Source organism: Dryobates pubescens, chromosome 19 (assembly GCF_014839835.1).
Source record: "Dryobates pubescens isolate bDryPub1 chromosome 19, bDryPub1.pri, whole genome shotgun sequence".
Taxonomy (NCBI): domain Eukaryota; kingdom Metazoa; phylum Chordata; class Aves; order Piciformes; family Picidae; genus Dryobates; species Dryobates pubescens.
The window spans coordinates 18,765,423-18,871,017 of record NC_071630.1 but is presented as its reverse complement, the minus strand read 5'-3'; the positions used below and the strand labels follow the sequence as shown (position 1 = coordinate 18,871,017).

At 40.4% G+C, this 105,595-nt stretch overlaps 2 protein-coding genes across 2 annotated transcripts; one reads left to right on the top strand and one right to left on the bottom strand.

Annotated features, from left to right (window-relative positions):
• Nucleotides 1-24,848: 24,848 nt before the first annotated feature.
• BRD7 (bromodomain containing 7) lies at nt 24,849-39,494 on the top strand. The gene is made up of 17 exons (XM_054170168.1): nt 24,849-24,959; nt 25,396-25,604; nt 26,324-26,453; nt 26,841-26,898; nt 28,500-28,644; nt 29,470-29,580; nt 29,828-30,012; nt 30,846-30,969; nt 31,572-31,647; nt 32,551-32,658; nt 33,202-33,334; nt 34,223-34,334; nt 35,692-35,748; nt 36,541-36,652; nt 36,768-36,911; nt 37,915-38,058; nt 38,953-39,494. The coding sequence occupies exons 1-17, from the start codon at nt 24,911-24,913 to the stop codon at nt 39,012-39,014; spliced, it is 1,959 nt and encodes a 652-aa protein (XP_054026143.1). The 5' UTR covers nt 24,849-24,910; the 3' UTR covers nt 39,015-39,494.
• Nucleotides 39,495-42,209: 2,715 nt separating this feature from the next.
• ADCY7 (adenylate cyclase 7) lies at nt 42,210-70,529 on the bottom strand. Its single transcript, XM_054170106.1, has 26 exons — nt 69,985-70,529; nt 68,559-68,759; nt 66,458-66,622; nt 65,506-65,655; nt 63,255-63,403; nt 62,351-62,462; nt 60,063-60,190; nt 59,654-59,812; nt 58,366-58,498; nt 56,946-57,131; nt 56,008-56,051; nt 55,148-55,228; nt 54,093-54,165; nt 53,301-53,398; nt 52,509-52,593; nt 50,822-50,959; nt 49,642-49,704; nt 49,007-49,045; nt 47,607-47,770; nt 47,214-47,295; nt 46,428-46,583; nt 45,662-45,808; nt 45,152-45,259; nt 44,284-44,398; nt 43,544-43,668; nt 42,210-43,413 (listed from the first exon to the last, which is right to left on the bottom strand). Exons 1-26 carry the CDS (start codon nt 70,153-70,155, stop codon nt 43,267-43,269), a joined length of 3,219 nt encoding a protein of 1,072 aa, XP_054026081.1. The 5' UTR covers nt 70,156-70,529; the 3' UTR covers nt 42,210-43,266.
• Between the last annotated feature and the right edge of the window lie 35,066 nt (nt 70,530-105,595).

Sequence of the window (105,595 nt, the reverse complement as noted above, 5' to 3'; positions counted from 1 at the left end):
TCATTCATGGTGGTCACGCTTCACCACTGTGCTACACATCACTGGAGAGACAGTGGGAGCTTTTCTGATTGTCCTTCATGAACAACTGTGAAGACAGTAAAAATGCCAGATGTAAAATCCTCACCTTGATGCTGTTTTCTTTACAACCTCTGTGACAGCAAAGACATTGCTCTTACGCAGCAGCTTGCAGCAAAACAGCTACAATTGTTTCAACAACACTCATCAGCTGAGACTCAAAATCCTGCCCAAGTACTACCCAATTTGGGGTGCCCAGTTTAAGACAAAAAAAAGATCCAATGAGCTGTACAGGCTAAGTATTATATGGTTGTGGCAGTATGACCCAGAGCCACTGAAACACTCGTGTGTAAGAGTAAGTGAAGAGTTTTACTGACACAATCTAAGATTCATGTAGTGTCTGAGAATGGTCAGTAGGAGATGCTTATTAACAGCCTCTGGTCAGAATAGTCACAGTGATTGCTCCATCTACTCATCTCCCAGCCTCCAGTAATTCACAATTCAGTGAGCTTATGAATCAGGTATGGGTGTCCTTCTGTTTAATTGGGATACTTTGTCATGACTCACAGGACTAAATTACTTTTTTTTCTTACCCATTTTTGTGAAGACAAGCATAGTTCTTGTCAGGATTGAGCCACAAATATGTCACCCATGATCATATGGTCACATCAAAGCATGTCTTTCTCAATTGACAGGCCTGAAATAACATTTTCCCAAGAACTGCACTGATCTGAGTCAAATGGCAGGCATGCACAGTAAAGATGACAGCAGGATTTGACTGGGTTTTGCTAGAGTTTATCTAATGGGCCCAATTAAAAATATTACTAAGTCACTTTCCACTAACTATATTGTGGACTACAAAATCAGATAAAATTTACTTCATGGACACTCGGGCTGCTGCTCCATGTCCCTAGACATGGAATCTTTGCTACCACTATTACTGAGGATTCAAGCTAACTCAAGCTTATGTACCTGGACAACCAAGGTCCTACAATTTTGACGGGCTGACAAGGGCTAAATCTCATTCCTAGCTATACATGTTTCATCGAGAATCACTGGGACTGGGATGTGTGTGCAGTTTACACAATTTTCCTTCTTACAGCCAGTCCATATTTTCCAGTTTCCTTAGATATTACACATTGTTTTACTGAACTTGCCCTACTTATTTGTAAAAGCAAGCAGAAACAGGGGTTGTATACACTTAAAAGTTTGCATAATAGCTAAATATTCCTTCTGTTCTCTCCCTCAACTAATAAAGCTGATACTGAAAACCCTTGTACAATGCATGTTAGTCTAACTTGTACTGCACACGATATATGTCACAAACAATAATGCAATTAAGTCTTATTTCTTTGTAGTGGCACTTAGGGACTATTTGGTTTAAATATAAACCTCTTAATCACCACTTCAGTGAGAAGATTTTGCCACTGTTTTGACATGGTAGAGCATATCACAAAGTATCTTGATCCTCACTAGATTTACACAGCAATGTCTTCGGTAGGCAATCACAATCCACAGACATCTGTTATCTTTCTTATTCAGCCAGATCCAGAGGGAAATATTATTATACAACATAATTTTCAAAGGTAGAAAGGGAGTGAAGTATTCAGTTAATACCGATTTTCATTCAGATGTCTAACTGTCCTTTGTAGCAGTTCTTGTACATATGGTAATTTACAAAACAATGAAACAACAATGACCCATTCTGGCCAGTATCAAACAAGATAACATACAGGGTTCAACAGTGTAATAATGGGGTCAAGGTAAAAAAAGAAATAAGAGGATAAGGAATTTGACTTCAAAAGGCATGATATATAGGCTAACATGGCAAAGATTTTAAAGTAACATGGAATATAACTCAGGTATTGCTTTTTATCCTTTTCTTTAAACAAAAACATTGTCTCACACAATGATAATGGAAAGGCAACATACCTAAACTTCCCAAAGACCATATTTTTTTAGGCTTTTTTTTCCCCACAACAGTGAATTGATCAATACTTATCTCTGATGGAAAGAAATTAAAGCTTGGAAGCAAAGACAGTAACATTATTTCATAGTAGTAAATATGTCATTACTTACTTTTTGTACCACCAAAGAAACCACATACCTGTCTCCAAACCCTTACAAACGACAGATTCATCTTTAATACCATCTCTGTAAACACACCCAACATTGCTTTAAACTGGTTAGTTTGAAAAGAAATAATCTACCAGTAAAAAGCATAGCACAAGTATTTACCCTGAACTTCAGCAGGTGCTACAGATTCTCCTAAGCTCTGTCATGGAATTAATGCCCCAGGCCAGCCAATCTGGACATATCCACACCAAAGTGTCTACACAGCAGTCATTAAATTAATGAATGGCAACTGTATAACACTACCTTATGCCTTATCATATTTCTGTAGTTAATACAAGGGAACTTCTAGAAGAATCCTAAAATCTGAAGGATTTCTGGAAGTTTATAGGACATGCATATCTGACATTCTTGTCACTTTTTTTTTCCTCCAGACAACAGCTAAGTGTCCTTCTTTGGAAGCAGGGGAATGAAAACTCCCAACTGTATACATGATTACATGCTTGGAAGCATTGTGAATTCCTGTCTTTTTGGTTGTTTCTTAAAAACAAGGAAAAAAACCCATGCCTTTACAAGCAAAATTAGGAAAGGGGAAGTTAGCATATGTTTTCTTTCAATAAGAGCAAAATAATTGAACCAGCTTATTTTTCACATATTCAATGCAGAAAAAGAGTTTGCTGGGAGGTCACGGAACACCTGATATATTCATCTGTATAGAATACTGTTGGACAGAGTAATTACTACTATATACAGATCTAGAGGGTTCCCTGTTGTCAGGCAGATTGTTGTTGGGAATTTTAGGATGCTTAGAGTAGTTAATTAAAGAGAAGTGCTGGGAGCATTGCAAGGCTATAAATTCCTTCCTCATAGCTTATGGGGCTCAGTGCTGGAACTTTCCATATGTCTGTTTTTAACTGGCATAAACTTGTTTTGACCTTAATCAGCATTTTAGACTTATATTACACAGGGAGGAGAGAGGAAAAAAAGGGAGGGAGAAGTTATTAGTCAGAGACTTGCTTTAAGACATACTTAGTGGGGAGATCAGCACTCCTGATTTATCTGCTGGAATGTAAAAGACCCAAAGCAAAGACAACATGGCATTTTATAATCTAACTGTTCTACAAGAACATAAATTAATACACATTTTGCAATCAAACCAGCAAGTACTTGAAGAACGGGTTTGTTGTATCTGTAGATATCAGATATCATAAAACACATAAATTAATGAGTCTGTAGATTATTAAATGACAGTTGAGATGCCAGCTTTCCTTTTTTTACTATGGAAGATATTCCCAGGATCTGTGACATCTGTGGTGGCTAATCCCCCATAGAGAAACTGACATTAAAAGGAATTCACACTGTGGTAAAGCCATACACCATTACAATGTTAGCTATGGGTTTCCAAAGCTCTCCAGGATTCTAGGCTGCAGAGCAGTACCTGAGTTAAAACTGACAAGATTGGTTTCCATATTTGCATTGCAAACAATAGCTTTATAAACTGACTTTGAACTATTTCACCGTGGTGAAGATTTCTAGTATCTTCATAGGAAAAGAAAAAAATAATTCCTACAAGCCAGTGTTCTCATCTGGTGTCCTGAATGCCTTGAATCTTTCAAGTTCTTCCCAGTTGACTCCCACATCATTTTCAGATATGAATTAAAGGTGATTTTAAAAATTTCATTAAAATGGGAAGATATCACCATAAAACATCACCACAATCTCTCCAAACATGCTGTGTAGTTGACAAATACATGTTATTCACAAAAACATTTCAGAGGAAAGTTACTAAGAACCAATAATCTCTCTTCAGTGGTGCCCAGCGATAGGAGAACAACACACATGTACAAGCTAGAGCAGAGGAGGCTGCACCTCAACACAAGAAGACACTTCTTTATGGTGAGTGTGATGGAACACTGGAACAGGCTGCACAGAATGCTGGAGTCTCCTTCTCTAGAGACTTTCAAAACCCTCCTGGACACATTCCCGTGCTGCCTGCCCTAGGTGATCCTGCTTTGGCAGGGAGGCTGGACTCAGTGATCACTGGAGGTCCCTTCCAACCCCTAACATTCTGTGATTCTGTGAGTCTACTTCCTGCCCCACTTCATCCCAGATATTTAAGAAGTATGGTGTTGCTTCCATTTCAAAGTCTTGTCCTGCTGCTCCTCCATTCCTGACCTTGTTCCTGTTTTTGCTTTCTCTCATAAACTCCTCCAATTTAACAACTAGTTTCATTTAATTTCTGATAATAAAGTATTACTATTTTTCTTTGTCTTGCACTTTTGCATTGCCAATATTGTATCTCTGAAATGCCTCATTCTGACTTCATCAGATTCTTGCTGTACCAATAGCTTTTCAGTACAAACTAGTTCAAAGATTGACTTTTGGTTTTGGACAGGTTCATGTCCTTCAATGATCTCATCTTTCTCCCAGAAATATAACCTATATAATCAGTGTAGTTCAAACTGTTTTCCACTATCATAGGATCAAAGAGAAGAAACCCAGAAAAAAGCAGATCACTTGATAAAAGATCACTGTTTCAACTTGCAACTGCATTTGTCATTTCTTCACATCAGCTGTAAACAGCTACCTGGTGTAATTAGCTGGGGCAGCAGTTGTAAGCAGACAACTCTAGGGGACAAGACACTGTGAAGAAAACAGGCAAGTACCTCAGAAAAAAATGTCAGTAAAAAACAGAATACATCAGGTTGGAAAAGACCTTTGAGATCATCAAGTCCAACCTATCACCCAACACCATCTAATCAACTATGGCACTACCTCATCCAGTCTCTTTTTAAACACTTCCAGAGATGGTGACTCCACCACCTCCCTGGGCAGCACATTCCAATGGCCAATCACTCCTTCTGTGAAGAATTTCTTCCTAACATCCAGCCTAAACCTCCCCTGGTGCAGCTTGAGACTGTGTCCTCTTGTTCTGTCACTGATTGTCTGGGAGAAGAGACCAACCCCCACCTGGCTACAACCTCCTTTCAGGTAGTTGTAGAGAGCAAGAAGGTCTCCCCTGAGCCTCCTCTTCTCCAGGCTAAACAACCCCAGCTGCCTCAGTCACTCCTTGGATTGTGCTCCAAACCCCTCACCAACTTTGCCCTTCTCTGGACACGTTCAAGCAACTCAACATCTTTCTTAAACTGAGGGGCCCAGAACTGGACACAGTACTCAAGGTGTGGCCTAACCAGTGCTGAGTACAGGGGCAGAATGACCTCCCTGCTCCTGCTGGCCACACTATTCCTGATACCGGGCACACTGCTGGCTCCTGTTGAGCCTACTATCAACCAGTACCTCCAGGTCCCTTTCTGCCTGGCCACTCTCCAGCCACACTGTCCCCAGCCTGTAGCACTGCATGGGGCTGTTGTGGCCAACGTGTAGAACCCAGCACTTAGATGTATTAAATCTCATGCCATTGGACTCTGCCCATCTGTCCAGCCTGTCAAGGACCCTCTGCAGAGTTCTCCTACCCTCTAGCAGATAAACTCCTGCCCCCAGCTTGGTGTCATCTGCAAATTTACTGATGATGGATTCAATCCCCTCGTCCAGATCATCAATAAACATATTGAACAGGATGGGGCCCAACACTGATCCCTGAGGGACACCACTAGTGACTGGCTGCCAGCTGGATGTGGCACCATTCACCACCACTCTCTGGGCTCAGCCCTCCAGCCAGTTCCTAACCCAGCACAGAGTGCTGCTGTTCAAGCCATGGGCTGACAGCTTGGCCAGGAGTTTGCTATGGGGAATGGTGTCAAAGGCCTTGCTGAAGTCCAGGTAGACTAATCCACAGCTTCCCCACATTCACCAGGCGGGTCACCTGATCCTAGGAGGAGATCAGGTTGGTGAGGCAGGACCTGCCCTTCCTAAATCCATGATGGTTGAGTCTGATCCCTTGGCCATCCTGTAAGTGCTGTGTTATTGCACTCAAGATGACCTGTTCCATAGTCTTGCCTGGCACTGAGGTCAGGCTGAGAGGCCCTGGCTCCTCCTTCCAGCCTTTCTTGTGGATGGGCATCACACTGGCCAGCTTCCAGTCATCTGGAACCTCTCCAGTGAGCCAGGACTGCTGAAAAATAATGGACAGCAGCTTGGCAATTTCATCTGCCAGCTCTCTCAGCACCCTAGGATGGATTCCATCCAGTCCCATAGACTTGTGGGGATCCAAGTGGCTCAGCAGGTCTGTAACTGCTTCTTCATGGATTATAGGGGAACTATACTGCTCCCTGACTCCATCTGCCAGCTCAGGAGGCCAGCTGTCTGGAAGACAACCTATCCTGCTATTGAAAATTGAGGCAACAGAACTGCTAAGGAACAGAACTGCTAATGCAACTGGATTTGCATTCAACATTTGCCTCTGCTAGAAAGATTTCAAACAGGAAGCTATTTCTGCTCCCTTACTGTTAGAAATTAAACTCCTAAAAGGGACATGACCTTTAAACATCTCATACAAGGAACTGTAGCACTCAAGCTCATTTCCACCCCATGACTAAGTCTTTATAGTGGAACGGCAGTAATTCCACACATAAAAACACCCCAAATACTTAATTTCTAAAACATTAATCATACTTTCCACTTGAAACACAGCAATCTTTCATCCTAAATAGCATCCCCAAAGTAATAGTACATATTTTTACTTTGCTGTTATGATAAGAATAGCAATTACTGATTATACACATAGTTTCCAGTTACATAATCAAATTTACTCACTTTCAAAAAAAGGAGCATTTTGTACTAGCTTTTATCATAGTAAAGACATAAGTGAGAACTTTCTATAGTACAATATTTACCTCTCATATAAGTTAAATCAACCATTCTGTTCATCTGAATTGCAACTGTCCTATCATTACACATTTGTATCTTACTAGACCTTCATTCTTGCCTTCAGCATGTAAATAATCTTTCAACAGCTGCTTCACCATGCACTGAATAACATCCAGGATAAAAGCACAGCTAACTAGCACTGGAGAGAGAAGAAATGCCATCAACAAGTCCCAAATAATTGAAATACAGGTTCGAGTTATAGCAAAATAATCACATTTAAAGAAAGGCTGACATGTATCATTCTAACAGAATATAAACAGTGTCAATAAAACACTGACACAATTTTACCCCCCCCAGAATCATCTCTGAAAGGGGACACCTTGTCACGGGGTGGTAAACATTGTAACACCATCAGAATAACAGCCCAGTCCTAGAAATGTCTTTTTTTTGGGTCTCTATTCTCAGTTGCATTTTGACAATCTTCTGTCCCCTCACTCTAAACTCTTTAACCTGTAGAACCACCAAATGAACATCCTCAGTGCCTCTCAGAAACAAGGAACCAGTCATCCCTGAAAGCACCGGCCTTACTTCACATAAAGCCAACAGCAGCCCCATGCAGCACTATCAGCTCTATCTACTCTTTGTGTTTCATTTACTTTTAGTACAGACACATGACCGATCACAGAAGCACAGATCTATGAACAAATGAAATGGAGATGGAAAATTTCCTTAAGTTTTAAAAGATTTAGCTTTCTATTGGAAGCTGATGTAAATCACATTTTGAGCCACTGAAAATATGATTAGACAAAGGGACAAGAAAATATTCTGAGCCATAACACCCTTAAAATATACAAGTTATAGCTCCACTGTGGTTTGCACTTTGGCAGCAAGGTATTTTGGGTAAGGACCATCCTTCTCTAAGTAGCTGTAAGATCTAGCACAATGAAGGCCTGATCCTAGCAACAAAGCAACTGCCAGAGTACACATCAGACACCTCTTCATGTGGTATATTCTAATGGTAATGGAAATAAAAACTTAGGTCCAAGGCTATCAAAATCCACAAAAAAACCCAGTTAACAGTCATCACATGAACATGAAATCCAAGAAGCTGCTAACATCAGTCTGATAATCACAAAGTGTAAGAGGTTTTTTTATTCTAGATGATGGTGGCTATGTTTTTTCTGTGTGATCAATATGTATATAGTTCCACAAAGTGAATTTTCCCTGCAGTTAAGCAAACATGCATCTGACTGGAACAAAAATAATGCAATATGGAATGTTAGCTCTGCATAGTAGAAGCAGTTCCTATATTACTAAATCTGAAAGCATGTCAGGATTTTTAAAATTTATATCCAAACCTCAATTCTCTGCAATATTGCTGGAAAATCAATGCTGACCTGAATGTAGAATAATATGCTCAAGAAAAAGAGACCAAAAAAGGTATGACAACACTGACATTCCATGGTATATGCTATACAAAAAAAGCCTTCTAGCTGTCTTCGTATGAAATAGGCATGTATTCAATCTCTTCAGTGGCTTAATGGCTAAAATGCTATACTGAAGACCAGGCAGCTCCCTAGGAATGGGGCTTGACTTCCTGTAGTCTTCTAAACTGCCTTCAGGCTAGCAGGTACAGTAGTCAGGTGCCATTATAAGAGCAGCTGAGTGGCCATTTTTTCATGTAACAGCTGAATAAGGCAGCCACCATGCCCAACAGTTTCTACAGACCAGACAGGTTCTAGAGTTCAAGACGTTGGGTCAGGTGCAACTATATGAAAGCAACTTGAAGCAACCAAAGGCTACCAAAACCAAACCAAACCCAAAAACCCAAACATCCCTGAGAGAAAGCAAGAGAGCATGTGCACAACAAAGGACTAGGAACTATAAGACAATACATTATTTTCTGCCATTTCATCCCAACCATGTTTAAATAAGCAGTAGTATATCTATTGTCTGTGATTATGGAACTGCTTTTATGTGTCTTTCCACATAAAGACTCCTTAACAGAAACAACCTGCAAAACTCTAAACAAGAAGTAATAAAGTTCTTACATTATTAATAGCCTGCATGAAGTAGCAGTTGTCATCAAGAATACTCAATGTACCAGTCACTGCCAGAGAAATAGACCCATCACAAAATGCACAAGTGGTTGCACAATTGCTAGAAGACAGAAATATAAATTTACATTTGGCTAAAAATAAAGAGAGAAGAAAGACTATGACCAAATCTGCTGCAGACACCAGAAATGCCTATATCCCTGTTTTGAAAGATATTCTTCCTACACACTCATGTGAATGGCCAACAATCTATTTTTCTAATGTATTTAGATAGTTTATTTTAAAAAAGATCAATGTAGTTTGTCATTGCACCTCCAGCAGATTAACAAATAATTTGCACTGAGAGGTCACTTCAGCATTTTCCTTCAGGAAAATTCTTTTACCCAAAAGAGAGAATATGCTCATTCTAATAATTCAGATATTTTAAAGACTAATCCACTAGCAGTGGAACTATCCAGAACTCTCCTTTCCATGCAAACACTGTCCAGCCTTCTCTCCTGAGACCTAAACAATGACTTCATGAGAAAAATCCTTGCTTGATGGGCATCCTTATAGTTTCTGCATCATGCAGTGCTTGGAGTGTCTGGAACCATCCTTGTAACAGGCAGTGTTTTCTTGCATTTAGTTAAACTTTGTCAGGAACCTTTAGTTAAACTTAAGGAACCATATTCCCCTGGTCAAACCACCAAGATCCATCACTTCTAGTTACACTGACCAGCATGAATAAATATCCTTCCAGCCAAAAGATAGTCAGTGGGACTAACCTGAGAAGGAAGGTTGAAGTTATTAAAAAGTATTAACTAGATTCTGTGCTAAAACAAAAAAGGAACACAGCCCCCCAAAGGTCCAATACAGCTGCCAGCATTTTTCCCTTCCACATGTCCACTAGAGGTGGAATCAAAACTGAACTGTAAACACGAAACCAACATAATAGCACAAACTGAAGTTTCTTTCATCTAAAATGACCCAAAATGCCCTCCTATAAGGAAAAAAAAAAGTGAGAGAGAGTGAGAGAGAAGCTTGCTTTCCCACATCTTTGGATTTAAAAAAAAAAAAATCCATGCAAATCTCATGCAATGAAGAAATGTGATGAAAATGAAATTAATGTACTTTTGTACATTTGAGGATTTGGAAGAATCTCCCTTTCTTTTGAACATATAAAATGAGAAGATCCACAACACCCAGAAGGCTGTGAATAATTATTTTTACTAACAGGACTGCCAGAAATTTTTAAACACTTACTAAGCACAAGATTTCAAGATTAAAAAAAATTAGCTTTTAAGTTTTTTCCCCCAGATTCTTTTCCTCAAAAGACTTCACATAAAGAACTTATTTCAGTTTTCCCCTCTATTAAAAATAAATGACATTAATAAAGCCAAAGAGGAGGCATTTCTATTCATCTAACTTCTGCAAGGAAGCATATTTATGCAGATGGATGTGGTAGTGAACAGTGTAAATCATTCAGGGCTGTGGTGGCAGCATTTCAGTTTTGGCCTTTCTTGTGAAGTAAACAGTAAGCTTGATTCTGCTCTCTGGACTTACTGATTGTGCAGGTGTCACTCAACATCATATTTTCACATCTGATACAAAATGTTCATTTTATTCCTTGTGAACTTTCAGTAGCTGAAGCTCTGCATTGGTCAGTGGCAAATGAAAGCTATGGAACAGAACTCACAACTATTCATAAAGAAAGCCAAATTCTTCCATTGTTTGTACTGAAGTAATGCTAAAGTAACTTGATTTGTAGAACAAAACTGAGTTCATAATGAATTTTGGCTAAAATACTCCAGTAGTTGTGCTAACAAATAACAGTAAAATAGCCTTTTTCCCCATGTGGTCTAAGATAAACTCTTTCAAGGAGGCAACTGTTTCTGAACAATAGCATTCCTGAGAAGAAACAGTGATTCTGTTACCTTGCTCTTCTCTCTTGCTATTTGGCAAATATTACTATCAAACTGTGATCTCTAGAACAGGTCAGTGTGGGCTGTGAAATCTCTACCAAGCCTGATATGAGAATTCAGGTATTTTTAACCTTTGTAAAACCCAATCTCAGTTGTTTTACATAGTATCCAAGACAGTGGCATTACAAAAACAGCAGCTTATTCTGGCTACCAAGTGCCTCGAATCTTACATTCACAGAATAAGGAGAATAACATCAAGCCTGTGGTCACTGCAGGTGACAATGTTTCTAACACAAAGAGGCTTGAAATCCACAGACAGCACCTTTCAGAACCCTGATCTTATTTCAAGGTGTGGAGACTCTTACACACCAATTTAGCACAGTCTAGCCCAGTTAAGTCATATGTTGTTGGTGGGTTTTTTCCTTTGGTTACAAAGACCCTAAATTTCAATCACTTCAGTGTAACACACCATGACATCTTCAGGCAGGGAGGTGTTCAGGTGCACTGCCTATTGATACACCAGCATTATTTCCTTCTCATGTTTTACATCATGAATTACTTCAGAATAATAATGAATCAAATCAAAACACAGAATGCCAGTGTTTAGCTGATGGAAACATGCTCTGAGAGCGAAATTAGACTTCCTAAAATGCACATGCATAAAGCTGTCATCATTTACATGTATCATTTATTACTCTTAAAAATAGGTAGGTACACATTGGGAATGAAGTGTATTTCAGCACATTACAAAAAACAGTTGGTCCTGCCGAAGTTCAGTGCCCAACAAAAATTACTTTGCACATGCTCTAGGCATACCTGTTGTATCATTATTTATACCTAATGGATTTTATGCTACTTGTCTTACCCTTTCTCATCAGCCTTTACTTGATCTTCTCACAACTGTAATTGAAAATTGCGAAGTTCTTTTATCTGGGAGTTTTTTCCCCCTGCTATTTTCTTACATTTTTTCCCTGGATAAAGTAATTATGTGAAATAAGATTATTTAAGCATATTACCTGTCAATTTTAGGTTGTAGGTATGTAAACATGTATTTGTCTTCTTATGATTGCTCAAATGAATGGTAAATTTAGTGAGGTAGAACTGAGACCCTAGCACTTTCTAAGAACCACAATTAGACTGATAAGAATTTTATGATCTTGCAGCCTATTGATAAAAACACACAGTTAAATTATAGTCTCAATGATTTTTGTTCCTTCACCCTATTACAAGCCAAGTACATAAATGGAGGGAAGAAACTGAAGTAATGCAAATGATACAGAAATGTCTTAAAATGTTGTTCATTAGCACTTCAGCTAAACTTCTCACAAATTATTTTCTCATTCAAGTGTTTTTGATGTTAATATCTTTAATTATTTTGCACACCCAGAACAGATTCTATGACACAACTTCTGTGTGTTGTTAAAAACAGCAACAAGACAGAAAAGTATCTTAGTATTATCATAAAATATTGATTTTAATTTAACCAGAAAAGTAAGCAACCTCATTAGTAACCAAAACATTAAGACTAATAAAAGCACTGTAAACTCAATCCTGCAATTCTTCCAAATAATGTTTGTTTATAGCAATAAAAATATGTATTATGATGTGCTAGATAGGATCCTTTTAGGCTGATTAAACAAACCCAGTGATATTTTATCTTAAAAAAGCCATCATACTTGGAAAGAAAATATTTATTAGTAATTTGAAAGCCATGTTATGCTACACTTGCATTTCATAAGGTAACTATTTATATTTATACAGTACCTTTTATCCCAAAGCAATTTACAACTTACAGCCAGAGATTATCACTTCATCTCCAGTGAAACTTGGCAACTGTGAAGTGTTGCTCTGTACTATAAAGCAAGAATTCTGGTAGGTAACAATAAATATAAGGTTTCAGTTGAAGTACAACTCTTGCATTTATACCTCTAATTAAATCAGGCAAAAATGTTAAATTATTTTTCTGAAGTTTCATTGCCCTTTTTACCTAGCATACACTTGCAAAATGAGAAACAGGTTCTATAAAAAGTAGAAAAACTATTCCTGCACCCTCTTATGGATTATCTGAAACAAACATTTTCAGCACACTGGTCCAGGAAGGACTCCGAACGTGCCACTGAATGTATGGGTAAAACTTCCTGACCTGCTTCCTACATACAGCTTTGGCAACAGTACTAAGGAGGAGCTTGAGATCAGGAGTTATATTTAGAAGTACCTCTACTGTTCAGGTATCTTAATAAAGACAAGGTTTATGAAAGAAAATAGATACACCAAGCATTCAAAATGTCACAGGTTAGGCACTTTTTACTAGAATAATCATGTTACCTTAAAAGAAATATAATTTGTATACCTCCATTTTCTGTTCAGTTACTCTCTGGAATACACATTTTCAACTTACACCCTGCATCAAGAGAAATCATAGAGCGGCCTAGGTTGGGAGGGACCTTAGACATCATCTACTCCAACCTCCCAACCATGGGCAGAGAGGCCTCTCAACCAGAACTGTCTGCTCAAGGCCTCATTCAGCCTGGCCTTGAACACCCCCAGGGAAGGAGGCATCCACAACCTGGGCAGCCTGTTGCATAGTCCCACCATTCTCATACTCAAGAACTTCCCCCTAAGATCCAGTCTAAACCAATGCTCCCTCAGGTTAAAATGATGAAAAACTGCTCCTAAAAAAAAGAAAAAAAAGGACAAAAATACTGGCTGGCTTGTTACAAGGTTAAAGACAAGAAGTTTTGGGTTTCCAAGAAAATCTGGCACGAAAGTCACTATGACTGAAATTCATGCTTTTCTACAAGGAAAAACAAGGGCATGGAAATGTAAAAGACTGATAAAGAAAAGATCTTTTCACCCAATCAGCCTGTGGAACCACCTGCCCTAAGACAGGCTGAAAAAACAAAATAAGAGCTTAAAACTTAAAATAATAATGGATCATTCCATCCTCAGCATGCAAGACAAAGTTCTTCAGATAAATAAATGTTCAACGTCAGGATGTAACTTTGGGATATAACCAAGCAACCATGCATTTAAGTTGCCTAATGCAATGCTATGTAAACTTTCATAACCTCTTAAAATAAGCAGTTTTAGAATTAGTAGTATCCTTTGGAGACAAGGAGACCACAGAAGGGAAAGAAGAGATTATAAAAACCTACACAAAAGTCCATTTCAATTCCAAGATCAGAATCTGATTCTTGCCCTGGGGCCTACAGAGTGCTGTGATTCAGTTAATCTTCTACTATAGGGGGGGGGAAAGGGAATCACTGCAACAAGAGGCAGATCTCCTAAGAACCTGTTAGCAACAGAAACAGACAGATGAGTGATCTGACTGATTTAATTTCATAGGATACATAGCAATCCTATAAGAAGTGTTCATACTGTTGTTTACATGTTTTAAATTAATAGAAAGAATAAGTAAAGTACAGATTGATCATCTACTGTGAAAAGATTTGGAGAAATACTTACAGCAGCACTGTGAATACCCTGTCAGAATAAATCATAAAGCCTGCATTTCCATATATATCTTGGAGTAAATTCTTCATGCAGTCTGACAAGACCATTTTGAATTGATCACATCCAGTTCTTCTCAGACACTCATGCATAAACACTTGGTACAACAACATTAATGAGCAATGACATAAGGAATTCAGGTCTAACCAAATAGAGTCCCCACCCGAACAATTACACGCTTAAATCCTTAAACTCCCTGCCCCCCTCCCTTGAGCAAATAAGTCCTTTTTTTCTTTAAAGGTGATATAAACAATTGATAATTGTCATTCAGTACATTTTCTTCAACAAGCCCTCTCAGTAGAAGTGCAAATACTATAGAGAAGTGTAATCAGTACAGTGGAGCCACATTCCTCCTCACAGATTGCATCCATCATCTCTCTCATTCCACATCAGGCTATTTCACAAAGACTTTGGAAGAAGTAAAATTGACACAGAGTTCTAGTAAAGCAGCCTAGCCAGAAAAATCTGGGCTGCAACAATGATCACAGGGCTGGAGCACCTCTTGTTCGAGGACAGGCTGATAGATTTGGGCCTGGAGAAGAGAAGGCTCTGGGGATGCCTTAAAGTGGCCTCTCAGTACATGAAGGGGGCCTAGAGGAAAGCTGGAGAAGGACTTTTTATAACAGTATGTGGTGACTGGACAAGGGGTGCTGGTTTTAAAGTAAAGCAGGGTAGATTAGGAAGAAGTACTTTACTATGAGAGTGGTGAGACACTGCAATGGGCTGCCCAGAGAAGCTGTGGATACCTCATGCCTGGAAGTGTTTAATACTAGGCTACACGGGGGTTTCAGCACCCTGGTCTGGGAGGAGATGTCCCTGCCCATGGCAAGAAGGGTTGGAGCTGGGTGATATTTAAGGTTCCAGTTCATAGTTTCAATTTCATTCTATTTCCCTTCTGCAACTGTCAACTTGTATTCTGTATTTTACTTCAACTCTGTATTCTACTGAGTCAGAACAAACAAACAAAACAAACAAAGGCAGCACCTTAAGCCAAAAGTTCTTAGTAATTTCTAAGCGATTCACAGCCCATAACAGATACTTAATATTCACATATTGAAAAAGCATTACTTTGGTTACATATAATCAGCAATCTAAAGGGTCAAAGGACCCTACAATTCACTATGCATATGCTGAACATCTCCAAGTGTTCACTCACAGAAAAAATTTATGGAGAACATCACAGGAGCTACAGACGTATGCTACAAACTGTGTGTTCCCTACCCACAGAACATCTTTGGTTGTCAGTACCACTTGGAAGTTTCAGGAAATATGTATAACATAAGGAGATCAATTATCTGCCACCTGGCTTGTTATGGGAAAGTTAAAAATATTTCAAGCCTGATTTTTGTAAAAATCTGTGGATTGCTGAAGGTATTCTGGGAGAATATGATCCAGGATTTTGTCACCCATATCAACAAGCATGCAAAGCAACAGATAAACCATCACTGATGACATCTGTCTTCTGAAGCACAGGAGTCCAACTCATATCCTACAGTGCTTATAGTCAACATAAGACATTCTCACTTTACATTCTGCACTGACAAAGGAATATAAAAGTAATATGATACAGATAATTTCATCTAAGCCAAGGTTCCAGTAGGTTAGCACCCACTTGGACACTACCCTGGTCACTTGTTCTTAAAAATAGCAAGTAAAGACTACCTCTTCTAGTAACCAGATTTGGTCCAGTCATCAAGGACAAAGCTTAATCATATCTTCAGCTTAATCTGAAAAGCCTAGGCTTCAGTTGTTCTAAACATTTACTTCATTTCTATTTCATTTTGCTTCATTTGGCTAAAAAGCCAAACCAAACGCAAACCAAATATCAGCCAAAACATCTTTATTTTTAACTTCCTGAATCTGAAAATTAAACTTAACTGTTATTTTGATGTTTCTGTCAAACAGTAAAGGAAACTTCCTCCTTTTTTGCTTCATGCTCTCTTTCCCCCAGAAAAGAATATTCCAATTAGCATTTCAGAATAATAGTTTGACAAAACCTGACATTCCTGAGTGGGTCCCACTTAGCATGGAAAATGTTTACCTCTGCTAGAATTTGCAAAGCAGCATTATGCTGATTCTTTCATCCTCACTTTTCTTCTTTGACAATGAACACCAGTGCACACAGTATAAATTTTTGTCTCTGCACACACTTCTCTGTAGACCCTGTAGCATCCTGCTGAGCTCAAACATTTTGTATCTGCCTAAAAGAAGTTTGAACTAGAAAGTGATGGATGGCTGAAGCTTTCATTCAACTCATTGCATGGAGAAAAATAAATGGTCCCCACCAAGCTGATCTTCTATGCATGACCCTCCCTTTTGGTGCTCATTGCACAAGAGTACATTTGTTTCAGTATCCCCATGCAAGGTCACATGTAGCTTTGGCAGGTGCATGCATTTGCAAGACAGAGCACTGGGCTATTGGTACCCATTACCCCGGCATTCTTGCCACAGATTGTGCAGTTCAAGCTATCTTCCAAGGCTCTGCAATACCTCACCTTCTTCTCAATTGCATATAAAATACAGAGTTGAAGAGAAGCTATGGTACCTCTTGTGAATGTGAGAAATGCCAGAGCCCAGCAAATGAAAGCTGAAGTTGTTACTCGTCACAGATGGAGGGGCTCTGCAGATTCCATATGACCGTATCCACTTTCAAATGTTGCATTTTCCACTTTAAACTGGTTCTGGATTTCTGAACCAACAGATGATTAATAGCTTGAACACAAAAAAAACTTCAGCAAGAACTGAACAAAAAACAGAATTTAGCCTACAAAATATTTTTGGCTACCTGCTTGAAATTAAAGGTTTGTAAAGAATAGTTGTTCGTTGCAATGTCTTATACTGTGCTTAATCAGATGTTTGTTTATGCAGATAAAAGTGGTCTATTCCATACGTGTCCTTCATTTGAACAGAGAGATTCATTTTCCTTTGCATATCACACCACCAAGTGGCCTAATGCTCTTATTTTTTTTTTCTTTTCACTATGTTTCCTCCACAGACACCAATACACAATCCAAAATAAAGTAAAAGAGATTAACTGATACCTAGATTTAAAAATTGACTGGAGCACAATTGGAGAGATTCAGCTAGACACTTGTATTGAACCTAGGATAGCTTACATGGTCAAGATTAATACAAGGGTAAAATTTATTATCTGTTTCTCCTCTTACAAAAACTCGTAACTAGAGCTCAAACTTTCCATCCTCATTTTCAATGCCCAGTCTTACATGGCTTTATTTGGACAACATTGAGATAGATTTTTTCCAAGTTAAAAATAATGTATTCCTTAAGCTATCTTGAAGAGAGAAAGCTATTAAGAGTTAAATACTTCTCCAAGCCTGTGGGAGACATTTCTTTCAATAGGATTATAGTAAAACTTTCGCCAAGCAAAACTTTGGACCTTGTTTCAAGCACTGAGGAAAGACAGTAGCCAGGTCACATGCAGCAGTAACAGATTTGTGCTGAACACTCACAGGAGTAGAGCTACTTCTCTGCTACCTGGTTACAAGCATACAGCAACTACCGAGGAAAGGCTCAGCTCTGTATTTGTCCCAGTGATAGCTGGAATAAGCTTGAAGTAGAGGGATATAACTATTAAGCAAACACCACAATGGGATGCAGATTTCAACTATACCCACTCAGGTATACAAGTGTGATTTGTGTTTGGAACTGACTAGCTAAATGGAAAGAAGTGGAGAAGAAATTACAATCAAACAGGCAGGGCTGGAACAACTCATCACAGAAGACAGTGCATTGAAAAATGTCCTCTGCCAACAACCTCTATGCTACTTAAGGAAATTACCTGCTGCAAATTACCTGCTAAGGCAAGCTTAATTTCCAACTTGTTCACTGCTCAGGCTTCTCCCTTCTTTTGCTCCAAATCCTCCACTGGACTAAGGAGAAGCAGGGATGATGGTTAAATACCATTTGTGCATCCATCTGCACTCATGGGATAAGCTATACAGACCCAGATAAATCCTGCTTAATTTTCCCAACCTGCACAGCAATAACAGCCAAGAACCAAGGTCATAAATGTTTAAATTTTATGCAATTTCATGCATATTTAGCAAAAATTTTGCTATTTTAGTTCAGAGGTGTGCAACAAGGTACTTCTTCAAGTGCAAAAAAAATCACTGCAGATGAGTTATTGAGAGAGGTGTCCCCAGGACTAGGACAAGGTCACAGGAAAGATATTTACAAAATACTTACAGAATATGCACGACACATCTAACAGCATGACCACTATGACTGATCTATGGGCAATAATGGACTCAGCCATAATTACAACTGAATTACAGCCTTATTATAAAGTTTATTGCAGTCACAAGGATCTTGATGTATATATTTGCCTGTTATCATGAGTAAATTAATTACTTTTCTAGGACAAAATAAAGTGTCATTTTTTTACCACTACTAACTTATTATGGGAGATGAAGAGGGCCAGGATGAATTCCCCATGCTTCTCCTAACAGGGACCTGTAGCCATTCCTCCCAGTTTCCAGGGTCACCTCCCTCAAATGGGGGGGGGGGTGTGTGTGTGGGGGGGGGTGTGTCTGTAAAGCCTGCTCCCACATATCTAACTCCCTTTCGCACTCCCTTACAGTCCTGAGACTTAATACTTCTTCCTTTAGCTCAGCCACCAGATTGAGAAGATAATTCACCTGGTCACACCTCACACAGGTGTTGTCTCCTTCACCCTCCATTTCAAGTGCCAAGTTCCAGCACTCTCTGCAGCTAGCAGCCTGGACACCTGCTTGTGCACCAGCTCTGTTTGGGTACCTACTGTTTTTCTAGTAGCCTTTGGCTGAGTCAGACTATTCAAACTTAGGGAAAATCTTCTATCTGCCACACTAGATTTTGTCAAGACATATGCACATCAAAAATTAGTGTCCCTTTAATACTCACAGAATCAAGAACATAGTCACATATTGAATCTTTCAGCTGATGAGTAACTGATTAAAAAGTCATATTGATAAAAATACATGAATCAATAAAATATTGACTGCACTCTTTACCTGAACCTATGTGTTTGGCTACTTTTAGAAAGGTGCAGTAGTGTAAAATATTGGTTTGAAATAAGTGTCTGTCACTAAAAATATTTATCCCAGTGTTTCTGTGTGCCATAGGATACAAAGCAACTCTCCTTACAAACAAACTTCCCAGTGCCTTTAGCATCCCAAGCTTCTACATGCTTGTAGGCTCCTGAAAACCCTCAAACCCTCTTCCTTCTTCCACTGTGCTTCGCAGTGGTCTTAGCATACTTCTGCTTTTACCAGAACCTAACTGTTCCTCATAGACTACACTAGAAATCAAAACAACAGGCTTTCACCGAGATTTTATATCCCTGTTAACACATTAAATTATATTGGTTATGCTACATGCACCACTGATCAAAGACAAACCCACAAACGACTGTGCTTACTGCATCCTTGCTCAATGTTTTGGAAAAACACTATGACCAATTTAAATAATCACATTATTTGCTGCCTAGTTAAACAAAAATACCTTACTATGATCTTACACTACCCAAAAGTCTCAAAGCTCTTTAAGAGATGGAAGAAGATACATGTGAAAATACTTGGACATCTATTTTCAAACATTTTCTCCATTACTCCTCATGGCTAACAGTAATAATAACATGCATTATTGTCTCAGTTGCTACAGCAACTTGACACTGGTTAAGATGAGGAACACAATCCTCAAAAAAAATAATGCAGTGAACTGAAATTATCAATCTTGCACATCCAACCAAAAAGCACAAGACCTTGCATTTCTAACACCGGGCAGTGATAAAGCACTTCATAGGCTTACAAATAGCATTTCAGAAATTATGCCCAAACAGACTTGTTATGAAAAATATTGTACATGGAAACAATGTGACCTGAAGCAGGTGTTTGATTGCTAACAGAAAGTATTTCAAAAGGCATAGGTAAGAGCTTTCGAAGAGGCTATTCAGAAGCAACTGTTGACAGAGGTTCTTATCCTAGCCCAGGCTCTGGGTGTTTTGTGTACATAAGCTGTGACAAATTTCCTTCTTACTCTGTGATGTAATTCTGGAATCCATTCCTCTGACATCTAAAATATCTCTGTTCACATTAGCAAAACACAGGCACACTTCATGCACTTCAACTCGCAGTCATAGTAAGCATTCTACCATTTCATCGCATTAGCAAAAATCATACGGCTTCAGCTGGCAGAGATCCTCTCACAAAGCTCCACATAGAGCAAGCAACAGTAAGAGCTGTTAACTTTCCTAGGTGACAACACAGTAACATTGCCTTTTTCTTTATATTGCACACAACATGCAAACATCTTAAAACTAGCAGCTTATTTACTCCATGTTAAAGCCTATTTACAAAAGACCCCACAACTTTTATCTCTTTTTACTTCCTTTCATTCAGCAAACAAACCATCTTCATATTGATTTCTTTTATCATCTACATTTAAGATATCCAAAGCAGAGAGCAGCTTTCCTGGATGGACTCCTCAGCTCTGCGTCAGAGCTTGTGCAAAACTCAGCATCACACAGCAGAACTGCTCTTTTCTGTTGTCTGCGCTCACCATGAACAGAGGAACCATGAGCCTGTTACTCACCTGAAATGCCAGGAGGTTTCCAGCTTCAAAAACTCTTGACAGGATGCAAAACACAAAGGATATAAGTGCAAACAGGATTTTATCTTATGCTATTTTATGTTCTTTTGTGTTATTTTTTAAACCTGTTTCAGAGCCAATAGTCAAGCCTAGTCTGTGCAAGAGAGCCTGAGGGAGCTAGGGCATGAGTGGTGCCTTGGAGGCGTGAGAGCAGCAGTGAGAATCAAGCCAAAGGGATCCAGAGAAGGCCTGACAAGAGGCTCTGCTCAGTGCTGCAGAGCAAAAGAAGCAACTCTCAAGGAACCCAAGAAGCTTCCCCATCCTGGGAGCATTGCAAGATTCCTCTCCCCAGATGTGGGGCATGAGAGCCAGCTTTGTGGAGCATGAGCAACAGAAACCTGGCCAGAAGGGCCTGGAGAAGTCCTGCCAAGGAGTTGTGCTCAATGGTACAGAGGGAAAAGAGGCAACTCCCAGGGAACTGAAGCAGCTGCCCTGTCCTGGGAGCATAGAAAGATTCCTTCTCTCAGATGTGGGGCATGAGGGCCAGCTTCATGGAGTACAAACAACAAGCACCTGACTGGAATGGCCCAAAAGAGGCCTGACAAGGGGCTGTGCACAGCACTGCAGAGGAAGGCAACAAAAACCCAGGGACATCTACTAGCCCATCATGTGGGGGAAAAGCCCTCCTCCCCCCAGCTGCAGGGCATGAGAGGCCATCTTTGTGGTGCATGAGCAGCAGGCAATAACCCAGCCAAAAGGGACCAGAGGAGTGCTGGCAAGTGCTCACGCTCAGTGCTGCATATACAGGAAAAAAACCCCAAAACCAAACACCCCAGCAGATCCATTTTTTAAGCTTCTACAAGCTAACTGCTGTGATAAGCATTCCAGGGCTACACCTGGCCAACATCTCTCTTTTAATTCCATCACCAAACACAGATAACTGGGCTGTACTTACCTGTAGTACAGCCCAGCTATCATTTATTTTAATGAAAGTTTAAAACTACAGGTAAGTACAGAGAGTATTTCAGTAGATGGGAATTTGGCAAAACATTAAACAGTGTGAGACTTGCAATAAATCTGAAAGAAATATTCTGCCTTCTGAAGACTCATAGCTGTCTGCACTGACATCTCTTCTGTCATGGTACCAGGCATAAATTGTACCAGCAAAGCTTCAGCAATCTTGAGTCAACTCTGAAAACCAGCAGCTGGGCAAAAGTATAATTTGTAAATAATGTGATGTGTTGTTGAAAAATAACATCTTACCTGAAAATATGAAAAACCCTCACTAGAAAAGAGAAAGCCACAGTAAGGCTTGGTTTGTTGGGGTTTTGTTTGTTTGTGGGTTTGGGGTTTTGTTTGTTTGTTTTTATAGTGATACAGCAAATTACTTCTCAAACATACAGAAGAAAATTGTTCCAAGTCAAATCCAGCCTTTGCATTGACTTGTAAAGCATTCAGAACTTCTGCCTTTCCTCTTTGCCCAACTGAATTCCCCTGAAATTTGAAGGCCTGCCCCTGATCAGGGCTGAGAAGACGTAATGTATTGGAAGAGGAGGAAGAGACTCTTAGTGCTCTGGTGCTGTAAGAGGTAGTAGCAGAGCCAGCTGAGTGAAAGGGAATAGAGGCTTGTTTCTCAGAGAAGGGACAAGACCAAACAGCAATGTGGAAAAGTGCAGCATTTTCTCTTTACAAGCTGGACCAAGCTGATCAGTGCTTTGAAAGGCTGCATATGTGGTTTTGAAGGGGAAAAAATAGTCATCCTTTAACTGGGAAGGAGAGCTGGAGGCAAGAATGCCACACTCAATGTGTATTCCAGCTACATGTTTGTGCACTCACATTTAAGAAGAAGTATCTTTCTCTACTCATGGGGATGTTATTGAATGGGACACCTAGAAAGGACAGCTCTCAACATTACCAATATCTCACACTACTTCTTTATGTATAATTCTCTCAAGTTTGATTAAAACTGGGACAAGATCAGTCAGGAAATTTCAGAATAGCAATTGAACAAATGGTCTTGCCAGACAACATTTAAAAGACAAAAACAAACAAACAAAAAACCCAAATAAAATCAAAACACACAAAGCCTGCCAGTTCCTTTGTGGGAACAGAGGATATAGCAACTTTTTTTTTTCTCATTCTATAAAACATGTCCTTTAAATACTTACTACTCTTGTATTTTCTGCATGTGGTCACATCCCAAGCAAAAGCCCTCTAACTCTCACTAAAGTATGCTTAAGAACATTCACTGCATGTGTAATAAGAGTATTAAAGGATCCAGATGTGAATTAGAAAAACAACTGTGTCTGTTCTAGCTGAATTTCAAACTACTGGACTAAGATCAAGCAGGAAAATTGTGGTTTATTCCAGAGCACCACCCACACAATTCTCTGAGTAGGATACCAAATGACAGCAAATCTAACCAGCAAAATGCAGAACAAAGCTCTCACATCTAATTAAATTCCCAATGACTGAATGGACAACAGACAAGAGATTTTCTCTAACTTATCAAGCATTCAAAATAAACCTTGTGTAGGTGTACTGGCACACATATCATAAACTCCTAATTACAACTATTCTTTGGCTATAAAATATCACATACGATTCAACAAACTCAAGGAATACCTGCATGACTAGTGGGTGGAAATACAATTAAAGCATCTGTTTTGAAATAGACACCACTTATACTTGCACTCCAAACCTTAGAGAAATTTCAAGACACATTACAGAATAGGTGTTAGCAGAAAACAGTACCTACACAGTCTTGTTGAAACAGCAGTTACTGAAGTTTAAGGGATACCAGCATACACTATTAACGTTGAAGGACTGTATCAGTGTTACATGCAATTTTGAAAACCATTTGCTTGTTCTGGGAAGCACTGCCAGGCAAGGGAAAAGTATTAACTTCCACCACTTTTAGGAGGTCATAATTTCTGCTTAGGTTATTTTTAACCTGTAATGGACAATACTTATATATTTTTTTCCTTCAATTTATAACCTGGTTATACAGGATTTGCTTTCAAAACTGGCAAGCAAGCCTCAGTACTCTGCCCCTGTCCCCGCCTGCAAAGGACAGGCACAACCATCACCGCTGTGTTGTTGGGGCACAAGGAAGACTGGTCCCCTTGGTGGCTACAGAGCCCAGCGCACCTCTGCAACCTCGCAGCGCTTCCTTACGCACACACAGCCTCTGCTCTTCTCACTGGTACAAACTGGGGCACAGGTTCTCCAATTTAGGGACTAGTAGGCCGCTCTTAGCAGCCCTTATCTCGAATTGAGTGTCTGCTGCAAGCTGGAACTCTTGCCTTGCATGCCCGAGCAAATCTACACGGCCAGGTCACAGCCCCACACCACGGCCAGGAAGCAGACAAGCCTGGCAGCCCCTTGGCGTCCTGACGGGTGCAATGTAAACCAACCTTCCAGAAAAGCGGGCTCCCCCAGCACCCGCTTTGGGCAGTGCCACTTACCGCCATGGCAGAGGAGAGTCTGCAAGCTAAACAGAGGGCTATTTCGGCTGAATTCTGCCAAAGCTCCTACACACTGCACTGCCCCAGCCCCACGAGGGTGCGGGAGGACAGGGGTGCGGGAGGACAGGGCTGCAGGCACAACCCCTCTCCACCATGGAAGCAGGGAGCATGAGGGAACTGACTGGCAGCTGCGTGAGGGAAGAGGGGCACGAGAGGCTGCGCGGGGAGAAGGCGCGAACGGTTGAGGGGCCGCTTGGACACGCGTGCTGCGGCTCGAGGAAGCCGCGTGGGCTACCAGCACACAGCCCGCCCGAGCGAGCCTGCGCGCGGCTCACGAGCCAGCCGCTCTCCACAGCCCGGCAAACCAGCTGCCACGAGCCCGGGACGGGACCCGGACTGCGCCTGCGCCGACTGCAGCGCGGCTCGGCGTACCTCCAGAGCGCCAGGGGGCGCTGTGCGGCCCTGTTCCTGCCTCTGCCGGCGGGGCTGGTCGCCTCCACAACAGCGCGGCCTGTCCGGGCCGGCTGCCGCCATGGGGAAGAAACACAAGAAGCACAAATCGGACAAGCACCCTTACGACGGTGGGTGGGTGGACAGAAGGCCGCCGGGCAGGAAGGCTCCAGAGCGGGCCCTTGGCCCTCGCTGTCTCTCGCCTCGCCGCGGGGGCAGCGCGGCCCGGCTGGGCCCACCCGGCGGGGCAGTTTGAAAACTTGGGGGTGAGGCTGAGGCCGTGGGGAGGGGGACAGGGGCGGGGAGCTCGCCTGTCCTGCTGCCGGTGAGACAGGGGCGACCCGCCGAGCCGCGATCTGCCCGCGTATTGGCGTCGTGGCTCGGCTCGGTGGCTCTGTGTTTGCTTTGCGAAGAAGCAGCTGTAAGGGCTGGAAGGAAAATGAGCTTCAGTGTAGTGACAGCCTTTGGAAGGACTCTGGGGCAGCGGAGAGCTTGTGCCGTGTTACTAGAGCTGAGTACGAGAGCTTTTTGTGCGGTGCTCACAATTCATTTCTCTGTTGTTTTAAGAATATGTAGAAAAGCCTCTGAAGCTGGTGCTGAAAGTTGGAGGAAGTGAAGTTGCTGAGCTCTCTACTGGAAATGCAGCACTTGATTCCAGCTTGTATGATGACAAATCTGAACATGAAAAACACAAGGACCGAAAAAGGAAAAAGAGAAAGAAAGGAGAAAAACAAGTTCCTGGAGAAGAAAAGGAGAAAAGAAAGAGAAAAGTCAAGGTATGTGTTAATACTAGTACATTTTAGGGGCGGGGAAATATAGATGTAAAGAGCTTCAGCTTTCTTCAGTCTTCACTTCAAAAGGTAAGCGGATACAACCCTAACTTGTATCCCTAAACTGGAATACAGTCAAACTCAGTATATTAGTTTTGCTAATTGTTTTTGTCCAGTAACCTTTTTTTTTGGAAAGGTTACTGGAGTGAAGTTCTCTAAAATGTCTCATCTTTCAGTAAATACTGGTGAGTATATGAATACAAAAAATTAACAAGGGGGAAATTCTGTGTGTAAAGAAATCCATTTATATACACAGAATGAAGACTTTACAAGTTCTGACTTAAAAAGGAGCAAAATGTATTTTCCTCGGGGGATTCTTAATGTAATAAGTAATTAGAACACATTTGCAGCAGTTTCTTTTTTTTTTAAGGTTTAGAAAAAAAAAAATCTTAAGGGCTTTGCTGAAGCCAATTCTGTGTGCAGAGAATAGTGCAGAGTCTTTCTTTTCATGCTATAAATGTCTGTCACAATTTAAAAACGAATTGCAAGATACAGTGCTGAATGACTTTGTTGTCCAGCAGATGGAGACAGTGCATAAAGAATGCAAGGTTTTTAAAGACTTGACGTTTAAACTATGTGAGGTGGTTTTGAAAACTCCAGAAAGCATTTCATACAGAAATAATGTGGGGTTTGCAAGGTTTCTGTAACAATCTTTTCCTTTCTAGGAGGATAGAAGAAAACGAGATCGAGACCATGCTGACAGTGAGGGAGAGCAGGAAATGAAATGTCAGACTCCCATCAGATTGGAGCTGCCACCAGAGAAACCATTGACAAGTACTTTAGCAAAACAGGAAGGTACCAAAAAAAGTTTCTTGTGCTAACTGCATTTTTGATTGACTCACATTTTATTGTTACCTGTTTCTGTAGCAAATGACTTGACAGTTTTTGCCATCTCAGTGTTTTTACCCCTCATACAAAAATTTTGCAGCATGCTGCTGTATAATTCTTTTGCAGGATGGTGTCTGGTATCTGTGTCACAGTGAGCAGAACATCAAGTTAAGGCCAAGGAGAAACACAGATCCTGTATATTTGTTGTGGCTTCTGCCATTGTATTCTTTTCATTTATGATGAATTCCCAAGTTGCATCAGTTTCACTGAGTTGATTTCTAGTAGTTTGGAAGTTTAGTACCTCTTACAGTCAATTCTATCTCACACCCTTTCTCCCCCTTCTTTTTGGTCTAGAGGTGGAGCAGACACCGCTTCAGGAAGCTCTGAATCAACTCATGAGACAGCTGCAGAGGTAAATATCTGTGCTACAGGCTTTCAGAGCTGTGATATGAAAATATCATTTGTTAAGGGAAGAGGCATATAAAAAGCTGCATGAAAATATTATTGCTAAATAATTTGGCTGACAGGAATGTTTTAGGAATTTAAGTACTGGTGAAAGATTGCATACTGTCAACTACTCAGTTTAGACTTCATCCAGACACTTCCAGTTTCAACTTTAAAAGTACATCCAACAAAACAATTTTAAATAGGGCAATTTTCCAATCATGTGATGCTTTCTTTATTAGAACCTTAATTCAGAGAGACACAAGAGTTTAGAATGAATTCAACAAAACTTCTTTTACCTTGGTTCTCCTCTTTTTAGCAGTATTTACTGTAAAAAGGAGGTATGCCCTTGAAAACTCAGACCCTGTTCTTTTGCTATCACGTTTACCAAATGTCTTGTTAAAACAGTTGGATTTGCAGGTCTTTTAAGTAGTCTGTCATATAAAGTATTCTTTCTTGACCTTAAAAATATCTGTATCTCTTGTTCAAGAGTGGTTGAAAGATCCTTTCCTTTACCTGTCTCACCATATTAAACTTGAAACTATTCCTGAGCTTTCTCTTAATTATAGATATCTAAGGCCTTAGTGTCAATTTCAAGAAACTAACAACTACCTATCAAAAAGTGTGTGTGTTTGAGCTGCCTCCCCATGCATACAGAAAGAATCAGCCACTTTTAGTTTTGAATCCTGGCTCTCAGCTGGAAGCTATTGCGCAAATTTTCCTCCAGGTGCTGTAGAGTGTCTGTGCTGTGTGTTTCTGCAGGACGTATAGCACAATGCTTTTCACTGATCTGTAGCAACTTGGAGTAGAAATTCTGAAGTTATGAGTAAGCCTCAGGAAAAAGGCCTGAAATGACAAGAATTTCACCAGTGCTTGTAGTATCAGCAGTGGTACAGGAGGCCAGTCCCGTGCAACAGAGATTAGGGAGAAGCTAAAACACCATCATTCTGGAGGAAAGACTTACCAGCCTATCAACTGATCCTAAGGAGAAAAACACCAACCAGCTTTAAAGCTATTAGAAGCACCCAGGAACATCAGCATCTGTCAGAGATCACCAGAAGTCTTAGGAAATTTTTATGTAATGTTGGTGGTTTTTCATGTTACCTAAAAATTAGCATAGTCAGCAATACACACCTTGACTTCTAGCAACAAGCTTTCCCTTTTGTCGACTTCAGAGTAAGCCATGAATGACAAGTATACATCCTTATGGCATGTGTTTCCTTTCCTTATCAGTAACATAATCCCACTTTCCAAAAAAGCAAAACCCTAAAAAAGGTGGCTTGTTTTGTTGTTTGTGTGGGGGCTTTTTCAGTCTTCCTGGGAGTACAGGCAGTTATCAAAATGAGAACTTCTGAAATACGTTTGTAGCACTTTTTTGGTAGACAGCTTTGCAGATGGGATCTTTTCAACCTTCAAAAGGGAAAGATTACGCTGACACAAGCTGTTTCTAGCTCTGTGTTTTTGATTCCTTTTCAGCTTATTTTTTCCCTTTCTATTTAATTCCAAGCTCAGTATGGTCTTTGTCAAAAGTTGAAACATAAAAAACCCTGTCTTTTCATTTCTTAACAGAAAGGATCCAAGTTCTTTCTTTTCATTTCCTGTGACTGACTTTATTGCCCCTGGCTATTCCATGATCATTAAAAACCCAATGGATTTTAGTACCATGAAAGAGAAGATCAAGAACAATGGGTACCAGTCCATAGAAGAATTAAAGGTAATGCTGGGCATTTTATTTGACTACAGATGTGTATTATGCTCAATTGACTTTTACTCTGGTATTTTATGAGAATATGAAGATGCCAAAAGAACCAGCACTTCTGCCTGAAGAAATGTTTTTTGTTGAGTAGTTGTGAGCAAATAAGTTCTGAAAGTGGAAAAACTTCTGATTTGTAAATGTGCATCTCAAAAGGTGTGGATGGTTTCAGGTTTATGCAGGATTAAAGAGAAACTGCCAGTTTGACCTTCAGCGTCATCATCTTACATCTTAAGAATGGAAGTGTTAGTATTTCTGTCAGACTGCTCCCTTTGACCCTGCCCTCTTTTTTTTGAAAGTAGTGTCTCTCAAAAAAAAGGGCTGTGCCCATTACTACTTTGTCATTTACCTCCTGTCACCTCTGTGCTAGCCAGGCTTACCTGGTCACAGACATCCACAGCTACCGAAGACAAGATGAGCTCAGTCCTCTTGGCAGTAACGGCTTAATCCTGTGCTGTAGCTTTCCAAAGGTGTAGGAGCTTCTTTTGTTGTGTTTTCTTCAGAAATATTCTCTAGTTCTTTCCTGGGCTAGATGAGGACCTGAGAAATGTAATTTCTGTGTAATTAATAGTTGAACTTGAGCAGATGACAGTTAATAGTATTGGTTGTATTTTCCTCACATTCTTCTTTAAATTTTTAATTAGAGTCCTAAAACTCGTTAATTAAAACATGAATTTGAAGTTCTTTTTCCCCTGAAGCTTAAGACACTGCATTTGCAACAAGGATTCTAATACAGTATGCTGTAAAATTTTAGCTTTCATTCCAAAATTGTTAATGTCTGTGCAGGATAACTTCAAACTGATGTGTACCAACGCAATGATTTACAACAAACCAGACACCATTTACTACAAAGCTGCAAAAAAACTGCTGCACTCAGGGATGAAGATACTTAGCCAGGTAATAGAAAATAGAAAACAAAATAATTTTTAAGTTTCTCATGAAAATGAATGAAAGCTTCCTAATGCTTGTCAAGTGCTTACATATTAGACTTTGAATAGTACGTTGTGACGTGTCGTATTTTGTTTTCTAGACTGCCTTTATGCTTGCTGATACAAGAAAGGAAGTGAAATAAAATCATCCTCTTTGGGTACATTAGGAAAAGTCTCATTGAAGTAGCAAATAAAAGGTTTTTGGTGTTTTTCAGGAGAGAATACAGAGCCTGAAACAAAGTATAGAATTCATGGCTGACCTGCAGAAGGCAAGGAAGCAGAAGGACAAGACGGAACTGCAGCAAACTGGGGAAGATGAAAACGGTCCTGGGAAAGACAAAGGAGAACCTGTGGACAGTGATACCAAAGCGTTCAAAACACCTAGCAAAGAACACAAAAAGTGAAGTATTATCTCAATAACAATTGTAAAATACAGCCTGTAAATGCTACTGAAACATCACTTAGGGACCAGTGGATGTGGGTTTCTCCCTGGTACTGCATGCACACTAAGGCTTCTTCATCTTTAGGAAGCCACATACATATAAAGCATCTTCATATGCCAACAATAAATAAGTTTAGAACTTTATGATACCATTGGGGTTTCTTTATGCAGGTAACCCTGTACTGCTCATCAACTCCATTCCTTCAATTATTTTCTATTTTAGTGTCAGTTTTACCTAAGTAGTGTTTTGGAGAAAGCTTGCAAACTATTCTGTGGCTATTTTCAAGTACCTTTGTTTTTTGTGTGTAGTTACTTGTTTTGCTATATTTGAAACATGTAAATGCAACAGACCACATACTGCCTGAAACATCTTTTATATCTAGAGATACCCCTTTCAGTGTTCTGAGACACTAGTGACTTGACTTTAAAATACAGATACTAAAATTCAGAGTATGTAGTATTTTATCCAAAACACCATTGTTACTTTTACAGGAGTAATGACCAAACCTAGCAACATGGTAAACTAGGGTATTGGTATGGCTGAAGTAAGCCAAACACAGAGACCTTTACAGTTCCTAACAAAAGCATTTGCTGATTTAAATCTTTGCCACGTTATTTTAAATGGCATTTTCTTTTTGTTAGTTGTCTTGTCTACAGAAACAGTTTGCATAGTTGGCAAAAAACAGTTTCTTCACTGTATCCTTCAATCTTATAGAGCCAGTTAGTGTCTGTTAAATCTATCTGTTAAAGCCAGTAGCTAAGTTGTGTGGGGTTTGGGTTTTTTCCCACAGGAAGGACAGAGAGCTCCTTGAAGACAAATTACGAAACAACAGCTTGGAAAGGGAGCAGGAGCAGATTGATCGCATTGTTAGAGAGTCTGGAGGGAAGTTAACAAGGCGGCTTGCAAACAGCCAGGTAAACTCCTTCTGTGTTGGGTAACTCCTATTACTTTTTCATAAACTAAGCTTTGCTAGCATCTTCTGGCAGCTGAAACTCCAGGTGTGCTTTTAGTACAGTTAACGCCGTTTTACACGCGCCTGATCGTCTGTGAAACATCGTGCTGTTACAAACAACTTCTGTCAGCACAGCAAGGCCAGCTTCCATTTTCAGGAATTTTAGCTAAAGCAGGAGGGAAAAAAGAATAGTAGCAACCTCAAAGCATTTCAAATCCAACCTGCAAACATCCTGTAGTTCTGAAACGGTTCAAAAGCTGTTAATGTTAAAGAGGAGGGAATGCAGTTTGGCAATACTGGGCACATTTAATTGTCTGTATGAGTTACATACTTTCTCTCAGCCTCTGCAGAAACATGAATATGTATCATCATTTATTAATTCCTTATGTCTCTACCAGTAATAAAGTTATCTAGTGAAAATAAAAAAGCAGTACTGACTTCTGAGCTGGCTCATCTTTCCTAATCCCTTTCTTACTCCTACAGATAGGACAGTTGCGTTAGGCATTTTTATTAGTTTAAAGACTAGGAATTTCCACTAATATTTTTGGTCTGATCTTATTTCAGTGTGAATTTGAAAGAAGAAAACCAGATGGTACAACAACTCTGGGCCTTCTCAATCCAGTTGACCTTACTGCAGGAGGTAAGTTGGTATGGCTCATGTAACAAGCCACTTTCACTTACCTGGTCTGCTGCTTTTTTTCACTAGGGCAGATCAGCAAGTACTGACTAAGAAGGGAGTGCTTCTTTATAGTCTGATAGAGATCTGTATTTAAAAAGCTGCACCTGAAGAAGCATGTAGATGGGCACCAGTTGTGGCTGTTGTTACCAGCAGCTGGAGGGAGCCCTCAGTGGCTGTTGCCTCTCATTATGACAGCTGTTTGTGGGAGCTACAAGAGAGAGGTTTTGACTTTGGTGAAGAGACTACTTTCCAATGTGCTTGGGCACATTTAATTCCTGGACTCCCCTTAAGTCTAGTCCATAGTCCAGAGTGCAGTGTCTGCTGACCTAAAAGGTCACAGACCATGTAAAACTGGCCACTGGGAACTGTTCAAGTCCTGAATCATTTTGTCACATTAGTACCTTTTGTGTAGTGCCAGTGTCTAGAAAAGTGTGGGCACATTACTCGGCCAGCTCATTGAGAGCTGAGCTGACTCGGTCTGGAACAGACAGAAACTAATCTGAACACTTGTCTTCTTCCTCCCCCCTGTTTGTGCAGTAGGAAATGTCAGCATGAATGAATAGTCTTTCATGTTAAGAATCAGATCCTCTTTTAATGATGCAGCCTCTTTTAGGGGAGGACAGGAACGAGGCAGACTGACATTGAAAACATGCAGGTTAAATCTACACTTAATTATGTCTGGATTGATGTGTAGGACTACACACAGTCTTCAGTAGGAAGCATTTGGAGGAGAACACAACTTTGAGAATTGTCTTCTGTTTTTTCTGAAGTTTCTGGTTATAAGTATTAAATGAGTTTGGCCATCTTCCTCTGTCACTTAACTGTGCTTTCATTGTTTCTGTATTTTGATGTATCCTATTGTAGAGCCAGGCTACTGCCCTGTAAAACTGGGTATGACAGCAGGGAGACTTCAGTCAGGAGTTAATACATTACAGGGTTTCAAAGAAGATAAAAGAAACAAGGTTACTCCAGGTAAGTGCCGATTGAAAAAACAAACCAAAACAAAATCAAGTCCTCCTTATAAACCAACCACCTTGATCTCATTACTAGGCAGGTATGTGTCACACAACTAAAGAGCACATCCTGAAGTCTAGATTAATTTACACATAGAAAAGGACAGCTGTACTTAAGAAAATGTCCATCTACATTGAGAAGAGCATAGACATAGAGAAGGGGATTTGTTGCCTTTGAAAGAGCCTCATGGGGAGCCTGAAACCCTGTTACTGGCACCAGTTTTCATATTATGTTACAGAATTTTACACTGTTTTCGATTTTCATAGTGTGTTCAGACCTGCAGTCTTGCTAAGAAAGCATTTGGAAATAAAAGTGTGTTTGATGTAGATGTTACTGAAGGTGTTGCAGTGTGGACAGATGGTACTCTGTGAAAGTTTGTTTTCACCGTAAGAAACACAGTCCAGAAAGTTTGGAGATTGGAAACTGGAGATTGTTTTACAAGGCCTTGTCATTGTCACACACATCCCAGAGGTAGTAATTAGTACTGTTGTTATTCATTAGTGACGTATTTGAATTATGGACCATATAGCTCCTATGCTCCAACCTATGACTCTACGTTTGCCAACATAAGCAAAGAAGATTCTGACTTAATCTATTCAACCTACGGGGAGGACTCTAATCAAGGAGCTTTCAGGTAATCAAACAAGTGGGGGGGGGGGGTGAGGGCTTTCAGGTACAAAAGCAGTTATGTGTTATTCTCTGCAGCGTGGGCAAAGAATTGGTGTCACTCAACAACTCTTTTCTGTAGCATGATGCCACTATTGTCTTTATGGGCTACTGGGGTTTCAGAAACAGCTATTTCAATAGAAGAGTTTGCCTGTAAAGTGGAATTAGCCAACACTGAATGATTTTGATGCTGCCTATATACAGGAACACAAAGTCTAAAGTAGATTTATGGCTAACTCCAAAGGCTTTGTGTTCAAAGCCAGAAAAAATGTTGAATGATGCAAATGGTTACACAAACTGGATTTTTTTAATGTTAATGAATGAACTTACTGCCTCAAGTGAGATGTGTCTGTGTTCATACCAAATACTGACCAAACCACTGTGGGCATAGTGGGAGAGTTGAGCCCAGAGCAATTCCCAGTTTCAGTTGTGAATAGTGTATAGTGCTTGAGCTTCATATTATTTACTATAGTTAAAATAATTAGTTCTCATTGGTTTTCTTAACTCTGAAGTTTTTATAACCAAAAGTCCTTTTGTTTTATAAGCATCTCAAAAAGTGATATAATCTCATATGAAATGTGGGACTACTTAAGTGAAAGCGTTCAGTGCCTGTGCCGGCTGAGTTTGGCACCGCTGCTTGAGGCAGTGTACTCTGCCTCGTCGTTCAGTTTTTGTTAGGAATCAGAATGATTTCTCAGCTACAAAAGGCAAAGATAACTAAGCTAAAGATCAAATCCTGTGCTACTTTTCTGGTTTTCTATGCTGTACATACTGATTTGATTGTTACATAGCTCTTTTTGTCCATTGAAAGTTTGGTATGACAGTAGTTAACCTGAAGCATCTTTTGATCTTTTAGTATTCATGATTTTTTGATGAAATCCCAAGACTACCCTTTCTTAATGGCTGATAGTTTACTCGATGTTCTAACCAAAGGAGGACATTCCAGAGCTCTCAGAGAGCTAGAAACGGTAAGACTGGATCTGTGTACTCTCTGGCCTTTGGTTTTAGCACTCAAGTTGTAAAGCTGGAGAAAGATGATGCCAATCCTATTGCTGGGCTCCCTTTTAACTGGTGAAATTTGAAAGTGAAGACTGCTCTTTGTGCCCAGTGAATGGATTTTCTGGAGAGGGATTATTCTGGCTTAGTGAAATGCAAAAATTAAGAAAACATTGTAGCTGGAGACAATGTCTCACAATCTTACTCTGTTTACTCTCCCACTCCTAATAGCACTAGCTCCTGTTCCATTTAGTGAGAAAAGATTAATAAGCAGTTGTTCAAAAATTAAGTGATGATGCTAAGGCTTTTTTGTTTGCATGGAAAGTTTATCATCTTCCCAGGAGCCAGTGTTTAGCTCAGGAGAATTAGTAACTGTGCTTTTATACTCAACTGTTTGCTGTATTTGTAGAAATACTAAACAGTTGCTCTCCAAATAGAATAGAATTAACCAGGTTGGAAAAGACCTTCAAGATCATCAAGTCCAACCTATCACCATCTCATCAACTAAACCATAGCACTAAGTGCCCCATCCACTCTCCTCTTAAACACCTCCAGTGATGGTGACTCCACCACCTCTGTGGGCAGCCCATTCCAATGGCCAGTCACTCTTTCTGTGAAGAACTTCCTACTAACATCCAGCCTAAACCTCCCCTGGCACAGATTCCAGTGCCTGCATCTGCCAAACATGACTGAAAACAAAGGGGCAAATTGTTGATCTTAACTTAATCAACAATCAAAGAGTTAGCTGAGAAGCTGCCCAAGATGGTTTTGTTAACTGAAAGTTTTAGTTTGAGTTTCACATCACTGTAAATGATTGAAATAAACAGATCACAGCTTTATACTAATGGTCAAATATTAGCTACAGTAATACTAGAAACACTTTGTGCATCAGAGATCAACCTGTAGCCACAGTTCAGACCCTTGCTTGGCATTACTACTTTAGCTCTTTTTTGGTACCTGATGGTGAAGCTGATTTACAGAGCTCAAGCACAGCTGGTGTGGCTGTTAAGAACATACAGCTGTGTGTAGAAACAGAACACATTCCAGCCTTTCAGCCTCTAATAATCATCCTGCCTATTCTTCCTGCCCCTCCACCCCTGGTAAATAATCTCTGATGTGGCATCACTGGGGAAAAACAGGTGGGTTTTGAAAAGAGCAATAAAGTGTGTTGTAAAAATCTGTATTAGTAAACAGTATTTGAAAAAAGTCCTCTTAAAAACCAGCTACTTTGTAACTTGGTTTGAGAAAGCTCATTACAACATTAAAAACACTGCTTGGAACTGAAAGATTAGTTTTAATGCCTTCTTTAAAAATCCTCTCTCTATTCAGCCACTGGAGGAACCTGAAGGGCCACATGAAAGAAGTGATGCAATAAAGGATGTGAAGGTAACCCTTTTCTGTATTCATTGAACTACTCTAACCAAATTAACTCCTCAGTTACAAAACTGCCTACAACTGCAAGGCCTGTGCAGCCAAACTGAGACTTTGACAAGCTGTAAACGTATCCTCTGTGACTGGTGATGATGGCATGTTGGTTTGTAAGCATTTGGAGAGAAGAATCTCCAGAAGTTGTCCTAAATGAGACTATGTCAGGAGAAGTAGAAGGAAATGCTTACCTCTTTTTGTTGTGACTATCAAACCATGCATTAGAACTACAGCTGCCAACCAGAAGATGTTTTATTCCTACATTAGCCTGACTTGGTTTAATGCAGACTTGTCATGCAAGACATAGCACACAATCCATAGCACTCTTGTGCCCTTGCAGGTGTGCAGTGTATCCCTAAAACCATTCCAGCTAAGTTTTGTTCCATTAGAAAAAGCATAGTGGCAGTTCTAGGGAAAGGGGTGCTCTCTTGAGGCCTTTATCTGCAGCCACTTCCTGGGCTGGTTTGGAAATTGGGCTAAACTTTTATCTAAACTCTGCTTTAGGTAAGCTCAAGAACTGTATTTATTTTAATTGGGATGCTAGTCCTAAGATGCCCAGTGCAGTTGTGCTTGCCCACACCGGGTCTGGCAGATGCCAGTTTCTACTGGAGCATGAAATCAAATAGGAAACTAGTAGTGTCCTACTTCAGCTCTGCCTTTGTATCTCCACCTTTTATGTAGAGCAGACTAACTTCCACTGTGCTCCAATTTTCCCCCAAACAATTTAAATATTACCTTCCTGGTTTGTTGTAGATCATGGAAATTGATATTGCTGCCAGGTTGGATGCTGCCAGTAACGACAGACTTACGGCACTCAAAGCAGTTACAAACTTCAGCATGCCTGTAGAAGAGTTCGATTCCAAGGGTGAGTTTTCTTGGTACTGCCACTTCTGTTCCAATTTCTCAATCCCTTCCTACATTTTGTATCATCATGTAAGTAAATCTCTTACCAGTCAGGACTTTCTTCCTTCATTAAACAGAGGCTGAAATCTTCCAGAGGAAACTTGATGAAACAACAAAGCTTCTCAGAGAACTCCAGGATGCTCAAAATGAACGACTCAGTACCAAACCACCCCCTAACATGATTTGCCTTCTGAGTCCATCCTACAGAGAACTGCACTTGGGTAAATACACTCTCTCTGATCGTTCTTGCACAATTGATCAAGTCTCAACTTCAGTCTGCTCCAAAAATGACAAAAGTTTAACATTGCAGAATGTGTGCCCTGTTAGGTCTAGATTAAAGTTTTGAGCAGCAATTACATTTCCTCTTTGTTAATAAATTTCATTAGTAGTGATTGGGAGCTCTCTCTGGGTCATGGGGCCAGAGATAGCCACACACCTCTACTTCATGGTTTTTATGGGGTCTTTGAACCGAGCTTGCTGAGGTATTACCAAGTCCTCACTGTCAGGTTAGCTTTATGCCAGGTTTGATTAAGTTACAGGTCTGTTTTGTACCACCCATACATTCTTTAATTATTTGAGTAATGCTTCTTGTGTCCCCAGGCAGTTCCACAGCCTGTGTTAATGGCAATCTTCTAAGACAGGACTGTCTGCAGAGTGTCTGTTTTGCAAGTGAACCCAACTTGTGCAATATCACCCACGCACTATGTGGTCTAAAATAACCACTCTGATGCAACAGGATAAATTCCTCATTAATAGAGAATATTACCAAGTCTAAACCAGAGCAAATACTACCTTTCTTAAACTGCAGTTTCCTTCTTGAAGGAAGACCACAGTTGTAGCAACAAGAAGTTTCTCTGGTTTACATCCAAAACTAAATGCTGAGTCCTGAAAGCCAGACATTACTAATAGCTGCTGTGTGGGTGCCTCCAGAGCTCTCCCAGCTGCTGCCTCAGGGTGACCCAGGCATCATCAGCTTACTCTTCACCTTTCAATGTTTTTGATGGCAGCAGGCCTTTGTCAGCAGCTATTTTATTCCTCCTGTTCTTAACTTTCTCAAGTTCCCACTGTGTGTGACTACAGAGGGTACAACAAAACTCTTCTGTTGCAGAAACATTAACATAGTTCAACTTATACTTGAATAATTAAACTGGTTAGAGGATGAAGGGCTTCATTCAGCGAGTCTGTGTCCACAGGTAGCCTCTAACCCCTTTTGATTTCTTCCAGCGGAGAGAGTAACTAGTAACCTGAAAGAGCTTGCACAACAAGTGACACCAGGTGATATTGTTAGCACCTACGGAATCCGGAAAGCAATGGGAATTTCAGTCCCTTCACCTGATACAGAAGACAGTTGGGTGGATTTGACAGAAGGTGAGTAGACAGAAATACCTTGTAGCATTTGTTCAACTACCAGAAAACCCATCTGTAAGTCATTAGACCGGCCTGTGGTAGAATTTGCAGGAACTTCCAGCTTCTAGTTTTTGGCCCCCGTTTGAAATTCTGTTTCTAATGGAAAGTTGCTGTGCTTGGTCTCAGTCCAAAGTTAATCTTTTGGAGGCATGGAACTTTGGTTCAACTACATAAGGTAGTTATTTTACTGTTCTTACAGCACTGCCAAATTTTAAGGCTTGGCACTCCATTCAGTTTTAGTTTTTCCATTTAGTGTGAAGTTACAGGAGAAGAGTTAAAATTCCTCACTTTCTAAGACAAGGACATTATGCTTCCTTCTTCTCCAGGCTTTGGGCTGTGCACTCCTTTTGCTTCATTTGGCCAGCAGTAGTACTTTGTAAATTGACTCAACTCGTCCAGCAAAAATAACTGCTGCTTTTGCTGGGTTAAGGAGTCAGGTCAGTGGAAAAACTAATTGCCAGAAGCAGGTCTCCCCCTTGTGGCACACAGAAGGTAAAAGTTCGCCCAGAGTGTGTTGGTTCCCTAGTTAAGGCAGGTAAGAATTTCCTTTCAAGGAACATAATTCACAGAGCAAACTGACTCCCTCTGTGGTTGATGAAAGGTTCCAGTTAAGATGTTATTTAATGAAAAGAACAGGATTATTTCAGGAATTTATCTTTTCAAGGAAACCGCTCAAGAAGCTTCAGTTTTGACATGTTGTACAAGACAGGCGGCGCAACAGAACCAACTGCAACAATCTCTTCTATAGGCTCGAGTTAGCTGTACCTGCCCAAATAGCAAATGGCTTTAAGAATGCTCTGTGGTGCATGCATTTCTTTCCTTTGGATTGACCTGGAATCTGTTGTAAACTTTCAGACTTTCAGGAGCCCAGAAGGACCATCACTGTCCCTGACGAGTGCGGCCCAGTTACGGTCTGAAGCTATGGTTCAGTTTACAGCCATTTGTTTGATTCTGTTTAGGAACCAGCTGAACTTCCTTCAGGTGCATTCACCAAGCAGGTGGATGTTGTGTGTTAAATTGCTTTTGTTGATTACATTTTGGAACTGATGACATTTGGAATGGAATGGTTTGTATGAGAGTTACTTCTGCTACATAAATGCCCTAAATTATTATTTTTGCTTTTTTACAATACTAATTTCAATACACCTCTGCAGCATTTAAGTTTTCCTAGGTGGTTAAGTGTCTGGAAAAGGAAGTGAAAACTCTGTGTGCCTATAGATGGGGCAGGGACTCAACCAAATGTTTCTAAAAGCAATGTATAGATGCTGTGTCGGCACCGACCTGGTACAAAAATCATTAGTGTCTGAACATGCAAGTTTCCCTTTTTAAAACTGCTGTGCAAATCCTGTGATCATGAGGAAGAGAAATAAACTTTTTAAATAAAACTTATGCAGCCTGATGCATTAACAACAGCTGAGCTTGTGAGACGGTGGATGTGGATCTCATGTTAGAAAGACACCATCTGCCCCAGGATTCTAAAACTTGAGGGCAAACAGACTACACCTTATCACCAGGTGAGAGTAACAAACCCACTTACTGCCAGGAAGTAGAAATTTCACAGTAATGCAGCCCAGTCCACTCTGAGACACCAACACAGACAGTTCTTCTTGGTGGCACTGCTCAGCACCATCTGGGTAGTGACTATAGGCTTATTTAGAAAACTCCTGGCATGAAAAGTCCATTTCTTATCCATCAAAACTGCAGCCAAAGCAGACTGACAGCACAGCTTCCAGACAGTTCCAGCACCATTGGAGTACTAGAGATGGAGCCAGTGCCTGCTGTCCATGAAGGCACATATGTAGCACTATTTTCACTGTTTCTAAACATTGCTCCTTTTTACTCCATGGTTCCAGTGCAACCGTAGCCAACAGCAAAGACAGGCAGTTTTTTGTCTCTGATTAGTAATTGCTCATGGGCACAGTGGCATGGGACTCAACTCAGAGGTAACTTAAAGGCAAAGCATAATGGTGAATTCCACCCTCTACCCCAGTCTTACAGCCTACCTCATCCTTGCTGTTTAGTTAATTGTTTTCAAACTTCCACAGTTCTTAAAATTCATTGCAAAAAGGCTAAATTGTCAACCAAGATGTGGTAGTTTCAGTTTTCCCAGGGTAGTTCCCAATGAAGTTGCCACTGTAAGTTTTTCACAGTTGCAAGTAATTCTGTCTGACATTACTGCAGGGAATGAATTTTACCATTGAGTCAATTTCACTCTACAAGACAAAATGAGATGCCCAACAACTGTGCCAGCCATGTTAGTATTAGCTCACGCTACAGCATCTCCTCTCCCATTGCATACCTTGCATCTAGTGCAGTAGAAGGCCACAGGTGACAGAACAGTGCCATGCCCTGTAAGCTGCTGAACACGAGTACAGCACTCTCTGTGCTTTTCACTTGCACAAATACAAATACTGAGTTTCTGAGTAAAAGCATTCCACTAACTTCCTAGGGGTCTAGGAAATACACCTCCCTTTCAGGGGAATTCATCAAAATAATTGCAAAACCAAACAAAGTTTCAGGAAGTTTTTTATTTAATGGTAAAAACAAAAGTTTGTTCTTTAAAAGAGACTGCTAATTCAAGACAGTATTAGCTCTTCAAATGAGATACAGTGCCATTTTTTCACTTTAAGAAAACAGTAATGCTGCAAGGAAAGTTTTTCTAATAAGGTATTTCCTCAGTCTTAAATTTCACAGTTTGCTCTCAAAAGGTCTGCTGAAAACAGTTATTTAAATACATTTGCTTCTTAAGTTGAGCTTTGTGTGTGACTGAATACAACTGTCATCACAATGGGCCCAGTTCTGATGAGAAGTCAGAAGCCGTCCCCAGATACAACCTCCCTTTTGCTTAAGACAGTTTCTGACTTCCCCGGGTGTGCCTTGCACAGCCCACTGACACTGGAGTGAGCACTCTAAGTGCATAATGTGTTTTCAAAACTGCAACAAACCCCACTTCTTCCAGCTTGAAAGCTGCAGCTCTTCATACCACTTCTGGAAAAATGAGGTTAAGTTGAAGTTAACATCCAAGCAAGTCACTACCCTGACAGGCAACATAATGTAAACAAAGCATTTCAAAGCATTGTTATGTTATCTATAGAAGACAATTTGCTGTCTGTAACATCTACATTCTACTAGGTCTATGGATCGACACTTCAGAGCCAGCTCCATCTATCAGCATAATGCACTTCTCATGACATAAACACGAGGCAAATAGTCACCTCACCTAACATATGGCATCAAAGACCGCTGAGAAAGAGCCTTTGACACGTGTGGTCCTTACAGAACAATAAATAGCCCAAAACAAATGCTTGCTGAGCATCTGTTATCACAAATACACAACACGAAAGGGTAGCAAAAGCTGTCTGAACGTTTATTCAACTACAACACTGACCTTATACTGACAAGACACCAAGTACAAAACTTTCTTCAGCAGAGTCCCCACATGAAGCAGATAACCTCAAAGAGGTTTTCTAATGCACTATTTTCTGTTGGAGACGTACTGCAGGCAGTTTTGACCTACCAAATCAACAAAGGCTCTCAGCACAACTTTGAATCCGCAGTTGGACAATATTAAATTTGTTCCTGTCTTGAAACATAGTCACTTACCTTCTAAAGAAATTACACAGTAATCAGAAAGTGGCAGTGATGCGTAGGACTGCTTGTTGAACACTTTGCCAAGATGGGTTAGTACCAAACCCAGAGATATTAGTAAATGTAGCTTTCTTTGTAGAAGGTTAAGGCTTAACAAAACTGATGGTGGGACTCCTTCATCCCTATGCCAGGGGGAATCCACCCTTTGTCAATACATACAGTTGGGCACAAGGCGTTAGCCTGTCAAAATACTATCACTGCCACCAACAGAAAACTCATCAAGTGACTGCAATGAGGAGGAAAGTGCTACTGAATCAGCAAAAGCCTTTAACAGCTTACAAACTTTACAACTGAAACTAACTTACAGCAAGTCTATTTCCATGATGTCCTCACTAATGCTCTACATCTTCTTTCCCTATTGCAGCTCTGCTGAAACATTTCCATTATGTTTTTTCCACACATCCTTTTGTAACCTTCAAAATTTATGAACTGCATTGCCTTTAAAAGGTGCACAATAAACAATAAACCAGCCAGCAGCTAAACCAAGAAACAAGAACAGAAAAAAAAAAAACCAACCCCCAAATCTGCTTATACAGTATCTGATACTGTTTCTAACACTGTCTTATTAGCTCAGTTCTCCAGGCTCCAAACATTATTTTTTTCTCCCCTAAGTGCCCTCCAGAAAGCAGTCAGCCTGCAGAGCTCCCACCAGGTGCTGGCGGTACAAGTTGTAAAAGACTGTCTAAGCAAGCCTGCTGGATAAAGGGCATCAGTGCCCAGTGCTCCTCCAGATCCAGTCTGGGTTTTGACATTTAAAGCCAGAATTTTAAAGGCATTCTCATACGTGACTGCACAACATGTGCATGCAGATGCTAAACAGAGGCACAGAAACACAAAGAGAACATGTAATATAAATGTAAACACTCTGAACTAGATAGAAGTTATTTCTGAACAGCTGTTGGTCATGAAAACACTCGCCCAATACAAAGTACCACTAAGGAGAAGGAGGAGGAGAAGTTATCTGACACTCTGCCATTCTTTTCTGCAAAGGAACTCAGCACAATTACCACACAATATGCTGGAGTTCATTTGCATTCCTCTTTCCACTCTTCAGCCACCTTCTGCTGTGGAGTCTGTTTAGCATTAAAAGCAAGAGATGCAATGTTCAGAGCATCCCCTGGCGCGTCTGTGACAAAGGCAATGCTGTGAGCAGGTGTGTGTCAGGGAACAACTCGGTGGAGTGGTTTAACATGCTGAGGAGTTCTGCAGTGCATCTGCCTGCATGGGTACTGGAGCTGTTAAGGCTCTCACAGTGCAGGTAAGGAAAGGAACTAACCAACAACGCTTCGCGGCAGTTCCAGGAAAATCCTCAGATTGTTTCAGGAACAGGAAGTCTTTTCCAGACTGGTAGTTCTGTGTCTGCTGGGTACTTTTCAGGACTTCTTTCAAAAAACACCCAAAGGTCATTTTCTTGAGATGCAGAAGAAATAGGAGTTAGAATAAAGTCCTTCACATAAGGAGGGAAATTCAAAGTCTTCACAGAAGGAAGGAAGTTCTATTTTGACTAATTTCATGGCAGCCTCAGTTCAGTCCCATACCTTGGAATTTGGCAGTCTCAGTGCAAACAAAGTAAGTCCTCAGTTCTCCCTTGCCTTTGACATTAATGAGTCCCCTGCACTCGCATGAATATCCCAACTCCTGTAGTATTTTACTTGTTTCCTCTGTGACCTTTTAGTGAGGGGGAAAAAAAAAATAATTAGAAACTCTTACAAAATTCTTGTGATTAATTAATATTTTTTTAAAACTTCATAATCAATTACAAATCATTTCTTAGGTATTGCAAGGCCAGTGTGCTTACCTGGATTTTCCCCAGCTCCCCCGTGCTCTCCATTCGGCTAGCAACGTTAACAGTGTTGCCCCAGATATCATACTGAGGTTTCCGGGCACCAATCACACCAGCAATCACAGGGCCATGATTTATCCCTTAGGATAAACAAAAAGCATGTGTCACTACTGAAGTGGGAAGATTTTTGGTGTCTACCTTCATTATCCACCAGAAATCATGAGTCTCGTGAAACAAAACAAATCCCTGCAGAACACAACCCTGTGACATGTTTCTAGCACTCGGCATCCTCACTGGTCTATAAATACCAGTGCCGAGGCTCAGGAGATGTCAAGTGACTCATTCACTGCAGAATAGGAATTCTGAGCAACAGGGCAAAGGTCACAGCAAAGCAAAGCTTTTCCTTTTCTACTTTTAATATATAGGAATCAACATTTGTATACTGATAATACTGCCTTTAGTCAACAGTTAATAACAGGGTACCTCCCTCTCTGTCCACACCTATCATTTTCTCCAAACTCATCCAGCAGCAGGCTTTGTGATGCTCCCTCCAGTGATCAGAAAAGCCCACCCGTGAAGGAGCTGGCATGTAAAGCTAGACCAGACAGCACTACCCCCAGGCACTCAGCGTTTCAAAACCGGCCCAATGCTGTGTTGAGCATTCAGAAGCACTCTGCAGCTCACCCAAGGCATCCTACCTCATCTCCCACTCCTACGGAGCCGCCGGGCTCGCGTTCTTCACAAAGCGAACTTACCGACACGTAAGCGGAAGTTGTTAAAGGAATGTCGGTTGATGCCATCCAGTTTACTCATCAAGGCAATTCCATATTCCACCATAATCCCAATGTGAGCATGCTGCCTTTCCTTGTCCTACACAAATCACAAGGCACAGTGATGGTCAAATTACAATGCAGAAGGCTGTCAGGCGACTATTCCAAACCAGTACTGCTAGTGAATAACCTATTTATAAACATAAGAGACCACTTGTCACGCTGCAAGATTGCACAATTCAACAAACATGCCAATTCTACTTAAAAACAGCCATTAAATTCAACTGGAATGGCTAGGAGGTGACAAGCCTCCAATTTTATAATGAATTTATGTCTGCCCTCTAGCATTCCAGATCTCATTTTACAGGTTTTGTATATATTACGTACGTGTATCCCAACACCATGCACAAACCTGCTATAGTGAAAGTGAGCCTGAGTACAGAAACTGCTTTTAACTCTTCTGGGATTCAGATCTAATGTGGCACTTCAGTATTCTCTTTTTGTGCCAGCTCTCAGGTATCACAAAAAGCTTACTGTCCAGTTCTGAGATGACTCTTTCTTTGGCAGCCATTCTTTGGCTTACCTATTATTAGACCTATTCTGCTTTGCATCTAGAAATTTTAAGCTACCAGCATCAAAAATTAGAGAGGTAAACAGCATGCTGGGGTTACAGACTCAATACCTGCTCAGGAATAAAATAGAAGTAGAAGATATATAGTGAATTCCTCAGGAGACAATACTCTCTTTTTCCACAATTAGGAAAATCAGTCATGGTGATTTACTTTCCCTTTCATATCTCTGATGTACACCTACACACACAGAATAGCAAAGGCAAGTTTCAGAGACAGCATACCTGGTGGTTCTCTTGGCCTGGCGTAACGCTGAGACCAGCTGCTGCCATGTAAGTGCTTCCAATGGTTTTGATCTTTTCAACACCACTAAATTTAGGTTTTAACAAGAGCTATTGGAAGGGAGGGAAGAGAGACTTGAGACTTCAACACTGTGTTTCAATGTCTACTATAAGCATTAAACACCCCTAGGAATACTACCTATCACATGAAGGTTAGACAAAGTACTGCACAGTTATGCTCTACCAGCTCACAGTAGAAATAAAGTGCCTAAGCACTGAAATAAAGTCCTGAGATTCAGGACTTTGAAACCATGCTGATACTGAAGTCCAAGCTGATGTGATGGGAAAGCCCCACCTGATGGAAATCTATCTTTCAAAGCTGTGAGGCTGAACTCGGAGCAGTAGCTGAGCATAACATCTCCCCGCCTACTCCTAAAGCTCAGAGATGCAGTGAAACATTTTCTCTTTCAGTAAATAGGTAATCCAATCTATTTTTGCCAGAAGCTAAATTACCTCATCAAAATCAGCAATTATTTCATTTAAGAGCCGCAAGCATTCCAGGCCTTCTTTGTTGACATCACACTCAGTATAAAACACCTTAAAATCTGGCACTGATGCAAACATGACACAGACACAGTCGTAAGATTGATGGTACCAGTCCTACAGAAAAACAATATATTGACACATTGTCATCAGGCACTTTCCACCACAGGTATTCAAACCCATGTTTTGTAATCATTAACCAAATCACAGTTTTCTTACGAAGTCAGCCTCGGTGCTTATCAGCAGGCAGCTCGTTTTATCAGAAACAGGAACGAAGCTGATGTGCCAAAGGAAAGGCCGAGTTATCTACGTACCCTGGAGATTCTCAGCTATTCTGGTTAATGCCAGTCTTCTGCTAATTAATCAGCAATATTTATTTTGATGACATGGCAGAGTAACATTGCCGTCTCGATCGATGAACTTCTCAGGGGGTTGTTCCCAAGGAGATACTATTTGTTCTCCAACCAAGTTCTTTAAAAAGAAGCCTGTCTACTGTTGTAAAAGATGGTCTTTGGAAGGCACTAAATACTTGTTAAACATTTGCCAAGCTCAAACTGTGTCACAAAGCTGAACCATCAATTCTGAAAACACATTTCAGAGACTGACACTGAAAGTTTGCTCTGTTTTTGAGGCCATCTCAGTAGTACACTCATGGGTCTTGGGATACAGAGTGCAGGACTCCAGAGTCTCCTGTGTGCTCGTTAGCACAACGTTCTGCCACAGAAGTCCAACATACCTCATTTCGCTTTTCACCAATGAAATGGGCAGCAACGTGTGCTGGAAGGACATTCTCCAGCAAAAGCCTGTTAACATTCTCCATGGTTTCAAACTGTTCATGCTCTTTTTTAAACTTATTTTTCCACAGACAATCCAGTCGACAGTAATAGTCAATCTGCAAAGGGACCAAATGTCATCAACGAAATCCATATCACAGATCGCTGAAAAATACTAGTGGAGTAGCAATAAAGTTTCCTCAAGGCCTTTTGAGACTACATAGCTATGAAAAAAAATGTGCTTTGAGAGCAAAGGCTAGAAAAGGACAAAGCAGTCTGTGTGAATAAATGACATTTGGATACCATAAGGTGTAGTTACCAAAATAACAGTTCGATACTGCGGTGGTGATTTTTACCTTGAATTACTGCTTTGCTTTAGGCTGAATAGTCACATATATATAAATACAGAATCATCCAAATTGGAGGAATTTGGAAGTTATGACTTCTGTAACACAAATGCTGTTGAAAGATATAAAAAAAAAAATGTTCCCACCCTTTCACAGGAAAAATTTTTTGCTTTATCTAAGCACAAGTAAACACATTATCAATGACTACGTACAACACATTACCTATGACTAAGTCCAAGAACATAAAACCATAAACAACAGAAAAAGAGCATAAAGAACATAAAAAGAGATCAAAACATACACTAATTCCTAGTGCTGTTTCAATGTGTAACACTTTTGCATTTTCTTTTAATCACCTTGCTGCAAGGGAGAGAACTGACCTATTGCTTTTTAAATACATACCTGTTTGGCAAGTAAAATCAGGGTTATGTAAAACAGAACCAGATACAAGTTAGTTGTAATCCTTGGATCTTTGATGAAAAGCCTGAAATCAAGACAGTAATACAGAGTTATCTTTATCCTTTAAGAAAACCAACATGATTATGAATTGTGGGGGGAAGGGGAGCGGGGAAGAAGAGTACAACATTTGTACACTTAGAAAAACCAGAAATCAAGACAGCAATACAAAGTTATCTTTGTCCTTTAAGAAAACCAACATGATTAAGAATTGTAGGGGAAAGGGGAAGGGAAGAAGTGTACAACATTTGTACACCTAGACAGTAAGTGTACAAAAAAAAAAATCCTATCTCCTTTAATGAAACATTATTGTCAACTACAAGAACCTTTACACTGCACCTGGTAGTGTTGCCACTGAAGCTCAAGTTCCTGTACTGCAGGGTATTAAAAACGATGAGGTAAACAGTCACAGCGATGGACAGGAGGAGAACTTTGAGTTCAAAGCTAATCTGAAGAAAGACCGAGCAAGCGATGAACCCCAGTATGCAGCAGTAGGTGTAATACTGTGAACGAGGAATTGAAGAGCAGACACATCGTTCAGTGTTTATCCGTGAGAGACTTTCAAGCCACAGCAAATGCTCTAAGTTCATGATCATTGTAATTTAAAAAGAAGAAATTACAGTCATCTGCTAAATACACCAAGTTTTATTTTTAACTGCACTAAAAGCCTGAACTTAATACCTTTTGTTTGGTTTACTTTGTTAAGTAAAAAGAGTGCAACAAAAAGCATCACACCAACATGAGTGTTATCAGATAAAAAATGGAGAGTGTTTGAGATTTTAACTTCAGAAGTCTAAATAAATAATTGCTTAAATTAATAAAGTTCAAGAGTAGCCTAATGTAGGTTTTGCAACTTTAAGCAGGCACCAGATTCCCATCTCCCCCAGCTGTAGCATGTGAAGACCGTGATCTGTCATTCAACCTTAGACAGCTTCCTCATAAGAACTTTGATGCTGATAAGCACTACCAGGCTCAGGCCATTACCCAGCAGAATCACTGAAAAATCTCCCAGAGGAATCAGAGATCAGCTGTGGTGTCTGAGGTCAGCATGCAGCTGGAAGTATTAAACCATTGTGTGGTATGAAGTGCCCCACGCAGACAGGATTGCTCCCTGCAGCTTCAGGCACAGGTATGTGATGCTGAGCTAGCATACTTTACAAAACAACTCCAAAATTACTTCAGCTTCTGCTCCTCGAGAGTTTATTTCTCTGTATGTACAAAGCACAGGCTTTCACCTGTAATAGCACAGACCTAGCACAGATCTAGGAGATTCTTACCTAAACAGTTAATGATTCTGCTATACAGCAACTTATTATACCAGATCTGTCACCCTAAGGCATGGAGTGTAACCTCCAAAAGGTAAGGGACATTCACAGTCACAACCCTGAAGCCAAACCTCTGAAAAAGAAACCACTATGCAGAGAATGCTGACACAGGCCTGTGGGCCATTCTAAGCCCTTTCACTCTATCAAGAAGCTTTACTGGAACACTTTCAAGTACAGCTCTCATCTCTCAGACTCAATCATCACCCTCTTACTGCTTTTTCCTCAAAGATTCAGATATACTTTTCAGGCTGACATTTCAAGAAGTTGCAAAGCCATCCAGCACCATCTTGGCTTCATGAAGAACTTTTCTGCTGTCAGATATCTAAAAAAGCCATGTTTTACATGGCAACAGAGCCTGCCAGTTATCAGTAATAAAACATTCAAAGTTTAAAGTGACATTTATTCACTACTTACAGTTTCCTCAACAAAGGATTGAGTTGTGTTTCCAAGGGGCTGATGCACAGACACACAAGAACAGAAAATTGCAAGATGAGTACAGTGTGCATTATGTATTTGTGTAACTTATCATTTGTCATAAGGACTTGAATGAAAGGGTCTTCACACAACCTGCTGCACGTTGTTCAGAACCGTGCCCATCATCTAAAGGGGCAGCCATGTGACAAAGGAGCATCCCAAATGTATGGATTATCTCAAAACAGAATGCTACTTTATCATTTAAGAGATAAAAAATTGAAACCCTCAGAAAGAATACTTCTGTGTCACTAGTAAGCACCGAATCTATCCTTATGGAAATGCTAGAGAACACCTTTCAAAGGTGCTGAGCAACCAAAATAAGCTGGGACTTCAGCTTTGTCCACAAATACTCCAGACTTCCAAAAATCTCTAAAATTTGCACAGTAAAGCAAATAACAGAAAATACCCCCAGGATTACTCTGTGGCATGAGTAAGTCTCTATGCTCAAGATTTACAAACTCTGCCTTTATAAAGAGATTGAAATACCTCAAAATGCTGCCACCTGTCTATATTATACACACTATCCAAGACTGATTTCACTCCAATCTTAGAAATCAAGACAGTGCTCTACTCACATAGGTGGTAGCACACAGGTCATTGAGTCCAGTAGAGTTTGCAGGTTTGTTCTTTTCAGTAGTCTTGATTTATTGGGGGGGAAAGGGGGAGGAAAAACAACACACACACAAAATTGTTAGCAAGTATTTATTGTCAAGTATTTACTTATTTTTTACTTTGGGGTAAAGTTTCACACGATGGCTATGCTAATTCAACAGCCAACTGGCACAAACATGGCTCTGTCTCACACCCCAGTTTCACAGCTGCTCTTCCTGTTTCCCTTTAGACTGTCTCTGGTGGTGTTTATGTGACACCACTGTGAGTCAATTTAAGGACCTCAGCCACCAGAAAAACAACACTGCGGAAGAAAATTGAGCATTTTCTGCAGCATAGCTTTCAGAATAAACTCCACATGGAATCAGAAGAGTGGAATGTGTATTAGAAGTACATCATTTTTGGTAGCCAGCTATCAGACAGGTTTTACTGTTGATATTATGCATCACATAAAGCTTGTTTAAAACAAAACCCCAACAACAACCACACAACAACACCCCACCCCCCCAAACCCCCAACAAAAACACCACCCCCCCCCCCCCCCCCCCACACACACATAGTGGAGTGGTCTTGAGCATGAGGTTACTCCAAAGGGCTGTTTTTCAAATGTATGTACTGAAGGTGCAATAAAAAAAATCAAGCTGAAATTAAAAGTGAAGTTAAATCAAACTGAAGTTAAAGCATGTGCCATTCACATCCTGCTCTAAAGCAGCTACTCACGATGGCTTCAGATTTAAAATAGAGCCAAGCTATATTCTTCCCTCCCCCCACCTACATTATCTCCAGCTACTGCCAACAGCACAGTGAACTGCTCAAAATTTCTACCTGCAGGCAAACATTTAAATCCACAGTAAAAAAGAAACAACAAAAAGACCATCTTACTGATGACAGCAATTGTGAATGCCACCTTGAAAGCAACAGAGGTGGCGTACACTAGAACTCAGGTCTGTCACATGCACTTTTAGCTCTACAAACTGGGAGGTTTCACTTTTGATGCTTTTACCTAACACCATGAGCTCTCCTTGTGTACCAACTCACAATGCAAATGCTAGAAGCACAAAGCACAGTGTGTGATAAAAAGGAACACGCAGAGCTACTCAAACTGGGGATGTTCCAAGACCTTCCCAGAATAAAGTGATTACTTACCAAATTAATAATGGCTATAATCAGCAAGGCACCTATAGTGATGACTGCTAAAGGAAGCCTAAGCAAAGGCATCGTTTCCACCTTTTGTGAGATGGCACAAAGATGGCGCAGGAAAGACCACCGTTCAGAGCAGCTCTTCTGTAAACAAAACCAGTCTGTTTCAGTAACCTGGATAACCCTATGATACATGGGCACAAATAGTTATAAATTTGCAGGAGAGTGCCAGGAGTCTTCAGTGAAATCCTAATTGAGAACTCTGAAACTACTCATTCAGATTAAATGCCTAAATCTTTTCCACAACTGGCAACAGAGATAATGCTTCCTGGCTTCAGAGAGGCTGAGCGCTGAAACGTTCTGATGTTCTGCTTGTGACTGAAAGCTCTAGAGAAATGTTACTGAAAATACAGTGACAACCCATGTTGTATTTTTTAGTTACAGAGCTACAATGTTCTACCTGGAAATTAGTTTTAAGTTCACTAAATCCAAACCAATCGTAGATGATCCCTTTCCTGCTCTCCTTGCATCTTCCATTTGCTGCTAAAAACACCTCAAAGCATACACTCCTGACAACTGCAAGCATCATTTAAGGATGCTGTATACCAAAACACTCCCAGTGTAAAACCCAAGTCTGATGCAATTGCAACCTTGGATTTTTCTTTTTCCTTTTCTCCATGTGCACGTGCAGAAACCATATGTGCATCTACATAGCCACATATACACACACACACACGTATTTATAGATCCATCAACTCATTTCTCTCTATAAAACCCATACATAAATAAAATCCAGCCATTCTAACTGTACTTCTAAATTAATCATCAAACTTTGTCCCAGGTACACACTGCAATAGTTTTTTTCCCCCCCCCATTTACATAACTTGAACCTGGCCCTGTTTCTGAGTCTGTTTCCCTGGCAGACCACTATCACCACTCTGCAAATAGGATGATGGTGTCATGATCTCACCAGAACTTCAGGATTCCCTCTCACCTTTGGTCTAGCTGAGTATGAAGAACTCTAAAATCCACTCCCCTCTTCCTCTCCTGCCTCCAAATAGTTCTCAGACTGGAGAAGGATTTTCTTTCATGTCACTGGACTCTATGTCACTGTGGACTGTTTCTATGTCACTATATATTTTTAGGCAGTAATTGCATACACTTAATAATGCAAAGGAAAAGGAACTAGAAGTGCCAAGTGTCCTAATTGATGTAATGGTGAATTTGGAATTCTATCAGCCATGAAATTGCTGCCAATAAATTATTCACATGTTTGCAATTTCTATGGGGCTTTATTAATGACTATGAAAAAGCTAATCATGCATTCAAACTTACTTTGATTTTAATAGTTTCCCCTGTAGAAAATACAAGCATTTAGAACCAAAATTATTGTTAAGGACAGACTTGGCAGTTGATGTATCTTCCTCCTCCCTCTTACCCATCTTTGGGCACACAAATAATTCTGGATTACAGCGAGAATTTCAGACATGAAATTGTTTCAGGCAACGAAATCCTGTTTCAGGCAATGAAATCTTCTGGTAGCCTGAGGTTCAAGGATCCTACAGCCACTATTGAAATTAGCAGCTTCATTCACCATCTAAAAAGATACATCAAGCTGCAGAATTACCTCCATCCCCTTTGAAAATAGAAACTTTTTTTCTTTTTATAATAAACTGTTTTATAATAAACTTACCATGCATTTCTCAGCAAAGCACACGAACAGGACAAGGGCAATGATGACTGCAACAATGCCAAAGGAAATTCCTAGTTTTGCAGTTCTAAACAGAAGAGAAAGCATTAAAAACCCCATAGTGTTAAATGAAAAAAGTTTCAGAACTCTATCCAGACTAATGTTTGCTAATGGTGCTGCTCTAAATTTAGATAGCATTTTTCTTGTAAAAGCACTGGATGACCACAACATTCATGGGTTATTGTTGCTCTGTTGCACAAACCCTGCTGCAAGATGCTCTATTCCCTGCTGAAAGCCTGAGCAACTACCCTATATATCAACCACATGGGAAAAAACCCAGCCATAAAACCCCCACCAAAGATGCCATAAATCAAACATCTGCTTTCTCAGAGGTATGAGAACCTCAAAGTTCCCTCCTTGTATCTCCACAGTCAAAATGATCACTGAGCAAATTAACCAGCTAACCCCATTTTTCCATTGCTCACTCAACGTGCTTAACATTCAACTCTTCTCACAACACAGTATTTCTTGCTTACCAGGTCATTCTCCTGTGTGTGCTAAACAAACTCAATATTAAAGAAATATTTCTACTTTATTTTCACACTGATATCTAGGTTCTTATGCCAACACCACAAATGTACTCCTTTATTAAGGAGTATGTTAGTCCTCGGGGGTGTCTGTTTCTTAAATGTAAACTCTTATGTACTGCAAGAGACTTACAAGTTCCCTATACACAAGTTTGACTTTAGCTATTGGCTCATTTGAATTATAAATGATTAAAACACTGCCACTTACGTTGGCATTATCAGCATCTGTATCAAGAATATACAGAGGAACACAAAACTGGCACAGGCAAAGTAACTCTTCAGCTTTGGGATAGGAATGGTGCGATACTGAAACAGATCAGAGTAAATCTTAAGGGTAAATGCAGGGGGTTTTACAATTCTGTTACTTTCTCTTTATGACATACACATGCAAATGTACTCCCTGCTTTTAAAAGTAGACATAGAACTAAAAGAGAACAAAAGGAGAACAACATATAAAATGCACTTGAACATCTGTCAAGAGAAACAGCCTAGCCCAAAGGATAATTTTAAACCTAGAGGGAAATCTACAACGTATGTAAATCAGCACTTCACAGATGCATCTACTCAAAATCCTTCTATAACAAGGAAAATGGATATACACACACCCAGTAACTACATAGAGTGCACCACAGTACAGTAAATTAAAACAACAGTTATATTTTAATTTCTACATATAGAAATAGTACCTAACACATGTATTGGACTTGCAATGAAACAACCCCAGAAAGCAACATGGATGCAGAAATCTCTTGCTTTTTTTAAAAACCTCATTCGTTTTGAGACAAGTTCTTTATATAGTAAGGCTGCCAAACTCACACTAACTCCCTTATGGCAAGAATTTAACCACAATATAGAGGCAGTCTCCTTCAATGTACAGAATTGGCATTCTCAAGGAAGAATGACCGACTCAAAACATGAGAAGAGAGTTTCAAATACATTCCTGTGCTGCTCTGAAGTGCAAATCAAAGACCAAATAAAGGATTATTTCGCTCTTACCAACCTCTTTTTCAAGACCAGGATCTGCAAAGATCAGTGAAAATCCACAGAAGTCATCTGATTTGCCACACCAGGGACTGCATTTAGAGACTTGTGTTACAAACTGTATGCAAGAGGCCAAGGAGACCGTGCAAAACATTGGTGTACTTGGGGCTCCCCAGAAGTGAGGGCGAGTGCCACTGTTTTACACACACAACCGCTCTGCAAAGTCTTTTTGTTTCATAGCATAACATATGAGTAGTTATGTTTTTATGTAGCTAACAGATCCATAACACTGTACAGCAGCATCTGCCATTTACACACAAAATGTTAACCCCAGACCTTCCCTAAGGTTTACAAACAGGAAAGTATAATAGCAAATAGCAGCGCTGGCTCACAGCCTCCAAATACTTCCCCTAAAAACACTAGGAACAGACAAAGCACAGAGATAACAGCCTTGCTATAGTTTAGGTTAAAGTTTTTCTTCTCAAATTCACTGTTTTACATTTGATAGAAATTTAAATATTGTATTTTAAATTAAATTAAAGCAACAAACAAACCCCTCAGCATTGCCTGTGTCTGTGTGCTTTTAAATGCAAATATAGTGCCAAATGCACCACCTGCTACTGACAGACCAATTATCTTTAAAGACACTATAGTAATTTTATTATTAACCCCCAAACTGATTGATATATAGGTTTTGTTCAGGGCGGTGCATTATTTCCTGACACTTCTGAATTTAATAAGCAGAACACAAACATTAGCTTCTTATCCCATCCTACACTGCAGTTGGTCTCATTACTGCAGAAAATCACGAGAAACACAGCAATAATTTCTCAGTTTCACAGTACTATACCACTCTAAACAGCTAGGCTGACCATTGGCTTCCTGCAGTAAAAATGCAGTAATCCTCTCATTAGATTAAACTTAAAACCAAAAAGGAATTAAAACAAGTAAACAATGACCAAGAAAGGGTAACTTTTCATTTTCTGTTAAGTGAATTTTGTATCTAGGCTTACCACTGAAAATGCAGGATATTATCAAAGAGAAGATAATGAAAAAAAATACAATACTGCATACTTTGTTGAACTGAGGCCCTCAATAGTTGACATCATTTCATCATAAGTATCTTCCTCTATCCTTCCCTTCTGAGAGGAATTTCTGAGAATGAAATGAAGTGCATGTCACAAATGCTGTTCAAACAATTAATGGCGAGAGGACTGTACTTCTCAGTACACAAGTGGGATAAGCAACCAGGAAAAAGCAAACCAAGAATGCTCCAAACTGATAAACATACATATCTATCAGCACTTTACTAAACATTTCTCTGGTTACTCAAATCATCCATTTTTCAAGCCAATATTTTGATAAACTAAAAGAATGTTTCACAAGTGAAAATCATCCAGTTATAAACCAGGGCAGGTACCACAAAAGCATTTCTACATGTAGTGCCACTTTCTCATTACAGTACAATGGCATACATTAATCCTACTGACCAAACATCTTGCAAAATCCATTTATTAATCTTATTGAATATTAGCATGTTAACATTTATTTTGTACTGTAATATTTACGACTCCAGCATCTATGAGTAAGAAAACTAAAAGCACAAGCACTATGTGTGCACAATATATAAGGTGCTTTGATTTGTTTTCCACTGCTTTTAAGGCTTCTTACTTCCCTACTCCCTTCCATCCTGCTACAGCCCAAAAAACAAAACACAACCTCAGTGACTGAGAGGCCCATAAGATGAAGGGAGGGGAAGCTTCTTTGCAGCCTGCTAACAATAATAAATGCAAATTCAGATTTAGCTTCACCTAATGGAGGAATACCATACACACAGCAATTTACCAACCAGAAGACCACATGCTTACAGTACATTGGACTGCAAGAAGAGCCCAGGATGATGTAGTTCAAAAAAGAGAAAGTATTTGACAAACCTGTCAGCAGCTCTCTGGCGCCCCGTGGAACACAAAGGTATTTCCTAAATCAGATCAGGAATTAAGAATATGTTACACGCTCAGGAAATGGCAAATAACTACAGAAAACAAACCTCAGGAAGCTGCCAAAGCAATTTTTATTCACAAATTAAAATCAAGAATGATTCCTCAATTTAAAAAGTCTACCAAAATCAACCCTTTCCTGCAATGTTTTCTACTGTAACAAACGGCTGGTTTCTGAGGGAAGAACAATGTTAGAAAAGAATCAAATAGATCTTCCCTCACATTACTCTCCACACACTAAAATCACTAACAGCAGAGACAAGTAGACCAGAAATCACATCCAGAAGTCTGGATGGACAGAGAGTTAATTTAAAATTTACTAAAGGCATTTGTCCTCAAAGTAGTACAGCCCTGATGGCCATGCAGGGACACAGCCAGAAGAATGTACATCTCCTTTCAGCTTTTGGGAAGGGAAGGTGGAATAGAGAAAAAAAATTCTTACATTTTTAAGCCTTAAAAACCTTATCTTAATTTTTCCTGATAAAAACCTGTTGTGGACAGAGCATGTGGAGGGACTGTTTATCTTCTACAGATTTTGAGTGAATGTTTAGTGAATCAGGAGTCTGGGATAAATTATCTTTTCTCCAAAGCCACATGTGGCAAGCAGGACTCCAAGATGAAAAACATGTCAGAAAAGCTAGGAAGTTTTGCTTTGAAGGTTTAATCTGAATACAGCATGCTAGAGATTGGCAGAGTACAAATACTGTTAAGTTCTGAGAGTTGTTGCACAGATACCTCATTTCTCTATATACATTTAACACCAAAATAACAGCAGAAACTCAGCCACCCAAACAGCGTCAGACTTCAAGTTCCACACCATAGACATAAGGAGCAGATTGCAGTTGTAGAATGTCAATCACTGCTTCAAAGCTCACCTTTCTTCGTCTTCCTTGTGAACTTGAAGACTCACTGCTTACACTTTCTCTGTGGTTCAGGTGGGCAAAGGGCCTGGCTGCTCCCCAGGACTCTAAGTAACGTGTCATCCGCACAGATGCTCGCATCTTCAGTCCGTCGTTAACTCTTGTTTTAGGGAGATGATTATTTGATGTGCATTGTTTGGACTAACAGAAAAAACAAAACCATCATTCAAACACCAGAAAATTATACAAATTACAAAGAAATGAAGCTACGTGCCCTTGAGTCCTTCACGACTATCTAACCTAGCTATTAAGTTAACTATAAACACACACCAGCAATGCCAGCCAACCTCGATTCCTTTATCTCATGTAATTATCATGAGCTAAAGCAAATCATGACATAATGAATTTGCTTCAACTGTCTTTACAAGCCTTCACTTGTAATGCTGCAGTGCTCAAATTTCCTGATATAGCTGTGATGATGAGAGACATCACCGGATATTAAGAACAGATAGGATTTCCTTGCAGTCAGCACAACAGCTGGGGGAAAAGATTCCCAGGTCCTGAGCTAGGGCATTTCAAAAGAGTGGTTAGGAGAAGAGCCCACAAATTACAGACTCGACTTTAGATTGTATCCCAACATCACAGTTTGGGAGTCAAGCAGTGTATACAGCAATGTTCCTATGTGTACAAGGAACTACAGAACCACTAACTGGTTATTCTTTAACATTTCACAGCTATCCCCTAGTGAGCAGGGACCATTTTAATTGACTAGGGTCCTCACTCTGAAAATATGTTCTGTGTACATGCTGGGAGGTTGTAGTACATAAAACATCCAACAGACTCCATTGAATTCTTGCCAATTAAAAGTAGCTCTCTACTGTTCCTTCCTGTGAAGATCCTGAAGGAAAGAAGTTTGCCCTTTTCATTCTTTTCTTAAAAACCAAAGCCACAAGCAGATTCAAAATAGACACACTCCAGGTGTTTGCAGGTACCAGCCTCTATAGGGGCAGCCAACAGCTGCTAACTCTACACCTTGCAAAGAAGGTGAAGCTCACATCTAAGATAGTGAGGAAGATGTCAGAAGGCATTTTGCAGGAAATATTTTATCTGAAAGTGGCCCCACAGTACAGGTAATCTTTCATGAATTTATCTCACCTTTTGACCTGGATTTGAGAGACACACTTCATGCAAACTCTAAGTGGACCACAGGAGAGGTTTTAGAATAGCACTTACTACCTTTCAAGGTAACAGACATGTCACAAAACAGTAGGATGTGATTTCAGAACTGAAGTCCTGAATTCAAGCTACTCAGATGACTCAAACTATGCTTTCATTCTTTTCCTGAATTAAAAAAGGGGTATGCATCACACCCATCTATGCACTTAGAGCATATGCATATTTTTTAGTAAATATGGATGTTTAAAAACAGACTTACCCTTGGATCAACCACTAAATAGGTTTTGATATTCATGGATTCAAGGTAAGGATCTCTCAGGTGTCCATTTCCTTCTTCTACTTCATAAGCTTTGCCTAGGTGATTTAATGTTGCTTCGGTGATGTGTACTCGGCTGAGAAGGGGGAAAGAACAAGAGACCCAAACACTGACAGAAAGGTCACATTAAGCATTTCATTTGCATTTCAGCTGCTACTGCTGACATTTCTGCTTTTCTGTCTTCTCATGCTTTGGCAACCAACTGCCAGTACTTGCAGTCCTTCACTTCTTTGTTGCACATCTTTCATAGCATATATACTAGAAAAAACTTCCCAGAACAAGATAGTATCAGTACAAAACTAAATTAAGCAGTCACATACAAGAAACACAAAGAAATGTGATCAAAGGAGGTCTGCTGACTGACAACACAGACTCATAGGCAGGTTGTTTCACATGGCAAGAGCTGTATGGAAAGCTCACAACACATGTAAGCAAGGACTGTCTCATGCAGAAAGGGAGGAAATGGTTACAAAGTTGGGGCGGGGGGGGAAGCTAGAAAAGGATTTTGTCAAGTAGGAAGATATTCTGAAAGTCTTCCAAGGGGAAGAGAGGGGAGCATAACAGAGTAGCAGCAACAACAGACACCTAAGGGTAGTAAATTGTATTTTCTATACCTGTTCACACTTTCCCTTAAATGCTATTTAGTTCACTATCCCAAATCAGGTTTTGCCATATAAGTTACAAGCAATATCTTTCCAAGGCTTCTCAACAGGAGACTTGAGCATGTTCATCAAACTTAATTACTTTTCTTATATTCTATTTTCTCACAGTTCATCTTCCCACAGCTTTGCTCACTTTCCTTTGGAACAGAGTGGTTAAGCACCATTGCTACAATCCATCAGCACATCTACTCTTTAACTAACCTTACAAATGTATCATTAGTGTTGTGTGCAACTAAAATTAACTAAGTCAACAATGCACTGCCAAAGACACAGGAGGAGAGAGGCCAAGAAGTAGTCACTTGCCTAAGAATAGAATTGTATAGCCCACTGAAAACAGAATAGAATAGAATAAACCAGGTTGGAAGAGACCTTCAAGATCATCGTGTCCAACCTATCAAATTGGAAACCATTAACGCGTTAAAGCTCCAGTAAGTACACATTTGTCCTGTTTTTATCATCTCATTATGAGGATTTGTGTCATGGCAGAGTCACAAATTCCGGACTAATAAACCAGAATTATGCACGCCATGATGACAGAGTGAAGCGGCACTGAAAGGGAAGATCCTCACCCAGGTACGCCGGCCGACTCCATGCGGTTCGCTAAGGACACATCGTGCGACCAGACATCATACTGCCACTTCCGGAGGCCAATCACTCCACACAGCACATTCCCAGAATGAATACCAACCCTCATGTTGATGTCCACTCCCGTGGCTTCTCGCACCTGCCTATGGAGGAGGGTGGGTATTAGAGAACAAGCTACACGTCTTGAGTTTTCTCTCCTCCTCCTGCAAATCTGCTCAGGTTTGATCTCATTATACACTCTGTGCACAGACAAGAGACAAACCCATGGCCTAGGCGTACCTATCCAACTACAGATAGTAAATGCACTGTGAATGCTGACAAGAAAACAAAGTACTTTAGTCAGTATCTTCATGGCCTTGATACAGGGGAAAAAGTTTTCCGTGCCATACTTACTTTATCGCTTCACACATGTCGAGTCCCATTTTAACACAGTTCCTGGCATGAACTGGTAAGGACACAGGGAGGCCTGAGACACAGTAGTAACAGTCTCCAAGGATTTTTATTCTCATGCATTCATTCTCCTGTGAAATTACAGTAAACATACTGAACAGGAAAAAGTAAACTGCAAGTAGGCTAACGACACCACAATCAGGATTTGTCTATATCACTTTGAGAAAGTAGGCCTCATTCAACCCTCACTGAAGCAAAGTTTAGTTCTTGTTTCCCACATCCAAAGGCCTGGATGTTGCCCACTGGGGTGTAACAGAAAGGACCACTTTGTGCATTTCTGAAATATAATTGTCTTACTAGTTTCTGACTTCATTCTTGGAACAGTGTGCAATTGAGAAACTGCAAAGAAAAATAGAACTCTGTCACAGACCTTACCATCTAAAGAATGAAGTCCACTTATTTATTATCTTTAATCTTGTTCACCCTTTCCTTGATGCTTGTAAGGCAGCCTCATAAGTAAGATTGTGCAGTGTCATAAAACCTGCACTCCTAACTTCCCTGCATTTAGAGGGAAGTTAGGAGTTAAGATGCCCAACCTGGTAGCTTTGCAGAAGCACAAGGTGGATTTTTTGGGTTTCAAATACGATTGAAAAGGCAGCCAGCACTCACTGCAGTTTGCTAATGCTAATAAAACAGCCCACAATACTGTAATCTGGCAGCAGAAAACTCTTTCCTAGCTGTGCAACAGAGGATACCGCTGCCTGTGACTGGCAGGAGAGAGGAAAGGGGAAGAGCAAAAAGCTCCTCATGCTGTCTTTTGTTAAATGTTTGCTGAAGGATTTGAACTACAAATTAGGCAATGCTAATTCTATGATGCTGTGCTGCATTTGACTGAAGGGTAGAGACGGCTTAATTTGGGCCACCAGACAACCTCAGCTTCCTAACCCTCCCCTGGTGTGGGAACAGCCCAGTAATGCTTCAATCAGCTCCAAAATCAGACCAAAACAGTGGCAATTTGCCAAACTAAGCTGTTCTCGCTCATCAACCAAAGCCTTAAGAAAACACCCATCATTCTCCACAGTCTTAAGCCATCCAGCAGGTTCTGAGCACTGCAGCCAATGACAATCTTAGATAGTTAGCCCTGTTCAGAGATCAATGGGGGAGCCCATATTAGAGCTGTTAGACTTCAGGATCCAGCTCAATGGTCTGGGTTAGCCATCGACTTTTATTAGGTAAACTGGAGGCTATGGAAAAGATGACTGAGAATACTCCCCAGCAGAACCAAAATAGCACAAAAAGCAGGAATCTCTTCTTACAGCTCAACCGCAGAGTTGCAAAAGACTGTGGCTCACTAAATCCAGACAGTTTTTTAAACTGCAGTTTGCAGACATACCACTCAAAATCTGGCATCTTTTCTATTTTTCTATCTGAGGAACAGCTGCAAAAAAATGACCAAATGTCTCAATTCCTACTGCAGAATAAAAAGATCAAGGCAACTAGGACGACATGACTTATTCTATGTGTTCTTAACAGCTGCTTCATAACTATACCATCACAGTACAGTTAGTATGACTCTCATTTGCCAGTAATTGAAGCTTTAACTGTGTAACAGAAATAATCACACAATTATGCAAACGTGTATGATACAGTCCCTATAATCTGCAAATAGGTTCCCAGAGAAACTATTTCATATACTACTATGTATTATATAATCTGACAACTGAAAATGAGTTTGTGATTACAGTTGCAAAGAAAGTAACCTCAAGCAGCACTTGGAAGTGGTAAGAACTACTACCAGCCTGAAGAGTCAGCAGTAAGGATATATCTTAGTAGGGACCATTTTAACCTACTTCTTGTTCTTACACTTTCTTTGTAAGTATGCATTCCTAATTATTTCTCCTGAGCTAAATTCCTTGGTCTGATACAATATGACTGAACCTGTGAATTTAAATGCATGCCTGCAACTTTCTCCATTTGTAGAGCAAACAACTAAGCCTTCTAACTGAAGACAGAGAAGTTCTCAGTAGAACTTGTGTATGGTTTCTCTTACAGATTTTATTGCTATCAAATGATTCCCTGAACAATACAGATAAACCACCAAACTGAAGCATTGAAATTACAGCACTAATTTGCTGCATTTCCCATTTTCACGTTACAATTTGTTTTATTGTGATTTTGCTAGTGGGCCGACTTCAGAAACACTAGCACCAACAATCTTCTGCCTTGTGGAAAAGACTACTTTTTCCAGCGGTGGCCCTGGCCCCTACTGCACAACAAACTGCAACACCTACCTTGGCAATCTGATCAAATTTTCCAAAAAGCTCATTCAGCATCACCACTAGTTCCTTAGGAGAGCAGTCACTGGCCAGGCGAGTAAATCCTACAATATCTGCATAAAGAATACTACGCAAGAACACAAGGGAAGAACAACATGACTGAAACACGAAGATATGGCTGTGCCACAGACAAATATTAAAACATATTTAACAGAAAGCAGCTCTTTGGAAAACAACTCCAGAAAATAAAAGGAGAGGAAAAAAAAAAAAAGTTGAAGTATCTCAACTGATTTAGAAAACAGCACACTAGTTCGAGGCACGGAAGGTTGAGACTTGCTGGAACGTGTCCAGAGAAGGGCAACAAAGTTGGTGAGGGGTTTGGAACACAAGCCCTGTGAGGAGAGGCTGAGGAGCTGGGGTTGCTTAGCCTGGAGAGGAGGAGACTCAGGGGTGACCTTATTGCTCTCTACAACTACCTGAAGGGAGGTTGTAGACAGGCGGATGTTGGTCTCTTCTCCCAGGCAGCCAGCACCAGAACAAGAGGACACAGTCTCAGGCTGCGCCAGGGGAGGTTCAGGCTGGATGTTAGGAAGAAGTTCTATACAGAGAGAGTGATTGCCCATTGGAATGGGCTGCCTGGGGAGGTGGTGGAGTCACCATCATTGGAGGTGTTCAGGAGGAGACTTGATGGGGTGCTTGGTGCCATGGTTTAGTTATTTAGGTGGTGTTGGATTGGTTGATGGGTTGGACGCGATGATCTTGAAGGTCTCTTCCAACCTGGTTTATTCTATTCTGTCTTCCCACTACAAGAAGCTCCCTTCAGCCTGAGAGTCAGCCTCCAAAGTGGAGTTTCACTGGACTACATATATACTCTTAAGAATCAGCAGCTTATATTAATAACATTAGAGTTTTCACTTACCTAACATTTTGGTGCCTTTTTACATATAGGCTGTGGAAGTTGTTGTCATGCATTTGCCTATTATCATTAGTTTCCTTTAGCCGCTCAATGATTGCTAGCTTCATTTCCATAGAGATATGAGCTGGCAGGATGGATAACAGCAAATTTTCCTAAAAGGAGAGGGGAAGAAAAATAATGATGCAAAATTCTTAACTTTCAATCTGAAATTAATTTTAGTGACTAGCAAGAAGGAATTAATGACATTTTTTAAAGTCCCTTTATTCAAATAGCTTTTGAGGAAGGCACATCAGGTTTACTACAAAATACTTCCACATTTCTGTTCTCTGCATCACCCATTTCACAGTTAAAGGACAGGTGTTGCATTTTTTTTTTTATCTTTTTAAATTTTTGGTTTATATTTTGTTGTATATTTTATTTTATAACAGCTCATGAAACAAAAACTCAGTACCACAAATCCTGGATAAATAAATGAAAGCTTGTCTACCGACACTTGGTGTGATGTTAGCGTTGTCTGAGAAAGCTTCCAGTAAAAGTTATAGTCTATAAGGAACAATCTATGCACTATTAACAACATTGGGAATTCTCAAATACAGGAAAAGCAGCAACAGGCATAAAGGTGTCAACAACATACTGTTATAGCTTAAATGAACCAGGAACTGATGCCACTGAAATGAAGTCTTTGAAACAGAGTGAGAATACAGACTCTCCAAATGAAAACCACCTTGTATTGTTTGATTATTCAGTGCACTGTTTCACACTGGCTTTGACTTGAAAGCCTGTTCTTCAAAGACAACGGTGCTAAGTTGCTGGGCAGCAAAGGAAGACAAAAAGAGAGTACTTTGAACCCAGGAAGGGTTCTACTGCCCTGGAGACAGAGTCACCACATAGAGGAAATGGTGTGGGAAGCAGCTAGACACAGGAACTTTTTCTGATGACACCAGTGCACATTGTGTAACTGAGTAAAATGTTGTCCCTTTGGAACAAATCTTTGTCCCTTTTCCTGAATACCTGATGCAGCCATATACACATGGCCAGGGTTACTTAACCAGTGCCTGCCACCAAAGAAATGCCTTGGGATCACAGTGGGAAGAGGGAGTACATGAGCATCAAGCACTACACTAGGTATAGACAGCAGTTCAGTTTGAGTCTGCCCTCAGAAACAGAAATGCCTCCTGCTACTCCAGCATTTTAGTAGTAGGAGAGTCAACCTTGGTGAACAGTTTAAACCGTTTAAAGCCTCAGTGAATATGAAGGAACCATTTAAGGCTGACACATTACACAGTTTTCAAGGAAGTGCTGATGAACCCTGAACTTCATTTCTCACATCGTTTTCAGAGAAAAAGTGGGTGGCAAGAAAAAGAGATTTACATCGTGTGACAAATTACAACACAGATGAAAAGAAAGCTGTCCCTAGACTTAAGCACATCTACACTTCAAACACCACCATAAAAAAAACCCTCTCCAACAACAAACATGCAAGTTAGCACATCACCCAAAGAATGAGAGCACCCTGCCTGTGAAAGCTGATCAGATGCTTCTCTGGATGCTGCATGGGGAAATCCTGCCAGGACTTTAATGCAGATTTGTCAGCTCATCTCACAAGATTAGCATCAGAGGACAGATCACACTAGCAGTGTGGTGTTTTCTTCTTTTGAATTTGATAAGTCACTCCCTTTTCAGCCCCTTCCTTTTATCTAATAACTGGTGTGCAGAAAACTGTACACATCAGCCTTCTGGAGCTGCTGTTCTTAACTCTACTTATACCAGGATAAAAGAGGAAAGGCATCCCAGTTTCAGCTTTGACACTTCTTTACAGTTCTTCCTGAGTAAGAAGTTCATGTTCCTTGCTTATTCCTTAACTACCACTAGAGTTTATGGGAATTAACTATTTCACACTCAACTACTGTAAGCTAGTATATGATCTTTCAGGGCATTAAGGACATGTTCTTTTACATTATCTTGGGCCAGTCTTAGTAACATTTGATATCAGGAGAAAAGTAACTAAAGTAACTGACAATTACATTCCTGTTACAAATATTGTGCTTGTCATATAGACGAGCCACAGAACACATCTTCCTCCCTATAGCTCCCTTCTTTTGTTACAAACGGCACAATTTTTATGTTTGACACTAGGTGGGCATCACAAAGATGGAACCAAGCCTTTCAGCATGCATTAGTCACATACCTTATAAAATGATACAGACTTTAGAAATTAAAATAAACAATTCATAACATTAATTAGTTCACTCACTTGTTGCCTCTTCTCAATCTTCAGTTTCATTCGGACCTGGATGCACTTTAATGTGTATCTATACAAATCCCACGAAGCAACTTGCATTTGGCGTTTGTGAAACGCCCCCATCAAGTTACCACAAAGGAAAATGACAGCATTGGCAAGTAGCTGCACAAGAAGAAAAACATTTACCTGCAGCAGAACAGTCACTGATACACATACTGGCTCCTTAAAACCCACCAGTCCCAAGTCACGTTCCATTTTACTTTAACCTGGTCAAACACCAAAACATGTTGTTGCACTTAGCCAGGATGTACCTAGGAAATACCAGCTAACTTCCAGACACCAGCTTTCCTGACTGAACATGCAGTACTAAAATGAAACAAAAAACTCTGCCATGTAGTTTAACATTTATTTGCAGGTACCAGGGTTTGACTGAGGGAGAAGCCAATCTACAAACTCATGCATCAGCATGCTGTGTGAAGTCTGACACACACCTGCATCAAAAGAGCTGGAGTGCTACTTTGACCACTCCCTATTAATAAGTTTTGGGAACCCTGAAAGCACCCAGTAGCAATCACAGGCCCTGCTGACTCCCCAGGGCAGAAACAGCCCTTTTGATCCACCCTGCAAGCAGTGCCAGACGAAAGTCAGATAGACCTATCTGAAACAGCACAGATTGGGAAGAATGATTGTGACAAAGTTTGTCATATTTTGAGTAACTTAATTAAAAGCTTCAAATAATAATTGTGCTTCTTCCACTTAGGCCAGAAAACCAAAATGCCTCATAAATAAAAATAACTGCAATTTCATGAAAGTACACAAAACACATTGGGTCCAAGCTCTAAATCCATGAATGTGAAACATCCTTTTGGAAGTTTGGAACTTATCTAAACAGGATAGTTATGCCAATATCAAATAGCAATATGATGAGGGTATTTCATTATTTAGCCAAGTAGTATTTCCTTACCTGAAACAGAATGCATTCCTTCTTCTTCTGAGAAGTGATGCTTACCACAATGCTTAGAACAATAATATGGGAGAGAGCAGAAAGAACACTAACTATGACAGCACCTTTCATCCCAAAGGGTAGCATGGTATAAACTGTGAAGATTATGAATAGAAAGAACGGTACCTTTGGAAAGAAAGAGGGAGGGAAATAATAATCACACATACGTATTATTAGGCATCTGTCAAAAATCACTACAGAACAAGGAGGAGAGCAGCAGGACTCTTGCTGATTTTCAGAATGAACTAAAAATTGACATTTCAAAAGCAGAATTTAAACCATAAGGACAGCACTAGTCCTAAAAGCTTTGAAGGAAGTAGCAACTGTAAATTCATAACATACCACCTTGAAGTTTTTCAGCTGTCTTTGCCCTTCATTCTTAACCATTACAGCTGATGCACTTAGTGCATCAGTTATCAGAAATGGTGTGCTGCATGGGTAGCAACTTGAAGGGAAAGATTCCTTAACATCTCAAATCATTATTCTAATTTTACCATCACCCAATCATGTGTGTATGCTTATTCTATTTGATTAAAGCCAAAAACCCAACCAATGCTTTCTTGTGCCAACACAATCATTATTGACACCAGCCACATATTTAGATGCACAGATTTTAGCAGCCATTGTGCTTTTTGTAAACTGCTAGGGATCCCACAGAAGGTGTATAAAACATACATCCTATTTATAGATTTGTTATAGCTCATATGTATGAAAACTTGGAACTCTGATCACAGGAAAATCTTGTAGTGCTCCTGACTCAGCTCCATCTCATCCTTGCCACTCAACTTGCGTGGTTCTAGACATGAGTTTCCTCTAAGGAAGTCTCAAGGCACTGTCTGCACTTCAATGTTTTGCCAGAATAGACAGTTTGGTTGGGACAACAATAAAAAAAGCAAGCAAGCAAATAAAAGTTTTCATCCAACCAAAGTAATCTTCGCATGTTCACCTTCCCTACTTTGGGGGTGAGGGGAGGGGGCAGTGTGTCAACTTCTTACTACCTAAGTACAGTACCAATCCCACAATGTTCTAAACACTGTGCAATAGTTTTATAAACACCCACAAGCAAAGGTCAAGCCTGCACTTACATATTGCTTTGTTTAGTGTTAAGTTCATAACTTGAGATAGAAGTCTCAAGTTGTATTTTAGGCTTTAAGTCAACATTAATGAATTACTACCATAGCAAAGCAACACATTGGCTTGCAGCACTGAAAGCAGCAAAAACCAAACCTTGCTTCATCACATGCTCATACTCATTGTTAAGTGCAGTATATTTTGTCTTTTCCTCAAGGTAGTAACTTCTTCCTTGAGTTGAAAACCACTGAATAGCAACTGTAAATACATGGTGCTGGATTAAGGCCATAATACAGATCAGATTTTGGTTAACTGATAATTTATATCTTTCTCTATTTGAAATAAAGAGGGGAAGGGGAAGAGTCAGTAAAACAAGACAAAAAGTCATTTTGATTTCATTAAAAACCCTCCAGTTACATTATGAGAGCCTAGGAGGAGTTTCCTACGAATGATATTTTTGGTATCACGCAATCACCCGTCTTCTGATCAGAGATAGTAAGCAATGAACTTCAGCCACACCCAGCTATGCCAGGATGTGTCACTAATTCTTATTGTTCACTTCACCTCTCCTTCCAATTTGAAAACATGTTCCCTAAGGCACACCCAGCTTTGGAGTACTTCATATATTTATTGAATACCACTTCGACCCACATCAATTAACAAAGCCAGTAGGATTAATGAGAACTCTCTCAAAGACAAATTCATAATAATTAAGATCTAGTCAAGATCTTAAATAAAACTACAATTCAAGTTAAAGATGCAATTCCTGTATAGATTTATGTAGCTATTCTATTTTCTCATCTGAATTGTCTTTTCACTAAGGTAAAAATACAAACTAAAATTTACTATAATAGACCAATAAAACTAAATTTCAGTGAAACTACATGTCCAGAAAAATATTAGCATGCAGTTATAGCACTCACATAAAAGCACACAGACATATACACTGACCACCAGTTCTGTGTGAGTCCCTGGATGAAGATACACATACCTGCTCCCACAGCTGGTAATCATCTTCTTTTTCAAAAAGAGATACATATCCTATGATTAAGAAGCAAATCCAGATTGCAACTCCAAATATCGTTAGCCACCTCCGAAACAGGGATTCGATGCATAAAAGCAAATACATAACTGCAAATATGACAAGAGCAGCACATACTGCAATAATGAAGGCAAGATGATTATGTGCTTCCTGCAAAAGTAAAACAAAAGGTCAGATTGGGTCTAACTGTTTCTTCTAGAAAAAAAATGAAAATGCCTCTATACTGTCCTGGAAATATCTTAGGAAGGGTTCAAATATTCTAGTCTGAGTTCCTAAGTAGTCTAGCTGCAACAGCATGAACATTTTCAGACATTCAAACATACAGAGATAATAAACACTATTCCACAAACCCAGTCTAGCCCAGTTCCACCATTATTATTTCTCTAATTAGTGGTTTCTAACTATTGTACAACACAGATGTAGCCAAAGAAATGCATTTAAGGAGCTCAAGCTTTGCTAAAAAGCTGTGCAACAGCTCTCTTCCTAAGCTTTCCAGATCACTTGTAACATATAAACACTCTTGCTATTTCTTTCCATTTTTAAGAAACAAAAGCTAAAAGAGATACAAGGGCAATTGGTAAGATTAGATTTGTTGCCAAGGAACTTACAGACATGTTATCATGAAGTACACTATTTGGAAAGCAGTGCTAGAAGGCAGTGAGGGATTTTAACAGCTTCCACATTACCTTCCTACAAAATTATCTTTAAATCAGCTGCCAGCTGGGATAGCTTGAAGAACACCTTATTTCTTTACAGAAAATCATATTATGCCACAGAACAAAACATTATTTAGGCTGCATCATTCCTATGTCTATAAGAGTCCCGCTCTTTGCTAACTATTGAATCAACAGCTTGCCCATTGTTCTGGGAGGTTCCTGTTGTATTTTTATTACACACACACAAAAAAGTAAAAACATCATTACTATCTACAAATCCTTAGAAAACCTAGTTCAAAAAAGAATCAATCACCTTGGGAATTTATAACAAGTGGATCACTATATTATTTTACATTTCATAGCAGATTCTAAAGAGAAAATACAAGACATTTTAACCTGCATTCTGATTCCTTCCTTGGCTCCTTTACTATTTATTTACTATTGCAGCTACCACTGAGCATAGATTATGATTTGTGCATATTACATAGGAACAAAAGAACAATTCTTACAGTCTCTGGGCATGTGCCTGACAATACTGGGTCCTCTCTCATCTGCCCCTTCAAAAACATGCACAGCATTACATGCACAATTACTTGATTTCTTTCAACACTGCAACTTGGATACCACATAGATCAAAAAATTAGCCAGAAATGTTTTGTGTGCTGTTACACTGATTGCTCATCATCTTTGAAAGCATCAAATGGAAAAAGTATACTCACATCAACAACAAAAAATATTGTAATTAGAGTAGTCCAGAAAATTATTGCAATGAAGAGCAGTAGAAGCAGGAGTGGGTGCTGCTGGCTTGTGTAGCGGTACTTCTCATAGAGCGGGTCCGATATCCTGCAGTCATCATTTTCGTTGAAGAAGTATTTACCTTTAGCTGGCATTTTCCCCCAGGCTGGTTTCTGTTTTCTTAGTTTCCAGTGCACACAATAACACACAGCTGAAGCTTCCAAGACAAGCTTAGGTATTTTCCCTGCCGCCGCTGTGATTTTTCAGCACATGGAGTAACTCTCATTCTCTGATTTTACTTCTCATGAGCAGTAACAGGAGATTTCCAATGTAACCAAAAGCAAAAGAGTTAGCCGCCTCAAAACCATGGGCAATTCATCATCAACTTGTATTTGTGCAGATGAGAGTTTTTAGTGTGTGGATTTTTTGTGGGTTGGTTAGTTTTGGGTCAGTTTTGTTGGTTTTCTTATTGTTTTTAATTACATAGCAAGTCTCTGACTCCTTTCCTTAAGGCTGACACTCCTTGGGATGAACCCTGCAGAAAGACAGCATTATGAAATGATTCAGTTAAGCATACATGGTGTTCCCCAAGGGAAAAAGAAAAGGTAAAGACACCCCTAAACTGAACTTCATTGATTTACCTAGAATCTATAATACACTTCAGAAATGCTACTTCGAGATAAATAATTCAACCCTGAACTGGTTTCAGTTTGTATCCCACTGCGACTGCCATCCCCCTTTTTAAAAGTATCACAGAGCAACTTGTGCTCCTTCAGTACAAGTTAAATAGTTTTGAAATGGCAAACCACTTGCAGCACACTAAATTAGCTATTCAAAAATCATGCAGTTATGCATTAGTTGAATGAATACATTTTTAGATGTGACAAACGCAATGACATGCCAATCATCATCGTAAAGGACTCAGGTCAAAGTCACCACTTTTTGTGCCCTTTTTTTCCAGCAACCTTCTGAAAGCATGTAAGACAGACCTGAGAGAGAAAAAGGTTCCATCTCACAGACAGCATTACACACTAACAAGATCAATTTGACACAGTCCTGTTTCCATATTTAAGGTTCACATGAGCACTGTGGACCACAGCACCACTTCTGCTTTTCTGGGAGATTTGTGTCAGAACACCAAGAGAGGTATAACCTTGAAACAGCAACAGGCCACAAAAAAATCAAGCAGCACTTGCAGAAGCACTGATGGCAAACACACCAAGCCAAAGAGGGACTGAATCTGGGCAGCTGCCATGAAACCATGGAGCTCTGAATATCAGTTAATGGAGAAAAAGCCTCATTTCTTTAGAAGCCTTCACTGTATTCTGAAGAATTAGAAAGGAGAAGGGGAAAAAATGTCAACCAGAGTAGTATATATAAGAAACAACCCCAGCAGCATGGGTTGGAAACTGCACTAAGAACCTACAGGAATGTCTGCAAAACAAAAGAACACTATTTACTCAGATCTGGGTGAGCTCCATAGCCACCTGCATGCCAACTGATGTTGAAAACATTTTGTCAGTTAAAAGAATTTGCCCAATGAATATGCAAGAAACACTGGACATGCAATAGGCATAACAAAAACGTCGACAACAGTCTCCCAAATCTACTTTGTTTCAAGGTTGTGTTCAGATTCTGCAATAGCAACTTACCTAGGTAAGTACCAGGCAAGACCTGACATAAACACACGCCCACCTTTCACTTGCAATCAGAAAAGACAGCATCTCTATCTTCTACAAATCTGAGCATTTTTGACTGTTCTATGCTTTCCTTCTCATAGACAAGAATTTTCAATCATCACTAAACTCTCTGGTTTCTTACCGACAAAGCCATAGGATTTTGTTACAAAAAATATGAAAGCAAACATTTTATTAGGCTGCTAGGCTTGGACTGAAGCTCTTTTGTTCTCCTAGACTAGCTAAAACTGTCCAAGTGCTTTGTGTCAATACACGTTTTCTTAAGAGCTGGCCTGGACTCAAGAGCTGCAGAATAGACTTGAGGGTACTGCAGAGCCTAGAGAGATCAAGTGTTTTAAAGAAAACTAACTGAAACATGATATCATAGGCTACACTAACAAGTTGCATTACAAAAGTTGGAGAAACCTCTTTCTTTTGCAGCTTGCTCGAGATAAGTAGATACATAAAAGAACTCTCTTCACACGGAAAACTAAGCTGGGAACACGCATCACACAGACCAGCCCTTTGCTGAGGCAGAGCAGAAAGTTCAGGGCAAATGAGGCAAATCAGTTGATGGTGTGCCTCCAAAACAACCCTTGTTCATTTCCCATCTCCAGGCTTGTCATAAACAATATGGCAGCATATCACCAGGTACCAGCCTTCCCCCCAAACGTTTGCATTGCAAGCATATGATCGTAATATATTTTCATCACACAGCCAGATACTAAACACAGCAGTCTTCTCCCCATCTTATTTTCTATCTTTAAATACTATGGCAGAAAATACAAAGGGCACGGTGTTGACTTCCATTCCATCTTCTGTTTCACACAAATAACCAACAGTGTTTCTGAAATTACTCCAGCAATTTCCATGACACGAATGATTGCTGACTGTAATTACCCATTAGCAGGTATTAAAAGGGAATCAGGAATCTATGAACATCCAGTAGAATAATTGAAGGAGATTAGTAGGTGAATTATGAATCTCAGACAAAAATAACATCCAGTCTAGTGGACTCCACACCTCATTCAGTCTAGGAAATGAATGCTAGGGATCCATATGAATGAAACACCATTCACATTAAAGACAACACTCTTCATTTTAGACTTTGCTTCTAAATGCCAGCCTGCACTCACTTTAGCTTTTTCTATTCACACAAAAATCTTAGATCACTTAAAATCTATCTGTTCTCCATTTACCTGCTGACAGTGGCAAATATTAGTTGCAGAAGTAAGTTTCTTTACAAAGCTAAATATTTTTATATATATATTGACTATTTTCATGTGAAAGTTCACCTACCTTAATCACCTTTCATTTCTGAAGAGCTCCTTTTGCAATACAGAAAAGTCAAAGGAAAAAAATAGAAGGCAAATATAAGGAAGTCTTACTTCACAGAATCACCAAGGTTGGAAGAGACCTCAATGATCATCAAATCCAACCTGTCACCACAGATCTCATGACTAAACCATGGCACCAAGTGCCACATCCAATCCCCTCTTGAACACCTCCAGGGACGGTGACTCCACCACCTCCCTGGGCAGCACATTCCAACGGTGAACGACTCTCTCAGTGAAGAACTTTCTCCTCACCTCGAGCCTAAACTCCCCCTGGTGCTGCTTGAGACTGTGTCCTCTTGTTCTGGTGCTGGTTGCTTGAGAGAAGAGACCAACTCCCTCCTGGCTACAACCACCCTTCAGGAAGTTGTAGAGAGCAATTAAGGTCTCCCCTGAGCCTCCTCTTCTCCAGGATAAACAACCCCAGCTCCCTCAGCCTCTCCTCACAGGGCTGTGCTCAAGGCCTCTCCCCAGCCTTGTTGCCCTTCTCTGGACACCTTCAAGTGTCTCGATGTCCTTCTTAAACTGAGGGGCCCAGAACTGGACACAGTACTTATACCTACCTTCTATTTTCTTACAAAAAGGGAGCATACCCACTTCCAGAGAATACCACTCAAAACTATAGTTACATAAAAAAGCCAAATCAATACAAAAAGGTAGCCTGCCATTTAGAAAATAAGCAGGAGAAATCAGGGCAAAGCATGACACTACATCACCTAGGTTATGACCTCAAACAGAGAGAGGCATAGCGATGACCTCCTCAGACCCCTCGTCCTGTGCCAGCTGCATGGTTTGCCTGCCCAGGCACACAGCTCCAGCACCCACTAGGATCTTCTTCGGGGCCTGTTCACCAAATACAATAACAGTAAACAATTTATCACTTCTCTGCCAGTGTGGTTGAGTGTGACAGATAGGAGACGGAGCTCTCAGATGGAGCTCCAGAGCTGGCCCAGTGTTTGGAACAGAAAAGCAAACCACATGTAGGAAAGCGAGGGCAGCACTGAGGAGTTCAACTGACTCATCACTTCTCATGGCTGCACAGTCAAATAAAAAGAATACCAGAACATCACTTTGAGAGGTTGGGAATTTGCTGCTCATTTTTAAGTGCCACTATTATTACAGAATGTCCTTTGAGGAAAAGGATTACAGTCACAGAAAGAAATCCCTATGCTACTGACTTAGGTAGGACAGAGAACTGATGACAGATGATGGCTCAGGAAACCACAGATCTGTAATTTAAGAGTAGCTCACAAAGTTAGCAGAAAAGAAAGAAGAGTCCATATAACCAGATTGGGAAGGTGTACTACTGTTCTGAGGTAGTAAGGTAGTTTATTGTGCAAGCATGGGATGGTTCAATCAAAAAACTCTATTAAGCCTTATAATTAACTGCTGGCTCTGTCTTAGCAGGAGTAGGCAAAAAAAGTTAAAAAAAAAACCCAACCCCAAAATAAAGAGTCCTTTTATAATACCAGTTTTCATAAGCAGCAGACTCCAGGGTGTAAAAAGATATCACATCAGAAGGAAATTGAGCCATGCTTTGCCTCTTTCCAAGCCCAAGGTGTATGATTGTATCGTTGATTTCCAGACTCCCTGCCACATCTTACAGATAGATTTTCTAACTTTAGCTGGTTTAAAATTGAACTTATCACTACTACAGTCAATATTCCACTTACACAGAGTTCTTGGTGACCTATTTAAAATTCATGTACTTGAACATAGCAGGCTCAGAAGTCAGGATAGCTTTTCATTGTATCATTTCAGCTTAATTATATCAAAAGCAGAATGTGTGTGCAGTTATTTCCAGCAGTAAACTACATTAAACTATATAAACTGCAGGCAAAAAAAGCCCTGAAACATAATATTTAACTTGAAACTATGGGGGAAAAATAGTTATCAGCTGAGATAGGAATAGGGATGGAGTGTGTGTAAACCTCAATTTCCCTAGAATACCCTTTATTTTTACAGACTTTAAAATCTGTGGTATTTTCAGAAGATTGTTTTCCCTTAAAAAATGAGAAGTATTAGTCAGTAATACTCATCTGGTATTGAAATTAGCAGTAAGAAAAAACAATAGTAAAACTCACTTCAAGAATGGTACAGAATTACAGATACAGTATTATAAGCCCATGGCAAACAAAAGTGCTCAGGCTGACAAACTTCCTAAGTTTGACTTAATTACATCTAGAATGGAATCTCTCAAATTCATATAGCAGCATTTTAAATAGGCCTCAGTTGTTCTCTCCTGCTAAAGTGATGAAGAAAGATAGACTGCTGATGTGACAGAGCCGGAATACAAGGACTTGACACTTCTAACTAAGGCTAGATATGCCAACATGTGTTAAATAAATAAATGCATAAATACAGAATCACTGAGCAAAGGAGTGTAATGGTCATCACACATGACTGACTTCTTTCCTGTCTCACTTAGTCATTTAGGGGGAGTGTTACAGTTCAGCACAGAACTGCATCTTTACCACCTCTAGGGTAAATAGTGTATTTGCACAGAACAGGTGTAATCATTATATGGGAAAGGATAAGGGCCACCCTATGGCCAGGAAGAAGATAAAAGCTGTCCTGAGCAAGATAAAAAATTGCTTGCTATTTAGGTACAGTCCAGCTGAAACCAGTAAAGTAGAGAAGGAGGCTCAAAGATAAAACCTCTTTCTCCAATCTACAATGCTTTCACACTACTGAAGTATGTAAAAGTATGTATGGGAAGTATGAAGCTGAAACTCAATTAATGCACTGGCATCAGCATCATCTTTGATTTGTGTCACTTTTTCCCTCCCCCGGTCTCTACTTTTGTGGGTAAACTAACATGGACATGTACACTAAAAATGTGTCATTGAACAGTAGGTAACAGAACTTTAAGGCTGCTAAAAAATAAATCAGCACTATATTCCTGCTGTACTCTGTTATCAGTACAGAGTTCCATTACAGAACCAAGGATCTTATAAAGCAATTTTTCCAAACATCATAACCAAAATGCAAGTGTAGACCGTAATGTAAGAACCCCATTACTTGTACCTGCTGCCAAGGGCCAAAATGGTTGTTTCTATCCAATTTTCTGCTTACTCCACAGTATCACCTGTACCACCTTCAGTTTATTTTGGAAGGGACATTAGGGGTCATCTGGTTCCAATCCCCCTGCCATGGACAAGGACATCCTCCACCAGACTGGCCCCAAGGCCTCCTCCAATCTGGTCCTGAATGCCTCTAGGGAGGGGGCATCCATGACGACCCTGGGCAACCTGCTCCAGTGTCTCACCCCCCTCACTGCAGACAATTTCTTTCCAATATCCAGTCTAAAGTCCCAGGTTTGATCTGGAGATCACCCAGCAGCATGTTTGGGGAGCCCTGCTCCTTCAGCAGGCAGGGAAGGAGCTCAGGCTGGGCTCCACTAGTGCTGGGCATCAGCTTCCCCCAGTGCCATGGCCTGACACTGCCCATGTGCCTGGCAGTGCAATGGGATCCTGCTAGACCTGAGCAACACATCCCTGGAGGGCATCACCATTCTCAACATCTTCAGCAGGTATGGCAGTTCCAACCTCTGAAACAATCAGACCCACTTAGAAAATAAACTTCAGCTCAAGGCCAAGAGATGGACAACAAAAAGAACATGATTGTGTACCATACCTGGAGCAGTGTACTGCAGTGTGATAGTACAGTACAAGTAATTTTAAGGCATAAAATGTGCTTTAAGTAAAACATTTGTTCTATTTATGAAACAGTGGGTAAGGGAAGAAGTCAGATTAAGCTAAATCCCCTCTTTACTTAATGACTGGTATGTCAAAAGAACATCCTATCAAGTACATGTTTGTGGAAAGCCTTGCTTCCATACACGATTTATTACTTCAGTGTTCCCCAAACTTCTTCACATAAACCACACAGCATTGGTTACACTACCACATCTGTAGTTCACAGCCCAAAATACCAGAACTAATACTTGCAATGAGGAAGTTTCCCTCCCTTGGAGGGCAAGTCTTAAAAACACCACTGAGGAGATGTACCTACACTTTTAACAGCAGCACTATTGCTACAACTAAACTCTACCTCGGGACACAACAGCAGCCAAGCACACACAGCTCTTTTTTAAGAGTTTCCCCAAAATGTAACATTGCCTTTAGCAAAGGTTCTTTGTGGACCAATTCTGAAATAAAACAAACCTCTGAAATCTTGTATTTGCAGTCCTGCTTGGTAGCGCCACACACCTCAAAATCACCATTTTCACTGAACCCAGATGAAGTGCCACATGAGCCAATGACTATCGAGTGCCTGGGGAAGCTCTCTTGGATCATGGAAGGAGACAAGCCACGCAGAAGCAGTGACAGCTTTCCACCACCAACATGCCTCGTGGGACTCTTTTTATTTTTTTTTCTCCCCACACTAAGTTTTGATTATCTACAAAGATAATGGAAAGTCTGAACATGGATCTAATCACTGCCATTCTTCTTAGCTTTCATCCTACCATTTTCAAAGCTCTGCCCTACTGTTTCCAACTCCAACTGGCTACTAGAAACCTGCACCACGTAAAGCACTGACTCACCAAGGGAAACATGGATATCTCACCTGGCAACAACCAAAACGAAGCAGACACTTGAAAATTAAGTTCTCCTTAAGTAGCTTTACCCTTTCAACTTGCTGATACTAAGTTCAGCTAACCAGTATGAAAACAAAACTAGTAAATACCAAAAACCTGAAGTAATACAACAATCACTGCAAAACTTCAGGGTATGATAGAAGTCACTTTTCTGAAAAGCTATGCAGTTACTGCCTCAGAGCCACATGAAGCCCGCAGAACTTTCCAAAACAGCCACCACCCTAGCAAAGGTTATCACTGTTCAGTATCTAACCAATCCCCAAGGCTGTGCACAACCACTGAGAAAGTACTTTTTACTTGGACTGTAAGGCTGAATTGTGCATAACAGATTACTCTGGGGGGTTGTGGTCCTAAATCTTACTGAGACTACTGATTTAAAACAGAGGCTTGTTGTTTACTCACCATTACAGGGCACAGGATTCATCTGCAGAAGTTGGGTTTCTCCACTTCACTACAGCCTGTTCAATCATTTTTAAATTCCTGCAGCAGAATGAGTGCAGCCTACTCCTTGACAAAATCTTTTGATGTATCACACATGCCAAACTGCAACAAGAAAGGGAATCTTTACTCCAAGGACCACTGTGTTAACAATGATTCTTTTTCTTCCCCTGACAGTTCAAAGAAGAATAAACTATTCAGTCCCTACATCCACATATTGTGAACCCCTTTACCCAAACAAGAGAAAATAAAGTACTTAGCTATATGGTGGCAAGCTGCAGCACAAATGTAACTTGATTGAAATACTTAATGATAGGTGGAAATGGCTGAAAAGGTGGCTGAACTCTGATGTGAGGGGATCACCTATATGCTGACTGATTCTAATGCTTTTCTAGAGCAAGGCCTGCGTGAACAGCAAAGGATGCTTTTCCATAAATAGAAGAATGTTTTACTTTTACAGCATTCATGATAATTGAAGACTGAAGTTTTCAAGTAAGTTTTATTACACACAAGTATCACCTGTTTACCAAAAAAAAAAACCCCAACACAACCAACCCCAGAAAAACCCACCCACAAAAAAAAACACCCCACAAACCAACCAAACCAACAAAATAACACCCTGAGAAGAAAAATTTCACTTAGAACAATGTGTAATTCAGAACAGCATAAAACACTGTTTGGGACTCTGGATTACAGATGAGGGAACATGACAACAGCTTGACTGTGACAAGCTGCCAAAGTTCAATAGCTCAGCGAATTACCAGGCACTGCTATGAGGCACGGCTGCTCACCATTCATTCCTGGAATCTACTATGCACTCACCTGCAGCAGGAACCAAGAAGGGGAGTAAATACAGCAGTATTGAAACAATACCTAGAGGAGAAGCCCAAAGCAGGAAATTGGAATTAAGATGGCAGTGGGAAAACCAGTATCAGTTAAACAGCTGCGCTGAGAAGGGGACCTATCAACATCTACTTTGTTGTTCACCCCAATGCTCTGTCACTAGAGACCCACTTGGGAAACTGAGACGCAAGTGAAACCAAGTCTGACAAAATCAGAGTGGATGCAAAATATTTCACAGCAAAAAGAATTCAACTAAAGCTATAGGAATTTTCTGTTGAATTTTGGCTAGGACATAGAAAATACTTTGATCCCCACTCTAAACAGGCGCTCCATTCTGTCACAGGATGTTAAACACCCAGTTCAGACCTAAGCTCTAGCATAGCTGTGACAAAGTCTCACTGCCTTTTGGCTCCACCTAGCCAAGTCCAAAGGGCAACAGTATTTATAAAAAGTTAGGTGGAAACTGGAGATAACTCTTAAGAATTAAACAATGATATTAACAATGTCTTCTGGCAGCCTTGGAGATAGATGAGACATAAAAACATACTGCAGATTTAATCTGAAAGGAACAATTCCAATCTGCTGTGTCTGTGTAAAAGCAACTAAAAATAAGGCTCTGTTTAACTTCTGTTACATGTTCAATCTGGAATGCCCAAAGAAGCCACTGCTTTACTTTTACCTTAATGTGTCTCCTATATTAAGGACAAGTCCCTGGCAAACAGCAGAAAGATGCCTCAACTTCCTTTGAACAGGGCAGTGCTGTCTGGAGAGCAATACTGGGCAGCAGTTTACTAGTATTCAGCTAGGGAAACAAGGAGAATGCCCAAATAGTTAGCATGTCCCATAAATTCCGTAATGCCTTTTAGAAAAATGTACTAAGGCAGTTTTTTAAAATCACCCCAGAAACAACACTCTTCAGAGGTTTTAGAGGAGGAGCTAAAAGACCTAGAGGTGTTGTTTCCAACGTTTATGAAGGTACTTAGCTGTAGCAATTCGTATTTGCAATGTACATAGCTAGCTTTTAGAGACTAAATTTAAAGACTGTGCCAAACTCCAACTCTCACTCATTTTTGAAGATTATTTTAAAGATGTGTCTAAAAACCATAACTTACACCAGAGCTCATGACAGAAGTTAGATGCAAGATTCACTTTAGCTGCAGAAGGTTCAAACGGCTGCTGTGTGTTCTCAGGATGAGGTCCTGAGGACAGTATGTCTCCTATCATACACAAAGTTATGTAAAGTGAGATAAATACTTCAGATCAAAATGGGAAACAAACAAAGATTCTTTTCATTTGTAACTGAAGCTCCTCAGAAACATAGAGCAGCCTGTTTCCAGAAGTCAAGTGATAGGCAGATGAAGGACGTTCAGTCACTTTTTGATCTGCAAGACAGACAAACCTCTCTACATTCAATGCTAACCACAGGTGCCTATTTCCCTAGCAACAGCTTGCAGACCACTTTCATTTTGACTGAAGAACATTTAACTAGTCACATTAGGAGCACTGCACCTTTCTGCCCTAACAGCAGTTGCTTCTCACACCTAGCAATTTGTTATTTGCGTAGTATTGAGCTGGTGGATCAATGCTGCACCTGCAATGCAGATCTACTTTACCATGGCTAGGCTCTTTTTTTAAGTACCTAAATTTTATCAAGCTAAAACTGGCAAAAGGTGAAAAAAAATATCTAGCATTCAAAACAGGTCTTCCTTTCCTCCTCAGCCCATTACTGTGGCCAAGACTTTTCCTTTGTTCTAGGTCTGGAGTACTAGAACGCAAAGAAGAGGAGGACGTGAAAATAGCTGTCGATGAATTTTAGGGAGAATTAATCAGCTTCAAGAAACCACAAATGTCACATAACTCCAGAACACATTATTTCTGTATTATGAAATCCCACATTTATCCTGCACTTCAAATGTAACACTTGCAAGGAGCAAAGACTCACAAGATGATGCGATTCTTCCATTTTACCCAAGACATCTGTTCACTGATCATTCCCCAGCATATTAAACAAGCTGTGAAAATTAAGATTTCACTGTGGCCAGGGAAATTATATGGAACTTAAAGAACCATCAGGGGGTTTTGACTCCTTTTTCTTTTTCAAATAAGCAGCACCCTTTTTTCTTGTGATCCAGTTACAAGACACACTTTGTATTCTGACAAGAAGCTTCATTTTTTTTAAACACAAGCGGAAATTATTAATGGTAACAGCTTTGACGACTGTTTTCACAAGTGTTCACACTATCCTCACTCAGTCTTTCTGACTGGCTCAGCAGACACCTCCACAAACCTCTGTAAAGAAACAGTGTACCAAAGATTTCTGGTTATCTACTTGAGTTTATTTATTAACTTAAATGTATATATTTGCCATGACTCTCAGGAGTTTATGCCGCTAGTAGGCACAACAGCAACACCAATACAGCTGGAGATCTAACCTGAATGCTCCTTCTGAATACCCACTGTTGGGGAAACATCTTAATTCAAACTAATCATATTTGCACTAAAGTGAAATATTTTACAGGAAATCTCTTGTATAGTTTTGTACCAATTTCACAGTATCACAGTATAACTAAGGTTGGAAGAGACCCCAAGGATCATCAAGGCCAACCTGATTTCTTCAGCAAGTGTTCTGAACTGAAACGCTGACATTCATTTGAAGTCTTTTTGAGCAAAATATATAGTGGCATAATGCACAGGTTTGGAAGTATTTTAGACCAAACCTGTAACCCACATATTTCATTACAATAATTTTAACTGAACAAAAAGAGGACACAGTCTCAAGATGAGAGAGGGGAACTTTAGGCTGGAGGTGAGGAGGAAGTTCTTCACCGAGAGAGTAATTTGTCATTGGAATGGGCTGCCCAGGGAGGTGGTGGGGTCACTGTCCCTGGAGGTGTTCAAGAGGGGATTGGACATGGCACTTGGTGCCATGGTCTAGTCATGAGGTTTGTGGTGACAGGTTGGACTCGATGATCTTTGAGGTCTCTTCCAACCTTGGTGATACTGTGATTAAAACAAGTATGTTTTTTGTATTATGTGAAAACATTGTGCTATACTTCAATTAGGTCTCAACAGGCACAGCCTTCAGACACTAGTTTTTAACAGCACTGAAGTTCTCTCCCCCTCGACTACCTACAGTCCATACTTGAGAACTTCCAACATTTTTCAGAAATGTACAAAATTTTATCTTTTGAAAAATAAAAAAATTATAAATAAAATTATAACTATTACAAATACTAAAGGGCTTCTTTCTACTTCACTGCCTCACTTTACATTTAAGAACTCCTTAAAATCCCTTCCATGATATCCTAAGTGATAGTATAAAGAAAATTGAACTCAAAGTTTACTTTATTCAGCAATGTCTAAGAAGGTTTAGTGCAGAAACAATAGAAATGTTCAGGAACAAAAGAAAATCTGAACAAAGCAAACAACATTAAACAAAACTGGCACTACTGCATCTCCCCTATGACCTTAATAATTACATTGAAAACCACAAGAAGATTTGAGAGTGTATCAATTTGTCCCATAAAAGGCATTTTACAATCCTGAAACTACAACATGAAGTAGCATGCTCACTGCATGCATTGGAACTCACTGAACAGCCTTCAGGTCCCTTCTTCATTTTACCACTTGCTGCATTTGAACTTGGCTGCCACTGTCTTACAAGCTCACACGGAATGACTTCCTCCTCTGCATACACCTAGAGAATGGGATTTCCACACAAGGACTGGCTTCTGGACTCTCAGAAGCAATACTGAATTAATGCAGCAACTACTTCCTTCATGTGGGGAGTCTGAAGTAAGAACATGCACACACAAAGCCAATCTCAAAAGTACTGCTAAGAAGACTCCAAGTTTCAGGTACAATCTTTCTTGCTCTGACAGGTCTAAAGGTTATGTAGCACTGCTGGAGTGGTTTTCAGTTTCGGTAATTAGGGTTTTTTCTTAAGTTAATTAAGGACCCAGGAAACAATTGTTCATATTTAAACTATTTCACATCTGCAGCTTTTTTTTTTTTAAATGTGCAAATGCAACAACAGAAACATCATTACTGTTTCAAAACAGAGGGTTTCCACTCCTACAGCTGCAGGTCTCCAGCTTCAGTGGAAGCTATTTGGCAAAACACAGCACAGGTCTACCCAAAGGTCTCATTCTTTCAGCACATTCATGCTACCATCTGGTTTATACCCATACCTTGAAAGGTTTGGTAGTGATGGTGAATTACACCAAAACTAGCCTGAGTGAAAAGCACTACAGAGTTAAAACCCCATAGGATCAACCAAAGGAGATAGAAAATGTGCCTAAGTAACACACAACAGACTTCAAGTGTTCACCTACAAGCAGATCAAATGGCATAATAAGATAGAAAACTGACAGAAATTTAGAAATGACACTCTAGAAAGCAACCACTCAAAGCTGAGGAAAAGCAATATCCTTTAATGGAAATGTAATTGATATATACAACAGCCATAAAACCCCTGAGTTTCTCTTTTCATGTTGAAGGAGGAAACAACAACTTTTCATGAACACTACACCCCAGTAAAATACAAACTAATAATGGGCTTAAGCCATAGCCCTAAGATCTGACCTGCTGGCAGTTTCCTGAGAGAGAACCACAACTCAAAACCTCCACACTCTACACAGAAAAAACAAGGAGAAAGCAAGCAGTTACACATAGGGAAGGAAAGCTGTCAACTGTAACCTATGCTGTGAAGCACCCCAGGAGCAGACCTGGGAAGAGAACCCAAGATATATAGTTCACTGCCAAATCTTACCTGGTAGACCAGGGAGCTCCTGCAGAAGCACAACTCACCCATTTAGTGTCAAACCATTGCCCCACTTTTCAAAATTCTGATTACTTTTAGCCTTCACTGAAGTTGTTCAGCACAGTTTAAGGGCAGGCCTGAGATCCAAATATTAAAGAAGAAAAAAAAAAAATTTCAAACCCAAGAATGTTCTTTCAATAACCACATCCTGTGGTTAAAACATAACAGATTCCAGAGCCCTGTCTAGCCTGACCTTGAAGATCTCCAAGGATGGGGCCTCAACTACTTCCCTGGGCAACCTGTTCCACTACCCTCATGGTAAAGAGCTTTCTCCTTACCACCCAACCTAAATCTACTCTTCTCTAATTTCAGACCATTGCCCCTTGCCCTGTCACTACACAATTTTGTAAACAGTTCCCTTTCAGCCTTCCTGTAGGTCCCCTCCAGGTACTGGAAGATCACTATTAGGTCTCCCCAGAGTCTTCTCTCTTCCAGGCTGAACAACCCCAACTCCCTCAGCCTGTCCTCACAGCAGAGCTGTTCCAGCCCCTTGAACATTTTCATGGTCCTCTTCAGGACCTGCCCAGAAAGGTGCCAGCAAAATAACATTTTAGGAAATCAGCAGTCCCAAGCTTATAAGATAAATAATTTTGGACTGTAACAATGTGTTATAATAAACATCTTCACTGCCACTTAAATCTGTTGTTGGACTTTAATCTCATACTTCCAGAAACTGATATATATATCTCCCTGGAAGAGAGTGTCTGTTCAGCTGTGGCAGTAAACACAACGCTGGGCTTTAAATATCCCATAAAATAATAATTAAGTTATTGTGCAACAGTATTATAATTTTTAAAATAGATATATAATTGAATAAGAACACACAATGTTAAGGATAGCAGAATGTCAGTCCTTCAAATCCCACTGACAAACACAGTGCTTACCAAAACAGCACAGCAAACCAGTTCTGTAAAGTGTTTCAGAAAGGGGGGGAATTTTCCCACTTAATTCCCGTTCTTTCAGTAGCAAATAAAATCAGTATCTGAGCAAAGGCAAGACAGGACAGTGGATGAAATCACACAAGTTCCTTTCATTCCTTTCACGGTTGTAACATGACCACCACTTTTTTTGCTATAGTTCAAGCTGACACATGCACCATGACCATCACTTCCTTTCTTCTGAAGTACAACTTGCTGCTGAAGCAAACCAACCCCAATGCGACGGGGGAAGGGCACACATGTGAAGCAAGAGGTAATCACTACCATGAGTGTATTCAAATACAAGAATCTACTCCAGCAAATGCATTCTTATTCATAAATCACCACCCTTCCTACACACAGTTTAAATTAGTTCAAGAAACAGAAATCTAGAAAGGAAAGTTTTGCTGTTCATTTGACATGACTAAACTCACAGGCCTTGGCTAGAGGTCCGGAAGAGGGGCACCTACTGTTAATATTTGCTCAGTGAGTTTCTCCCCCTCTTTCCCTCTTACTCCTGACCACTCACTCCTATCTTGTCACCACACCATGCTTTCCTCATACACATGCTGCTGTTTATAGGCCCACATGCAGCTCAAAAATATCCATCTGTGTTCCTAGCTTTTGTTTCATTTGGTTGAAGAGGCAGCCAGGGTCAGTGACTGTGGGCAGTGCACCTTTCTGGACAGCACGGCTAGTGCATTTGAGAGCTGTGGCCAAACTGAACAAGGAGGTGACACCTGGAAGGTGCTCCTTAACCTAAAAATGCTGCTGCAGCCATTGCGGGAAGAAACTATGCTCCCACATGTGCCCCGAGATGAGGGACAGACCAGAAATGCTAGGCAGAAACCAGCAACAGAAAAGATCCATTTCTCAGGGGAAAAGAAACTTTCAATGCCTTTGCCAAACACCCAGCCAGGGTGGTCTGTACTTCTTTGACACCTTATAAAAGCCATTAACAGTTTAGTTACACCCAGTTAATAATGTCCAAGAAATATTCAAGACTTTGAAGAACTGGGACCAATAAATATAAGCAAGCAGGGAAGACTTATCCCAGTCAGACTGGCTTAGCCCATCTCTGAGAAACGGAGCTGTGAATGAGGAGATCCAAAATGCTTTCCCAGACTCAGTAGGAAAGTCATAGTTACATCATTTTTTCTGACGAGCAGTGTCAACAGTTTAGGCTCTGAGTCAGTAGAGAGCCACTCAATGCCCTGCGGTGGTCCCTGGGGCACTGTGCTATTAGAAGTGATGACTTTCACAACAGGCTGCCGAGCAGGATCCAAGCCAACTTGGGCTTATTAAAGAAAGAGGACTGCTACTTTATTTTTCAGTAAGAGCAAGAACATACTGCCAGTACATTGGGCAACTTCCAGCAGCCAAATTACTGTTAATGCCCAAAACACTTCCCACTTTTGTCCGGGGACCTCCAAGACAAGTAAATAAAACCTCACACGCTCTTATTTCTATCAGCATTTTGCAGAAAAAACACCACCACCACCACACCCAGAAACGTCTGACTTACTAGAATCACCCTAAAAAAACCAACAAACACTCCCATCTTTTGACTGCCAGGTTTATGATTCTCTCAATACATCGCTTCGAATTTGCTGCCTACAAAAACCCAGTAATCTCATGTGGGGAAAAATAGAGCAGTGCTCTTCACTTACAATTTCCAGCTGTTGCATGGCAAGATAGATACTTTTGGTATACATCTCTATTCAAGTGCTGGAAAAGGGGGAAGATTCGTGAGAAGAGTTTCAAATTAAAAAGCTTAGCTGATGCTAAAGAGTTAAGCTCACCTACTGAAAATGTATCAATAATTTTGTGACCAATTTGCAGATCACAAACATGCCTTACACACCTTCATCAGGCAAATCTCAAGACCGAGTATTTTTACCAGTCTAGGATGCCACATGAGGTCCCAAAGAGAAAGAAAAAGCCACAAACATTCATGTGTGTGTGTGAGTGTGTACAGTGTTTCTGATGCAAGACACTCCCCAAGCATTCACAAATCAAACCCCCCACCTTTACACTAACACTTCCTCAGACATTTCTGTGGGTTTTAAACTGTCATTTAGCTGAGTTTCACGAATGTTCACTCTGCAATACGTTGATGCTTTAAAAAGAAGGTATCTCAAAGGAGAGAAAAAAAACCCCAACACTTAAAAAAATAAAGCAGAAACAGCTGAAACAATATAAAGCACAGGATGAGAAATCCTGTATTCATACCCATCACTGAGTCAGACCACTTCATCCAGGAGCTAACGGACAGATGTTTCAGTGACGGGAAAACAGAAGCCATATGCAACCCTCCAGTGACCCGAACCATGTACAGAACAGGCACATCGACATTTTTAGCTACTCTACATGTTACACACACACATAAAAATGCTGTAACATTAAAGTCATACCACACTGGTTTACACCCTGGCTCTCAGTACTTTTTCACCATGAGAAGCCTAGGCATGCAGACACTACAAGTCAGAAATGAGGAAGGGGAAGGATAAAATGGAAGTGAAAATGTCTCTTATTTTTGTCCAGAAAATAAAATAAATACAAATTGACTCCTTAAAATGACTGGAAGCAGCTGCTGCTTGGGAATATATGAATTCAGGCACATAAATGTTGGACTACACCAGTAATTTCATAATTGCTTTAAGTATTCATATAAGCATATAAAGGCAAAAAAAAGTCCAAACCAAAGGAAAATAAAGTGACTAGACAATTGATCAAGCACAGAAAAAGACTCATCCACACAAACTCTCAGCTTTAGATGGAGTTTAAAAAAAACCAGCTGTGTGGAGGAGATAGTACATTTGCAAGAAAGGTACTAACACTTCAAGTGATGCTCAAAAAAACCCAAAACAGTAGGGTAAAAATGGGGTGGGGAACAAAGAGTACACTGTCCATAACAGACATCAAGCACAGATGAAAAAAAGAACCAAGAAAATGGTTTTGTTATATACAACAGCTCAGGACAATGAATATAGAAACTAACATTCACAGAACTCTCCACCCAAAACACTAATTTGTGAAATCTTAAATTCTTAGACAGGATGATGCACAAAATTAAAAAAAATGAAGTCAAGTCAAAGATGCAGATCAAGCATTCCAAGTACAAGAGTGATTTGAATACTAGGTGTCTGCTGTATCAAACATCACAGCTGGAATTAAATCTGCACAGCAAACATAAAGCAAGGATTCAAGTCATCCACCATAATAATAATTACAACTTAGAGAAAAATTATATTAATGACAGCAAATAATAATACATACATTCTTTAAAGTGTTTCTTCATTATGAATTTCCCAAAGAGTTTCCTCCCTTGGCTGAGATGAAGCCTGGAAGCTAGCACAAAAATGTGTTTAGACACATTTAAACTAAAAGCAATACATGAAAGTCAAAGCTCCACTGGGGTGGAGTTCTCCCCAAAGGAGCCTGATCAGGGCTGTGAGTGATCTCCTCACAGCCAGTATAGGCCAGAGGTCTGATCCTCCCTGTTACGTGCTTGGCTTGATGACTGCTCCTCCAAGCACTCAAGTGACTTTTCTATCACCCACAGAACAGACCCAGAGGAGGTTTCTCTGTGGGAGAGGGACGAATCAGTGAATGATGTATCAAGGAGCTCAGACTGAATGGTAAATCCACATCAAGAAATCCCCAATAAAGAGATGTATATTCTTATTCTGACAGAAGTCAAACAAAAGAAAAGCAGAGAAGCTCACCAACAAAAGCAGACATGTCAATACCCCTACTTGGAGAAGGCAGTACCTCTAGTTCTTGTTCAGAAATTAGCCTTTTGCACAAACAAGCTATAGAACTATTATATAGAATACATAGAATACATAGAATAGAATACATAGAATAAACCAGGTTGGAAGAGACCTTCAAGATCATCGCGTCCAACCCATCAACCAATCCAACACCGCCCAAACGTGTGTGTATATACATAAGTGTATATACAAAAGCACATGGCATATTCCAGAATCATAGCATATAATCTTAACTATATAGTCCTTTGTTTAGTGTGTTTGAAATCTAACATTAGTATTTCATTATAGGGAAATGTATGCTACAGGCCCAAGGCAAGTGCTTAGGAGTTTGCTGACTTCTCCATTAAGACAGGAAGGAAGTTATAAGAATGATTTAGCCTGCTGGCTCACAAGGTTAGTGCTTTATCAGAATATTAACTTTAGCAGGCCAATAAATCACAAAAGTGTGTTTCAAACAAAGCTTTCAGCACTTTAGTGCAGAAGAAAAACTCAACTTAAGCAAATACTATAACAAAATGTATAAAGCAAATGAAAGATAAGCCCCACACTTTTGAACAGCTCACAACCAAAACGTATGTTTGGCAATAATGCAGGAAGGCTACTCCCCCTCAAGTTACTACTTTGCTAAACATAAACAAACCAACAAACAGAAAAGGGGCAAGTTGCTAAAAATCACTGTTGCCTACCTTCCCATCCTGCTAGCTATGTATTAGCATAGAACCACATTAAACTACATCTTGGGATCATTCTGATGCAGGTTTTATTTCCAATCAAAAGTTATGTAATGCAGCTTGTCTTCTACAGTCTGTTCCAAATCATCAAATCACCAGATTTTCAAGATTTTTGGGTTTTTTTAAAGGCTACCATGGTAAAGATAATTTACTACCTAGTTACACAAATAAATTGTCAGAAGATCGATTCAAACACGAGGATTAATAGCACGTAAAGGAAAGCAAACCAACCTGTCTCACATCTACCTTATGTAGAAGAACATTATGCACAGCTAATAACTAAAGCATTTCAGCTTGTTCCCTGGCAACATTTTATGCAGGCTAGAATGCAGACCTGTTACATGCCCAATTATTGTCTAAATCTAGTGTGAACATACTTACCAAGTTGCTCCCCTCATGTAAGGATATATTTGTATGTCAGAAGACACAGAGGTGGCCTAACTATGCTATCACAAGCAGCTCTGCTCTGTAATCACAAGTTCCTTATGACTATCACAGGAACCTACACATGTATTCTAATGCTCTTTAAATGTACCATTTTCTTGTTCAGTAAGGGGAACACAGGAAGAACTGGATGTATGGCATTGCATGGAGGGAGGAGCAGCACTCAGCCTCTGCTGCTGAACAAGACATCATTTAAAAAAAACCAAAAGAGAATTACCTGGGCCGTTCCCCAGCACAACAGGTGGTTGGTTGGTGCCTACAAAAACCAGTTTTTCAGGTCTGAACTAAAATTGTGTGGTAACCATGCAACAGACCACCCAAGGGTTTGTACCTGACCAGAGGATCACACAGTAGCATGTGAACAGCAACAGAATCAAAGTCTGTTTGGATCCTTGAAACCAAGCAAAGAAAAGTCTGCTCCGAGGCCATCAAGTACATAAACAGAGATATGGAAACCTTGGAGAGCACTGACCAAATCCCAAATAACACTTTTTGGGAGAGTCAGGGAACAGCATGCAGTATAACTGCACTGATCAGCACCCTTCAGCATCACCTGGAAAACTACTTTAAAATTCTCCACACAACTAATTATGTGTCTTTGTGACTGTCAGCCATCCCATGGCTCCAAGAGTTCAGTGCTCCCAGCAGAGAGCATCCCAGAAAAGTTTACTGCAAAGAAATACAGAGAGTCAGCAGTGATTTCAAGGTCTAGAGCAGTTGTTCCTAAGGTCAAGGACCAGTGAGCAAGCCCAGAAAGGCAGTATCAAGAACCCTAAAATGCTTAAGCTGCTCTCATTCAGAGCAGACATGTACATCCAGCTGGTGCCTTGCAGAGAAGGCATGATCAGGGTGGTAACACCACTGAATAACACACAAAAGCAGAACTTCGTACATTCAACCATGACACTCAAAAGAGGGACAGAATTGTTCCACATTCAGAGTCAGCATGCTTCCCCTGCCCATTGCTAGGCCACTGCTCCAAAAAACAGAGTTCAGGACACAGCAACTGAAAAATATTTCTGGGTAATTCAATCTCCCGTGCAGTAGGTATCTGCCTGCAAAAGCACTCTTAGCACACCAGGCCTCCTGAAGACATATGCTCCCTTCCCCCTTTTGGGGTTTCCAGAGACCCCATTCTCAAAGTTATCACTACCCTAGCCTGACTCTGGATCAGGGTAAGTTTTTCCCAGGTGTTCTCTGCCAGCAATCTACAGTTACCCATTTCTGTGAGGGCAGTGCCACAGTTGAAGTACTTCCTTCTCTCCCTCACCTCACTTTCCCTCCCCTGAGCCCTGATAGCCCCTCTAGTGAGAATGTTTTACAGCACATAAGAACTGTAACACCTTATTCCAGCTAAACACTACATTGTTGAGCATGCTGAACACCTTGCTGAATACACTGCACTGCAGAAGCACTGCCTAACTCCTTGCCTTGCTTTAAACATGCAAGCAAATTAACCAATTCCCAACTTTCTGATTCCCAGATTTCCTATACTTTCTACAGCAAACATTCCCCAGACTTACTACCAAGTAACAAGTCTGGTGGTTTGAGGCTGTTTTGGCAAGGGCTTCTTAAAACATTGGTTATCCATTTGTAAATGCATAAGCCCAAAGAATGATGCCTGAGATACCAATACATAAAAGGTAATGAGAAGCCCTCCAAAAAGATGACAAGAACAAAGTACAGTGTCTTTTAGATTCTGTAGCCTCCAGAAATGGCACATTTGAGGTTTTTTATTTATACATATACATGTATAGGTATCTAGCTCTCTCTATATATACATACACATATTTTTGGCAGCAGAGGCAACACCAAAAAAAGCCTACCACTGGTTAAGGATCTGCATTGCAATGCAGTTTGCAATAAGTACAGCAGAATGTATTTTTAAATACAACAGCCCACATAATGTAGGACAAAACCTAATGCAACATGTAAAACAAGTGTTTAATGCTACTCTGGGAAACCAGTTTAGCTACAACTACATCCAAACCTCCTGTGTAAACATGCTTGATGTGTTATGGAAAACGCAGTCAACACAAGAAAAGAACAGCTTTTAATTCTTGCCTAAATCCGTCCAGAATCTTGAAAAAGATCATTTCCCCAGTTAATCTACTAACACATTATTCATGAATTGCAATATAATCTCGTTTATCTGGCAACATTGTTCATTTATTGGTCTGCACCTGAGCAGAAGCGATTAACACCCACAGGCAGGTCTGCTTGCACTGACAACCCGTGTCACTAAATCACGTTCTACAACTCTGCAAGTGAGCTCCGAACATGCAAGTAATCAGCACGTCAGCTTGCTGGGGAAAACAAGCCTCCTGTGTGGAATTTTGCCTATTGTGACACCATAAGAACTGCATCAAATCAATTTCACAAAGTAACTATACTGGGGAGTTTTACTATTTCTTTGGAAGTCAAACACGGTGTTTATACTTCTATCAAATTCTCACTTCTGCAGAGCAACTCCCAGCTTTGGCTACTTTCCACCAGCTGAGAATGTTGTATTATTATGTTATGTGCAGTAACATGGCACTTTCTCAAGCAAAGCACAATAGATGCCAACACAGCTGTCACTAGAGCACTGCAACACATCATCTGCCTTATATTAAAAGTACAGCATCCTGAGCAAAAAAAGGGGGGGGGGGACACAACTTGTAACTGTTACTGTATTACATTTAACAGACTAAAATAAAAAGTAAAACCAACTAAATCCAAACCAGGATAGTCCTCAGGAACTTGTAAGAAAACTACAGAAAACACATTTGTTTTCTGCTGGACAAGTAAAGCAGAGGAGTAGGGCTCTTAAGAGGCACTGAAACTGGGCTAACAATTGAACTGGCAATACCTCAGATGAAAACACAGTCCAGGTCACATTTCTAGCATGGCTGCAGAAGTGTAACTTATGCAGCATTACAATGCTGAAGAGGAGGGAATCATCCCTGCCTGCCTCTCCAGAAGTTCAACAGTATGCTTTTGCCACTTCCTCTAGCCTGGCTGTTCTGTTCCTACAGAGGAAAAAAACCAAAACACATAACTAAAAGAAAAATTGAAAAAAATGCTTCTTCTATTAAAAAAAAAAATAGCTTTTTGTACATTTAGTTCCATGAATCAGCTCACCAGCAGGTCACATGAGCACCACTGCTGACTTCAGGGAAGGGTTGGGAGCACAGGGGCAGGAAACCAGGAGCACTGCCTCAGTCTAGAGACAGCTGCTTGTTGAGCAAGCTAAGCTACACCACAAAAATCATACCCTGCATTGCATTTACTCCTGCATTTATATTCTGAGTCTTAGAAGAATATTTCTAGCCAAAAAAATGATTTTACATAGCCACCAATAGTAATTTTTACATAGCCAGTGAGCAGAAAGGAATTTAAAGTTCCTAGGGTATTCCAAAAAAGAAGTGTGCCCTCCTGTACATGCATAAGCCCTGAGGAAAAAAAATAACAGTTAACGAACTACACAGATACTTCACAAGAGAGCAAAATCAGGCCCCAAGACCCCAAACCTCAATCAACTCACAAAACTGCAATGTAACTGGCAGGTTATGTCAATTCTAGAGAAAGAAATAAGATTTTGGGGGTTAAAAGTCCACTTTCAGAGGCTTCACACTGGACAACAGAACTTCTGGGCCCATGTCATGGCCAGCAAGGATCCACCAGAGCCCAGCTGTATGGCTGCCCGGACAGTCATCAGGCCAAGGGGACACATTTACTCCCAGCTGCCTGGTGCTAACCAGTGTGAGCATGGACACAGGATACAGCTGGGGATCGCAGCTCTGGCCTACAAAACGTGCCTGCTTGGTTTCTCTCATTGCAAGCTGAGCTGCAGATGCTCCTCTGACCCAACATGAGCCAAAAGTCTCACTCACCCTGCAAGGCCTACCTTCCCTTCTGATGGCAGACAAATAAATCAGGCTAATAACCTACAAGTTATAAACCCATGGCAGTATTCTTTGCCTCTGTTCTTCTCCTGTCTTCTCACAATCCCAACAGGACCTACACTCAGTAGTATATGAACTACACAGAGAATAAGAAGGACAACCTTGCATAATTACACTGAGCTGATTCACTGGCTTTATCCATTTAAACAATTTTAAAAGCATTTTTACCTCAAAACTCAGTTCCTGATGAATATGTACTAGTAATGTCTAGACATTATTTCTCACATCTTCTGCCATTTAGTTCATTCCAGTATACACATATCTCACCAAGATATACACATTTGTTTCTGTGGCGCTGAAACAACAGCCACCTTCATGGCAGCAGCTGAAACCACCAGCAAAGGAGTAGATCATCAGGCAGAAACTGTTAGAAGTGAGAAAGTTTGATACCCATACCACAGCTTCCTTTCAAATGAGGAAATTGAAACCGAAATTCTCATCTGCTGCTGGAACAGTCCCACACAAGCTCAGCAGCAGTAACTGAGAAAATGGCACATACACAGAGAAGCCCCATTGCTTAGGCTCATTCTCTCTCAACTGAGTTTGGCTTTTTCGCCTAAGTTTCAGCTTGTTTCAGCAAGCAGGTCCTGCCTGAAATATCGTTAACAGATGGGCTCAGGCTGGCATGTACCAGGTGCTAAGAATATCTGGCATTTAAATGATCAGAGTTTTATTGCCTATTTCCATTAATTTCAGCTGACTTTGAATAAACCTCAAGTGAGCTCAGTCTGCTTGAATCCATCCACCTTTGCCGGTTCCTTCCCAGCTGCACTCATTAACCCAGCCCTTCCATGTGCTTTGTCATTCTCTTGGCACCCTTTGTCTTCTCACCATTTTGGTTGCTTGGAAGGAAAGCATTATCTGAGTAAGAATTAGTCACTGCTAGGTGGTTTGATCGTCAGCTTGTTCTTTAAAAGAATTAATGTATTATATTTCCATATAAAGCTGATTGGACATTAATAATAACTAAAACCCAGACTCTTCATCTGCAAATGAAGAGCATCTTACTGAAATATTTAACTCATTGAAATGTTAACCATTATTAGCCATAACAAAACTTCATAGAGTGAAAAATAGCAAGTTAAACCCCCGTTATATAGTCTCATGTAAGCTATTTCTACATTTACCTACTTACAAAACACTAGACTGACTCCTTCCTTGAAAAAAATCATGCAGTCTTTAAAAACTTTAAGTTACAAGTCCTTTTAAAACATTTTCCTGTTGATATTGCAAGAGTATGCTTGTGAGTTTATAACCAGCCCTTTACAAGGCAGCATTATAAACCCAAGAATGTATTGCTATACTTGCTGAGCATCTCAGAAAAATGCATTCCTTTTGTTGTGGGCTGAATGCCAACTCACCGTCAAACAGTACTTGTTTCTGCACCACACAGAGCTGAAGATGGTACAAAGCCCTGTCACTGCTCTTAAACTGCCATGCATGACACAGGAGAACGAGTCTGAAAATTAGCTCATTCAATTATCTTTACCAAAAGGCCCTGCAAGCTCCTTGAGCAGAGCAAACATACGCTACAGCAAACACAGACATACCCATAGCACTGGGGGCACTTCAGGGAGAAGCTGCCAGAAAGAGCCAGCCGCATTCAAAGAAACTCATCACCTTTCTCTCACTTACGACATTAGTTACAGCCTTGGTAACCTTTGTTATTTCTGTTTTTAACCAGAATGCATTAATTATTGACTTAGTTTTATGCCCAGAAACACAAGTTACACACTGTTTGTTCCTTCTCTCTAATCACAGAGCAGAAGCTACTTTTGATGCTGAAATGAAGATTACAGAACAGCTGTTCAAGAGAGAAAATACAAAATACGTGTTTCAGCAAACACAAGACACTGACTGTTCACAAAGTATACACCATGATGATCTAAGGAAGAAGCTGCACTTCCTTATTTCAATACAAGATGATCTAACTGCGCCATGGTTGCAAACTCTTTCACTCTGTAACATCCTGTCAGATTAGCAAATAATTATCTTGAAACTTTGCAGATGGTAGTTTAATAGAGTATATCCCTATTTATGCAGTGTTCAGTGTTTGAAACAGCCAGTTAGCTTCTCAAACACTGCAGCAGAGACTGCACTGAAATATGCAAATACTGACTGGGATCTAATTAGAGAAGAGTTATCTTTGGCTCACCCAGGTCACAGTTTTCATATGAAAAACTTTTTTTGGTTTAAGTAGTCTGTAACACCGCTTTAACAGCATGTCCAAATTTTTGGAACTGCTTGTGCATGCAGATGCTTCTCACACAGAGCATCGAATCCAGCCCAAAAGGAACAGCAGAAACAAGTGCACAGGGACAGGAGCCAACACATGTTCACTGCTGGTGAATATAGATCCTCACACCTCAGTAAGGCAAAGCAGCCCTGAAGCAGAGAGCTCTTTGTAACCTACAGGGCAACACCAATTCCACTGGCTATGTGGTCTTACACTCCTCAATTCCTGGTTTGATTTCTTATGATAATAAAACAATCTTTGATTTACACTGCAAATATTTCTGTGTAGAAAAAGTCCCAACTTATACTTCCAAAACAAAAGCCCTGCAGATGCTTAGTCAAACTTGACTACTACATATTCTTAATGTAAAACACCAAACAAATCCAGGTAGACTGGATACTCTTCCAGAAAGAAAATGTGGCTTCCACCCTAACCATGAGACTTTGGGAGCAAATGCATGGTCAAGTATTTCAGCCTATGCTTTACAGCCTTCGTAAAAAATCCAAACAAGTCATTTTGATAAACTCTGTAATATTAAATCCAAGTGAAAGATGTACTCCAACAATAAATCTAAGTATGCAACTTAGTACTGGCTATGGAATTTTTAAAAATATACCTATTTTTCTCTTTTTTCAATTGAAGAGCAACTGACAAACAGACAAACACTCTCATTTACAGAAGACAATGATCATCTGTCTCTAGTCTAACACCTAAACTAATTAGCTTTCATCCAGCACCTGCTCTTTCACTTACCACAAACCATGAGGACACAAATATCCACAGACATCAGGGAATGAAGTCTCTTCCTTGTTTATTCTTAATGGTGTTGACATTAGCTTCATTATGAAAAAAATTAAGAAGTTTAATGGCTGCTTTACAAGAACCCCCAATGACCCTAATTGCTATTAGTGATGGCTTCTGGAGCTTAAATAACATGCTATAATGGCCATTACAAATCAGTATTGGCTTACTGTTTTCAGAGTGGTTTTCCACATGCTCCTCACTTTCCATTCTACATTTCTGGACAGAGGGAAACTGTCAAATGTTTCAGTGGCCTTGGCAAACACTGGTTTTAATGTTAACAATCATGAGAACACTGTATCACAAGTCTTAACACAGACCTGCCATACATTATTCTTCCATATTCATCACATATAAAAAAAAACCTTACAGATCAGGACTCCAACATTTGAAAGGTCAGGACACCTAAAACCTGAATAACGCCCCCCCAAACACACACACAACCACACCACCACACTCCTTATTTATTTCTGACCTAATCATTAAAACCTCATACAAATTTGCCCTTTCTCTCCTGGAATCTTGCTTGTTTTAAAAGATTTTTTAAAAAAATCCACTACCACAGTATTATGCTAAATTCATGCACAAAATATACAATAGCTATAGAATTTCTTCTGTGATGCTTTTCCTTTTTAGACACAGTCAACAAGTTAATATCATCTTTATTTTGAAAAGAAAGTTCCTTTTAAAGTCCCTACTTCCTTTTTTTTGTTAAACAAACAAAATCCAACCAAAAAAAACCAAAAAACACACCAAAACAACACCACCCACACCAAAACTAACCAATCAACACCAAATTAAAAGAACCAAACACAAACACCAGCCTTGCATCATGAATTTTAGTACAAAGGCATAATGTCACTAATGCAGGTACAGTTGCATCCTATTTATCACCATGGAGAAATTTGTGTCCAGCATAAGACACTTTATTTCCTATAAGGAAACATAAGCCCCTCAGACTCAAACCCACAGTTTTTAGATATATTTGCATGGTTTCCCTCACTTTGTATTTGCACAGCACTTAATGGAACGTGGTCTTGGGGCAAAACCCAGCACATCAGGCATAAAGCAGTACAAGTAAACTAAAACATTTAACAGGAGAAAAATCAGACCTCTATGCTGAACTGAATCCAAACTTTGCATGTCCAAAAATGTTTTCAATAGTGTCTTTGCTAACCTTCACCACTTCTGTTGACCGCATCCTTACTGGTCATAAAGGAAGTCTCAGGTTCAACAGACTTTAGGACGATCCTGGGACATTCGTGACAATATATCCCTGCTATATGACAGACTTTACCTGCCACCGGTAAACAGAAGCTCCTAGCAAAAACGACCAAATGCTGCACTATATGTAGCAAAGTGTTTTAACGCCTTATTAAGGCAGAGAGCTCGCGTGTTACAGAAAAGCTATGACATGTCCTACCGAGAAGTGATTTAACAGCAAAAAAAAGAGAAAGACACAAACCAGCCTCCTGGAGATATTTCAAGTTTTCCCTGTGTATTTAAGCACCTCTTTCAGCAACTTAAAGTCCTATTACGCTACAAAAGCGCAAGCAAAGAAGCACCCAAAACACTATCACAGAAGAGTCAGCTTTCGGCTTTTTGAGCGCGTTACTCCCGGTGAGCAGCTTCATTCATCGGGCGTGCAGAAGCACACGTAAATTACCGGGCGTCGCAGCCTACCGAATCGCAGCTTACCTTTTCTGAGAAAAATAAACTTGGAGAAAGGTTTATGGCCCTGGAAAATTGTTTCGCCGCTATGCAAGATATCTACTGAGTCTTCGACACTTTTTGTCCTCCACAGAGCGAAGCCGTGAGAGCCCGTCTGTGGCCAGAGGTCTCCCGCGGCCCCACTCGTGAAAGCAGGCTGCGACCTCCCCACCCCCCCGGGGTCCTGACCCTCCCGGAGCACCTCCCGTGGCGGTCTCTCACCTGCGGCCGGCGGAAGAGGAGCAGGCAGCGGCGGGGCAGAGCTGGAAGCAGGCGCTCCTCCTCCCTTTCAGCCGCCCGAGGTGTCTCTGGGGCCCGCGGAGCCGCCCCGGCGCGGTGAGGGCGGGAAGCGCGGCAGCACAGCTCCTCCTGCCTCTGGCGGGTGGCGGGGCGGCCGCTGGCCCAACAGAGGCGGCCGTGAGGGAAACGGAGTCCTTTCTGGGCACCTAACGGGCAGTATCGCCTTAGCCTGGCCTTTACCACCCCCAGCATGCGGGGGAGATCCTCGGCTATGCTATTCTCAAGCTGCAGGGCGTCCGGGTAGGGTTTGCCAAGGTTTTGGATTGTCCCTGTCCTCCCTGCCGACTTACAACAGCCGTCTGTATCCACACTGTGGAGGTGTGGAAACAAACTTCTGCCCGGGACCTTAAAAAATACAAAGGTTTACAGGCAGCCTTTTAAAGTCTGACAGCTCTTGGGGTGCTTTTGGCAGGACTCCAAACTTCCCTGCAGCCAGGCTACACCCAGAGAGCAGGTGACCCTCATAGAGCATCCATCGCAGTCCTCCATTTAGTTACCGCCCTACTCCTCTCAGTGCAGCTTGGGTGAGTTTCTGACAATGATTCCGCAGGGTATCAAGCCCTGAACATCTGGCCGTTAGTTCAGGTCAAGCCTGGCTCTAATCATGCATTAAACCCATGCAAAGCTCATTGAAGGAAACAGAAACATACACTGATTTCTGTGGGGTTAGTGGCAGGTGGATGGAGGCAGCCCATGGCAGGCAGGCATCTGCCCAGCTACCTGCAGCCACAACCACGTGATTGTCATCCATGGTAGCACCATTACTGTGATAGTACTTAGTAACTAAGTACAAAGGTTTTTATTTGTGTACTGCTAGCCAGCTGGTATTTCCTACACTTGTAGGCCTGAGTTATATGCTCAAATTGATCCTCTGGGAAGAAGCAGCAGTACAGCACACACACCACACGCATGACAGGTTCACTTGGCTCCCTAAGCTCCTGTTTAAATATTGGTGGGCAAATAGGAACTGTTGTATTTTCTGAGACTTCCCAGCCATTAGGGTGCTTTTGGGCTGCTGGGACTGGAGAATTTAAATCCAGTTTCAGCAGGAAGAAGCAGCAGTTACATACCTGAGGCACAGGAGTGGGCAGCAAGTGAGCTGAACTCTACTCCTCTGTTCACAGTCCTGAAACACTTTTATTGCAGTGTTGAGCAAGTTACATAATCTTCCCTAGGTCTTCCCATTCCTGTTTGAGACACCGTGTATCTGAGAAGCACTCGGAAAGGACTGGAGCATTCAGATAGAATCAGTGTATAGGCTATTCAGGCATTTCTTTAGGGCAGAGGAGAAAAAGGATCTTCCAGTATAATGATTTAAAAGACATTCTTATTCTTGTCTTCACTGGAAGTTAGATTAGATAACAAGATTTTTTAAATGGCAGGAAATGGAAAATACATTGTTTTGCTGAGATCATAAATGGAGTCATTTCAGAACAGAAGGACTCCACTGACCCTCAAAATTTTATGGACCTTCTGAATACACAAGATTGCTTAGCATCATTTCTGTATGCCTACAAATATTTGCTATCCCAGAACAAGATCTAAAATTCCTGCATGATTCAATGCAACCACCACTGCAGGGTTTTTTAAAGGCAGCAGTTCCACAACACTGTTTTGCATGCACACTGTGCATGGACACTCCTGCACGGATTACTCTTAAACTAATGGTAATTACTGTAATATATTTTTAGCAAAATAGATGTAAAAGGAAAAAAAGGCAAAATATGGAGATTAATATCCAGTTAATTAGCTCCTGCATACACTACATATAGAGCTCCCCTTTTATTTTTCTGATGATAATTTCACCCTTCAGTGTGGTGCAGCTGACACACAGGCAGGATGTTTTTTCACAACACAGATGCTACCACCCCTTACTGGAGAGTACCTGACATTGCTGGGAGCCCTGCTCAATGAGACTACCCAAGTGTAAGCTTCTGTCCCAGATAAGAAAAGGTGATAGCACCTAACCTGTCCTTTCAATAGCTTGTCCTTTTTGCATCCACAGATTGCAGCCTCGGTAAGTCTGCAGATGACATCAGATTGGGTGGGAGTGTTGATCTGCTAAAAGGTAGGAAGACTCTGCAGAGGGATTCGGACAGCTGGATTTATGGGCTGAGGTCAACTGTATGATGTTTAACAAGGCCAGATGGCAGGTCCTGCACTTGGGTGTCCCAGCTCTCACAGCCTATCCCCATATAGGAGGGTACACTCAATCCCACTGTTCATATCACTGACAAATATGTTAAACAGCACTGGTCCCTGCACCGACCCCTGAGGAATGCCATTGTCACTGGTCTCCATTTGAACATTGAGTCATCAATCACAACTCTGAGTGCATCCAGCCAGCCAGTTCCTTATCCAGGCAGTGGTCCATTCCTAAAGTCTATACTTTTCCAATTTGGTGACCAGGATGTCATGCAGGACAATATCAAACACTTTACACGAGTCTTCCCTTATCCACTGATGCTGTAACTCCATCACAGAAAGCGCCCAGGTTCGTCAGGCATAATTTGCCCTTGGTGAAGCTATGTTGGTTAACTCAAATGACCTCTTCTTCATTTTCTGTACACCTCAGCAAAGCCTTCAGGAGGATCTGCCTCATGGCCTTACAGAGGTGACACTGACTAGCTTATAATTTCCAGGGTCTTCCTTTTTTCCCTTTTTGAAGATGTGGGTTATGTTTCTCCTTTTCCAGTCAGCAGGGACTTCATCAGATTGCTATGGCAAGCTTGGGGGAGAATAGCTGGAAAGCATCCCAGAAGAGAAAGACCTCGGGGTGGTGGTTGACAGCTGTCTGATCATGAGCCAGCAGTGTGCTCAGGTGATCAAGAGGGCAAACAGCCTATTAACCTGTATCAGGAATAGCATGGCCAGTGGGACCAGGGAAATGACCGTGGCCCTGTAGCTGTGTGAGCTCTGCACTGGTGAGGCTGCACCTTGAATACTGTGTTCAGTTTTGGGCCCCTCACTACAAGAAGAACACTGAGTTGCTGAAGCATGTCCAGAGAAGGGCAACAGCTGGTGAAGGGTCTGGAGAACAGGTCTTATGAGGAGTGGATGAGGGAACTGGGATTGTTTAGTCTGGAGAGCAGGAGGCTGAGGGGATACCTCATTTCTCTCTACAGCTACCTGAAAGGAGGGTGGAGTGAGGTGGGTGTTGGTCTCACAATAGTGAAAGGGATGATGGCATTTGATCCAAGCAAGTTACTTCAAAAATCATTTCACCTGCAAAATGTTTCAACATTCTGATTTTCACTGGCTCCTATAGATGAGTCAGCTAAGACTCAGAGGATGGTTGCTGACCAAACAAATGTGTGACACATGCAAATCAGAAATATAGTAACAACATCAAAACCCATTCTTTTAAATTGTTAGGAACAATTTGAAAGTTAATACAGACTATTTGAGATTAGACATAATATAATTTGAAGTAGCACAATAGGTTAAGCAGTACCTTGACTTCTAAATATATTCACTTCTTCAAAATATTCCTTTGACCCCCTGCAATACCACAGCAGACAGAATTTGATAGAGCAGGCTTTCCTATGCTGCCTCTTGGCAGTTCCTCAAACATTCAAAAACAGTAACCAAGACAACCTTAACTTCTGCTTTTCTTCACGAGTTTCATCACTCTAATTCAGAAAGCCAGGAATAAAATATTGTCTTTAATGAATGCTAGGAAATACTTACTAGAACAATATGTTTGTTTTGGATGACATTTAGCACCTCTTTACCAGTGTGCACAGACACATGCCACTCTCTTTGGCCACAGATCAGCTTAGAGAATGAGACAATTGAGCAAATTACTTGCTATTTATTGTAAATGTCTAAGTTCAGAGATATCTAATAATAGAACAGTCTCAAAAAGCTAGGCACTGCATGATTAGGAAGGATGTAAAGAAAAAGTATTTTGAGCTGCTACATTGCTCTCACAACACTGGAATCAATTGCTGAAGACCATTAAGGTTATGCTGTTGAATGCAGGAGTATCTCACTGCCATCAGCCAGGCTGAAGAGACAAAAGAGCTTCACTGCTGTTACACAGCCTGCATTTCTAGGTCTTTGGATCAATTGAACAAGCTTTTGGGAATCCTTTGCTGCTGTTCTGTAAATAAAGCAATAAATGCCATAGATTCTTTAGGGAAAAGAAAAGCTATTCAGGTCTCTTGCCTTGTTTGTTATTTCTTTTAGAGCTGTCCAAGAATCTAACTGACTTGGAATGACGATCGTATTTTTTAGCATCCCAGATTTTGTGAAAGCCAGTGGGACTTAATCCTACAACCAAAACTTCTCCAAGAAAACTTCAAGCTCAGTGCTTCAAGTCACAGCTCTGTGACATGATAGACTAAACTAGGAAAAGCACCCACAGTCCAACAAAAGTATGTGACTGAGGAGCTAATGATGCTGTTTGCTAGAGGAACGGAAGGATTTGGGAATTCAAGTCTTGCTGTCTGCTGCTGTGGAGCCTGGGCTAGGAAGTTTTGTTTCACTTTTATGAGTCAGAAAAAAATTTCCATCTCCTCTCTTGCTTTCTCCAGAGCAAGAACATGCACTACTCCTTGAAAAAATCAGCACACTTCCAGTTGCTTGAGCCTTTTACTTTACCTTGGGGTGTGAGCAAGATGAGACTCTGTTTAAGATCTTTCTACTCAAGCTGACCTGTATTAAAATGGAACATTTTCTTCTAGAAATTGAATAACCCTCAACAATTTTGAGTGGCAAAAGATCTGGTCTGTGCCTTCCCAGAAAATTCTTAGACAATCCTGCTAAGGGGACACTCTTTCTGTTAATTGGTAAGTTACACAAGGGAAGGAAATAAATGAAAGGAAGGCCACTTCTTGTTACGATACCATGGCACCGCGTGTGGCATTTGTAACAAAGTGGAAGATGTTATTGATTTAAAGAAGACAGGAGAGAACCAACTGTTTTATTTCCACAGTGAATGATGAAACTATTTAGCTGACTGTTTTCAATTTGCACTTCCAGTATCTTTGTGTTAGTAGCCACGAGGGTGTATTGGAAAAAAGAATACTCTGGAAAAGTCAGTAAGGAGCAAACGGACCACGAACATTATTGGGGGAAAAATGCTTTTACGTAACTCAGAATACAATTCTAGAACAGAAAGTTCTTAGAGAATCCACCAGGAAACATGAATTTACCTAAAAAAAAAAAAGTAATTAAAACAATTCTGTTACAAAGCCATTTCAAAAGTGTGGACAATCATCTGGTTAAGAAACAACACAGCCCTGTTGTATTGAAGCCAATGGAGTAAAAATGATTTATTTTACCTGAGAATCTAGCCTTTTATATTAACTTATTGAGCTTAAGGAAGTTGCTGACTTCTTGCAGATTAGTTTGTTTTGATCGCAATGGTGATTTTAAAAGACACAATACAGAGCAAGAACACAGCCCTTCCTTTTATTTTCCTTTATGCTGAGAAAGTGACTGTGTTTTCCTCCAAGCAGTTGTACTTCCAAACAAACCAATGTAACTGTTCCAAAGCTGAGAGTGACTAAGATGGGAAATGCCTTATTTTCTTACTATCCTGAAATCAACAGAATTGTGCTGCATCAGTGATGGATGGTGTCATTTAATTGCTCACAAGACCAACATCAAAAACTATCTTGGCATCACCAGGTATCATGATGCTATTAAATATGATGCAAGGAGGTTATAAGAGCCTGTCTTATCTCAGCAGATCAAATAATGGGCAACTACCTTGTAAGGGCAAACATGGTGTACTCCCTGGGACCCCATCCCTGGTAAAGTCTGCAGTATGGGACATTCTTCCCCATTCACCAGGACCTGAAAGGCCCCTAGCACTACCTTCTCCTTCACTCATCCCCTTCCAGGAAGGCACAACCTGGCCACAGTTACACTGTTGATTGGCACAGTTTCTGACACTTAGGCTGTCTTTAAATGTGGTCTTCTAAACAAACTTTCATTGAAGACAAGTCACTAAGTGTTAATGGGTAGTCCAGTACTGAGCAAGTGCTAATCACTCTACTGATGTACATGCATTTGCTTTTGCCTAAAAAAAAAGTTACAAATCTTTGAAGGTCTGCATCAAGACACTAATAAAAAAAATCAAAGGGAAAAAAAAAACAGAATAGAACTGATCTCTCTGAAATCAGTAGGAAGAATCCCCTTACTGCTCTCTCTGAAATCAGTAGGTTGAAAATAACCAGGGGTTTAGTGGTAATTCTTAGAGCAAAGCAAATGAGTAACCTCAGTTTGCAACAGCAAAGCTTTCTCTCCTCTGCAATAAAAGACTTTTTATTGATATAGTGACATTAAAATTGTGTTTATATTGCATCTTCATGTTCCAGTCCAACACACTATTAAACCAAAAGCCGCTGGGAAGTGATTAATTTCAGGGTATGGCCTGTCTTGTGCTTTAGCATGTCCACATAGTAGTGGATTGTACTGGTGGTATGTTAAAACTTTTCCCTGTGGATAGACTAGTGAACGGGGGAGAAACTTAGCTGGCTTCTAACAGAGCTGCATCAAAATTGGATGTTTGCTGTTCTTTAACAGCTCCATCCAGCTCATAAAATGAAATCTTAACTGATGCCAGCAGCCAGCTGAGCATACAGGACAACTCTGATTTCCTGTGCAGGCCAGATGAGGCACAAAGGTAGAGTAAGTGTATATAACTTGAGCCACAAGAAATGAAAATAAAGAACTTTCTAATAATGACATCAGTAAAATAAACATCAGTTCTAATTGATGTCCTTTCAATGTTGCACCAGCTCATCACAACAGTTAATTGCAATTTTCCCTTACTAAGCAGCACCAGAACATTCAGACTCTGCCAAACGTGCAAACACAGTAACCGGAGTTCACAAACTACTGTTTTTCATGGCCAGAGCTTTTTATGTCTGAGTGTTGGTAACCAGGAAAAAAAAAAAAGTACATGACACAGAAGCTACAGCTTCATGACTTGTCCTTCTTTTCTATTGCCTTACTTCAAAACCGCTTTTCTGAACTCACCACCCTAATCTGGAACATTACTCCATA

Bases quoted from the DNA above. Each gene is read 5' to 3' on its own strand.
- BRD7 (XM_054170168.1), top strand. From the start codon at position 24,911: ATGGGGAAGAAACACAAGAAGCACAAATCGGACAAGCACCCTTACGAC. The intron at 29,581-29,827 runs GTAATAGAAAAT...GGTGTTTTTCAG, and splicing joins GGATGAAGATACTTAGCCAG to GAGAGAATACAGAGCCTGAA. The intron at 32,659-33,201 runs GTAAGTGCCGAT...GTTATTCATTAG, and splicing joins AAGAAACAAGGTTACTCCAG to TGACGTATTTGAATTATGGA.
- ADCY7 (XM_054170106.1), bottom strand. From the start codon at position 70,155: ATGCCAGCTAAAGGTAAATACTTCTTCAACGAAAATGATGACTGCAGG. The intron at 66,623-68,558 runs GTATGTGTATCT...TTCTTTCCAAAG, and splicing joins ATTACCAGCTGTGGGAGCAG to GTACCGTTCTTTCTATTCAT. The intron at 50,960-52,508 runs GTAAGTTTATTA...TTTTGTTTACAG, and splicing joins GCTTTGCTGAGAAATGCATG to AAGAGCTGCTCTGAACGGTG.